We start from the raw sequence: 144,179 nt of genomic DNA, 5'->3' as shown, positions 1-144,179 counted from the left end.
TGAGTTATTCACAGCTCCGACAACCAGTGGGGTTCCCTCAAGTACTGCTCTATAATAATCAGTGTGCTTCCCATCTCTTTGGACTTAGAACGAGAAGATTTTGAATTTCTTGTCTCATTTAGACCTAGGATTTGTGAATTTTGAAACTTAAGTTTGCTGGTGAACGGAGCGTTGAATTGTTCAACCAGTAATGTCATCGAGGTGAGCCAGATGGCTGCGTTCTTTGAAATTTAATGTCAGAGAGTTGTTTTCTAACCACAGGACACTGGTACACTCTAACAACCTTGGAACTTCACGTAGTCGAATGAGGGTGTATGTGCCGGTGGAGTTTACAATTTTTCCTGCACATGGCGCCACACTGCGTCGGTTTGCTAGGCTTTCCAGGGTTGTCGAATTGCTAGTATCAATATCAGATTTGCTTCTGTCTTCTGTGAATAGTGAATATGTAGTACAGTCAAACCTCCGTTCAACGATTACCGATACAATCATAAACCCGGATGCAGCGATAATTTTATAGAGTCCCGGCAGGTTTCCTGTTATGTACTGTTCTGTATACGGCTCATTATAACGATGGAGTAATTTTAGCAACACTCCGTAATAACTAAGACAAAATTTCGGGAATATAACTATTTTCAGCTTCTAAGAATTTGCTCCTAAAACCTCAGGACCTTCAGCGTCATATTTTCGGAAGCTTCGCTACGTACAGAGCTGGCAGGAAGCAAGTAGCAAACTCCTTACAGCCGCGGGCGACCACTTCTCAGCGTCAGTTACAGAGTCATAGACCTCCTGCGTTTGAACCATTGTTATATGTTTAAATAGGTACATTGTCGAACTTGAGTTGCAGTCTTCAGTGTCGTGGCGGGGGGGGGGTGGGGGAGGGGGGGGGTTCAAATGAAGTTTATTTCCGCGACTTTCGCGATTTTTGGATGTTTCTATCTTGTTGCATATACGACATGGACTTGACTAATAAGGTTTGGACGATGGCTGGAACTCGAAAACAGATAAGGTTAGAGACTAAAAAGGACATTTTCAAAGAGATCGATAACGGAACCAAACAGCTAGACGTCGCGAGGAAGTATCAACGTTATCTGCATTCCTCGATAAACAAAAAGAAATTGAACAAAGTTCACTAAGTGGCAAGTTTAACCTTTCAAGAAAAAGAATGAAAGCGGTTCATGTGGCGATGTGGACAGTGCTTCACTATGATTTTTTATTTATTTGCGAGCACAAAATCAATTGAAATGTCAAAAAGCCTTAGATTGCGATAAGTTGCATGACGATTCTAATTTTAAGGCTATTACGGTTGATTGCAGAGATTTAGATATAAAGACATGAGATCATTTTTAAAGTGATTTCAGGTGAAGAAAAATCTGCACCTTTAGGTGATGCAGAATGTTGGCACGTGTAAGCTGGTGGAAAAATACAGTCCCAAACACATGAACAGTGCATATGAGACCGGACTGTTTTACCAGCTGATGCCAGAGAAATCGATGGCCTTTAGAGGAGAAAAGTGCAAAAGAGGGAAGCAATTTAAAACACCCCTCAGGGTTCTTTTCTGGAAACAATGAGTCACTGAGACGGAAGTTGACACCTCTCGCGATCGGACGATCAACAAATACCTGATGCTTAAAAAAATATGAGAAACCTAGCGGGTAAGAGTACATACATTTCATCTTATCTTCCTTTAATTTTTAAGTTGATTCAGGACATTCAGTTGTAATGTTATGCATGTGCATCAAGACTACATACAGTACAGTACTACACCAGAAAATTTTTATGTATTTCCCTTACTAGAAATGTGATTTATTTTATTGCATTCAACTACAAGGCATATTGAAAAGCTTGGATGACGTCTGCTTTCTTTAGTGGGTGGCTGCTTTTGCTTGATAACGAGATAAAAGGAGGAATAAGTATATTGCATTTCTGGTAGATAATTGTAGTGCGCATAACAAATTGCCAGCGTTGAAGAATGTAGAATCAAATGTTTTTTATTCCAGTTTTTGATCACAATATGAATGCTTTAGACGATGACCGGTTTCAGTCCGTAATGACCATCCTCAGATCTTTTTTACACCATGTCCTAATGTGATAAAGCCATGGTGTAAAAAAGATCTGAGGATGGTCATTGCAGACTGAAACCGGTCATCGTCTAAAGAATTCATATTGTAATCAAAGATTGAAATAAAAAACATTTGACAGTATTGGATCACTGTTTGTATACGCGACCATGTCGCAGTTGGTGAATGTAGAATCATGTTACTGCTCCCCGAAATGTACTCCGATTTTTCAGTCAATTGACATGGGGATAATTAAGAGCTTCATGACGAAATAGTGTTCAGCTCTAATTCAAGACGTGATCGCAAATATTGAAAGAAAGGTGGACAATCCCTAGTGTAGCAAACGCGAAGCAGGCTTGTGACATGATTCTAGAATCTGTCATCGAAGAGTTAAAGGGTAATTATACCTGCTGAATATTCTGATGATGAGAGTGATGTGATAAGCGTGAATCATTTTCCTCTGATGGAACTAATAGGTCAACTGGAAAATGTTCAGCAAGTAGCATTTTCAGTCACCAGTGTTTCAGCGGAACAGTTGATTGCGTTAGAGGAGATAGAGACAATATTTACAAGAAAATCTTTAAGGAAATAGGAGCTAAGGAAGATGGGCGAATTCTTCTCTACATGAGGGTAAGGTACTCCACTGATAAGTGAAGTGAACAAATCGTGCTTTATTATTTGTTTTTAAAGTTATTTCTCATCGGAAACGTGTTACAATTACCGTATATACCGACCCTTATGATACAGTACTGTAGTAGTCATTATTAAGAAAACCTCATTGTAAAAATGACGCTCCTATAAAAATATCATTTTCTTGGTCTCATGAATATTGTTCTATCGAAGTTTCACCGTATATGATATGCTGGACTTACCATGTTTGAAGTCTTTCCTGAAACTGCAGTCATCTTTTAACGAAGGTAAGCAATAGAGAAAGCATATATCTGAAAATACTGTCGTAGTGTTTTCATTCGTACAACAGTGAAGTAGTGTTGATATAGTTGAATATTTGCGATAGATAAATGTCTGAAATACACTCATTATTCGTTACAAATGCCTTACTGCTGAGACCGTTCTGTAAGGAAGAAAGCGGAAAACCGAATGTAATAAATACCACTGATTTTTGGTTGATGATGATCTAATAAATAGGCGGTTACGAGAGATTTTTCTACAAAACGTCGCTACAAATACGCTAGCTAATTCATTAGTAATTTGTAGTTAACATTTTACCGAGTCACACTATAATGTGAGAACAGGTATTACACCCAGCTAAATTATCCTCTCCACAAAAACCAGCAGCAGCAGACTCTGTTGTGTTTCAAATATATGACAAGTGCGTGCCCTAAGCAAGAAATCTTTATAATTAAGAGAAATATCCAAACTGATTAATTATCGGTCCCTTCAGGTATCAATACAGATACGGGCAAGACAGCCGTTTCAGGATAGAAAATTTCGTCTATTTAACCATCATCACTTCACAACGACGTGGAAAACAATGGTAAACTGCTATTAAACCACGATATTATTGCACTTGGCCGTTACCGAAAACGCGCGGTGATGTTAGAGTAAACAAGTACAGTGTCGACTGAGGAAAATGCATCACACTGTCAGTGATGTCAGGTCGGTTGTTCATACACTATCAACCACGATGACGCGCTGATTCACGATAACACAAAGTGCAATAATACTGTGGTCGACCAATACGGCTATCTGCTCATATTGTCAACATCGTACCTGCCATGCGCGAAATGCAACATAATAATTATTGACTGATGCTCCTACAAGTATTAAAATAATTTAATACTACTGTCTCATAAAAGTAGATTTTACACTTTCTCTAAATTATTCACTTTTAATAACAACAGAGAACAAACAACTCCACCTAAGCCGTCCCAAGTCCAGTTGAAAAAAGAGGAGTGAGAGGAGTAACGCCTCGTTAAAAACCTTGGTTCACCTGACCTGTTCAAGCTAGTGGAGGATCTGTAATGGTCTGGGACGTCCGCAGTTCGAGTGATATGGGACCCCTGATACGTCTAGATACGATTCTGACAGATGACACGTACGTAAGCGTCCTGTCTAATCTCTTGCATCCATTCATGCCCATTCTGCATTCCGACGGGCCTGGGGAATTCCAGTAGGACAATGCGACACTCGACACGTCCACAATTGCTACAGAGTGCCTCCAGGAGCTCTTTAAATACTTCCGCTGCCCACGAAACTCCCCAGACATGAACATTATTGAGGATGTCTGGGATGTCTTGAACATGCTGTTCAGAAGAAATCTCCGTCACCTCGAACTCTTAGGGATTTATGGACAGCCCTGGAGGAATCATCGGCCCAATTGCCTCCAGCACTACTTCATCTATTATCCGAGTACATTCCATGTCGTGTTGCGGCACTTTTGCGTGCTAGCGGGGGCCATACACGATATTAGGCAGGTGAACCAATTTCTTTGGCTCTTGCTCTTGAGTGTATTTATCGTTTCAGATATGCAATTCTTTTTTCTAGGATGTTGTCTCTGTCTAACAATATGAGTCTGCTTCATTTTTTCTTTAAAAAATACTAATATTGCTACCTTTCTTTAACAACCACCTTACACTAGTATTGCTACCTTCAAAGTCTACAGCTTCTTTTAATTTCTTTTTAATTCCTTCCACTGTAGCCACTCGTTTTTCGGTCAGATAAAAGTTGTAAACAATTCTCCTGACAACGGCCTCGTCAAAACTATCACTGCTTGTAACTGTTTTGCGTTTACGTTTCCTATTTTCGAAAGCCACACGAGGGTGCATTGATCACAGTTCCTCACATATGGGATTTTTCGAGTATGATGAAGTGGGGCATTGAGGATTAATGCATTTACAATAACTTCATTAAACCTCGAAGGTCTTCTTGAACGTGGAGAGTCCCTAATGTCAAACGGTTCAAATGGCTCTGAGCACTATGGGACTTAAAATCTGTGGTCATTAGTCCCCTAGAACTTAGAACTACTTAAACCTAACTAACCTAAGGACATCACACAACACCCAGTCATCACGAGGCAGAGAAAATCCCTGACCCCGCCGGGAATCGAACCCGGGAACCCAGGCGCGGGAAGCGAGAACGCTACCGCACGACCACGAGCTGCGGACTCCCTAATCTCAAAACCATACTCCTTAAAACTAGAAAACGATTTCCTTGCCAATCTCTGTCCGATTGTATTACTCCATAGACGGTGCAAATGTTTCTGGCTGCCTCCTCTGCTGTCACCCCTCTGCTGAACTCAAACAGAAGAATACACTGACGTGACAGAAGCCACGAGACTGCAGTGTGCACACATACGGATGGCGGTAGTATGGCGCACAAGAGGTGTGTAGATGGGCAGTGAGTGCACTGGCGGAGATGCGGAAAGGTGTGCGACGTGGTTACTGCCGCATGACAGGAGTAAACGGAGTCTGATCGCAAATCGTAGTTGAAGCTAGGCGGGTGAGAAATTCCATTTTGGAAATCGTTAGTTAAGAGCGTTTTGTCATTTCTTGGTTAATGTCAACTTTTAGGTACAGGTATAATTTCTGGTATGGAACGTATCTGCACCTTTCACCCTGGTACATTCTTTTCCCTTACTGTGAAACACGTTTATTCATTCAGGTACTCCTTTCTCACCCTTTTTATCTGGGACGTTAAACCCAGGCTTCTTTCCTTCCTTCTTTCTTTCTCATTTTTTCCATACTACTCATGCACTGCACTGTTCCGGAAAGGGGCACGCAAACCTCCCATCGGTAGCACTTTTGTGTTAGCTCACATTTCGCATTTAAAGAACTTCAGTCGTATGTTTACACGCCATTTTCAATGAGGGTATTTTACAGGGAGCTCTGCTACATAGTACTTCATACGCCCAACCTGTGCAGTCGACTTTATATTGAAACAACTGTATGCAGTACTCCTTCGTTAATTTGTTAATACGTTGGAGGTATCGTCATTGTGTGCTATCGCTTACTCTTCTTAACACGACATTTAGCCCTCACGATGAGGTGATCTTGTCGCTCACGCCATTCAGTGTCGGTTATTTTCTCCAAAAGCAGAAATAAATTGCAATTCACTGAACGAACTGTAGATGGTCACGTTGCTTGAATGCATAAATTTACAAATTTCACGGCGAATACCTCCTTCAATCATATTTCGTGCTCATTGTCGCCAGAATAACACAATATGAAAATGTTTCGATCTTATCACAGGAATATAAACCGAGGAACGATTCGCCGGCCGGTGTGGCCGAGCGGTTCTAGGCGCTTCAGCCTGGAACCGCGCGACCGCTATGGTCGCAGGTTCGAATCCTGCCTCGGACATGGATGTGTGTGGTGTCCTTAGGTTAGTCAGGCTTAAGTAGTTCTGAGTTCTAGCGGACTGATGACCTCAGATATAAAGTCCCATAGTGCTCAGAGCCATTTTTCGAGGAACGGTTCTAGTCAAAGTAACTGCAAAACATGTGGATATTGCTGAAAGTCTCTATTACCCATTTATTTTGCTATTTTGGGACAACTTTAAATTAAGATTCTGGATTTTCGGTGATGCAGAAATAAATTTTTTGTGTTTTCTTTTCTTACGAGTATTATTTAGTGGATTACCGACAGTTACAAACAAATCGCGTTTGGTTACAAAGTTCTCTAGAGTCACACGCGATGGTAAGTCTTTATTAGCATTGTTCCTAGGCGAGCCTCACAACAATTAAAGATCGCGGGACGTGCTGCGTGCGTTGCCTAGCAATTGTCTGCCTGGTGAACTTAAGCTGTTGAGGTGCGTATCGGTGATTGTAGAAAAAGAATCTCCTGAAAAGTGAAGTGAGCTGCACATCTGTCCTTGAAGGAGCTTAAGTCGTCGCCGAAAAAAGGTTGATTACTGAAGAGAGGCAGATATCAGAGGAAACCATGAAGCCAGTGGAGGTAAGTGACCAATAACTGTCTACACTCAGTCATTATCAACGTCGAAGCAGAAATCCCCGACTGTGTGCATCAGCCATAAAAAACGGCTGCTGTTGAATGCTATTACCTCATACGTCGTAATCAGAATAATATAGAGCTTCGTATGTGGGGCTCACAGTCTCCAGCGTGATCGCCTATCACTGTATATAGAAATCTATACTTCGCAAGCCACCTTACGACGTGTGGCCGAGAGTGCTTCTGAATTCCCACCTTCCCTCCTATATTGCCGGCCAGAGTGGCCGAGCGGTTCTAGGCGCTACAGTCTGGAACCGCGCGACTACTACGGTCGCAGGTTCGAATCCTACCTCGGGCATGGATATGTGTGATGTCCTTAGGTTAGTTGCGTTTAAGTAGTTCTAAGTTCTAGGGGACTGATGACCTCAGCAGTTAACTCCGATAGTGCTCAGAACCATTTGAACCATTTTTCCTCTTGTATTCGCGATTCGTGCTTGAGACGACCGCTTAATAATACGCTACTATAATGTCTGTAATCAGTCAGAGTATCACACCATTATCATTTCAGGACAGCTGTAAGCGAGGAAATAATATCCTGCCCTATTCTCTCCGGAACTCAGTCTCTCCCAATTTCCACAGCATCTTCTCCGTGTTGCACAACAACTCTTGTGCAGTCTCCTACTGGAGTTGAGCATTTCCTTAACGCTCTCCCGCTTACTATACAATCCCGCGAGAGCACCTATCGATCTCCGTTGGATCTCCTACAACTCTTCTATTATTCCAAGGATCCAGAGTGATCAGCAGTAGTGAAGAATTGCTTGGACAAAGGTTTTTGTAAGTATCTTCTTTTGTGGATGAATTGCACTTCCTCAGGACTCTTCTAGCAATCTCACCAGTCCACAGAGTAGATGCACTAATCGGGAATAGAAGTTGCTAAACTTTAGCTCTCATGTCTCCCGCTCGGGTGTGTACATGTTTCTCCCAGCCGTAGTGAGTCTACGTCCGATGAAATGGTTCATCAGTAATTCTCCGACCTACCGCCATCACAGATAAGTTCTTTGCCGTATGTGCTACGCAGATAGATTTCCTAACATCCGGTGTCAATCAAATTAAACCTTTTCATAAACAGGACTGTTTAAATGCGATCCAAAGATTCCAGACTCACATGTAATGCGAATGTAGCACTGTAGTAGTAATATTAATATCCAGTTTAAGTTGGTTTTTCATTAAGTAAAGGCTGAATGTGCGATTACCACAAACAAATAGTGTTGAGACCACAAGAAGGTGGGACTGCGTGGAAAATAAAAGATAAACCAGCTTTGAATCATCATCACTCTTTCCTCACAATATCAGAATTTTGTTTTCGGCTCAAGCATTGCGAAAAAACTAAGTTCAGACACCATGTTATGATCAGCTTAACAATAACATTATTGTTACTGAAAGTGATTTGAAATATTTTATACAGGTTGACATGCTCAGAAAAATATGTTAAATGTCGTTTTTTGCTGGAAAGTCGAGCTCCAGTACCTTGCACGTCGGTACTATGTCGAGTCAGTAATACATAATAACTTTCCTTCCTGTCAGGTACTATGTTCTAGCTAAGTACTATGAATAAGAAAACGATTTAGGGTTTTTGAATTTTATTTGCATGTTCCTGGAACCTCGATATTCAGCGTTTTATTCGGACACAACGATATATAAGTCACAGAACAGGTCTAAATGGAGTATAATTGGTTATACGCCCGTGAGTGTGTTGCGCATATATATATTAAAGGATCTACTAGCATAAAAAGCGCGTGTCAATGCCACCGTATTTATTCATCTTGCTACAGCTGCATTTTGTGTTGAGGTGTATATTGACAACGCAATGACTCAGTAAACGCAGCTAGCAGCTATTTTACGAATCTAAAATGTTTGTCCACTATATATTTGCTGTTGATACATTTACTGAAATTTACGACTAATGTAGTGAAGGTAGTTATTTAGCGTTGTCGATAATAGAATACATTCACTACTTAGGGAGACTTCACAGACTCCAAAAAGACGTTTCGAGGTGGATGATAATTGTGAACCATTTATTGTGTGGAAAAATAATAATTTTCCAATTAAAATAGTGAGTGATTTTGTTGAGTTCCAGGCACGAATTAGGAAGATGGAGACTTAATTACTAGGAATCAAACTGCTGACTAATGATCCTAAATTTTGCCAACAGAGTAAAAGGATATCTAGAGCTGTGTTGGAACTTCAGCTTATTCGGTGGATCGCAATATAGCTGAAAGGAAAACATGGCCTTGGCAACTCGGTGACGCGAGGATCCGATAAAGATGTGCCACCGTAAGGATTCTCTATTCTCAGATGTACCAATCTGGCATCCGACTGAACTGACTTACGGAAATGAAATAAATATTAGCTGAGATCCCTGAACGGCTCGAAACGTAGGAAACTCCAGTGCATTAACCTCTCCGTCATCGTGTGCTGCTCTTCCTACTCGTCCACATTCAAAATTAAGCCGTAGCTGATTAAGATTGATATGGGTCGCTGGCCAATAGACGCATTAGCGAAACCAGTTTCGCTGCTCTGTCGGCGTCGCTAATATCAGCAAGTTGCTAGTAGTCCTCTCATACGAAGGCTATTCCATTATTAAGGTCTGCTGGGTAGTAAAGTCTAAACCACAGAGGAAATCCAATGAAACCTTGCACAGATGTCTCCGGCAGTGTCCCACGTATGCCCGTCGATCGCGTCATGTCACTATTTTCAGCTGTGAGAGCACAGAGAGCAAGTAAAAGTGCACAGAAAATAATGGCCCCGCCAAGAACAAGAGCCTGCCGATAGATTTCGCCTTATTACATGCACCTCACGTACCGTTACTGTTAGGGATTTCCTTCTTCTTCATGAGATTTCTGGCCACACACTGCAGCAGCAATGAAGTTGCTGCTGCAGCGTTTTCGATGAAAAGTGTTTGATCACCTGCCCAACAGCCCGAAATGGCTCCCTCTGAGTTTCATCTCTGCTCACATGAACCGCTCTCCATGAAGAAGAGTTGGTTTCACGTGGAACAGAGACGAGCACTGCGACACCTGCACATATCATCCACCACGCAGTCCCGACTAGACAAGACTGCAGACCAGCCTAGAGAATTTTCGGAAAGCGCAGGCAGCTGCCTTCTAAGGCTTGGGTATTGCAAATGCAGTACAAGGATGCGACGTTTGTCTAACGCTGAACGGTGACCATGTAGAGAAGTAGATGGATGGTGTTAGCCAAGTTCTGCGAACTGATGGATGTGGCGCAATGGTTAGCATACTCGACTTGCGATCCTGAGGACGACGGTTCAAACCCGCGTTCGGCTATCCGGATTTCTGGATTTCCGTGAGTTCCCTAAAACGCATCAGGCAAATGCTGGGATGGTTCCTTTGACAGGGCACGGTCGTCTCCCTTCTCCATCCTTCCATAATCCGAACTGATCGAAGTCCTCGCAGTTTGGTCCCATCCCCCAAACCAACCAACTCTTCCAAATAAATAATTTTTGACTATCACCGTGCTTTCCATTTTGCGACCGATCGGGTCTTTATAAAACAACAGCACTCGTACATTAATCTGCCAAATAGGCTGAAACCAACTGGGTCGTAGAGCAGACAACGTGTGGATTTATCCGAAACAGGCATAAATAGAACAGGCAACACCAATGTAGCTTTCCCTTGTAGGAGTTTTACTACTCGTTATATTTGGATTGGGTTTATTGAGCCACACTGCGAAAAACCTGGTACAAATACAAAATAATATATGCTGAGCAAGCAGAAAATAAGCAGTGCAAACAATGATTTCAAATTATTGTACAATTTTCTTGAAGGGCCATGGTCTGTAGCTAATAAATATTCACATATCAGCTACAGACAGAATATACCAAACACAGCTCAGGAGAGAATGAGAAGCATACACATGGACAATATCACCTTTATGTAATCACAGTTAACACAAATTTTATTTAATCATGTTTTTACCTCCTGTAAATCAAAAAAATGTTCTGTATCCTCATGAATCTTGAACTTACATATCGTACGTGAAACTTTTGTATCGTTGGTCAATGTTTTTTTCTGGGACCAAATAAGATAGAAATACTAATTTACAAAAATTCTTGATATTCACCAAATATTAGGACACACAGTACATATTTTACATCAGTACTCACACACGTTTCTCATCCTGGTAATGACTTATTTCCGCGGATTAATTTGCTGACGTTTACTTATAAACTTCCGACTGATATATATATATATATATATATATATATATATATATATATATATATATATATATATTTGCAAGTACCACAGAAAAGTACCTCAAATAGTAAGACAAAGATTCCCGTGATAGGCCAAGTAAATTTTACTGAATGCTCTCCTACACTTCAAACTGACACAGATACATGAGACAGTTTAGCAACATAGTTACCAAATCCCTGTAAACAGGCCTCGGAGCCTTCCACCAGTCCTTCAATTACTTGATTATAAAAATACACTCGTTGGTCACGGAATCTCTCCAGAACCTCAATGTGAATGTCTTCAACGCCGGAAAATGGCGACTTTCTTGAATCAGTTCCTCGATGGTCTGGACATTGTGTTCTTTGGTCGATGTCAATATCGATGTCCTTCCTTTCCTATCAGCGTCTTACACAGCTGATTAGCATTGGTTAAACTGATGACACCATTTCAATACAGCGGGACGCGTCATTGCATTATGTCCACACACAGCCAGAATTCACGGTCAGTTTGTGTGAAATTTAGATGTTTTGCTGACACGAATCGGACTGCCTCGCGCAGCTCAACTTTGGAGCAGCTTTCCAGTCGCCGTTCCATTTCTCTCTCAAAGCATGACGCAGTTTTTATACGTACCGCAGTGTAGCTGTGTCTGCAGAAGGCTCAGGGCATGTACTGTCTTCTGATGGCGCACCAGTCTAGTTGTGCAGTGGTCTTAGCGTGGGACAACATGTGTTACTGCCTGAAGTCGCTGCGTTTCTGCTTTTTCATGGAATTGAAAAGAACAGTTCCTTTTTTCTATGAGACAAATACATTTAGTGTACTGCATAACGTGAAACCCTTACATCCAGGCAGCACACATCTGAATCAACTTCTCTCGGATGTATTCAGTATCTCAGGTGGACACGACACAAGGCATGGAGCATATTTACTGTTAGTGTTGGCTCAGGGTTTGGTGTTCTGGAGCATTTCCTCACTCGAAATGCATCGCTTTTGTCATTACATTCCACCTCTTCTTCCTCACTGTCTTCTGCGCCTTGTATTCTCTACTGTGAATGTGAATGTGTGTGTCGTTGCTGAATGTGTACAAAGTGCTGAATCTCTTAAGGTTTTTAAATAAAGCGTACGTTATTCACATTCTACACCTTTATTCTTCATGTCTACATCACCTCTGCTTGCACCCTTTCATTACTATTAAGGCCGGCCGAGGTGGCCGAGCGGTTCAAGGCGCTACAGTCTGGAACCGAGCGACCGCTACGGTCGCAGGTTCGAATCCTGCCTGGGGGATGGATGTGTGTGATGTCCTTAGGTTAGTTATGTTTAAGTAGTTCTAAGTTCTAGGGGACTGATGACCTCAGAAGCTAATTCCCATAGTGCTCAGAGACATTTGAATCATTTGAACCATTACTATTAAAGCGAAGTCCTCGAGGGTAATCTTTAAGTTTTGGAAAACAAATGAGACCTAGTCGGGAATGTATCGATGACAGAGAACACAATTGACGGATTGTTTCAGATGTCACAGCCCTCGTCTGTGTTCCATGTGTAGACGAACTCTCCGAATTCGTATTTTCTGTTTTTTGTGATTCTGTTTCTCACGCAACGACATAGTTACGATGGACACAGACATGTTACACGATAAAAACTCGGAGCACTCTAGCGCCAGCGTATTTCAACTTCCATCTCCGATGCTAAAAAGTCAACCGAGTAATTTGCATGACATGTAATACCTCAACCGATATTGAGAACATAATAAAAAATTTGGAGGCATCACTTTTCATCACGCTTTCGTACATCGAAAAAATTTATCTTTACATTGTTTTTCGCAAATAAGCGGTCTCTTATTCCATAGCGGAATTTATACACATGTACAACCCTAAATTACCTTTCTCTGTCCAAACCACGCTAACACTGCGATAAACAGCTTTCTTCAGTCAGATACTGAAACTTACGGGGAGATTGCAGAAACGGAACCAAGTGATGAACAGAAAATACATGGTGCAAAGTGCAACTTACAATCAGGCACAACAAGTTCAATTAATTATCTGACCTAGACCAAAACAAATAAAATTTGGATACAGAGTACGTGCTTATTGAGGACTGGGAAGGGTATTTCAGGATCTTCATGGTACAATAAAACAGTAACACTTGACGGAAGGGAGACCTTCAAGATCGTGCAGGTAACAGTTGCATTGTATTTCGATGTATCTGTAGAAAAACAGTTACCAGCCTCCTCCTCTCCTGAAACTTTCGAAACTTGCTGGAGCTTCTAATAGGTGCTTCTATTGGAGTGTAGTATTGAATTCTATGGTACACTAGAAGACCCAATCCTCTCCCCATTCTTCCTTGGCGAGTTTCGTCCTCTGCAACCCGATATCAGAGGATGGTAAATGACATTAATTACAGGGTGAGAAACACCGGCCTTGTTCGTCATCTTTTCGTCCTAGTCATTGTAAACTAATCCCAAGTGACCTCGTTTCCACGGAAAGGAGATTCATGTACCTCTTCGCTTAGTTGCAGTACCCGAATATTCATTTCACTGATCCATAGTCATTGATGAACACATTCCTATACACATTTGGATTGTTACTCTATAGAACGTTCTAGAGCCTCACGGACGACCAGATTTGAGGCTCTCTCGAATCGCTATAGCTTCTACTGTAGAAAATGAGACATGTGGTGGAAGACGAAACTGCTTGGAATATTTCAGCTTCTGGACAAGAAATACACGTCGTACTGCTGAAATCTCTTGAAAGAACAAGCCATTAGTATAAACATAACAATGTTCGTCGAATAAGACAGGTGAACTGATTGTGCCAGAACAGTTTTTCGTAAAACCGTAGAAGAGAATCTCGAGGTTTACAAAGAGATGTAGGAATGGAATACCAAGTGGGCCTATGTAGATATCAGATTGAATTCAACCGTAGATGTTAAACACCGGATCTAATGCTTAAATTAGTAAGGAATAATGACGCTACATATCCGATTTGGAACTTATGTGCGGAGGAATTTATCTTACATCCCGTAGGAGGGTGATTAATCTACTGTTGGACTGCTGTCTCTCTAGGGCAATAAACCTTCTTGCGAGTTAAACAGAGAACTGACTCGTGGCGATAACGTATTAGTCCTTCTGGTGACAAACAGACCCGAAACATTTGAAACAGTTAACGCAGAACAGGGTATCAGCTATCATAATGTGGTTACTGCACCGATCATTTCAGCCGTAAACAGAAATATTAAAAAAGCTAGGAAGGTTTTTCTGTTTAGCAAAAGTGACAAAAAGCAGATTTCAGAGTACTTGACAGCTCAACACAAAAGTTTCGTCTCAAGTACAGATGGTGTTGAGGATCAGTGGACTAAGTTCAGAATCACCGTACAATATGCATTAAATGAGTGTGTGCCAAGCAAGATCGTAAGAGATGAAAAAGAGCCACCGTTGTATAACAACCGAGTTAGAAAACAGCTACGGAAGCAAAGGGAACTTCGCAGCAAACTTAAACATAACAAAAGCCTTGCAGACTAACAAAAATTACATAATGTGAAATGTAGTGTGAGGAGGGCTATGCAAGAGGCGTTCAACGAATTCGAAAGTGAAGTTCTGTGTACTAACTTGGCAAAAAATCCTAAGAAATTTTGGTTTTATGTCAAAGCAGTAGGTGGATCAAAACAAAATGTCCAGACACGCTGTGACCAAAATGGTACTGAAACAGAGGATGACAGACTCAAGGCCGAAATACTAAAAGCCTTTTTCCAAAGCTGTTTCACAGAGGAAGACTGCACTGTAGTTCCTTCTCTAGATTGTCGCACAGATGACAAAATGGTAGATATCGAAATAGATGAACGACGGATAGAAAAACAATTAAAATCACTCAAAAGAGGAAAGGCTGCTGGACCTGATGGGATACCAGTTCGTTTTCACACAGAATACGCGAAGGAACTTGCCCCCCTTCTTGTAGCGGTGTACCGTAGGTCTCTAGAAGAGCGTAGCGTTCCAAAACATTGGAAAAGGGCACAGGTCATCCCCGTATTCAGGAAGGAAAGTCGAACAGGTGTGCAGAACTATAGACCTATGTCTCTAACGTCGATCAGTTGTAGAAATTTGGAACACGTATTATGTTCGAGTATAATGACTTTTCTGAAGACTAGAAATCTACTTTGTAGGAATCAGCATGGGTTTCGAAAAAGACGATCGTGTGAAACCCAGCTCGCGCTATTCGTCCACGATACTCAGAGGGGGTTCCCAGGTAGATGCCGTGTGTCTTGACTTCCGCAAGGCGTTCGATACAGTTCCCGACAGTCGTTTAATGAACAAAGTAAGAGCATATGGACTATCAGACCAATTGTGTGATTAGATTGAAGAGTTTCTAGATAACAGAACGCAGCATGTCATTCTCAATGGAGAGAAGCCTTCCGAAGTAAGAGTGATTTCAGGTGTGCCGCAGGGGAGTGTCGTAGTATCGTTGCTATTCACAATATACACAAATGACCTTGTGGATAACATCGGAAGTTCACTGAGGATTTTGGCGGATGATGCTGTGGTACATCGAGGGTTTGTAAGAATAGAAAATTGTACTGAAATGCAGGAGGATCTGCAACGAATTGACACATGGTGCAGGGAATGGCAATTGAATCTCAATGTAGAGAAGTGTAATGTGCAGCGAATACATAGAAATAAAGATCCTTTATCATTTAGCTACAATGTAGCAGGTCAGCAACTGGAAACAGTTAATTCTATAAATTATTTGGGAGTACGCATTAGGAGTGATTTATAATGCAATGATCATATAAAGATGGTAGTCGGTAAAGCAGATGCCAGACTGAGATTCATTGGAAGAATCCTAAGGAAATGCAATCCGAAAACAAAGGAAGTAGGTTACAGTACACTTGTTCACCCACTGCTTGAATATTGCTCACCAGTGTGGGATCCGTACCAGATAGGGTTGATAGAAGAGATAGAAAAGATCCAACGGAGAGCAGTGCGCCTCGTTATAGGATCATTTAGTAATCGCGAAAGCGTTACGGAGATGATAGATAAACTCCAATGGTAGACTCTGCTGGAGAGACGCTCAGTAGCTCGGTACGGGCTTTTGTTGAATTTTCGAGAACATACCTTCACCGAGGAGTCAAGCAGTATATTGCTCCTGTGGTGTCACCGCCAGACACCACACTTGCTAGGTGGTAGCTTTAAATCGGCCGCGGTCCATTAGTACATGTCGGACCCGCGTGTCGCCACTGTGTGATCGCAGACCGAGCGCCACCACAAGGTAGGTCTCGAGATACGGAATAGCACTCGCCCCAGTTGTACGGACGACTTTGCTAGCGACAACATGGACGAAGCATTGCTCATTAGCCGAGCAGATAGTTAGAATAGCCTTCAGCTAAGTCAATGGCTACGACTTAGCAAGGCGCCATTAGTAACTTTGCATGTATCTAAAGAGTCTCGCTTGTATCGCCACAATCTCCAGATGTACCAAAAAGGATGGATTAAAGTTAAGTATTCCAGAAGGTACGTACTTTTCTTTATAGCATTCATTACGTATACTGTTTCAGACCTCACGCCATCCTCCTTTAGCTTAGCGCGTGCCTTTCGGCTTCCTCTCATTGTGTCTAGGCTGTCTTGTCTAGACACAACAGCTCCCTCCTACGTATATGTCGCGAAGAGACCATGAGGATAAAATCAGAGAGATTAGAGCCCACACAGAGGCATACCGACAATCTTTCTTTCCACGAATAGTACGAGACTTGAATAGAAGGGAGAACCGATATATGTACTCAAAGTACCCTCCGCCACACATCGTTAGGTGGCTTGCGGAGTATGGATGTGGATGTAGATGTAGAAGTACTTTATTGTCAAGCACTACATCTAACGAAGTCTTTCGGGTCTTTGTTCCAGTTACGATTTCTGAGATTCCTTGTTGTACTCCACATATCAGATATCTTAATATCAATATTCATTGTTTCACAATAATTTATTCAGATTAGACGTTTTTAGTTCTTTCGTGCAACACGTTAGTTTTAGCATTCGTCTTCTAGCAATGCAGGTTGTCTTCTGAAGATAAGGAGAGCTTATATTGCTAAAGCGCTAGTCCACGTTGCGCAGTAATTGTGAAGATTTCGTATCCCATGTCACAGAGCTGTTAATCTGTAACGAAGTAGCTTGTCGTTTTTGGGACAGAGAGATCTGTCATATTTAATGCATTGAACAATGTGTAGCAGTATACGTTCTATGGATCCGTTTCTGGCACAACTGCTACTGTATTCTCCACGATTGTTTGAAAGAGTGCCGAGGAGCGTTAGGAAAGAATTCCACGTTCTTGCTGTCGGTTTGTCATCAGAACATTAGGGAAATTATCTGATCCTAATGGGTCATGCCATATTGAGAAGAAACCGTATCATCTGGTAACGAACATAACGTGATAACGTCAACAGAGCTGCCTTTATGGGGGAAGACACATCAGGAGAGGACAGCCATCGTTGACAATTGACAGTATGTAAACAACAAAATCGGTAGCACCCGTCGTAAAGGGTGTGAAAGCATTTATTATAGAAAATCGATTTTAGTCACTGAGTAACCACCTTCAGTGCAAATATTAAAGTCTTGAAGACCCACGTAATAATAGCAAATATTACAACTTCAAGTTGGGATCAAATGGCCTTGAGCACTATGGGGCTCAACATCTGAGGTCACCAGTCCCCTAGAACTTAGAACTACTTAAACCTAACTAACCTAAGGACATCACACACATCCATGACCGAGGCAGGATTCGAACCCGCGAATTTAGCGGTCGCGCGGTTCCAGACTGTAGCGCCTAGAACCGCTCGGCCACCAAGGCCGGCCAAGTTGGGATCAATATAGAAGAACATGGCAGTTGACGACAGATTTTTTCTTTAAGTGCTATGCTCTTCTATATTGTATATCAAACAGGAGCACCGTCTTAGTGTCAATGTCCCACAGTGCAGGCTCAAAATATGAACATTTCACAATATGTCTTGCTGTGGCAAACGGACACAATCGTTTGCTGCCTTTTGCGATTGATATGGTGTATGGTGTGTGTTAAGAGGCCTCTGGAGGCATCATTAATTTATGCGCGGTTGTCAGAAAACCACCCAAAATTGTTTATCATGTATTCTTTCTACCAAAACCGAGCCGCGGAGTCCAAGACGGATTTTAATAGCATATGACTGGATTTCCTACAATATACTCCTACAATACCGAGCCCGTTTCCGTGAGACGAAGGTCGAAAGTTACCCTACTTGAACATGTAAGATATGCACGTGTAACGGGGTGTGAGGCGAAATAGTAGCTTATACGGCGGAGATTCAAGCGTCTCTACTGGTAATGAATTTGTCGAAGTTGATCGCATTGTTCCAAGGCAAAATCGCTGGCAACCGAAATGTACTGCTTCAAGTTTATGAGGTGCACCTTTGGTATCCATAATCGATGACTGAGCGGAGGAGGCCCTAGGATATGTTCAAGAGAATGGTGGGCTCCACACCCTACCAAGTTTCATCTACAGATATCGTAATGTTAATGCTGTTTCCTGATTACAAGAGATACGTGATCATCCCATCTGAAGCGCGTTCCAAACACCACAGGCTTCAGTTGCCTATGGGAGATAGACACTATGTAATAAAATGGATGAATTGCACCGTCGCAACCATCTCCGGTTAAAGAGAACCATGGAACATTTCTGAGTTGAAATTGTTAGGTCGTTGACCTTGTAACAGCGTGTTAATGCGTAAACGACTCTGTCTAAAGCCGTGCAAAGATATTCAAGATCATGCTGTACAGGATTCAAGACGCTGACCAGGCTTCAAGATCGTGGTGTATAGGAGAAAGGTATAAATCATCTGCAACCCGGATAGTTTCAATGCCGGGTGAAATGATGTTGTACGTGGTCCGTAACTCGTGTGTACGTTTAAAACATATAAGGGCTGGGCATGGAGCACTGAGGCAGTCCTCTCTAGGTTGTAATAGCAATTTGTTCTGCAGTCAGAGCACTGTATCTTAGGAAGGTTTGAATGCCAAACAAAAACGTCTCTGGAATACACATATCGCCTAATTTTTGTAGTAGAACTGAAATTTAAACATTGTCGTGCGCACCTTTACGTCGATAAACGCTAATGCAAAAATGTTGCCTAGTGTTGAACGAAAAATTTCAAAATGTATAATACGAAGAACGCATAGTTTCCGTTACCCTCCGGAAACCCCACCTGGTTTTCTGAAAGCCAATAGTTCTATCGCAGCTACCACTCTGAGTGGGTCTTAATAAACTATCTAAGGGTCCTTCTGGCTCAAGACGACGTTCTACTTCCGGCCATTGCTTTAGGTCACGGAGCTGGAATAATTATTTGAACTGTTCAGTGAGGAGAGGAGTGTCATCCAAATACCGTTGAAAGTTCGTAGAGACTTTGTCAATGCACTATTTGGCGAATTACACACCGAAGGATAGTGAACATGATTCACTCCAAGGACAGAGTTCGTCGAGGACTGCAGCATTTTCTTCAACTCTTTTAGCTGGAAAGGTGATCGCAGGAAATGGCCAGATGCTATGGCTACTGGTGGAATAACGGGACTGTAATCGTGAGACAAACATTTGGTCCGGGCTTCATTTGCGATTTCTGAGTTTTCATACTGTATTCAACACATCGGACAGCTTAATGACACTATTCAACGTTTCACAATAATTATTTGTTTCTGATGTTCCCGAACTTTTTTTTATTTTCACAACCTGTTAGTTGTAGCATCTGTCTTCCAGCATTGCAGGTTGTCTTTTCAAGATATGGAGATCTTATATTACTTACGTGTTAGTCAACGCTACGCAATCATTTGTGAAGATTCCGTATTCCATGATATCACAGGGGTGTTAGCGTGTAACGAAGAAGCGTAATACGTTGTGAGCCGAAAACGTAGTTTATGAAGTGGCGTGGCACCGATGAACAAGTTGTAAAGTGTCTTCACTAACATCAGAAGAGTTCTGGGATGCCCACGTTGTAGTACTGAAGCACAGGGAAAGTTTTGTGCGCGTTAAATACTCCGTGAGGTGTAAAATTAGTCGCGCAATATTTGAGTTTCATATAAGTAATGTATCAAAATTTTACTGAACCATAAAGTTCAATCCATATGAGTGGCATTCCCTACTGTGGGTGGCAAAAGTGGGGAAGTAGCGGAAAAATGCTCCTACAGGAGCACTAATACGGCGAACACGCTGTTGTTCAAAAGACTCTGACAGAAAAGTGGAGTACCAGCTGCCTCATTCTGGTTTCCCCAGCACCTTTAAAAATTTCCCAACAATTTTGGCATGCAGGCAAATTCGCGCGCTTTTTTATGCAGAGAGAAGTAGTTAAAGCGGCATTGGAAAAGACACAGATATACTGGAAGGTAGTAAAAGGTGGCTGTGGCATAGAAAGATCGAAGGAGGCATTAGAAATGTGAGAGAAAGAGACTGAAACAGTGGCATAGTATCGTAGTTGACAGTGCTAGGAAAATAGTGAAGGAGACTGTGCTAGTGATACAGGAGCAAAGGGAAGGTGCAGCTGAAAGTGAATGACAACCAGTGATAAAGAGAGACAGCGTCTACGACTGTGACATCGAGGACGAGAGAGATAGCGAAAGTGAGAAGGCGGCGGCAGTTTGAAGGGGTGAGTGAAATAGTAGCAGTAAGAGAGAGCAAGAGGGAGACAATGACAGTGAGGGGATGCAGTAGTAGTAGTAGTAGGGGTGTGGGTTACAGTGAGGGGAGTTTGTCGGAATGACAGATGAGTTGCGTGTTAAATAGAGTGCGAATATGTTCGCGTGCAAAAACATTTGGGAAAATTTTAAAGGTGCTGAGGGAACTACAATGCGGCGGCTGGTAGACCATCCTTCAGTCAGACTCATTTTAAACAGGAGAATATTCGAATTTTGTGCTCCGATAGGATCCGTTTTCTCCGGAACGAATTTAAATGTCTTGTGATATAAGCGTTGAGATCCCCAGAGGTTGTTCAACAGTGCATTCCACTCCACTTCGCTTACATTGCTTTACGGGGAGAAACGTGCCGATAACAGGGTGAATAATACAAAACGTAATTATATCTGTGCTACTGGTATCTACAGTCTTATATTAGGGGAACTGATCTATCGTTCCGAAAAAGTGTCTTCTTCTCACAGCAGGACAGGGACACCGCCTTTGGTTTAAATGGCTCTGAGCACTACGGGACTTAACTGCTGAGGTCATCAATACCCCAGAACTTAGAACTACTTAAACCGAACTGATCTAAGGACATCACACACATCCATGCCCGAGGCAGGATTCGAACCTGCGAACGTAGCGGTCGCGCGGTTCCAGACTGTAGCGCCTAGAACCGCTCGGCCATTGCGGCCGGCGACACCGTCTTTCCAGTCTGGTCTGCTCGACCTGATAATACAGAACTCTCTAGAAATGATACGTCTGTCTTGTGCCAAAAAGGTTTCGGAAACGAAAGCTGCAGATATAATTGGATATGAAATCTCTCGGAAGACTTTCTTAACTTTCTTTGGCTGATCGAACGCTCCACTGAACGACCCCGAAAACCGTGATAGGTGATAGCACATACAATTCCATTTCTTAAATGTCTCATGTGTACCTCTACTTTGGTGGGGAAGAGTACCTCGGTTGTTAATGGTGGGGAAGAGTACCTCGGTTGTTAATGTAACACTGCTGGTGTTACGCGTGTACTGATAGTGGCTGCCATTCTTCGTGAACGTCGTGATGCTTACTTGCGTGCCTGCCTCGTGACATGTCGTTCATTCCTGGGATAGAGGAGGCAGGGGGATAGTCTGTGAGTTTGCGGCACTCTTCATAGATATTTTGTAGTTTTAGGGTATTTTTCAAACAAATTAAGGAAAGGGTCAAGTCCATGTGAAAGGTAGTCCACAAAAAATGCGTAACTTACTGACTGCTCTACAGCAAGAGTATGAGGCGGTGTCATTTTGCTGTCTGAATACATAAACTCTGAATCACATGTGTTCTAATGTTCTTTTGTCTTCGCAGGTGCTTTACAGCATTTTGTGCTGTCTGTGTCTTCCCTGCAGGAAGAAGACACGTGATTTGGGGCAGAAATCAAAGAAAGCACGTTCGACGGAAGTCTATGATTACAGTAAAGTGGACATGGAGAAGGTGAGCACTGAGTAACTCCAAGGTGTATGAACAATCCCACAATGAAGCCAACGACCAGTTACATTACAGTTAATATAATCACTGGTACAGCACCATACAGAATCTCACTGTATCAGCTTCTGGACTCGGCTGAACTCTCTCAACTACTCGTCATAAACAAGCCATCACCAAACGACAGCTCTTCCTACAGTGCACACTGACCCCATCGTTTTATAAGTGCATTTACAGCGATAGTGAAATAAGTGTGGATCGAGCCACGTAACCCAATTGCAGCCTCACGTCTTCGTATCCATCACCCCCGTAACACAAGCAGCTCACTTTCCTATGATCTTCGGATCAGCGTAATAGCTATACCTGCTTACAAAAGGACTCATAATAACTCAAATGGCTCTGAGCACTGTGAGACTTAACATCTATGGTCATCAGTCCCCTAGAACTTAGAACTACTCAAACCTAACTAACCAAAGAACAGCACACAACACCCAGTCATCACGAGGCAGAGAAAATCCCTGTCCACGCCGGGAATCGAACCCGGCCACCCGGACGTGGGAAGCGAGAACGCTACCGCACGACCATGAGATGCGGACTCGTAATAACTGGTGACTACGGTAACAACTCTAATGGTTGGAATTAAGCTAGTAAACTGAACTGAAGAAAACATTTCGGCTATACACGTACGCATCCCGGACCGACCAAAACTTCTATATGTCACATATTGCCCATAATTTCTATGTTTGCATTTTGTTGTGCATGCGGAGGGAGAGACTAATTATTACAACCATCACACAGTCTGTGTTTATACAATATCTGTATATTACATTACAATTTCATTCAGTCAAGGATGCAATCATTAACGGTTTGAGAAAAGAAGACCGCGTACCTATGTTCTTCCTACTAGGAGGCAATTTCTGTACATAATGTGGCAATCAGTCGCAACGCTGCGAACAGCAGCATTCTGTCTTTAGTAAATAGTAAAGTGAAGTACGCATGAAGGCAACCGAAAATTACATTCTGTCGATATTGTTACAGATTTGTGGGTCAAACCGTAAAAACATGCCTGGTAGGATTAAACATCGTTCCGTTTGAGAATATTCAGGAGTAGCAATTGATGAATGGTTCAAACATTTAGGAAAACTTTATATCTTTTAATGGATAAGTTCATTTCCCTTAGTAGATGTAACCCAGACATGTGACACCATCGCAGACCACGCGGTATTAAAATAGGTGCACAGTAGATTGTAATACGTCTACAATTATTTACGTTATCAATGCTCTTCTCAGCAAGCATCGGTGAGGAATGTCTGACATCATGACCTTAACCAGAGCTATATGACATAGCATTATTTTCATGACGCCATCAATAAGGATATGCGTTTAGTGTACGCAGATGTGTGTTGCTTAAGTGATATTTAATGTAGCAGGCTTTCTGAAACCTAGAGTGGCTTGCAATGCTTATGTTCCGAGTCTTCAGATGACATGTCATTCGTCAGTAGTATAGAGATCACAGTGGGACGATGGCAGCAGAATGAATTTGCCTTTTGCGGGCACGCGCTCCATCGACTATACTAACCAAGAACGACACACGACCTGTCCTCACAAGTGTACTTCCACCAGTGCCTCATTTCCCGACTTCCAAACTTCACAGAAAGGCAAAGGTCTTGTACTCGAGCTTCAGTCCGGCATATTCCGGCCGTCATATTTCACTACGTGTTTACTGAATATATCTATCCACATTTGCTTCACATATTCTAAACCATTGTACATACAATTTTTCTCCTTTCAAGCGCCAGGTTAACTATTACAGGATGCCTTAGCAGTAGCCATATTACCGTGCCACAGTTTTGTCTAGTGTTTTCCGTTAAAATCTTACCTCACGTTTTCATTCTTGTAGCTCTTCGTTCTCTGCCTTATTTGATGTCTTAATTTATAACCGCCGTCTCTAGCACCGTACTTCATATCTCTTAAACGATACAGTTATGGACTGCATATGTTGTATAAAATCTGTTTCAGTATTGTAAGTCAAGTGTTTAGAATGTTCGCATCTGTTAGAAAAATATGCAACCCACTCTTCCAGGTTTATGGCCGCTTGAAAAAGAGGAGTGTGTCACAAGTGCCTTCTGTCTTTGAGATATTTCCCTGCCAATGGAGCCCAGAATCAGCTAGTCGCATCAAGTATAGAGATAACGATGTGGACTGTACGCTGAAGGACGGCTATGCAGAGGTAAGTCAATTTCAATACAACCATGTGAAGTAGTCTCGAAGAAAGGGTAAGAAAGAACGAGAGAGAAGAATGACCAAATAAAGTAGCAAACTGTACGCTTTGCAGAATCTGTTACTCTGCCGGATCACTCTTTGATTTGTACATGAAGAACTAAATAAGAATTGCATTTTATTACAATCCAGTAATAGTATCGTGCACTGGTTACAAGAACCTAAGGTAAATCAAAGGTGAAAAGCAGCAGTAGTACTCGTGCACTAAGCTTCCTCTGTAAAACTGCCGGGGGTTCGGAATATATCACTCGTTTCACACGCAATAGTGTTCTTCGGCGGTCCACCTTCACGAAATGAAAAACGAAGGTTAACAGTGACTTAGTGCACCAAAACTGTCAAAAGCTTTCGACGTGCTACCTCAGTCTCCAGTAGACAGGTTACGGCCATAGGGAGTGTTAGTTCGGATATCCCTGCATAAAGCTAAGCACTTCCATAAATTGGTAAAAGCGTATGCCTTCAGTTTAAAAGGAAGACGAAAGATGACTTTAATTTGAGTGCAATAATTTGAGGAAGTAGTACGAATCCACCGTATAAAAATGCACACAATGGCAGAACGATGTAACGTGTGTTTCAGTTCCAGTCCATGTGACGCTTACCTAGAGCCGATGCAGGAGGAAGTTCAGAAACTTTAAGAATAGTTGATAAGAAAATAAATAACCGGAACAGAGACCACACAGGTGTTAGAGAGGGTATTAGAGAGCGGGGATGCTTAAACAAAAGATAACAGTGCTGCCGTAGAGACCCAATGTAATGTTCCAGAATCGGAATTCGAGGTTGATTAGGCGGTGAGAAGGAAGAGAAAACATAAATTGAAATGACGATGGGAAGAATAAGCTAAGAGAAATTAGTGTGATAACAAAGACAATTGTAAACATAAATTTTCATTTTCGTTAGTAAGCACTCTCACTTGCAATTCCCTACGTATTTAAATGTGTACTGGCACTTCAAATTTATTTGCTGTAGTGACGTAAGTTAACTGTTTGTTGATGCCTTAGCACTAGTAGCAACAAACTACACATAATTTACTAAGTGTGCTCCATAAATATCTTTCTTTGTCTTTTCACTCTAGTACCTTTTAGCTCTCTACCTTATTCGATATCTTAACGTTCAGCACATATCAATAGCACCGTACTAAAATTCCTTAAAACTGCAATTACGGGCCACTTATTGAATATATAGTCTGTTTAATTATTACAATTCAGATATCTAAACCTTTATATCTGCTGTATACATGACGTCTTGTCTAAATTAGTGATGGTAAAAACAAAACTCCCCCAGGTTCGTATATTTGGGCGCTTCAAGGTGATAAATGTGGCCGAAGAAATTCCTCCATCTGTTGCCCACAACTGCAACCTTCCTGTAGAACCTCGCAACCGCCGGAAGAGGCGAGAGAAGAAACAGGAGGATCCAATTGACGTAAGTCAATATTATTACTACCATGATAAAGAAGCAGTAGGGAACGGCCAGACAGGGTGTGAGGAAAGAATGTACAGATGGTATCTCAGATGGTATGCACTGTGGAATACTCCACTGCCAGGTAATACGCTGAAGAGCCAAAGAAATTGGTACACCTGCCTGATGTCAAGTAGGGCCCCTGCAAAGCACCCAGAGTACCGCAACACGACGTAACACGGACTCGAGTAACGACTGAAGTAGTGTTGGAGGGAACTGACAGCATGAATCGTGCAGGCCTGTATATAAATCCGTAAGAGTTCGAGGGGATGGAGATCTCTTCTGAACAAGAAATTGCAAGTCTCAATAATGTTCATGTCTGGCTCCAGCTGCACACGCCTCACACCATTACTGAGCCTCCACCAGTCCCCTGCTGACATGCAGGGTCCATGGATTGATGAGGTTGTCACCATAACCGTACACGTCCATCCGCCCGATACAATTTAAATATAGAGACTCGTCCTTCCAGGAAACATGTTTCCACTCGTCAACAGTCCAATGTCTGTGTTGACGCGCCCAGGCGATGCTTAAAGCTTTGTGTACTGCAGTCATCAAGGATATGCAAGTGGGATTTCCGATTCGAAAGCCCATATCGATGATGTTTCGTTGAACCGTTCGCACTCTGTCACTTGTTGATGGCTCAGCATTGAAATCTTCAGTAATTTGCGGAGAGGTTGCTCTTCTGTCACGTTGGACGATTCTCTTCAGTCGTTGTTGTTATCGTACTTGCAGGATGTTTTCCCGGCCACACCCATGTCTGGGATTTGATGTTTTACCGGAATCCTGATATTCACGGTGCACTCATGAAATGATCGTACGAGAAAATCCCCACTTCATCGCTACTTCGGAAATGCCGTGTCCCATCACTCGTTTACCGACTACAACACCACATTCAAACTAAGTTAAATCTTGATAACCTGCCGTTGTAGCAGCAGCAACCGATCTAACAACAGCGCCAGACAGTTATTGTCTTATACAGGCGTTGCGGACTCCAGCGGTGTATTCTGCCTGTTTACATATCTCTGTGTTTCAATACACGTGCCTATATCAGTTTCGTCGGCGCTTCATTGTATTACTGAGAATCACTCAAGCTCCATAGGTGCTTTCAAAGCATGAGAGACCGCAGCTGACACTCAGATTTACAAGAAGAGCAATGAGAGACATTCACTCTATTACAGACCAATAATATTATCCTCAACTTGTTACAACACCATAAGGTAAAGTATGTTACTAATTACTTTTATTGTAAAAAACAATATATCAAAACATTGACAAAGATAGAGTAAATAACTCTACATGATGTATTGTTAATCGGGCGTAATATTTCATCCTGGCGGAAGATACAGCGTAGCAATATCAAAAGATACTTATATTTTCGTTAGTAATCTTCCTTTTTTAAATCTACCGACGTAGTTGCTGTAAGATTGCAAGTAGTAACCGAAAACTATCGAAGACGTCACCTATCATACGGCTAAAAAAGGATGCGTCATGTTTTTTGTATCATCATAGTCTTGCTTGGTGTCACTCTTTTGTATGGCCGAATCATTTTATATCACCACGCGCCCTATCCCACTGTATATGCAATGGTCTGCTTCTTTTTTTCTAACCTGCCCATATCTTCACAATTTTAACATACATTAAAAACACTGTATTTCACTTTCGTTACTGTCTGCAGTGAAGGCTTAGTTACTTAATATGTAATCCATTTAAGAATGCTGAGAAAGACGTCTTAACTTTTCTGTCCTTTAGACACATGCCATTCTAGATGAATCAGTGATGATAAACTCATACCTCCCACAGGTTGATTTTACTTGGGACTTTGGAGAGGAAGAGGTGGCTGGAGAGATTCCACGTTTTGAGGGCGACACCCGCGATCAGAGTGCTCAACCTGAAATTTTACCGCAGAAACCTGAGACAGAGTTGTTCGATGCTCCGCAGGAGGGCCGTACAGAGGTAAGTCAGTAGTTTTACTACCATGAATAGTTAGTAGGAAGAAAGGGCCTGACAGGTTGACAGCGGAAGAAAGCCAGTTACACCTCTGACTGCATGCATTGCAGAATCACCCACTCTGCGAAATTTATTGATTTATTTCGATCTCTCACGCTCCAGACATGCCTTCAGGACAGCAAAATGCACTCGAGAGTCACGTTTACATTTTATTACATTCCAGAAATACTAACGTCCATTGGTTAGAAAACGTTAAAGTAAAATTCAGATACAACTTAATTTTGCTGAGATGCAGTAAGCTTCAGAAGTAAAATTGCCATGACTTCGGAATGCCACTAGCGTGAGATGTCGGTCTAAAAGGAGTTGAGAAGCACCGATTATAGACGACAGCCTTGGAGAGTCGCAGCTGGTCGAGCTCTGCTGCTGGCCAGACTCTCATCTGTCCATCGGTGTCGTAAGTTCGAGGCAAACGTGTAAGATTAGAAGCTGACTTTCAGTTTGCGACGAAGGCGTTACACACGCAGTGCGATTTCGAGTTGTGGGCCGCGGGAGAGTGACACCAGTTGCTTCATTATTAACGCAACTAGGTCCACACCGCTATCAATCATTGTTAATACCGAAGTTACACATAATTACTATAATATTACGACGTCTTTATTGGACAGCAATTCATAAAAAGAAATGAAGCAAGAATTTTGATTGGAACTAGCAATAGTAGGCTGCTTTCGATGCTAAATTATTTAAAATAAGGCTGTAACAATGTTTTGGATCACCTTCTGTCGCAGGCTGAGCAACATCTTAGAGGCAAACTCTACCTCTACATTTACATCTACATATAATTCTGCTAGCCACCAAGCGGTGTGTGGCCGAGGGCACTATTCGCGCCAAAGCCATATTTAACCACCCCCTGTGTTCCACTCGTGGATCGCACGAGAGAAAAACAACTGTCTCAACAGCTTAGTACGAGCTTTAATTTCCCTTATCTTTGAATGATGATCATTGCGAGATTTGTAAGCTGGTGGTAATAATATATGCTCTACATCCTCGACGAAGATAGGATTTTTGGAATAATAGTGAGCAGCCCCTTCCCTTTAGCTCGTCGTCTATCTGCAAGTGTGTCCCACTTCAAACGTCATAACCATGTAATCCGAAGACAATGAATGTGCGAAATACGACTTACATAGCAGTATTTACCAAAAGACTGCGCTTCTTAGTCACGAAAGAGGATTACCTCTGACCACATTTTACTTCAGGTACATAATCAGAGTAAATGAATAATTTAGTACGAAATGGAAATTTGTGCAAACTGTGTTACGGGTTTCGATGGTCCTGTTATAAAACATAGTCGAGATGCATCCAATCGAAAAGAACACATGCTCTTTCACCCATCATCCTTTCCCATATCTAGACAAAGTTTTCTAATGACCTCGTCAACGCTGGTACGTTACGTCTCAATCACCATACTCCCGTCATTGCGGCTGCCACTGCACGTACTTTCTACATGTTATGTTGCCTCGCCACAGCTGTGCTGTTAGGGATACGTCGGATTATATCTTTTTGAAATTTACTACTGTGTGGTTGATGGTGTTGCCCTGGTTATCTGAAATCCTAAGGAAGTCGATTACTTTATTGAATGACTCGATCTGGGACAGAATCTGTACGGCTAAAAACGCTCCTCGCACTTATTAGCTGGGATGATTTGACCGAAGAGAGTGACGTATTCCCGGGTTCGATTCCCGGCGGGTCAGGGATTTTCTCTGCCTCGTGATGGCTGGGTGTTGTGTGCTGTCCTTAGGTTACTTAGGTTTAAGTAGTTCTAAGTTCTAGGGGACTGATGACCATAGATGTTAAGTCCCATAGTGCTCAGAGCCATTTGAACCATTTTTTAGAGTGACGTACACAAATGCGCGCAAAATAGTTCCACGTGATAACACAGTAAAAATTCTAGATATAAAAGTGTTACCACTGCATGAATACAAATGTGTGATACGTAACGTCACAGAAATCATTGATGAGAAATATATGACTCAACAAGAAGAATACTAGTAATTCATTAGGAAGTAATTCTATTTATTGGAGGTTAAAAATATGAAATCATACGTATAACAGACATCAGTTAAGTAGAAGAACAACATCTGTTGGGGGGAAGCGGATGTAACGTTATTGGAGTGAATTAAAACATAAAGCTTTAACAACTTCAGAGCAATTATACAAGTTCTGGTATATGACACATGAATGTGAAAGGCGTATGAACGTTTTATACTTGACAAAACACTTTTATTGTAAATGAAATTAGTTATCTGGACAACTGACAAGTATACTGCATTTAATTCTAAACGATATCACGATAATTGGATGTATTACTTAACTTTACTACATGACTCAGAGTAGTAATAAAAAACATATACATCGACATTTTCTTTAGCAAGCTCCCTTGTTTAGAGTTGAGTGTATGTTTTGCTACGTAGTTGCTGTACGTCTTTATGTGTCCTATTGTAAGAAGTAAACAAAAACCATCAAAAACATTACATGCCGTATAGACCATAGACAATGTCTGATGTTTTTAGATCATCATTCTTTTAGAAAGTTTCATTCTTCTTCGTGATCATTTTGTATCATGGTATGCACGAAGCACTGCATAGGCAAGAACCTGCTTCCGATGTTCGAACCTGACCATCTCTTAACAATTCTTACTTTCAAGCGCCCGATTAACTATTCCTCCTTGCCTTACGAACATTCACGTTAGCCTTCCTGATCAGTCTGCCCCATAAAAATGTCCCCCCCCCCCCCCCCCCATTAAATTCCTGTACCTCATAGTTCTCTACCTCTATCTTACTTTTTAACAGACATCTGTAGCACTGTTCTTCATCTTTATTACAACCTACACATAGAGATCTCGAATAACCCATTTCAGAAAGTTAAGTCAGTATCTAAGGTGCTCTGTAGGTTAGAAGCTTGCCTTTACAGCTGAGTCAGTGATGATGAAGTCAAACAATCCACAGGTCCGCGTCATTGGGCGTTTCGACGTGACCAATCTGCTAGAAGATATTCCACCGCTCGAGAACGACGCCTGTAAACTGACTGTGAACGCCGAGACAATTTGCAAGAGAGCAGAGGTGGAATTCGTTTATCTTCCGAAGGAGGATCCCGCTGAGGTAAGTTAGTGTTATTAGTACAATGAAGAGCTAGCAGGAATAAATGGCCACTCAGTTTGGAGCGAAGAAAAGACAAATACATCTGAGACTGTCTGTATTGCTGAAACAGCCACCCTGTCGGCCGATAATTTTCGCGAACCTCTCACAATCCGGTTACCTGTCACGACTATAAAATGTAGTCGACTGTCTCGTTTACATGAAGGACTAAACGAGAGATTCACTATATTACAATCCTATATTACACGCTAAGACAAAAGAACGACGCACCACAAACGAATTATCAGAATGGGAAGGATATCGGTAGACGTGATGTTCAGGTGTACAGGTACAGACAAACAAATGATTATGCGTTCAAAAAAGTTGGATGATCTTAACAAACTGAGCAAGTCAGAATCGCGTTGGTACACCTCTGGACCTTCTCCAAGCAGTTGGTGGCCTTGGCATTGATTGACATGATTGTCTGATGTCCTCCTGAGATATGGTGCCACATTCTGTCCAACTGGCGCGTTAGATGGTCAAAATCCTCAGTTGGTTGAAGGTTCCCTTTCACAATGTTGCAGACGTTTTCAATTGGAAAGAGATCCGGCGAATTTGCTGGTGAGTTTAAGGTTCGGCAAGAACGAAGACAATCAGCAGAAAATCTCGCCCTGTGTGGAAAAGCATTATCTTGCTGAAATTTAATCCGAGGACGGTTTGTCATAAAGGGCAATAAAACGGGGTGCAGAATACCTTCGACGCACCGCAGTGCTGTAAGATTGCCACGGATGACAACCAACCGAGTCCTTCTATGAAAGGAAAAGGCGGACTAAGCAGTAATTCTGGTTGTCGGTCCATACGTCTGGCGACATTCAAATTGGTATCTCACCGATGTCTGGGGCGTATATATGCGTTTTCAGCTATGTATCTCTTTGACACGAGTAGAATTGTCTTCAGCGAAGAAGCTCTCTTCGAGTTGAGCACCGGTGACCAAAGAAGACGTGTCTCAGGAAGCCCCTGGCTGCCGCCCTCCGTACAGTCTGACAGCCAGGAGTGACGCTCTGGGGCGCCATTCTTTTTCACAACTGGAACCACTTGGATTCCATTCGCGGCACCTTTACAGTACAGCTGTACGTCGACGATATTCCATGCAACGCTTTGTTGCTATGCAGGACTTGTATTTCAGCAAGACGAGAGTTTATACTGCCTCCCTTCTTGCTTGTCAGATCCTACCATGGCCGTCAAGTTCGTCGGATCTCTCCCCAATTCAGAACGTTCGTAGTGTTAAGCGTGTTGTCCTCCGTCCAGTTCGAGATTTTGATGCAGTAAACACTCCTATTGGCAGAATATGCCACGATGCCGGGAGCACATCCAGTAACAGCAGTAATCTGTGCCACGTCGAAAAACTGCTGGTATAAAGCCCGGAGGAGGAACAGCGCATTATTGACTCCCTCAATTTGTGAGGCCCTTTCTCTTACATAAATAATTCAGTTTAACTGAAACTGTAGTAATTTGTTAGTCTATATATGTACATCACTTGGTTATTTAGAGTGTACTCACGTCCTTCAATTACTAGACACTGAACTGAATCCAAGGTCTAACGCGATGGTATCACTAGAGATTATAAGCTTCCACTGCAAAATTGTCTCGGGTTCGGTATGGTTACATGGCACCCTGCAACGACTTGAGTCGTGCCAGTTGTAGACCATAGTTCTTGCGAGTCACAAGTGACAGTATGTCACTGCTGGCTGGAGTCACATCCTTCCGTCTACACGGCAGGTTCGAGGTAGTGGTGTAACATAAGCAGTTAACTTTTATTCCGCGACAAAGACGTTACTTACGTAGCGTGATTTCTGATTGGGAAATGACGAATACTCAAATCGATTGACTCACTTTCAACGCATCTATGACGATCAATGTTTTACGTAATTTATGGAAATGTGAACAATCTAAATCTGGATAGTCGGTGAACATTTAAAAGGGCACGTACTGATTTCGAGTACTGTGTCTTAGCCAACTCACAACTTCTTCACGTTGTACTTTTCTTTGGAATATCGTCTCTATCTGGCTTGTTTCTTCCGGAGATGTAAGACTTCGCCGAAGTCGACTCCTTCAGAGATGAACTGTTCTATTAGTTTCTAGTGATCTCAGGTACCTCTTGCTTCAACGAGATTGCATCCTTAGCTACTTGCTGGAAAGAACAGAGGAAATTACCAACCTGCTGGACAGTAATGTAAACATTGACCGCAGTAGCATCGGTTCATCTGCTCGATTACGCACCAAACAGAAATATTACAGCCAAGACGTATCATTATCAAAGGAAAAGATTGCGATGTACTCACATGTATAAGCGACGTAAGAAAACCTATTACCTGAACTGGTCGCCATAGTAGGGTGTGTTAGTGTAATAGGATATGAAACCGGGAGGCAGAATGAGATGTCGCCTGAATACCACAGATGAACATGTTATGAAGTAGAATATCATCGATAAAGCAGTCAAAAACAATTACATCACTATACTGACTGATACCCATGAGAATTTGACGTCCCATGTAACGCAGATTTTAGGAACCGACGGAATTATGACATTAACGCAGTATGCTTGGTAACGAGGACTTTCGTTTCATCCAAAGTTACATCTAAGGACATGTCGGGAGCAGATGTAAGATTCATTGAAATATTTATGACGAACAATGATACTGAGCCTTTCTGCTGTGACAGAGTGATAATTCACTGAATGTTTCACCAAAGAATGCGGATAACCTAACACACAAAATAACGGTGAACGTTTTATCATCTGATATGACAATAAGAATTAACAACGACGAGTTTAAAGGAGAATGGTATGATGAAGTGTGTTGAATGTTAGGAGATTAATAAAGCTACTGCATGTGAAGGTACAAGGACAACTACTATGTTACATAAGTTCAGTCGCCACTGCTACCAGAATATACCATGACGGAATATTTTTCGTGTAAGGATCCGTCTGTTTAGCCTCATCCACTATTTTGCTGTGAATAGCATCAGTACAGCTATAACGCTTGGTACGCACGGAACAGGCAACTATTAGAATATCAACCCGAGGCACAACCGTTGCTCTTGCTGTCTCCGGTCTGAATAATGGCATTATGCAGCTCGCCACAGTAGTCCATCGAGTGAGAGCCTCTTGGTTTCTTCATAACTATGGCAAGCGTCATTCATGTGAGTCCACATAACATGTTCAAGTCTCCATCTATCAGCAGAATTTTACAAACCTCCCACGTTGCACGATCACACACACTCCCTCAGTCCTTTTTCACCAACTTGATAACCCCCTGAGGCTTCATGACGCATCCTATCAACAGATTCCACCTTTTATTCACTTTCTGTCATAAAAATATTTTTCTCCCCAGCTCGATTGAGTTGCCCCATGTAAGCCACGCCCTAGGTCGACTTCGTCTTTAGCGCTCTTCTGGAACACTTCCCTTCAAAACCATCTGCTCTTTTCTGCCCTGAACTGCTTACAGTTCACGTTTCATTCATGTACAAGGCTAGACTGTAGACAAATACCTTCAGAAAAGACCATGTGACATTGAATTATGCTATTGGCGTTCTCAATTTTACATCTTCTGCACTTCAGCATCCATCTGTTATTTTTCCACCCAAGTATCAAAACTCTTTTGATACTTTCAATCTCATTTCCTAATCCATTTCCCTCCGTAGCTCACAATTTCGATTTTATTCTACTGCATTTACTACCTTACTTTCGCTTTTTTAACATTCAGCTAACAACATATTTTCAATAGGTTACCCATTTCTTTCAGCTGATAATTCAAGTAAAGTACCGTCTCTGATATAATTGCATTGTCATCGACTAAACAAAAGTTTTATTTTTTTTTTCTTCCAGAACTAAAATATTCATTCCAAGTTTCGGTTTCCTTTCCGTATTGCTTGCTGAGTGTCCACACTGAATAACATGTGGAATAAGCTAAAAGCCCGTCTAATTCGTGACTCGCATTTTATCCTTGTTACCTTCAGAAATGCAGCAGGTATGAACGTCCGTTTGTTTTGCTTCAGTGTATCTCCCAAGTTGTAGAATTGAGTCCGTAATGGTTCGTGCATCTCTACATCCCTCTCGAACCTAACCTCATCTTTTGCCAGTCTAATCATAATTTCGTGTTTCCAACCATTCCATTAACATTCACACTCTTTTGGAATTTTTCCACTTTCGAAGTGGGATCATTACATATTTTTGAAGACTGAGAGTATGTATCCAAGCTTGCTCGTCCTACATGTCTGGTGAACTCTTTTTTTCTTGCTTCTCACAATGATCCCAATAACAGTAAAGAAGTTTTGTCTACTCTAGGTGTCCTTCTTCGACATATGTCTTTCAGTGGTCTGTGAAATTCCTTTCACAGTATAATGTTTTCCTTCATACCCTCATCTAATTCCTCTTTCCTTTCGATAATAATTACTTCAAGCTGGTACTCTTTGTTGAACCTGTCCGCAGGGTGTATCCCAGTTTCAGTCTTTCCTTTCTCGCTTCATACTGTCTTGCAATCTGATCCATAGGTATTCATTTATGTGATTTTCTCCAAAGTTTTCTTAATTTTCCTGTGTGGGACGTCTATTATTCCCCCAGTCAAGTTTAGAGTTTCTTCTCCATTATTTTTAAACCTGTGTATTCACATCTGCTGGCGTAATTTCCTGTATTTAGGTATTTTCTTCTTTCGTGAATAAAATTCTTTACTGATGAGTTGTCTTTTCCTCCATTTGATCCTATGCAGCTCTCATGATCACATCTCTCGAAACCAACCGTTCGTCATCTTTTGCAATACGTGAACCTTTCTGAACAGCGGTTGCATAAACCTCCCTTTGAAACTCTCAAAAGTCTTCTGAAGTCTTCTGGTATCTCCAGGTTTCTAAAAGATACATAGATTCCTTTCACTTTTTTTTAAAAAGAAAACCAAATTCAACTGATTTCTGTGCACATTTTTCTAGGCGCCTTTCTATATAATTACTTGCCCATAGCTCATGGTGCTCTGTTATATTTTATATTGTCCTGCTCTCGAATTCCTGCCTTGCATCACAATTACTTGTTTTCTCCTTACATGCAATGAATATGTTTTTCTATTTAAACTTTATTTATTTCCACCTTATAATGATGTACAACCTAGCAGCCTATCGTACTAACATCATGTGGGTGTAGGACTGATGTTTATCTGGCTACTCATGTTCATCTGGCTACTACGTTGTTCGGCAGCATTCCTATTTTCTTGTTCATAAATAAATCATCTCCTGAGAAATTTCCTTTTGCTTTCAGCTGTAGGAAGTACCCAAACAACGCACCCCACCTCACTGACCAAATTAGCTCCCTTTAGCAGGAATACGTGTATCAGAGGGAAGTGCCTAATCAGGACGCCAACGAGCACCTTACTTCGTCCCGCTGGCTGGAATGAGGCACGCCTCAGCCAGGTAGTACGCTTCACCAGTGAGGCAGCTGCATACAGTGGCACTTTACACTATACGCCGGCAGGCAGTGAGTTGTGTTTTCGCTCGCTATTCCAACATTTCACTGCAACAGATTCCCTCATACGCTGACGCGCAGCACAATATCACTTATTTCCGTATTTACATTAAGTTATGTTGGGTGCCCAGAAACCGCAAAATGCACTGAATAAGCAAATATGCACTAGAGAAGGAGAGGAAATGGGTAATTTCGGAGGACTCGTAACAGCTGAAATCAAACGATGCTTGTAACTGACACACAGTTCTTCATTGAATAAAAGTAAACCACCGAATTGGGTAATTCCCAGGTACAAGACTGCTCGTAAGCAGTTGAACTTTCCGTTTTAGATTAACATCAACAAATTGAGAACAGATAATTCGAGAGCAGTAACAACACCCACATCAGACTGACTTACAAGCAAAAAATTACATTGAAAAGGCAACTTAATTAATAACCTGCCAGAAATCGTATTAGTGTGTATCTAGTTAAAGTCCCGTTGTTAATAGAGAGATCTTCAGCGGTATCCCATTGCACATTGTGCGATAGACGAAGACCCTTGTTTGTAAACAATTTACTTCTCTTTTATATTTTTTAACGGTTAGCAGCCGTACGGTGTTCTTTGAAGGCTGGACTTCTTAGTATCGTTTTAGCGCTTCTCTGACGTTAATAGGACGTTGTGTTCCTGTCCTGGATTTGATTATACTCTGCTGCTACAACTCGAAATCTTCTATCATTGCTCGCGGAACTCGTACATGAGGCCATCTTTGGCAATTGACTGTGTTCGTTGGTTGGTTGTTTGGGGAAGGAGACCAGACAGCGTGGTCATCGGTCTCATCGGATTAGGGAAGGAAGTCGGCCGTGCCCTTTCAGAGGAACCATCCCGGCATTTGCCTGGAATGATTTAGGGAAATCACGGAAATTCTAAATCAGGATGGCCGGACGCGGGATTGAACCGTCGTCCTCCCGAATGCAAGTCCAGTGTCTAACCACTGCGCCACCTCGCTCGGTGACTGTGCTCGTATATTACAAATATTGTGAGGCTGGTCTAAGATTTTCAATTTTCTCAAGCAGTTTAATGCTGTTTTGTTCAACCAACTAACCTATCATGACTTCATTAAGTTCATTATGTAGGTCTCTGGCTCTAGACCATCGGAGTTATTTGAAAATGTGTCTTAAGCATCTCTTTCATATGACTTGAATATATTTGTCTGGAGTACTGTGCCCCAAAACGAACTTCTGTATGTCTTGGCCTTATCGTGACTGCCTTATAACTTCTTATTTTTGTATTGACTTTCAGGTTTTCGCTGTCTAGTAAGGGAGGTAGGGCATCAATTAGTCTGATCGTCTTCTCTTTCTTAACTTGTATGTGTAAGTTGAATACAAATTTATTGTCTAATAATACACCTAGGTATTTTACGTGGTTGGTCCCCTGTATCTGTCTGTTACTGATTTGTTGTGTGCCCCTCAGGTCTGGTCTTCTTGTGGAGAACAGGACTAAGCGTTTCTTATCAGCACTTAGACGCACCATGTTATATTTTGTCCGGTGCTCTGTGACAGTTAGATTGCCTCTAAAGGCGGCCTATGGCTGCATTCACTCTGCCACGACATCGTTTGCAAAATACTCCAGCTTACTAGTTTATAAATTGTGACAGACCGGAGACGACATGTAAAAGTGTATCATTTATTAGCTATCAGCTGTTATGGATATCGTTAAATCTTCTTTTTATTTCATCTCTTCTTTGCACTACACGCGTAATAACAAGAATGGTATTCCGTATTATCTGTTTGTTCGTCACAGTGTCTGGATATACTACGCTACTATTATTTTATTATGTAAGTCCTAGGTGAAGACTGATTTTGTCACAACTATAGCTATGCTGTTTGCCTAGGTAGACGCTGCTGATAATGAAAAACCTCGTAAAGAAGTGGAGGAGGGGGCAGCCGAGGATCTCAACAGCCGTGCTTCGGTTGCTGCTTCCAGAAACTGAAGAAAGGATTTATTTGTTCCAATAGTTCTTGTTTGTTTCGAGTTTTTTCTTCTCTTCGAGTTATTTGCACAGTTTTGTTCTTTGTTCTTGTGTTCGAGTTTATTTTTGTTGAGTTTTGAATTTTCATTACCAATCTTTTTCTCATTTATATACAAAAAATAAATCTTTGGTTTTTCGTCAACTGTTGTCTAGTTCTTTACGTGTGTTACTGTAAAATGATAGTTCACGAACACACTTTCTAAGAAGTTCATTTTCCTGTATTTAATATCAATCAATAATATACTTTCTAAGAAGTTCATTTTCCTGTATTTAATAGCAATCAATAATATACGCTTTGCATTGTGGAAACTAATCAAAGATAGCTATTTAAAATAAAACAACACAGCCTGCTGTCAACCGAATGCCAAACACGTAAGCCCCTCGTCCACAGCACCAAATACATTGCCACCTCACGGCTGGGCCATTTTATGTAGTCTTATAGACGTGGGTATAGTACACTTCTCATTTCGTAGACAGCCAGATGCCATTCAGAGAAATAATATTCAGAGAAAGAATATACAACATCGATTCGATTTGTACTTCATGGGATTGTGAAGATGGGACTAGTACCCCAAGGAAAGGTGTATATATATATATATATATATATATATATATATATATATATATATATATATATATATTACCACCAAGCACTACGATGTGCATTCAAGACAGTCTAAGACACTTGAAAACCTCAGTACAGTGCCATAAATAGGGTAAACATGTACCTCCGACAGTGGCCCATATTTTAGCTTAGTTTACTATACCACGTTCACTTCACAATGACACATTTCATAAGATACTGAGAAGCTCAATTTAATTTTATAATTTTTAGAGTGGGTTCGATGAGTGTGTGTAATGAGGTGTAACACCATTTCTCCAATGACTATGGGTAAAATCATGGCCTGGAAATTTGTCCACATTTGTGAACAACTTATATGGGGGTATATACAAGCTATAAGATATCCGTTGGATAAAACATTGATGGAACTTTTCGAAGAACTTTCATAATCTACTTTCTCCTACGAAGCTTACTTCCATGTAGCAGATGCGTACATATCTGAAGATTGCGCGTTCGTACCGATATAAATCGGCGCCTTCAGTCTGATGTTTGGGAGAGCTGTAATATATTTTCTGTGATTCTCCATACGACTTCCAAGAGTACCGTACCTTTCTACTCGTAGTTTGTTTAGGAATATTGTATACATGCTCTATACGAATTTCTCACTTCCATCTACCGTTGATACACGGGGTAGCTACTACAGGAAAGGCAGTTAGAACAAGTTCAACTGTTAATAAATGGCAAGCTCTCAGGGAAGATGTTTGTCTCCCATTATTTTCAGGTATGGTTAGCTGTATGGTTCAGTGTGCATAATACATACGCATTAATGTAAGAGTACAATTTTTATTCGCTATAGACATGGAAAGTGTTGGCTTTTTAACGTCGGTTTAAAATTAATTGTACTGCATCTTGCCAAGATCACACCAAAATTGCGATTTTATCCAGTGTATGCAGCCATGAATATCCCCTAGTGCAGAACTGGGTCATAGGTCGGCACAAAATGATTTTAGCTCTGTTAATTCTGGCTCTGCTTGATCTTTGTTATTCGTTGTGTACGCCAGCTGTACTGATCTCATCATATTCATAACTTTGAGTGAGGTCATTTTCGTAAACCTGTTCTGCTATCCTCACCCTACAGATACAGCATCAATTGAATGCGATCAGAACCTTCGGAGGAGAGGCAATGTAGCTTTTCATATATGACTTCCGAACTGGCAACCTAATAGAGAGATGAAAAGGCCAACGCCTCTTGAGCCGATATGTTGCGTCCGAACAGCGGTGGAACGTATGAATGGACCATAGCACGGCGTAAAGTTCACAAAAGTGTCTCTGTCGCTGAAATAAAAATAGAAAAAATTTGGAGGAAGACTGCGATGAACGTTCTTTGAACTATTGGTTTGTTGATACACACGTCTCACTTTTGCTACTCGAAATAAACGGAATGCATACAGTGAATGTAAAAACTATTTCGGTACCAACATATTCCTGATGCGAAACTAATCCAGCAGACAAACTACTAAGCTATCAAAACACAGACTACATAGCTATGTGGTGTAAGAATAATTTTCCTGGTGGAATAGAAGACAGAAACAAATACGCTACATAAGATAAAATTGTAACGAGTCGTCCGTTTCGTCGGTCCGCAAGTGTTTGAAAGCACAAGAAAAAGTACGGTAGTTAAATGCTTTCTTAAACTATTCGTCGATTCAATTTGAATGCCATTCTCGAGTGACTCAACGAATAACAAGCGCTTCTGACACTTCGCAATGTATAAATAACCGCAGTAAATAAATAAAAGAAGAAATATCACAAGAAATCAGTCTCTATCTCACAGTAAATATTAATGCCCTACTTCAGAAAAAAAACCAATAGCTCCAATTATGTCATAAGACTGACTATATGTCTTACAGTGAAATGTGCTTCAGCAACCAACTAAAGAAAAAGTGCCTGCAATTAGCCAATATATTGGAACCGAAATAAAGGCTTCTGTTATGGATCATAATAAAACAGCCTATGTTCAGACAACCACGCAAAGAGAATGACATACATTACAAGCAAATCATGGTTGCTGTATGTGCGAAATTTTAATGAAACGCAATGCATCAAAAAATCAATAGATTCCAATACTTGGTGATGCGTATGATGTTTACAGGAACAAACTGAAACAGACATTTGAAACTCTGGCAGTGAATGTGAGTATAGTGAGGTAGCAAACAGTTATCGTGTCAGTCATCCCTTACAGAAATCATCAAATAGATTCTTCTTGTGTAAAAGGCATTCAAGAAGCAAGGCAGTGCGTAAAGAAATATTTGCGAGTCAGTTGGGTATGTATGTTTCTTCTGTTTGCTTTATATCTCCTCTGTTAAGTACAAATGCCTGCTGATCGCTTCTTTCCTCATTCCATGGTGATACTGTAATGGACATTTTCTCCGCCAACAAACGAAGTGCATTTTCAGTGGTTCATTAAATATGTAACGAAAATGTGATATAAGTTATACCACTAGTTCTTTTGTTATTCTGTATTTAAGTGTAAATTAAATTGAAGTATTTTAGATATTCTAATGTTACAAGCCCTTTGGACTGTATGCAGTTTACAAAGTATAGAGATCGCCTTCGCCTAGCAGGAAAATTATCTGTGCAAAATTTTGATAAGGAGGAATCGAAAAATGGTTGGGGTCAGTCGCTGATGGGGCTCGGTAACCTAATGACGAACAGACAGGACAAGAAATTCAACCAGTGAGAAATAGTGATAGTTTCGAGGAAAGTTAGGGAGTTTCTTTGTGACGAAAGTCACAAGATTTTATGTAGAGCATAGAATTATCGTAACGAGTAGAAGAATGCTGTTTGACCATGCAGAGACGAACAGAGTTTTAAGAATAGACACCGATGTTAACGTTATAAACGAAGAAGAGGATATGCAAGACAAGAAGATTTCAAGCAAAAAGATAGAAAGAAAAAATATCAAAATAGGCGATTCAAGACTGTAAAATTTGACAGTGAATAAATGCATGAGAAATGAAAAATCAAGCCATCAGAAGTATGAGAAGAACTAGCAGTCATCACAGAATGCTAGCGTACAGTGAATTTGCTGAGGCTGAGTACACTGAATAGTTATCAGCTTTATTTTGATTGAGGGAAAACTATGAACGTCAATAGTAATGTGGATGGTGTTGTGAAAAGTGAATGTTTAGCAGGGTACCATGTTTATAGAATTTGGTCTGAGAATTGACTGTCTATTAAAAAATTACCTGTAATGAGGACCAAAGCAAACATTATTTGAAAAGTGTTCCTCAACACAAATTTTGTGCAGACGTTAATTATAGTTAGAGACATTTAAAAGACTTTGAAGCTTAGGGAATGTTATCCAAAAGAACAATTGTTGAGCTGATATATTTTTATATTCACTGAAACAAAGATCTGTCTTGCAATTAAATGTTTTCATGTTATTAGAGACTGTATGATTTCTGTATAGTCAATATTTCTCTTGTACTTTAAATTGCAACAGTTGGTGTTGGTTAAGTCCTGCATAAATTTTGCCCTCATGCGAAAATGAATATTTCTCAATTATTATACTGATGGCGGGCTACTCTCAGTGGCGATTCTCAGACCCCGACACTAAAAACGAACAGTGTACTTTATATTTGATGTTTGAAATAGTCAGTTTGTCAGAAAAGCTTCAGGACAGGGTTTTTAAAGAATAGAAAACTGCGCTTGGCACGTCATGATCCTAGCTCCGAACTAAGTAGTCCCCGTGGCTACCTACCAGCGGTTACTAACGTTGCTGGAGGTCTTGGAAGCAAGCAGGGAAATTTTCAGTTGTGGTGCTTCTAAGTTCATTTCTTAAAACTTATAGGATGTCTGCGATATCTTGATGCAACTTTCTATTCAGTCACCTCTTCATTCGCGGAAACAAGGAAAAAATTTGAAGGCGAGAGATCGGGCGAATATGGTGGATGTGGGATGTCAATAATAGAATGACAGAACAGATACTCGATAACAGATGAAGCAGTGAGGTGTCTTGCGTTGTCATGCAGTAAGAAGTAATGTTGTGAATGCCGCAAATTACGGCAGCGATGTCGAATTGCTTGTCGCAAACCTTTCAAGAATTCGATGTAACCAGTTTTGTTCACTGTTTGACCTGGAGGAACATACTAGAGGCGAACTAATCCTTTAGTATCAAAGAATGTGTTCAACATTGTCTTTGTTCTCGAAGATTGTCGTTTGCTACCGGTATCACCAAACTTAATCACTAACAATAATTTTTGACAGAAATGGGGAATGACTCCATCCAGTACTTCAGCAGAATCTCTTCGTCTTCCCTCTTTCTGTTCGTCTGTTAGTGTTTGAGTTACGAGTTTGCAGTAATTTTCCGTTTCCCTAAATCTTCGCATAAAATCTCAAGACACATCAAGATGCAAATTGAGTTATCCTGATGTCCCACGCAAAGCTGCAAATCGCTTGGAATAAAAGCCTTACACGCTCCTCGTTTGCATCGCTATGTGCTGTAGACGGGCGACCAGATCGTGTTCGTCTTGATTCGAATCTCTGTCTTCACGAAACCCTTTATGTTCTTGAAAGTGCCTCGCCTGCATTTATTGCCCAGTTTCACTAGAGGTTTTCCAGAGCTTGATGCAGAACTTTACACTCACTCTTTGCTCATGATCAGTATCCATTGTGTTAGCGTAAATAATGCGCCAAAAACCCAAACAGTGTGTTGCTAAGCACACCACTGTCACATCGTTAGTTTGTACGGTAGCATGGCCGAGATCATTTCAGGAATGGACACATGCCAGGTAACATAAAAACAACATTTGTCCTTTTTAGTATTGCAAACTCAGAAACAAAAAACCTTGTACTAGAATTTTTCTGACAAAGGGAGCGATTTAAAATATTTACTGCTAGTTAACTTTTCCTTTTACTGAAACAGATTGAATGTTTCTAGGATCTAGCTTTCCTCTGATTAGTAAGATATGAGTAGTAGTTGTGCGTTAATAGATAATATGATTGTCTAACTGTGGCGAGCTTGTAATACCACAAAACGTGTAATGAGATTGACGCAGCTGCCCTCTCAATAAAGTAGCTTAATAAAACAAAAAGTATTGTATTTCTGAATATTCATTATGGGCAACTAGTTCTGAATGAAATATAAATTGAATTGACCACGAGAGTATTTAACTTGTTACTTCCACTCAAGGCTTCGAAGAAAGCTTGTTTAGCAACATATGTTGACTCACAAAAACTGTGCTTTATTTAACATTGGTATGGATTTGAAATAAAACGTATAAGATTTATTACTTTGAATATTATCGTGCATCATATACACAAAATTCCCCATAGTGACGTCACCTAAAGTAACATGTATCACATGTTGTCCTTAGCACACCCCTACAAAAATCAGATTTTCGACGGATATTTGAAGTGATGTCAGGTACAGCTTATACGGTGAATGAAATACCGACTTGCTGAAGCCAACCGCAAGATAAAGCCATTTCATAAACAGAACGCAAGCTATTTCAAAGAATCGTATTCATTGAGAGTCACTCTGCCCTGAGGCAGACAAATTTGCACCAACGAACATGGTGTGCACACCGCCAGCATTTTGTAGTGCATAATGGTTAGATATGCCCAGGAGAGATTTGTTCTTAATAAAATGTCTGACACCTACCAACTATTGCTGATTCACACACACACACACACACACACACACACACACACACACACGCACACACACCCAAATATATATACTATTGACCATTAAAATTTCTACACCACAAAGATGACGTGCTACAGACGTGAAATTTAGCCGACAGGAAGAAGATGCTGTGATATGCAAATGACTAGCTTTTCAGAGCATTCTCACAAGAGTGGCGCCGGTGGCGATACCTACAACGTGCTGACATGAGGAAAGTTTCCAACCGATTTCTCATACACAAACAGCAGTTGACAGTCGTTGCCTCGTGAAACGTTGTTGTGATGCCTCGTGTTAGGACGAAGAATGCGTACCATCATGTTTCCGACTTTGATAAAGGTCGGATTGTAGTATATCGCGATTGCGGTTTATGGTATCGCGACATTGCTGCTCGCGTTGGTCGATATCCAATGTCTGTTAGCAGAATATGGAATCGGTGGGTTCAGGGAGGTAATACGGAACGCCGTGCTGGATCCCTACGGCCTCGAATCATTAGCAGTCGAGATGACAGGCATCTTATCCACATGGCTGTACCGGATTGGGCAGGCACGTCTCGATCCATGAGTCAACAGATGGGGACGTTTGAAAAACAACAACCATCTGCACGAACAGTTCGACGACGTTTGCAGCAGCATGGACTATCAGCTCGGAGACCATGGCTGCGGTTACCCTTGACGCTGCATCACAGACAAGAGCGCCGGCGATGGTGTACTCAACGACGAATGGCAAAACGTCATTTTTTTCGGATTAATCCAGGTTCTGTTTACAGCATCATGATGGTCTCATCAGTGCTTGGCGACATCGCGGTGAACGCACATTGGAAGCGTGTATTCGTCATCGCCATACTGGCGGATCACCCGGCGTGATGATATGGGGTGCCATTGGTTACACGTCTCTGTCACCTCTTGTTCGCATTGACGGCACTTTGAACAGTGGACGTTACATTTCAGATGTGTTACGACCCGTGGCTCTACTCTTCATTCGATCCCTGCGATACCCTACATTTCAGCAGGATGATACACGACCGCATGTTGCAGGTCCTGTACGGGCCTTTCTGTATACAGAGAATGTTCGACTGCTGCCCTAGCCAGCCCATTCTCCAGATCGCTTACCAATTGGAAACGTCTGGTCAATGGTGGCCGAGCAGCTGGCCCGTCACAATACGCCAGTCACTACTCTTGATGAATTGTGGTATCGTGTTGAAGCTGCATGGGCAGCTGTACCTCTACACGCCATCCAAGCTCTGTTTGACTCAATGCCAAGGCGTATCAAGGCTGTTATTACGGGCAGAGGTGGCTATTCTGGGTACTGATTTCTCAGGATCTATGCACCCACATTGCGTGTAAATGTAATCACATGTCAGTTCTATTATAATATATTTGTCCAATGAATACCCGATTATCATAGGGTGTGTGTGTGTGTGTGTGTGTAAAGACACACACCTGTTTGTGTGTGGATGTGAAAGCAGCAATAGTTTCAATGTGTCATATATATTCTCAGCATGTGTAAATGCAGGCACTTTCAACAACACATTATTTCACGCTATAAGACAGAACATCCTATCCCTACCATAGTCATGGGAAGATGAAAAAGATGACTTCATTGATGTTCTGCTTTTATATGTCCAATGACTTTGGACCTGATTACCTCGTTGGCTGTTGCTTTCTTGCTCTTATTAACCTTATCATGGACACTATTACAGCAGATCACATAACGAAAGACAATCAGTGGGTCCAAAGGTGAGAGAAATAATCCCTTGCAGATAACTGAGATGAAACAAACCTAATCTATAGAATTTGGCAAATATCCAAGTATAATGGACAACTTTCATCAGACACTCTTAAAAAGGGAGAGCAGGCTTCAAACTTTTTTATGAACTAAACAGAAGATATCATTCCAAGCTGATCGCTTTTCGCAACCTCTACTGCTAGGAAGTCGTACTTATTCGCAAGTACAATCAGAATTAAAATATTTCGCTATCCACTAAATAGCAGAAAATTTCTTTAATAAATAGTCTTGATAAATTTCAACATGTTCCTCCTGAAATTATCAGTGTCTGTGAGGGTAATTGTATTCTATGGTATTGATTAACAACATTAGTAATACGTTTAACACTGATCTAGTAAAATGTAAGATGTTCCCAGGAATGATACTTGAAAGATGTTACCCATTCGAAGTCATGATTGTAATATGATTTAAATTATGTACAATTAACAGCAGAAGTTGTGGAAAATACTTAGACTGAAAAAGCTCTTGCATAATAGGCAAATGTAAATCCTCACAAGGATGAAAATGCACATGACTTAGTCAAAGCTATGGCCTCACTGTTGTCGTGATGTAAGTGAACGTCAACAGCTAATATGTGAAAGTAATACAAAATACAAAAACGTGATATTAAATGGTGTGTGGATGCGATGTAAATGAAACACACACAGCTAACATTTCAATAGAATTACTTTAAGAAGGTGAAGCTTAAGGATACTCTCAATAGCTAACTTACAGGTATGTACTTTACGTGTACTATCTTAACTATTTTATAAATCTGAGCACCCATCTCATGCTCTTCTTTGGGGTAGAATTGTATATACCAAAAAACAGAAGATTATTCTTTTGGCAACTTCATCATGGTCGCATGAAGGACGCATTAAACGTGTAAAATCACTAAGTCGATGGAGATAATCTATATAGACAAGATCAAACAAATCTTAATACTCGAGATCCGATTATTTATCACCCCAACGATATTATTGCAAAGGATTATGAAGTGGTGTCCAGTATAGCCTAGTGATCCACAAAAATTTTCCCCAGGTGGCATGTGCAGTTACTTAGCTAATGTTGTAATTACCAAGGCTCAGTACGTGACAGCATTAATGAATCAAGATGGTCCACAATGATAGAGAATTGGTCGTTGTCCTGTTTAATTAACGTAGATGAAGTTACAAGTGTCATGCAACACATAACATTTCGCCATCTGTGAAACATAGAATGATAAGAAATGAGCTTGTATTTATAAACTAGAAGAAGCCGACACACACTTTATTCGTTCGTGTAACAAGGAATGGCTGATCTTTTAGTGGCACCGGAATTACCTTCCATGCCGTTTTGTGGCTTGAGGAATTTGATGTAGATGTATGACGCGTGCTCAAAGACAGGACGCTAATCGTTATCTTTGGTGCATCAAGTATACGAAAAAAGTATATACTACAATGACAATATTTTGTTTCATTACTATCGGGAATGTTCACTTCTGCTTAACTACAAAATTTGTACTTAATTTAATTGATGAAAGGTGCGTATCAGAGATAACCATTTTAGATTTCCCTTGACCTTTATAATTATTGGTGTATCTCGGGAAGACAAAAGTTTTACGTAAGAAGGGTGCAGTAACTTTGTTGTGTTCTGCAGACTGTCTCTTTTCTGCTTGCATTTTCTTAGATTTTTTTATCATACCAGGAGAAGAATTCACACTGGGGACGGATATGACTTCTATTCTCTGTTTTATTACGCTCGAAATTCAACATATTTCGTACCCTTACCCACCTTTCCTAAACATGGACGATTGCTTGGTTGTGAGAATGTCTGTGTAAATACGAACGTACGCACATCGATAAATTTAGATTGTCCTCTTCGGTCCCGTCTTGGACCTTGGAATGACCGTAGGATCTTTTCCCGGAGGCTACGTTGTGTCGGCAGTCTAGCGGGTGCGAGCAGAGGGGGGAAGCTCGGTCTGCTTGTTCATTCTTAACGAGTGCCTTCACGGTTGGTTTCTTAAAGATCGCTGCGCAAGAAAAACGATTGCTTCAATTTTTTATGCTTAGGAAATACTGAAATGAGAAACCAGGTGCTGTGTCTGCTGTCTCCTGATTGGAGGAGACGCTCGGCACCACTGCAGAGTCGCTTTGTCGACTGGTCAGTTCGCCACCTCCCAGGTTTCATCTGTCTCTATCCTCGGAGTTGCTACAGGCTGAAAGTTGTTCAGAGTCAGCAGACGCTGTTCGGGGTCTGTTTAGTGTGACTGCCACTGCTGTGCTCACTAGACATGTGATTTTACTTGTGAGATAGTAAGTATTTCCACGTTAGGAAGTATCTGAGATTTTTAATTCATTTGTCGGAAGCACTTTTTGGACACTTCGTGAGTGATAAATATCAGGTCCTTTAACTAGATTCAGTAAGGGAAGGCCTTGTTCCTCATCCAGTCATGATTTACTTCTTGCATCGCGATCCTTATTAAGTTTCTAGATGTCTTTCCATTGTCGGCTTCAAGCCAGTTTTCGCAGATCGTCTGCCCTAGAGATGGTGAACTTGTCGTCTGCTCTCTTTAAGTGTCTGGATTTTTGTTTCATTTGAGTGTCCAGTTTGAATTTTTCACTTGACCTAATCCTTCTGGAATACTGTTGACTAAAATAGTTAAAGCAGACACCCCTCACTGATCGATAGTGAAAGGACTTTCTACATTATAAGTGTTTACAGGAGTAGAGTATTTCATTCTGTTTCATGAATAAATGTAGCCTGGAGTCAACTACTAAGCTAAACTTCTCCCTAACGTGCATTCCAGCACACCATCCAATATTCCTGCGCTCATTAACCCCAACTACCCTGTAATTAAAATCTATGAGAAGACATATATTTAAAATTTATCCCTCATCGGCCATTCTCAAGTTTGCGTTAGAATTTCCTTTGCACACAAAAAAGAAATTACGACCAAATTAAATTAAGATATCGTGTGACTTCAGCCAGTTCGGCGCAGTGGGTGTCCGAGAATGATAGACATTTGTGGGGTCCTGCCCATTCGTCTCGCATAGACTGCCTAAAGGATGGTGCGTTCTCGGAATCTTGTACAACAATTCAAGCAAAATCACATTAATAGTTATTATTACAAATAAGAAGAATGACAAAACTTAACTTGTATTTACAATAAGTGGTCGCAAGCGAGGGGCGATATGCAAATAAGTGACCTTTGCTATATACAGTGTTAATGCGAGCAGTTGATATGGATCACACTTCACTGGTATCATAACAGTCTCTGCTGGGCCGTGCTCATGCTGTCCGAATACTGAGCGGCCAAGGTTGGCAGGAACGGCGCTTATGGTCTCCTCCTGTAGAGGCCGCTGCTGTCGTGGTGCGGTCCTAATCAGCGCACCACTGGCTGGCGTTGTTTCACCGCCTTCTCTTCTCTTGCGTTCTTCAGCTCCGTTCTGGCGCTTGTGGTTACGCCAGAACAACATTGTGCAGAAGGAAACATGGAACTTCGAAAATGTTCACGTTAAGTTTTCTGATCAGGTACAAAGGAGCGCATTCTACAGAATGCCATGGGAGAGTGCCTTTCTGCGGTTATAGTTCACTTTTCCAGTTTTCCTTTATAAACTGCGTTTAATTAGCCATCAGGATAAGCAAGTCGGTATTTCATCCACCACATACGTTCTGCATCGTCTATTCCTTTCAAAACTTTGTGAAATAACTGGTCTTTCTATGCTGTGCTGAGACGAGGAATTGTGTCAACTAACCTTAATTAGAATCTGGATACAATGTTGTGGAATTGATCGGTCCGCGTAACTGCTACAATCACCAGTGAGTATTCGACGAGTATAACCAAAAGAAATGTGAACAACTGACACACACAGTCTGTTAGATATACTATTACGCGCAACAGCCGCGGAAAACGCTTAAGTCCGACATAATGCTGTCACAACCAAGCAGAAAACTCTTTTGTCTACAACTGACATTTTCAACGTAATGTGATCGTTGCACAGATGGCGTTCGTGGCGAAATAGAACGGCGCACACTGCCGCCTTCGCTAGGATCTGAATTTATGTTCACGCCTGCATTTTTTGCGGTGTTTCCTTGTTTTTACTCAACTCCCATACAACAGCACACACTCACACTAATATCCCTCCCGTATTGAGATAGGTTTCAAAGACTTGCAGTTAAGGCAAATGCAAATTGCACTTGAAGATGACAGTCTCCATTTTACTGGAGTGTGTAAAACATAAAAAAGAGAAAACAAAGGGAAAAAAGGAAGATTGGATTTAACGCCCCGTCCATATCGAGGTCATTAGAGATGGAGCAAAAGCTCGTATTCTGTTAAGGGTGGGGAACGAAATCGGCCGTGCCCTTTCGAAGGAACTACCCCGACATTTCTCTGGAGCGATTTCGGGAAATCACTGAAACCTAAATCTCGATGGAATGTATTACTTCTCACTCCATTAAGTTCTAATATCTCTGAATCATCGAATCTGTAAGTTAGTTATCGCCAAAGGTATCTTTCACGACAATATATGTTTATACTTATCACCTTTTTCTTTCATTTTATAACTTTATTGTAAAGCCTAACTCTGAATGACACAAATATCATACTGTTCACTATATACGATCCAGTCACATTTATGTGAACACGTGTCAGAAGGCTCAACAACCACCATCTGTAACGCAGACTTGCAGGTAGGCAGTCGGTGAGCTCTGGAAGGTACGGACAAGGACGTGGAGCCGTGTCTAGTCCAGTGGCGTGGCCAGCTGTCCTGTGTACTTTCCATGAGGATCAACGGCGCGAACAGCCCGATCGAGGTGGCCCCACAGAACTTGACTGATCTCAAATAGGAAGAGACCATGGGAGAAAGAAAACCTCATGCAGGTGCTCTTCGAATTTCACGTGTACACTCCGACCTGTGTGATGCTTTGCATTGTCTTGCTGGTAGATGCAGTCGTGCCGAGTAAAATCCAGACTGCATGTAGGAGTGGTCATGGGCTCAGCGATAGATGCATACTTGTGTTGATCCACTTTACGTTCGCGAATAATGTCATCCACGGAATGCCACGAAAACGTTGCCCAGACCATGACGCTCGCACATCCAGCTTCGAAGCTGCCGGCGAACGTTGCAGGGCCGTACGCGTCAACGGCAATCTGTACGATGAAGCAGAAAACGTGATTCACCTGGGAAGGCCACCTGTCGGCGCTCAGTGGACGTTCAGTTGCGATTCTGGCGTGCGAATCCCATCCTCCGTCGCCTATGAACGGCAGTCAGCATGGGTGCAGGAAGGAGGCGCCTGCTGCGGAGGCGCATAGAGCAGCGACAACCGCTGAACGGCCGTTGAGGAGACACACGTTTATAGGCTAACGAAGGAGACGTGGGTAAGTTTTCTGCAAACGTGAACACTAAAAACAGTGTGCATATGATTTGAAAGTTGAAAATGTGCCGAGTAAGAATCAGTAGCAGAGGTTCTAGCTTCATCAGCTATCGACGCAAATACAGTAAAGGAGGATTTAATTAGCTTACAAAAGCATATTTTTATATCATAGGCATCTATTCTTGGGTTGGGGTTGATTTGTTTGGGAGAAGAGACCAAACAGCAAGGTCATTGGTCTCATCGGATTAGGGAAGGCGGGGAAGGAAGTCGGCCGTTCCCTTTCAAAGGAACCATCCCGGCATTTGCCTGGAGCGATTTAGGGAAATCACGGAAAACCTAAATCAGCATCTACTCTACGTAATCTTAAATGAAGAAACAAAGGGAAAGTTATATTTAAGACGGCAAATCAAGTGCGCATTTAAGGAAAACGAAAGGTTTGAAAATGCCTCCCTGACGCGATGTTCCTAGCGTAAGAATTATAATATTTACTATTTAAAACCACTGTCACGAGTACGTGACAGGAATGACGAACAAAAAGCAACGTTGCCTAAACCTGCATTACAGAGAAATAGGAAACGACTAAGATGAAGAAGAAGTAGAAGACGAAACAGAAGAAGTAAAGTACGTACAGATTAGTTTTACAAGAACCACTTTTTAGTGTCCCATAGGAAATGGTAAAGATTCAAGTATATTGGGAATTGTCTTTGTTTATGGTGTTAGATGAAATGTGGGGTGTAGAAACGAAACGTGAATACGACAGATGAACTGCTTGGTGTAATCATTGAAGCTGCTGCTCTCATTAGGGAACGTACAGAAGCACTCGCACAACCAACAGTACATGTCCTCCAAAGATTCCGCATACGCAATGAAGCTGCGGTGGGATACTCTAGAATTTATTGGCAACTATAAAACACTTGTAATGTGACATGCATAAGAGGGCTTAAAGTGAATCTGTTACAAAAAATGATATTTTTCAATTGACACTTTGTAAAATATGTTGTAACATTTACTACCTGTTATATATCTGTACATGTGTAAACCCGATATTTTACTGAACAGCACTGAAGCTGAATATGAAACTATACTATCTCGGAAACTATTCGAGAATATGTCCATATGAATATTTCGCCTTCAAATGATCGTTCTTCTGATATGCCTGAAAAGTCAACATACCTGCCGAGAAAACCTGTACCCAAGGGGTTTGCAGTTTAATTTTTTTCGTGTTTACACATTTAGTACTTGGTTGTGTGGACCAATGCCTGAAGCTATTTGAAGAAATAATAATATGAGGGACGTTCAGTGTGTAATGCAACAGATATTTCTGAAGGCAGTTTGGTTTGATTTGCCATTCCAGTGCAGGATATTGTTTCCCTCTCTTTTGGATACGAAACTCTATTTTTCAGCATAATCCCCGTCCGATGAGAGGGCCTTACGCCTCCCTACCACGCTGACTTGTATGCCCGCATGGTACCACCTGCTGGTCCACGTCGGAGCCAACGTCTTGTAGCATCATCCACGTACTGATTCCTGCGGAGTCTATTCTTCTTTCGACCAGAGACATGGAACTCGGAAAGGGCGAGATCCAGGCTGTAGGGTGAATGAGGAAGCCCATTCCAGTGAAGTGTTGTGAGATCCTCTTGGATACGCAGACATGTGTGGGGTGTTGTGTTGTTATGGAGAAGGAGACAGTCGTTCACATTTTCGTGGCAACGAACACGCTGAAGTCGATCATTCAGTTTCATGATGGCAGCAGGGAGAACTTCAGAGTGTCCACACTACGAACAGAGATGTCCAGCTCTGGAGTGAGGTGTCTGTTTGTGATCCGTCAGTCACCTCGAATGAAAGTGTTCACACGTTCCAACACTGCAAGATTCACAGCCCTGTGCAACGAACCGGCACGAGGGAGATCGGTCAGGTTAGCGCGACTCTGTTGCAGTGATGACACACGCCCTCCCAGCCCTCGGTAGACATTCTGCAAGCACTTATGAATATCTGCGATACTCTGGATTTCCACCAAATGAAACTTAATGACAGCGCTGTGCTTTGAACGCACCTGCATTACAGATGTCATTTGGAAGGCGACATTTAGCGCCGGCACATATCGAAACTTTTTATAACTACAGAAGCTGAAGCGTGATATTCCAGATTCTTGATGTTTTCAACAGAAAGGGACAGAGAAAAAACTATGTTACATTACTTGTTGAACGCCCCTCGTAGAACGTTGCCTTCATTTCGAATGTGTACTTTACTCCGTCGACGTTGTGTAGCTTTACAGACCGGTCGTCAGCAAAGAAATTGTTTGGAACAAATGCTGCTACGTATTTATTTATTTACATACAGTTGCGGTCAAACCGAATGTCGATTTGAATAAGGCAAAAACTGCTCTTGTACCTGTTACAGGTTCTAGAAGCTACTCGTTGAAGCGTTCCACTGAAGTCGTCCATCGGACAGACAGATCTGTTTGCGCGCCGGCAGAGAGGGATATGGACTGCGATCGGGCGATAACGAGCTGCCCTGCCGGACCTACGCGGGCCGCCTGTCCTCTGGAGGCGAACAGCCGCTGAGGCGCGCCACTTGCTGTCAGGATGGAGCGGTACGCAGGTCGCGTCGCCCTGGTGACGGGCGCCAACTCCGGCATCGGCGCCGCCACCGCACTATCGCTGCTCAGGAGAGGGCTCAAGGTCGTCGGCCTCGACAAGAGGATCGACAGGGTCCAGGTAATTAATTAACCAGCAGCCTCGGTACAGCATCTCAAATCTGGACAGGTTCAAAATCTGTCCCAGAAATTCTGAAACAGAAATAGCGTTGGTTTCAGTGCCATATAGAAATGAATGTGATGTATTATGAGTAAGGTATTACTTTTTTCTATTTTTAACTCCATCACTTTTTTATGACACAATCGTAACTGGTTTTCAGCCTTCATAGGTCATCCTCAAACGCTACTTTTTATGAGTCATCAGTCTTCTGACTGGTTTGATGCCGAGTGCCACGAATTCCTCTCCTGTGCCAAACTCATCATCTCAGAGTAGCACTTGCAACCGACGTCCTCAGTTATTTCCTGAATGTATTCCAATCTCTGTCCTCCTCTGCAGTTTGTCTCCTCTACATCTCCATCTAGTATTATGGAAGTCATTCCCTGATGTTTTAGATGTCCTATCGTCCTGTCCCTTCACCATGTGAATGTTTTCCACATATCCATTTGCTCTCCGATTCTGTGCAGAAATTCGTCTTCATTGCCTTATCATTTAACTTAATTTTCAACATTCGTCCGTAGCTCCACATCTCAAATGTTTCGATTCTCTTCGTTTCCGTTTTTCCCACAGCCCATGCTTCACAACCACACGATGTTGCGCACGAAATGTACCCTCTCAGAAATTCCTTCCACAAATTGAGCTGAGGCCCTTATTGCCAGTGATAGTCTGCTTTTGATGTCCATCTTGCCCCGTCCGACGCTGGATATATTGTTGCTATTGTTGCCCAGGAAGCAGAATCCATTAACTTCATCTACTTCATGACCATCGGTCCTGATTTTTGGTTGCTCGCTGTTCTCATTTCTGCTTCTTCTCATTACTTTCGTCTTTCTTAGATTTACTCTCAATCCATATTCTGTATTCATTAGACTATTAATTCAGTTCGGCAGATCAAGTAGTTCTTCTTCACTTCCACTCAAGATAGCAATGTCATCAGCAAATCTTATCATTGATATCCCTTCACCTTGAATTTTAATCCATCTCCTGAACATTTCTTTTATTTCCATCATTGCTTCTTCGATGGTACAGTAGAGGCGAAAGGCTGCATCCCTGACTTACACCCTTTTTAATCCGAGCACTCCGTTCTTGGTCGTCCAGTCTTATTATTCCCTCCTGGGTCTTGTACGCATTGTATATTAACCATCCCTCCCTATAGCTTACCCCTATTTTTCTCAGAATTTCGAACATCTTGTACCATTTTACATTCTCTAAAGCTTCTTCCAATGAATGTAGCTTGATTTTTCTTTAGTCTTGGTTCCATTTTCAAGCAACATGTCAGCATTGCCTCTCTGGTGACTTTATCTTTTCTTAAGCCATGAGCTGTTAAGCTGAATGTGCGATAATTCTAGCGCTTGTCAGCTCTTGCAGTCTTCGGAACCATGTGGACGATATTCTTCCGAAAGTAAAATGGTATATCACCAGACTACTCATAAATCCTACACACCAACCTGAATAGTCGTTTTGTTCCCACTTCCGCCAAGGATTTTGGAAATTCTCCTGGAATGTTATCTATCCGTTCCTCCAAAGCTGTCTTGAATTCTGACTTTAATACTGGATTTCCTCTCTCTTCTAAATCCACTACTGTTTCTTTTTCTATCACAACAGATACATCTTCCCCTTCATAGTGGCCTTCAATGTACTCTTTCCAACTATCTGCTCTCTCCTCTGCATTTGGCAGTGGAACTCCTGTTGCACTCTTAATGTTACCACCCTTGCTATTTATTTCACCGTAGGCTGTTACGATTTTCCTATATGTTGAGTCAGTCCTACCGACCTTCATTTTTTTTCGATTTCTTCACATTTTTCATCCGGCCATTTTGTCTTAGCTTCCCTGCGCTTCCTATTTATTTCATTCCTCAGCAACTTGTATTTCTGTGTTCCTGAATTTCCCTGAACCCTGGACTTTCTATTATTTCATTCCTCAGCAACTTGTATTTCTGTATTCCTGAATTTCCCTGAACACTTCTGTACTTCCTTCTTTCACCGATCAACAGAAGTATGGTTTCTTCGGAGCTATTTTCTTTGTACCAATGTTTCCTTTCCAACTTCTCTGATGCCCCTTTTTGGAAATGTCCATACCTCTTCAACTGTACTGCCTACTGAGCTATTCCTCATTGCTATATCTACAGCCTTAGAGAACTTCGAGCGTATCTTGTCGTTCCTTAGTACTTGCGTATCCCACTTCTTTGCGTATTGGTTCTTCGTGACTAAAATCTTACACTTCAGCCTACTCTTCATCACTACTACATTCTGATCTGACTTTATATCTGCTCCTGGGTACGCCTCACAAACGAGTATCTGATTTCGGAATCTCTGTATGTGTATGACGTTATCTAACTGAAATATTCCCTTATCACACAGACTTTTGCAAGTATACCTCGTCCTCTTGCGATTCTTGTACAGAATATTCACTATTACTAGCTTAAATTTGTTACAGAACTGAATCAGTCTGTCCCCTCCCTCATTCCTTTTCTCAAGCCCATATTCTCCTTCCCTTAAAACTGTATTCTAGTCCCTGATTACTATTACATGTTTATCTCCCTATTCGTACTGTATTACCCGCTCAATATCCTCATTTACTTCCTCCATCTCATAATGCTCAGTTTGCGAAGTCGGCGTTTACACATGAACTATCGTTGGTGTTGGTTTGCTGCCGATTCGGATAGAAACAACCCTGTCAGAGAACTGTTCACAGTAACACATTCTCCGTCCTACCTTCTATTCGTAATGAATCCTACTCCCGCTAAGCCATTTGATGCCGTGCGATATTACCCTATACTCATCTGACAATAAATCCGTTTCTTCTATCCATTTCACTTCACTGGCCTCTACTATGTCTATAACGAGCCTTAGAATTTATCTTTTTAGATTTTCTAGTTCGCCGACCACGTTCAAGCTCCTGACAGACCCATGTCCCGACTCGTAGAACGTTATCCTTTCGTTGGTTATCTAACCGCCTTCTCATGGTCACCTCCCCTTTGGCCGTCCCCTCCCAGAGATCCGAATGGTGGACTATTCCGGAATCTTTTTCCAATGGAGAGATCATCATGAAACTTTTTCAGTTACAGGCTATATATCTTGTGGATACACGTTATGTGTGTTTATTGCAGTGATTTCCGTTGCCTTCTGCATTGTTGATTGCGTTTACGTAAGCTTAAGGACTGACTTTTTTCTGGTTCATAAACATTTGATCTTTATCTGTTATTACTTTTCTGTTGTAGTTTCATCTACTGGCACGTTCCATGACCTTGGATATTTGATATTGTTGATTCTTTCGCCCTTAGGAGCAGTTTCCTAACCCGAGGTCAAGAGAGTGCCCTGAATCTCTGTCCGCTGCACCGCCCTCTTTGACAATATCGTTGCCAGAATGAGGGTGATTCTTATGCCGGAAGTCCTCGGCCGCCAATGCTGGTTATTAATCAATATTTAAACAGTTTCGTGTTTAGTAACGAAAACGTCTTCGGTCCCAAGTTCGAATGAAAGACGATACCCCTCGACCACTTGTGCATCACCAGTGCTGCTATGGACAATACTAACGGTTATAGTAAAACCTGAAACAAGTGCTATATTTTCACTTGGTTTACTTGTGAGCTTAGTAATGTTGGTTTCATACCTATGAGCGGTATTTGATGAACAAGTGCTCATCACCGTTTCCACAAACGGTACGTTGTTTTTTGCAAAATGTATTAACAGTTCTTGCTGCTAACAAGTGACTCCGACTGTAGGACTGTAATACTGTAAACGCTATTGTCTGAACTTGTCATGTTCACAGAGATTCAAAACACGTTATCTAATGTCGGCAAGCAAACAGAATGAGACTTTACTGAAGGATTTCACTAATGTGAATATAGAAGCCAAACGCAACATTAAGGTAAGTCCAGGTTTTCTCAGTAGTGTTTACGGAAATGAAAGCGTCATCCCTCCGCGGATTCCCATTTATTTTCACGAAGCATCTTTGCTATATTTGAGTGTTTCTCGAGTGTATAGTAACAAGTCAAACAGACCGTCTCTGAGTTGCTTCGATATCTTCCTTTAATCCGAACTTCTGGAGATCAAAAGCACTGGAGTACTACTCAAGAATGGGTCGCACAATTGTTCTATTCGCGGTCTCCTTCATATCTGAGCAAACTTTTCATCAGAATTCTTCCAATAAATTTAAATCGATAAATCGCCTTCGCTACTGCCGACACTACTTGCTCGTTTCATTTCATATAGCTTTGCAATGTTACACGTAGACTTACAGAGCGTAACGGGTGTAATTTATTTTATTTTTATTTACACATCAAGTTCCGTAGGACCAAACTGAGGAGCTAATGTCCAAGGTCATGGAATATGTCAGTACATGAAATTACAACATAAAGGTAATAACAGACAAAAATCAAACGTTTATGAATCAGAAAAGTCGGTCCATAAGTTTAAGTAAACGCGATCAACAAAACAACAAGAATCACCTTAATTTTTCAAGGAATTCCTCGACAGAATAGAAGGAGTGACCCATGAGGAAAGTCTTCAGTTTCGATTTGAATGCGCGTGTATTACTGCTAAGATGTTTTAATTCGAGTGGTAGCTTATTGAAAATGGATGCAGCAGTGTACTGCACACCTTTCTGCACAAGAGTCAGGGAAGTCCGATCCAAACGCAGGTTTGATTTCTGCCGAGTATTAACTGAGTGAATGCTGCTTATTCCTTGGAATAAGCTAATACTGTTAACAAGAAATGACAGTAAGGAATATATAAGCCCGACCGGTTGGCCGTGCGGTCTAACACATGGCTTTCCGGGTGGGAAGGAGCGCCGGTGTGTGTGTGTGTGTGTGTGTGTGTGTGTGTGTGTGTGTGTGTGAAATCTTATGAGACATAACTGCTAAGGTCATCAGTCCCTAAGCTTACACACTACTTAACCGAAATTATCCTTAGGACAAACACACACATCCATGCCGGAGGGAGGACTCGAACCTCCGCCAGGACCAGCCGCACAGTCCATGACTGTAGCGCCTGAGACCGCTCGGCTAATCAGGCGCGGTGGAGCTCCGGTCCCCGGCACGAATCCGCCCAGCGGATTTGTCTCGAGGTCCGGTGAGCCGGCCAGTCTGTGGATGGTTTTTAGGCAGTTTTCCATCTGCCTCGGCAAATGCGTTCTGGTTCCCCTTATTCCGCCTCAGCAACACCGTCGGCGACTGCTGCTCAAACAAGTTCTCTACGTACGTGTACACCACCATTACTCTACCACGCAAACGTAAGGGCTACACTCGTCTGGTGTGAGACGTTCCCTGGGGGGTCCACCAGGGTCCGACCCGCACAATAACCCTGGGTTCGGTGTGGGGCGGCGGAGGGGTGATGTGGACTGCGGTAGTCGTCGTGGGGTTGTGGACCACTGCGGCTGCGGTGGGGACGGAGCCTCTCCGTCGTTTCTAGGTCCTCGATTAACATAACAGAGAGAGAGAGAGAGAGAGAGAGAGAGAGAGAGAGAGAGAGAGAGAGAGGCCAATGTTAAAATACCCAGACTCGTGAACAGGGGTCGACAAGAAGTTCGTGAACTTACACCACTTACTGCCCGAACCACTCGTTTCAGAGCCAAAAATATCCTTTTAAGATGGGAAGAGTTACACCAAAATGTAATACCATACGACATAAGCGAATGAATATAAGCAAAGTACACTAATTTTCGTGTCGAACGATCACTCACTTCAGATACCGTTCGAATAGTAAAAATGGCAGCTTTAAGTCTCTGAACAAGATCTTGAACGTGGGGTTTCCATCACAGTTTACTAACTATCTGAACACCTAGCAATTTGAAGTGCTCCGTTTCAGTAATCATATGCCCATTTTGTAAAATTAAAACGTCGGGTTTTGTTGAATTGTGTGTCAGAAACATTAAAAACTGGGTCTTCCTGCGATTTAGCGTTAGTTTATTTTCTACAAACCATGAACTTAGGTCATAACCTGCACTATGCGAAACCGTTCCAGTGTTGCACACAACATCCTTTACTACCAAGCTAGAGTCATCAGCAAACAGAAATGTTTTGAGCTACCCGTTTTACTAGATGGCATGTCATTTATATAAATAAGGAACAGGAGTTGCCCCAACACTCATAAGTGGGGCACCCCCCACCTGAGCGTACCCCGCTAAAACCCCACATCACAGCCATTCTCAACATTGTGAATAATAACCTTTTCCTGTTTGTTGCTAAAGAAAGAGGTGAACCAAGTGTGAGCTTCTCCCCATATTCCGTAATGGTCCAAATTCTGCAGCAATATTTTGTGATCAACACAATCAAACGCCTTAGTTAAATAAAATAATGCGCCTAGCGTTCGAAAGCTTGTGTTGAACCCATCCAGTACGTCACAGAGAAATGAGAATTAGCATTTTCAGTTGTTAAACGACTTCTAAAGCCTAACTGTACATTTGATAGCAAATCAATAACTTTTACAAACACTGATGGCATAGAAATAAGTCTAAAATTATCTACATTATCCCTTCCTCCCTTTATCTAAAGTGGCTTTACTACTCAGTGCTTTTGTGGCTCAGGAAACTATCCATTCCTAAAGGAAAAATTACAAATATGCCTAAATACAGGGCTAACATGTGCAGCACGGTTCTGTAATATTCTGCTAGACACTCCATCATAACCATGAAAGACCTTAGTCTTCAGCGATTTAATTATTGACTCAATATCCCTCTTGTCTATATCACAGAGGAGTGTTTCAGACACCAATCTCGGAAAGACATTTGTCAAGAAAATTACATGATTTTTATTTAATTCATCAGCAATTCTCAGAAAATGATTGTTAAATGCTGTACATATATCTGATTTATCAGTAACAGAAATATTTTTACTACGAACTGACTTTACATCGTCGACCTTGTGCTGCTGACCAGGCACTTGCTTCATAACCGACCATATGGTTTTAATTTTATCCTGTGAATTAGCTATTCTATTTGCATACCACATAGTTTTTGCCTTCCTAATGACATTTTTAACCACCTTACACTACTGTTTGTAATGGGCTACTGCAGCTTGATAGTGACTGCTTCTAGCATTTTGATACGAATCCCGCTTTGTTCTACATGATATCCTTATCATACCAGTCAGCCACCCGGGCAGCCTTTTACTGCTAGTACCACGTTTAGGACGTTCCAATGGAAAACAGCTCTCAAAGAGCATGAGAAATCTGTTAAGGAAGGCATCACATTTGTGATCTATTTTATCGGCACAATAAACATCCTGCCTCTCTTGTTCCTTAACGAGGTTTAAGAAACTGTCTATTGCTGTTGGATTATCTTTCCCACATTGTTTGTAAGTATACGTGACTTTTGTTTGAGTACAAAAGCCCTTTAGTGTTAAAATTTGTGCATCATCGTCTGAAAGGCCATTAACCCTTTTACTAACAGAATGCCCATCTAGTTATGAAGAATGAATAAAAATATTGCCTATGGCTGTGCTACTGTTCCCCTGCAACGTAGTTGAAAAAAAAAAACACCGCCTGCATCAGAATATACGAATTTAGGAGACTATCGACATTCTTTTTCTTGCACCATCATACACAAAATTTATATTGAAGTCACCACATGTAATTAATTTCTGGTACTTCCTACAAAGTTAACCAAAAACCCTGTCTAGCTTGAGCAGAAATAATCTGAAGCCAGAGTTAGGGGACCTAAAAACAACCACAATTTGCAGTATAGTGTCACTAAATTCAACTGCCCCTGCACAACATTCAAATATGTGTTCAGTGTAGTGCTGTGATACGTCTATGGACTCACATGGAATACTGTTTTTTACATACATAGCCACTCCTCCACCCCGCAGGGAACTCCTTGAAAAACATCCAGCCAATCTGTGTCCTGGTAAATGAAGCCTCTGAAGTGTTAAATTATTTAAGTGGTGCTCCGATATACCAAAAATCTAGAAGCAGTTCTCTAATTTGGTCTCTAATACCTCTTATATTTTGAAGAAATATTCTAATTCCTTCTCTACTTGGAAAAATGACGTCCTTTGAACGTAAGCCCTTAGTTAGAGGGACTTGCTTTTTGTAAGTGCAGGTATTTCTACTGGTGGCTGAGGACAGCGTACGGAAGAATGTTACATCTTTATTTATGTCACTGCAGTCTAAAAGTCGTAGTCATTACAAGTCATATCTTTTAGTTGGTTAGTATCTCTAAGTAGATGTTGCAAGAGAAAACAGTGAATGACCGTCTTCCTCCTGGGCAATAAGTCGGGTGTGAAGTGCGGACGTGTGGTCGCAAAACGCTTAGTGTATACTGACAGGCATAATCCTCCTAGTGGTGCAGTATGATCATGCAGAAAGCCTCAGGTCCTAAAGTTTCTGATGTGTTTGTAGGAAGACTGTTCCACGCAGACAAACAACAACCAGCACGCTGATGTGTGTACACATAAAGGTCTCATGTATAAGAATGTCCGCACTTACAGATGTTACAGCCTGGATAATCGCCATGTCTTTGTCCTTCAGCACAACACTACTAATGTACCCATCAATACAGGAGTGTTTTTCGTACTCATCCGCATTAACAGACACTTTTCGACATTTGTAGGAAGCTGTCATTCATCATACCAAATTGAAATGATCTCCGACTCATCCTGTAGCCTCCAACACACTCTACGAAAACACTGTCCCTTACACTGCAGTGTAGTCAGCAAACAGTTGCCTTATCCATCACATCGTTTAGCCATATATATAGAATAAGACAGGTTCCATCACTCGTCCCTGGCATACTCCATATAATAACCTCGTCTCATTTGCCCTCTGGAACAACGTACTAGGTACTGGTCCATACCGTCGGACCTTCATTAAATCACAACACAGCGCTGTGTGGCAATGTTTGGAATGCATTCTGGAAATATAAAAAAATTGAATTTGCCTGTTGCCTTTCATCAATGGTTCGCAGGTTATCATACAAGAAAAGGACAAGTTGAATTTTTCACGAGCGGTGCATTCTACATATGCGCTGATTTGCGGACAGGAACTTTTCTGTCCAAAGGAGATTTATTATTTCGCTCGATAGCGTTACGGATTCGTTCTTTCACTCTTCTTATACACAGGGGTCACCTGCACTTTTTTCCTCTCAGTTGAGACTTCGCTCTGGGCGACAGATTATGCAAGCTAGGTAACGGACCAGTGACAAAGAGTACTCTCCGTAACACCAAATACTGCATTCCAATCCCTAAGTTGGTTCTCTCAGCTACACCGGCACGAAGAAGTAGGAGACACGGTCTACCACTGGACGTTACTGAGGAGCAGTATATATCACATAGTTGAACCACGTTCCACTTCATAGTGGAAGTTGTCACGGTTAGATGTCGGAGATCGCTGAAACAAGCGTTAAGCCGGCGCGCCCTCATGTTCGGATGTCCACACGCAGTGCCCCAGCAGGCCAGAGACTCACGCAGCACTGGCTACCGCCGTGTACGCGCGTCTCAGCGATCGCTCCAGGTCTGCAGCCAGACTTGGCATACCAGACAGGAATGTCCAGGTGTGGAGGCGTCTAGGGACGACTGAAATGGTAGGAATTTGGACTTTATCAATGTCTCTAGTGGCCACACTTGTCTTTGATTGATACTGAATTTTCTCAAATATGATCACGAAGGCTGCCCAGCACATACTGAATATTAGTTCGCTGTTCACCCTCCTAGAGTGCGGCAGGATTTTATCTCGCCGGACTGGCTTGTGAGGCTTAGCGACGGCTTGCGCCTTAAACCAGAAATGCCAGTTAGTTCCTGTCACTGGCTACCTCTGCCAAACAACTGGACAGCTAGCAGACTCGTCCTAGCCACATATTTATCAGTGTAATTACAATTAAATATTACGATCATCGTACCAGTCTGATAATATTTGCCAATGAACAAAGTATTGGGAATGGCTCCTGTTGACGGCTTCGGCTCTGGAAATTTCAATATCTAGACGGTGGTGTCACCGCCAGACACCGCACTTGCTAGGTGGTAGCCTTTAAATCGGCCCCGGTCCGTTAGTATACATCGGACCCGCGTGTCGCCACTATAAGTGATTGCAGACCGAGCGCTGCCACACGGCAGGCCTAGAGAGACTTCCTAGCACTCGCCCCAGTTGTACAGCCGACTTTGCTAGCGATGGTTCACTGACAAATTACGCTCTCATTTGCCGAGACGATAGTTAGCATAGCCTTCAGCTACGTCATCTGCTACGACCTAGCAAGGCGCCATTATCAATTGCTATTTATCTTGTGATGCATGTACCGTCAGACCGATGTTCACCAATTATGGATTAAAGTTAAGTATTCCAGAAGCTACGTACCGTTTTTGCTAGTCTCAATTCCTTATCATTTTTCAGACCTCACGCCAGCCTGCGTGAGTTTAAACGCGTGCCCTTCGGCCTCCCGTCCTAGTGGATTGGCTGTCTTGCCAGTCCACAAAATATACCACTGTTATGAGTGGACATAATTTTCCTCATAAAACCTTTCCTGTCCCTTACAGCAATCGGTGAAATGAAACATTTTGTCCACACACACACAGACTAGGTGTCCCGATTCTCCTCATTTCTAAAAAATTATTTGATTTGAAGTCTCCTAGCCAGTCAGATTCGGGAATAGACTGTAGGTATTTTGAGTCAGCGTTTCTGGGAAGTGCTGCATCCCCTCCAAGACTCTCTCAAACAGGTGTTGTAAAACACAGGCCTCCGGCAATATGTGATGATCAACAGTGCTCCCAGTGATGAAATGATTAGAAAGTCATCACCGATATGTGTTGGTGTACTGTAATATACGACGCTGTCGATAGTGCCACAAAGAACATGCCAGAATCTGCTTAAGGGAGCCAATGAGAGGACGTTCTGTGATCCATTTTGTTGCAGCCATATTGCCCGCCCTGTTTGTACACTATATCAGATCCAGTTGAACCCCTGCATTTGCTGTATTATGTAACTGTTTACGAGTTGACTCTATCACCTCCCTATGTCGGCTATACTCTCTTCCGTGAATTGAAATTACAATTACCGATGTCAAATCTATCATGCCTTTACAATTGCACATATGTAATTTTCTTACGTGCATAGTAGTCTGAGCACTTCCCACTAAAGTCTGGTGACATGTTGAAATATAAGCCACAGTAACTTCACGTTCAAGCAGCACTATCATTTATAGTTGTATAGCGACAGAAAAAATTATATGTCCACGGTCGCACCAGTTGGGCGTCGTTGTGCCAAATAGCAGACTCCCTCTCCCCTCCCCCCATCCCACGCCACATTGTCATTATCACATCTTTGTCGAGGAATAAAGGATGTAATTACAATTAAAAAGCTTCCGCAACTTTTTTATTTTCTAGATTTCGCCACTTCCACGAAACCCTTTCGTATTTTTTATACTTGTATATCCGGCTATCACAGTGGCGTCTTACACGTTCGGACCCCCATGTTGGAGTTTGTGTTAGCGGATTTCAGCATTATATCATGTTTACACGCATAACTATCGTACACCTAACACCCAGATCATACAAATTTCTTGCCCAAGACATCATTGTGAGTCCAATATACTATAGTACCTCTATTCGGCGTTAATTTCCAAGAGCCGAGTAAACGGGTAGAGACACGTTTGCACACCATAATGTTATCGTGAAACTGTTCGATATTTAATTTTCTATTGCAAAAAACTGCACCAGTTTAACACTTTCGAGGCGGAACACCTCGAGACGGAACTGATTTTGCTGGCAAAAATAAGTTTTGGTTCAAATGGCTCTGAGAACTACGGGACTTAAAATCTTAGGTCATCAGTCGCCTAGAATTTAGAACTACTTAAACCTAACTAACTTAAGGACATCACACACATCCATGCCCGAGGCAGGATTCGAACCTGCGACCGCAGCAGTCGCGCGGATCCGGACTGAAGCGCCTAGAAGCGCTCGGCCACCACGGGCAGCAATAAGTTTTGTTTCGGAAAAAGAAGAACCTGTTACAGCGTCATATAAAGATTTTGTTTGTTACATGTGCGAGAAAACAATTACTTCGATCAATATTGAAATTATACGAAGCATACTGTATGCTGGGTCCTTTTTTTTTCATAACAAACTAATTTTTGCCAGCTGCATCAGATCTGTCTCGGCGTGTATCTCCTCCAAAGTGTTAAACAGGTGCAGTGTTTCGCAAGGGAAAGTGTGCTTAGAGCCGACACCAAACACTTTTGCGATAACATTATTGTATGCAAACATTTTTCTACCGGTTTACTTGGCCCTTGAAAATTAACCCCGATTGGACGCACTGTAGTATACAGCACTTGCAATGATGTCTTAGTCGAGAAATTTGTGTGATCTGGGTGTTGGGTCTACGATTGTTATGCGTTTAAACATGATATAAGGTTCAAATGCACTAACACGAACTTCAGCATGGCGGTCCGAATACATAACACGCCACTGTGTTGGTTTGATTTACAAGTATCAAAAGTACGAAACGGTTTCATGGAAGTGGCGAAGACGAGGAAATATGAGGTTTATTCAAATGAAACCTGGTCAATGCGTCTGCCTTTCCCTTACACGTGATGTGGCACCGTATAACTGCGGGTATGGTGGTGCTATCTATTGGTAGAGAGACTGACGCGTGGTCACCGTTTGATGTTGCATAGTGCCAGCGTGGGTGCTCGCCAAAGAGAAGGTGGTCACAAACATTATCGTCCACTACCGAAATGTATCGACAAATGGAGGTTGTGTAAGATGAGTCGTTCAAGTGTCGTGGAACGGCGCAAACGATTCGTTGAGTGGCGCGAGTCACTGGAAGACGACGCTCGTCTTGGACAGGCTCAGCGTGTCATCACACCGGAAACGGTTACGGAAGTGAATGCTTTGTTGTTGGACAACTGCAGAATCACCGTGGACGAGCTCTATCGGTCACTGGGTATTAGCGTGGGCACCGCCCACAGCATAATGCATCAACACTTGAACTTTCCAAAAATCTGTGCGCAATGGGTTCCCCACCAAGAGACCGCCGAACAGCGCAGTACTGGAATGGCGCTGTCTTTGAGTCATCTGTAACGTTATCAATATACGAAATACGGCTTTCTTTCGCGTGTTGTCACAGGTGACGAAACATGGTGTCACCATTTTGAACCGGAAAGCGTCAGAGCAAGCACCTCCAAGGAAATCAAAGGCCGTGAACAACAGTTCTGGTAAGGTCATGATGTCCTTATGTGACCACAAGGGCTTACTGCTTGTCTAGTTCCTGGAACAGCGAATCACCATCAATGCCCAGCATTATCAAGCCACGTTATAGAACCTTAGACGAAACATTTAGTCGAAATGCCGAGGCATGTTTTCCAATGGCGTTTATCCTCCAGTATGATAATGCCCGCCCACACACGGCCAATGCGGTGAAGACGACATTGCAGCAGTTTCGGTGGGAAACGCTGGATCCTCCTCCTTACAGTCCCGACCTTTCACGGTGTGGCTTTCATGTGTCTGGACCTCTAAAACAAGCTATTCGCGGACATCGATTCGCGACGGACGACGAAATACGTGACTGGGTCCAGGCCTGGATCCGACAGCTTCTTCAAGGATGTAATCGAATGGGGTAAATGTGCCAATAGTTTGGCGACTATTTTTGAGTGTGTTTGCTGTGTATAACTACATTTTTGAGTTAATAAAATCGTTACCGTTTCTTTACACAAGTAACCGGGTTTCATTTGAATGCCCTTTATAAAAAAGGTACGAGGACTTATTTAATTGTAACTAGACCCTTTATTCCACAAAAGGTATGTGATAACGATGATGTGGCGAAGGGACGGGGAGGGGGGGAAGAGGTGGGGAAGGGGGGGCGCTTGCTACTCTGCAGTGCGAAATGACAGCCGACTGGTGCGAGTGTGTACATCAAATAATTTTTCCTGCTGTCCACATTCGCACCACACATGTACACATGTAAACTACATGTAAACTACAATCACAGATGTGTATGTTTTAGGGTCTAAGATTACTGTGGTCAGTGTTCCGACATGTCCAACGAAAGAAACTAAGTCTGGTTTTAAGGGAGGTATAGAACTGATTCGGAAAATTTCAATTTAAAGGCTTTGATTGCCATAAGGGGATGAAACGTTTTATGTGGAAAATCATTTCGACTCATAAGAATTGTATAGACACTGATATTTCCAGAGCCAAAGCCGACAACAGGAGCCATTTCCAATACTTTGTTCACTGTCAAATGTCATTGTAATATTTAATTGTAATTACACTGATAAATATGTGACTGGTCTCTTAGGACGACTCTGCCTGAATTCTGGGTGTTTGGCAGAGGTAGCCGGTGGTCAAAATGAATTGACATTTCTGGATTCAGGTGCAAATCATCGCTAAGCCTCATGAACCAGTCATCTGGGCTAAACCGTGTCACCCTCTAGGTGGGTGGATAACCAACTAGTACTCAGTATGTGTTGGGCAGCCTTCATGATCGTATTCATTCTATTATCCCATTTTTATGTTCATATTTGAGAAGATTCAATATCAATCACTAACAAGTGGCGCTGGAGGTATTGATAAATTCCAAATTACTGCCTTTCCAATCCTCGCCAGACGCCTCCACAGCTGGGCATTCCTGTCTGGTGGGCCGAGTCAGGCTGCTGACATGGCGCGGTAGCTGAGATGTACGTACACAGCGGCAACAAGTGCTGCGCGGTTTCTGGCCTGGGGCGCTGCGTGTGGACTTCCCGACGTGAGAGCGTCGGATTTGCTACTGTTCCAGCGATCTCCGAGACCTAACTGTGGTAACTGCTACTGCAGATAGGAACACGGTTTAACTATGTGATATATATACTGCTCCTCAGTAGCGTCCAGTGGACTCTGTCTTGCAGTGGAAAGATGGTATTCGTTGCTGTTACTGTCCTGCCACATGGTAGACCATTCCTTCTCCTTCTTCATTTCGCTGTGGGCTGAGAAAACCAACTTAGGGATTATATAGTGCACCAAAAACCCAACCACATTATCAAATTCCCGATTGAAAAATTTATTGTTCCTGATAGTGGTATTATGCGCATACATACCGATTGAACTCCTCCACACATTGTTTAAGGTCGTAGCACGCAATTCAGCAGAAATTTGAAATTTTCAGCTACCTCCAGAGTAGTGGATTTCCTACCAAATGACCCAACTGTCCCAGTATCCACCAACAGGAGGTAAGGGAAGAAAACTCCAGGAGAGTTTGGAAACCGGGCACTTATGTGGTCGAATCGCACCAAATGTAGCATTCCTAGTATCCACCAATCGGGTACAAGGTAAAACTGGCAGCACATGAATGGTATTGATTTAATTAATTAGTAAATCAATCCAGTAGAATAAGGGAATACTTCCAAGAAATCCACAGCTGGGTGTTTTCCGGGTATCCACTAGTCTTTTCAGGAGAAAGAAGGGATTAGTGCGGCACACAACACACACTAACAACTCCGTCTCAAATGCTTTTGTTCCATCTGTTACCGGTTTCCCTAGCTATGGAAGTGTCAGGACAAGTAGATATAGCGACCACCAGCGCCACGTAGGTGTGGGGGCCATCGAGGAATGGATGAGTTGGGGTCGGGGGAGGACATCTTGGTCTGCGTGTGCTTGCATATTTTAGTTCACATAAACAGAAAGTAATACTTGAAACAAACGCTGTGGGAGAGAGGGGGGGGGAGGAGGGAGAGAGAGGCAAGAAATGAGTCTGGTATCAATTTTAAAAGGGATGCCACTGCCTGATCCTTTGTTTGCAGAGGATTAGTGCGGTCTCACAGTTGCGGCGGTTCCTGACTTGTGGCACGCACTGTGCAGTGAGATCGGTCCCACATTCAGTGACGTGTTCGAGAGCTTTTTCGCCATAAATCTTCAGGACAATCTGCCCCTATGTGTGATGAGTGTTTCATGACAGTATTCAATGTATGACCACAATAAAATAGCGCCATAAATGTTTAAAAATTCCATACTGCCTTGTCATCCAGAAACTGTTTAAAGAACCAGTATTACATACACTACAGTAAATTTCCCGACAGATTCTTTAAAGGAATAAATAACTATGTCACACATACTCCCTTGCCTGCCATAAATTATTTAAAAATATTCGATACGCCCCAATCGATTCCTGTCAAGTGGACAATCAACTAAGTCTATTTCTCCTAATTCCAGATGGGGGAGGCGAAGGGATCTGGGGGAGGGAAAGGCAGCTGGTAGTTTTCCCAGAGGAGGAGAGGTTAATTAATTGTTCAATTTAATTTATTAATCCCTTAGTTAGATATCGAAAGTGTTTGTATCCTGAGGGGATTTCCTGGAGGGGTGGAGGACGAGGAGGGGGAGGTGTGAGAGATTTCTCAGAAGGATGAATTACCCTCAGGGAGTCATAAATCAGCCCCCATAAAGCAATTAACAGAACAATAGGGAGAGGGTGGGGAAGGGGGACAGATTACATGAAAAACCACCTAGCAGAACAAGAGGCTTATGTCATAAATAAGTGAACTGTCACGACTTAATTTGCATATCAATTTGATATCAGTTAATGTGCTCCAGAACGAAGGTTGTCCTACCACTGAAGTTCTATACTGAATTCCCCCAAGAATGTGGAGCCGAGGAGATGCCGGCACACACACTGGAAGATGTAGTATGCATTACCAAAAGTATAATGGAAAAAATAAGAGGAATAATTAAAATCTTCGAATCTTCTCGCCTAGAGGAACTGCAGAAAGAAACGGAGCTAATAGTTGAAACCACAAAATTAGTATTTTACAGGAAGAAAATTTTGTATGTATTAGAATTCCAGAAAGTATTTCTCTGTATTTGTCAAGTTACATGCTGGAGAAAGAAATAGATCATGAAGATGCAGGTCTATGTTATAAGCTAAAAATTAAATTGGGAATTATTAAAAGTACACCTATAAAAAATAAGAAATGAGTTATTTTCTTGGTGTGAACGTATATGCAAAAGGTACTTCAGATTTAGTACAAAAACTTTTAGTAATCGCTAACCTACCAAAAATCCTAAGACATTTCCTATATACAATGATCCATGTGTTTGTATTTCGGATGGGGGAAGCGGGTGGTTGGATGATCTTGAAAAGTAGTTGTAATTACGGAGGTGAAAGTGTAGCGACCCCCTTTTCTTACCTATATGGAATATGTAAAATTGCGAAATCTAGAAATATTACGAAATATTACGAATGAATACCATGAAACGTGCACAGACCGAAATCAATGAAACTGTGTGTTCTGGAGGGAAGTAGACTGATGCTACACATGAACACCTTAATAGTGGAAAGAGGTGGTCTCAAGGTGAAACGGTCATAGCATCCTGCACATGAGCAGTACAACCTAACATCGATTGGACCATGACTTCAGTTTGCAAGAAGAACGTTACAAGGAGCAGTGATAAGCTGCGATAAGACTGTTACACCTCCTCTGGCTACTGATAGTGGTGTTTATTTCTTCGTGAGATGTCGCTGTTTCTTCGTATGCATTTTCAGCTGCCGACGATCATTTTATAGGACTGTTAGGAATATACTACAATTTCCAAACCGTAATCGGGCTTGAACTTCGTAAAAAGCACGCGTCATACATCTCTGGTAAGCTATGTAATATTTGTATTACAAAGAACCGATGTTTTGTTTTATGACCTTACAGTTTAAGTACGGTAGTTTATCGGATAGAAATTTGGAGGGAGAATGTATGTCATGCGCTGGAAATAACATTTCTTACTTGGAATATTAACAGCGGTACATTCCATGTGACTAATAGGTTGGAAACATGAACTCTAAGAATAACCGACCATGGAGTTCTGTTAAATTTTCAGCAATTACGTCAAGAGCCCCTGCATGATGTGAAAACAAGAGTGAGCTGTGCGGTTACTGCAAACTGAATTACTGAATCGATCATTTCCCTCCAAACCGAAACATCTTGTCGGTAGAGTCTACGTGATCAGTATACTGTAAACTTTGACGGGAACTGACAACGAATGAGAAGACCTACGACTGTATCATGCATAACAGTGCAAGAGCATGGAGAGCCAATAAGTCAGAGACTGTATTAAGTGATACTGTATTTGTTCCTTAGCAAGGGTGTTACAAAATTCAATTTGCAGCAATTTCAAAATGTAGGCTTACTATTTAACCAAAACAGGGCATCATCGTATTTTTATTAGCTACGTAGAGATCTATAGTGAGTTTGAACATCAGCCACAACTCGTCTATGATTCTGGAATGTTTTCTCTTGGTGACCAACATCGCTAACCATGTTCGCCAATCACTGTCTCTTTGTCGGCGGACTCAGGATGATCTACTTGACTTGTTGTCAGCAGCGCTAAACTGTATCTCTCACGTGATTGTTGCGAAACTAATTTTTCGGAGCAGTTATCTGATGAGCGGTTTAACATTACTTTACAAGAATGCTTGTTCTCACAGTCGATAGTGTAAGTGAACATTTCCTGGTTTGTACTAGCTGTATGAAAGTAGGCCCTTTCTGCTAAGGTATAGTTGAGCTGCATCCGTGTAATTCTATTTAGGCTATGCTGAATGACTTTAAGAACGGCGCGTCTAATGCTGACACCTTGTGCAAGCATGCAGTTATCAGGCTAACTGGACCACCGTTAGTTACTTTCGTCTGTGTGTACTAGCAGTTACGTTTTATTTGCATTTCACCTAACCTAATAATTTTGCGCACCCAGCAACGAGGAGAGTTTCTGTCCCAACTTTGCCATATACATTCCCTTTACTGTTGAACGGAGATTCTAGTGTTATGTGAAAGTTATTTGAAGCTCTCGCTCCGGCAGATGACAACTAACACTTCAGGAACCTCACGTCCCATATTTGATATTACATCAGTTTCAGTTATTGGGTTTTCAGATTACGAATTTTTATCTGGAGATCTTGGGGAATTTCGAGTCACACTCAACAAAATGTGTTCCACATGCCCTCTCTTCCCTCTTGGCCGCTTCTGGTCTTTGGTGGACACTGGGATAACTGTACGAGTCTCCGTAGCTCGTGGATTCTTCAGGTAAGCCCTGCACCGAACTGGCGAAGATCCTGCTTTAGACAGTCCACTTGGCTCCAGTTCATAGCAACATGCTCGGGCTGCACATAGTCTTTTCCTGTACGTTCGTGGTATACATATATCCAATATGAATATACCCTGAACTGGGGTAATTTGATGTCAAGCAATAGATATCCCAGTTCGCGTTCGTTATTCAGTACAAGATAATGAAGTTAGCAAAGCGGCGATATATGCAAGCGACTTGAGACTCAACCATGTCCAAATGATACTGATTTTGGAAAGCCTGGCAAATAGTTGTTCACAGGGGGCTCGACGACATGAGGCATCCTTGTAGAAGCTGTGTACTTTGCAAAGATAAATATGTGCCGCTTCTGTCTGGGACCCACAGAAAAATCCGGGCTAACACCTATGTTACCTCCTTTCTGACAGATCATACAATATGAAACAAGTCGGCAGACTCTTGATACGTACCGATTCCATAATTACTCTCTTGCCCGTTGCCAGGTCTGTTTGGAGAAAAAATTGCGAACTATTTAGCGCAGGACCTCCTAAGATATCTTGCTACATCGCAAGAACTCCATAAATCGAAGACTCAGTGAATATCGCGCTGCTCTGATTGCCCGACAGGAGCAACAACTGCTACAGACTTTAATATTGCATCTTCACTATGACAAATACCAACTGCAGTTAGCTGAGACAACGGCAGAATGGTGAACGTTATGTTGCTACATCAGCTTCAACGAATCTGGGTACAGAACCATCTATTAGCACGTATCACAACAGCCCTGCTTCCCCAAGATTCTAGTCTGAAGGGGAAGAAAATTTTCACCATGAATGGGTTAAGAGCACCCACTTAGATTCCAATAAAACGGATATAATTAAAATCCTATTCAAATTGCGATTATTACTCAGATGAAGAGGTGGTCCTATACACTGACGGAAATCTCAACACCAAGGAGTTTTGCGACGTAAACGAAAGATGGTAAGCGTGTGTCTTCATATTAAAGATGATGTCGATTCACAATTCGCCCTTGTCACTTAAGATTTGCGCTAGTAGTACCATTATGAGAAGCCAAAATGGGTTGGCTTCAAATACGTGCGGTCGTAATGGTTAGTTATCTTTGAGATTATACGCGGTGAGTTGATGTTAGTCAACGTTGCCCTTACAGGGACAAAGACGCCATTATCAACACCTCACTGGGTTTGAACGAGGTCCTGTAATAGGGCTACGAGGAGCTGGAGGTTCTTTCTGCAATACTGCAGAAGGACTTGCAGGGATATAACCACAGCACATGACTGCTGGGAGCGGTGGTTACGGGAATGTACGGTCGCAAGAAGACCGGGCTCTGGACGATCACGGGGCACTACCGAGAGGGAACACCATCTGTTTGGGAGTATGGCTCCGACACATCGCACTGCATCTTCAGCAGTCATTTGAGCAGCATTTTGAACCACGGTGACACAACCGACCGTTACAAATGGATTACCCCAAGGACAGCTCCGAGCCAGACATTTTATAGCGTGAATTCCGCTGACCCTAAACTACTGCCGTTTGCGAATTCAGTGGTATCAAGCGAGAGCTCGTTGGAGGGCTGAGTGGAGGTCTGTTGTGTTTTCTGATGAATGTTGGTTCTGCCTTAGTGTATTGGTAAGAAGGAATCCAGCTGAAGGCCTGCAACCATCCTGTCTGCGTGCTTGACACATGGACCTATACTTGGAGTTATGGTGTGGGGTGATATTTCGTACGGCAGCAAGAGCTCTCTCGTGAACAGCCCACGCATCCGGGGTGCAAATTTGTTCGTCAGTCTGGTGATTCGACTTGTTCTGCCGCCATTCATGAATAACAGACCAGGGTTGTTTTCCAACAGGATAATATTCGCCCACATACCGCTGTTTTACTCTTACGTGCTCTGCAAATACTCGACATGTTGCCTTGTCCAATTCGAGCAGCGAATCTGTCTCCAATCGAGCACATATGGGACGTCATCGAACAAAAACTCCAGAGTCATCCACCAACAGCATTAACCGCCCCTTATTGACCGACCAAGTGCAATAGGCATGGAACTCCTTCCCACAAACTGACGTCCGGCACCTGTGTAACACAATGGATGCGCGTTTGCATGCTTGCATTCGACAGTCTGGTGGCTACACGGGTTATCAGTGTACAAAAATTTCACATTTAGAATGGTTTATCTCGCGCTTACATTAACCTATGACCTCGTAATGTTAATCAATTAAATATGTTAACTAGACAAATGTATTCCGTAAATTTCATTACTCTACATTAATCACTTTTTGATATTGCGATTTTTCCCATCAGTGTAGTTGTAAACAGTAGATGTAGCTAGATTGGGGTAACCAGTTTTCATTGTTCGACAGAGAAAGTGATATTGTCATGAAATTTAGTCCATATTTATTAGCGATGTCCCTCAGTGAAGAACCCACTATTACTTCCGTTGCTACTTCGCTTTATGTCTGTTTTTGTGTTATGGCTGTGTCTGTCTTTCTTTTATAATGCATTCACAATGAACAGAACAAAATCAGAAACTGCATGTGATACTGATATGTTGCTACGTTGTTATATTTTGTAATAAGTTGTCCATACGTCTTCCTTTTATGGAAGGTTATGAATAGATTCCTGAAAGAGAGTCGTTATGTTGCGCCATCAACTTCAGACTACCTGGGGCCGAAGTATCTAACAGCACATACCACATCACCCTTGTTTCCCCACAATTCTAGTCTAAAGCGGAAGATTTCCACCATAAATAGATTAAGAGCAGGGCATGTGGCTTCCAGTAGAGCGGCACACCTGACATAGTCGATATCCTATTTGAAAAATGGTTCAAATGGCTCTGAGGACTATGGCACTTAACATTTGAGTTCATCAGTCCCCTAGAACTTAGAACTACTTAAACCTAACTAACCTAAGGACATCACACACATCCATGGCCGAGGCAGGATTCGAACCTCCGACCATAGCGGTCACGCGGATCCTGAATGAAGCGCCTAGAACCGTTCGGTCACAGCTGCCGGCGAGATATCCTATCTGAATTGTGGTTACTGTTCAGGTGAAGAGCTGGTCTTTTAGTCTCTGGTGCACTAAGTACAACAGTGAACACATAACCAACTGAAGTCCTAAAAATTGTTTATTTCTCATACTGATTTGCTTTAAGTTCTTTGAAGAATTATGAAAATGTAAGTTTTTGGTTGTTACCTGTTTGGTGCTTTAATTCGATTAGTCAGTGGTAAAAGCTTAACATTGAATGACTATGGTAAGTTTCTTTACGCATATGATCAAGTTAAGTGAGGCTACCTGTCTTCGCGAATTCCGAGGGTCTGGGGAGAGAAACAAAAATATTATCATCCTTCTTGGCAACAGCTCCTTTGTTCATGTAGTTACGACACTCACTTGTGTAGATTGGAATTTTGTTAAATGATACACTTGATCTATCTCCTAATGATTTTCTTCCTTCTGTCTCGTGCAGATTCGACAAATCTGTCGTTTATTTCTTGCAGGCTCGAGAACTGAAGGACGCTCCGGGTACGCTCTATCCGTTGCAATGTGACGTCACCTGCGAGGAGAATGTTCTATGCGCCTTCAAATGGATCAAAGAGAATTTAGGAGGGGTCGATGTTCTTATCAACAGCGCCGGCGTTTGCAGAGAAAACCTTCCCACAAGTAAGTGAGCCACAGTTCGTCTCCATTCAAGTAAGAATCTTGAGACGTCATGATGCTGCAAAGAATCTGGAAAGAGATTTACGGTTTATATGGACAGGTGGTAAATTACGCACAGAACCGGTGCTGAAAAGGATTCTTGTACGCTTACTGTTTCTCTTGTTTCTCTCTGGCCCACGGCTGGATGTCTTGTTCATGTCGTGTGATATTTTTGAGACTCAGAGCAAGGATCGGGATTAACTTAAGGAAAACATGTGCAAGGGTGGGCCAACTCCGTGCGTCATTTATCATTCACCTCAGGAAAAAAAAAAAAAAAAAAAAAAAAATTAATAGCAATTCTCTCATAAGCCAACCAACAGTTACCAAGAATCTCGTTAAATTAATACAGATAATTGAGGTTTTTAAAGTAATATCGCAATGCATAATGACATTTGCACTATACTTATAATTACAAGTGGTAGTTTAAGAACTTGTGAACGGTGCAACACAGTGATGGCCCGATTACAAAGGCGCGTGGAGTGGCCGCGCGGTTTGAGGCGTCATGTCACGCAGTGCGCGGCCCCTCCCGCCGGAGGTTCGAGTCCTCCCTCGGGCATGGGTGTGTGTGTTGTTCTTAGCGTAAGTTAGTTTAAGTAGAGTTTAAGTCTAGGGGCCGATGACCTAAGCAGTTTGGTTCCTTAGGAATTCACACGCACCGATTACGAACAATCGATGAAATAAACGGGCGGCAGGGCTGCGTCTGCGCGTCTAACAGCACAACTTTGGACTAACCCCACAGCAGGACTTGAATTTAAGTTCAACAAACATCAAATAAAGGGCGTTAAAATGCGTACATCTCCACTGCAGCCGGCCGGGGTGGCAGAGCGGCTGTAGGCGCTACAGTCAGGAGCCGCGCGACAGCTACGGTAGCAGGTTCGAATTCTGTCTCGGGCATGGATGTGTGTAATGTACATAGTTAGGTTTAAGTAGTTCTAAGTTCTAGGGAACTGATGACCTCAGCAGTTAAGTCCTATAATGCTCAGAGCTATTTGAACCATTTCTCCACTGCAACAGTATGCTCAAGACCTGCTCCGAGGCAAACGTTGGACACAAGTACCTATAATGTTGGTTAAGTCGCATAGTGCTCAGAGCCATTTGAACCATGTGAATTACAATGATCTTACAACAACAGAAACACTGACCAAATTACTTTCTCAAAATGACCAAAGTCATGATACCAAAAGAATGGCAATAAACTGCTCAGCTTGAGGTGGAAATGAGAAATCCACAGAAGCGTGTGTGACCTGCCAACACCTAGGCCTCGTGCGTTGACGGGAAAGCCGCCGAAGCAGATGGAAGACGCGTTCCTGCATCGGACCAGCACAACAGCTGCCTATACAAAGCTGTCGACATGTACCAAACGACAAACAGCAGACACGTTTGACAGAAATTAATATACACAGTAGTATTTAAACGGACAATTAAAATTATTCGCAAGTATACCAACTATTAAAACTTTAGCACAGGAGCGCCCCGCTCATAAACATTGCAAGTTAACCTTCCTAGAAATAACAAGGAAAAATGTACAAAGTCATTTGAAAGAAGGCCATAACGTCTACAACAAAGAAAAATCACACTCAGTAGTATCGAATAATGATAACAGTGATTTCAGGAACCAGATTACCATTGCAAAATACTAGCTTGGCACTTACAGAAACCTCCAGACTGACACACACAGGTCCAAAAGGTGTTACTGAAAGGCATAAAAGAACCGGATACCTGGCCAGCTAGCACCGCACGAGAATTAACAGTCTTTAAGTAGAGCAGTTACTGAATAGTCTTCGTACATGATTTCACATAAATGCGAAGGAGGACAATAGCTTCAGGACTCCAAGTATGGACTGGATAATACTGCCCTCCTGCTGGTAGCTGCTAACAAGAGGTTCAGTACACCTCGGCGTATTTAGGCCACCACAATTAACTGATGTATTTCGTAACCACGATACATGCGACGAGAGCCGCTTTTTGCCCTCTCAGCTCACCCGAAGCAACGGTAAACGCTGCAGGTAAAGGAGGGCACCTACAGACTAACGGTCAACGGTTTCAACTCTCTGCATCGGTCATTACGCAGGGTAATCAGGCACACCCGTCCAGATCCGTCTTCCATACACCACTCCTTACTACACAGCCCCAAAGGTAACACTCAACCAAGCAAAGATGATACGACGAGGGCTAGAATCGATGGAACGCGCGCAGAAGTGGCGCCAGTACGATCGCGTGCGAGCGCGCCCTCACAGAAGCAACCACTACTCATTTCTGTTGTACAAACTGCGTGTAGCATAAGAAGCAAAGTTGTCACATATTATTGATACAATTTTCGATAAAGCATCGTTCAGTTCACTAAGTTTGATACGCTTAGTCAATGAAAGAGGAAAAGAGGCAGCAGGAACAACAAAGAAAAGAATCATAAGCTACTCTGGGAAAATGCCGAAAGCAAACCAGCCGTCTACGACGTTCCAAGATGGCAGATGAAGCAGTTCCATGATGAAATAGCAAAGGCAGTGTGTGGCGGTAAGCCATATCACGATCCCAGCTATAGACCACGTAGCCAAAGAAAACTAATAGCATTAGGCGTTCATAGGCGGGCAGATAAGGCAATGTCATGTTGAAACGGCAAACACACTGCGAGATAAACCAGTTGTTGAGACTAGGGATAGGAGACGTAGCTGTTGTTCACGGCTTATGGAATTTGAACGAAAAATAAGCAGGAGGAATCTCTTAGCACACACACACACACACACACACACACACACACACACACACACACACACACGAGGGAGGCCTAATTTCGTCCTATATACGTATAAGCAGGAACTACCTCGAGCTGGGACACAGGCTGACAGTTGCAGTAACTGCAGTGCTGCGGTATGAGGGGGACACCAGCGCATTACAGTATTCGAACCTGTGGAATTAGCTTCAGATAATGCCCACCTGCTAGTCTGCTTTGTTCTGATCTGTAGTAATTTCCGTACAACGACAATTACAATCATTCCATTATACAGCTGATGGTTGCCCATAATCGCTACTGCGAATACATTTCATGTTACTGAAGGCGGTCGTCCGTTGATTAACAGCGGCAGTAGCGGCGCAACATTGGGCTCACCTGTCTGGGGTTTGAATGAGTCTCCAAGACGTGTGCTGTACAGGCCTAGACAGTTATCCTGGTAGGCGACACAGATTAATAATGCGTTAGTATAGCCAGAATAAACTGCCATTCAACAATTGGTAAAATCTTTTACACACTTATGAGAAAAAACATAATGATCAATTGCTTAAAAGCCTGTTGGTCCACATTTGGAAAGCAATACAGCGGCGACTCTGCGTGCAATGGATTCTAGAAGCTCGTGATAGGTTTTCAGATGTTTTCCCCGGTCAAATATTATTTTTAAGCATACGTGAGGGACGATGTTAATTCCAAATGGTTAATGTGTGATTGGAAATCTTCACAAGTGAAGAAAAATCCTTTTTACTAATAATTTGTGGAAAAATTTGTTTTATGTTCTCGGCAATTAAGAACTTCCGAGCCGTCATTGAGATTCGAATTTTGGAACGTGGATTACCCAGAAGACCAACGAGTGATCACAAAGTCGCATTACCCCCTATGGTGTGTCCGTATATACTTAGATGTTGACACTGTGTTCATATGGCAACATGACAGAGGACATCTTTGAGGTTGTGTGACTGTTCTTAATTATTTATTCCGGAGTGTCTGGGTACGCCACCGTTTTCACAACACAGTGTGATTCTCTTACATGTAAGATGCGAAATTCTCCTCCAAATTTCTGGCATGAAGGCAGTAAACGTTCGCCGAACAAAATTCTTAAGTACATCTGTCTCGCAACGTGTGACAGAAACTTTCCATTTTATGAACCCCTTAAAATGCATTGCTCACAGGATGACAGATCACAACTTCGAAGCGGCCACTCCAAAGGTACAAGCGAGTGGACAGAACAACATCCAGTCCGTTTATAATAAAATATCTCATTGAAGCATTCTCTAACAGCGATAACAGAATGGACTGGTGCCCTATCCTGCTGAAACCACATACGCCCGAGCAGTTCCCGATCTTGCAGATGCGGAATAAACCAATCGCGTTGCATGGTGACATAAGCAGTGTGGTTCACAGAAGAGGTGAAGAAATATAGAGCTACCAAGTGGGTTGCAGACATTGCAGCCAACGTCAGGACATGTGTTGGGTTGTGTTCTAGTTCGTCATAAAAATATGGGTTTTCTTTACTCCAGAAACCTTTCTGTCTCTTGCACTGCGACATATTGCACACTTGTCAAAGAAAAACAATCTGTCACTTGAAGGAAGAGTTGCTAAGACATCAAGAATTCACCCACACAAGCCTAATGACTATTCGGATGTTGTTACCATGCAGTTCGTTTGCAAACGAAGGTTTAAATGCCTTTAGCTTATAATCATTCCTGATATGATTTTGTAATGTAGAGTTTAGAACTCCCAATTCCGCCGACCGTTTACGAATGGACTTCTTTTGGCGAACGTTCGACAGACACTGCATCCTCCACAAACGTTTGCATAAGCGTTTATGATCTTCCTGGGCTCATCAAATGTTTTATACATTCAGCTTCGGTTAATCCCGGCGGCCTCAGGCGCTGGAGTCATAGACTGTGCGGCTGTTCCCGGCGGAGGTTCGAGTCCTCCCTCGGGCATGGGTGTGTGGGTTTGTACTTGGGATAATTTAGGTTACGCAGCGTGTAGGGCACGCAGCTTTACTGTATGGTTAAATGATGATGGCGTCCTCTTGGGTAAAATATTCAGGAGGTAGAATAGTCCCCCATTCGGATCTCCGGGCGGGGACTACTCAAGAGGACGTCGTTATCAGGAGAAAGAAAACTGGCGTTCTACGGATCGGAGCGTGGAATGTCAGATCCCTTAATCGGGCAGGTAGGTTAGAAAATTTAACAAGGGAAATGGATAGGTTAAAGTTAGATATAGTGGAAATTAGTGAAGTTCGGTGGCAGGAGGAACAAGACTTCTGGTCAGGTGACTACACGGTTATAAACACAAAATCAAATAGGGGTAGGTTTAATACTGAATAAAAAAATAGGATTGCGGGTAAGCTACTACAAACAGCATAGTGAACGCATTATTGTGGCCAAGATAGACACGAAGCCCACGCCTACTACAGTAGTACAAGTTTATATGCCAACTAGCTCTGCAGATGAAGAAGAAATTGATGAAATGTGTGATGAGATAAAAGAAATTATTCAAGTAGTGAAGGGAGACGAAAAATTTAATAGTCATGGGTGATTGGAATTCGAGAGTAGGAAAAGGGAGAGAAGGAAACATAGTAGGTGAGTATGGATTGGGGGTAAGAAATGAAAGAGGAAGCCGTCTGGTAGAATGTTGCACAGAGCATAACTTAATCATACTAACACTTGGTTCAAGAATCATAAAAGAAAGTTGTGCACATGGAAGAATCCTGGAGATACTAGAAGGTATCATATAGATTATATAACGGTAAGACAGAGATTTAGGAACCAGGTTTTAAATTGTAAGACATTACCAGGGGCAGATGTGGACTCTGACCACAATCTGTTGGTTATGAACTGTAGATTAAAACTGAAGAAACTGCAAAAAGGTGGGAATTTAAGGAGATGGGACCTGGATAAACTGACTAAACCACAGGTTGTACAGAGTTTCAGGGAGAGCATAAGGGAACGATTGTCACGAATGGGGGAAAGAAATACAGTAGACGAAGAATGGGTAGCTCTGAGGGATGAAATAGTGAAGGCAGAAGAGGATCAAGTAGGTAAAAAGACGAGGGCTAGTAGAAATCCTTGGGTAACAGAAGACATATTGAATTTAATTGATGAAGAGAAAATATAAAAATGCAGTAAATGAACCACGCAAAAAGGAATACAAACGTCTCAAAAATGAGATCGACACGAAGTGCAAAATGGCTAAGCACGGATGGCTAGAGGACAAATGTAAGGCTGTAGAGGCTTATCTCACTGGGGGTAAGATATATACTGCCTACAGGAAAATTAAAGAGACCTTTGGAGAAAAGAGAACTACTTGTATGAATATCAAGAGCTCAGATGGAAACCCAGTTCTAAGCAAAGAAGGGAAAGCAGAGATGTGGTAGGAGTATATATAAGGTCTATACAAAGGTGATGTACTTGAGGACAATATTATGGAAATGGAAGAAGATGTAGATGAAGATGAAATGGGAGATACGATACTGCGTGAAGAATTTGACAGAGCACTGAAACACCTGAGTAGAAATAAGGCCCCGGGATTAGACAACATTCCATTAGAACTACTGACGGCCTTGCGAGAGCCAGTCCTGACAAAACTCTACCATCTGGTGAGCAAGACGTATGAGACAGGCGAAATACCCTCAGACCTCAAGAAGAATATAATAATTCCAATCCCAAAGAAGGCAGGTGTTGACAGATGAGAAAATTACCGAACTATCAGTTTAATAAGTCACAGCTGCAAAATACTAACGCGAATTCTTTACAGACGAATGGAAAAACTGGTAGAAGCCGACCTCGGGGAAGATCAGTTCGGATTCCGTAGAAATGTTGGAACACGTGAGGGAATACTGACGCTACGACTTATCTTAGAAAATAAATTAACGAGAGGCAAACCTACGTTTCTAGCATTTGCAGACTTAGAGAGGGCTTTTGACAATGTTGACTGGAGTATTCCCTTTCAAATTCTGAAGGTGGCAGGGGTAAAATACAGGGAGCGAAAGGCTATTTACAATTTGTACAGAAACCAGATGGCAGTTATAAGAGTCGAGGGGCATGAAAGCGAAGAAGCTGTTGGGAAAGGAGTGGCACAGGGGTGCAGCCTCTCCCTGATGTTATTCAATCTGTGTATTGAGCAAGCAGTAAAGGAAACAAAAGAAAAATTCGGAGTAGGTATTAAAATCCATGAAGAAGAAATAAAAACTTTGAGGTTCGCTGATGACATTGTATTTCTGTCAGAGACCGCAAAAGACTCGGAATAGCAGCTGAACGAAATGGACAGCGTCTTGAAAGGAAGATATAAGATGAACATCAACAAAAGCAAAACGAGGATAATGGAATGTAGTCGAATTAAGTCGGATGATGCTGAGGGAATTAGATTAGGAAATGAGACACTTAAAGTATTAAAGGATTTTTGCTATTTGGGGAGCAATATAACTGATGATGGTCGAAGTAGGGAGGATATAAAATGTAGATTGGCAATGGCAAGGAAAGCGTTTCTGAAGGAGAGAAATTTGTTAACAGCGAGTATAAATTTAAGTGTCAGGAAGTCGTTTCTGAAAGTATTTGTATGGAGTGTAGCCTTGCATGGAAGTGAAACATGGACGATAAATAGTTTGGACAAGAAGAGAATAGCTACTTTCGAAATGTGTTGCTACAGAAGAATGCTGTAGATTAGATGGATAGATCACATTACTAATGAGGAGGTATTGAATAGAATTGAGGTGGAGTTCGTGGCACAACTTGATTATAAGAAGGGTCTGGTTGGTAGGACATGTACTGAGGCATCAAGGGATCACAAATTTAACGTTGGAGGTCAGCGTGGAGGGTAAAAATCGTAGAGGGAGACCAAGAGATGAATACACCAAGTAGATTCAGAAGGATTTAGGTTGGAGTAAGTACTGGGAGATGAAGAAGTTTGCACAAGATAGAGTAGCGTGGAGAGCTGCATCAAACCAGTCTCAGGACTAAAGACAACAACAACAACAACAACAACAACATGTAGTGTACAAGCTTAGGGACTGATGACATTAGCAGTTAAGTCCCATAAGATTTCATACACATCTGAACACTTTTTTTGAAGAATAATTAAAATGTCATGTAAGATTTTAGTTATTTTGGTCAATTGCTTGTGTACAGGGTGGATGGTGCTTATTCATACTGCCGGCCTTTAATGTTATCTTGTTAAGACGCACCTTCGTCAGGAGTGGGTCAGTATAAATCTTGGTCCCATCTTCGTTGGTAACCCACCCCCCCCCCCCCAACCGTAGAATGATTCTCTTCCATTGTTCCCTGCTCCCCCTCTACACCCTCTCCCCCCCCCCCTCCTACAATGACACATGCCTGCAACGCTACCAAGGGGAGTTCAACCTTGCGACAGGAAAGGATGAAAGTCAGTTGGCTCAACAGTGGACACTGTGAGGAATGCTGGGCATGATGAAGAATAAACTGGAATTCAATTAGCTGAGATTGATATAAGTAATCTTACATATGTAGATGACACCATACTGGTTGCAGAAGGTGAAAGAGAGTTAAACATCCTGCTGGTCCGAGGGAGAACGTCAAGGAAACGAAAATTGTGCAACTGCATATATCACTGCATGGCATACAGGAGGAGAAAAAACGGAGGTATTTTCTGTGTTGGTGAATGCAGCCACCAAAACAAGAAACCGTTGTTGCTTTGAGGATGGGGGAGGTACAGCGTCGACAGTGTTTTAAGGAGTAGAGACGTAACTTTAAAACAAAAAACCTTATAGTAAATTGTGATATACGGACGTAAGACCTGAGTCGCAAGAAGGCTGGACGGCGTGGAATATATACCTCTGAATTGTGGCATTGGAAGAAAATTCTTAAGAGTTTCATGGACTGCAAAGAGTACGAATACAGAAGATAATACCAGACTGTTGCTTCGACGGTATAATTCTCAACAAACAAACAAACAAAAAAAAAAAAAAAAAAAACAGTCCTACTTTGGGGTCATTACTAGAAGACACCATTCGATGGAAAAGGCGGTAATACTGGGCAAGATCGGAGGCAGAAGAAATGGGCGGCCAAGGATGAGATGGATCGACGGGGTCATCGCAGTAATGGATTCGAAACTGGAACGCCTGCAGGAGAAAATGCAGCACAGAAGAAATTAGCGTGCCTTAGTTTATGGGGTCATGGTTAGTGGGAATCGACTAAACAAATAGAGAGAGTGAGTGAGTGAGTGAGTGAGTGAGTGAGTGAGAGAGAGAGAGAGAGAGAGAGAGAGAGACTACATACCAGGTTAACATCGTTTTACTCGTTGGATTTATCCGAGAGGGCGAGCTAACGCTTGTCCATCTACCCTCTTACCTTTATCCATTTTTAACCAGTGTTACACGATGGAATGATTCCCTGCCGCATCATTAGTGTAAGTTTGGCACAACCACTTTGATTTTGTAACACAAAGTTACGCATATCTTTGGTATTATAGATATTTCTAACCTACAGAACTCGTTTCAATGATTTTTGTTTAAGTTGAGTCGTTTTTCAATTAGGCAACAGATTCCATCTGCACAGTACGATTGATTTATTTTACGAACTTCTCACTACAGGCGACTTGTTTTGTTTTACCTGTGTTCTTTGTAGTTTAAATTCATAAATTTAATGCATGTTGGTTTTGAGGCACCTTTCTGATAAAACATCAGTTACAAATGATTTATGATGATTCCTTCAAAACATTTAAGCAATACTGAAATTGAAAAATAAAATATGAGATTCATGAAATATAATGAAATTAATTTTTTTGTTAGTAAAGGAATTACAGTGTTACGTACTGTTTCAAGGTGTCAAAAGTGGGACACTTTAAACTAAAATCATGGACACAAATCCTCGGCGAGGCGAAAGTCTATTTATGCAGAGAATTGTTTAAAAAACTGAGAGCTTTCAAAGAACATTGTTTGCGTTCCAAAAGCATTACGCAGAATGGAAGAAAATTTGTACTATCAGAATGTGTGAATCTATTGGATTGCGACTGATAAAGAGAAGTTTGCAAGTATTGGAAGCCAACAAAGATATCGTTGCATCCCGTCTACTGGCCGGTGATGAAACGTGAATGTACAGAGTTGCCAGAAACAGTCTGAATAGCACTTAATGCTGTTGCAGGGTAAGTTGCGCTGAGAAATAATTCAGTACTTTGCGCCGTGTCCGAATAAAAGGCAATGGAAGTCAGGCCGTTGCAACTTGAGCGCGCAAATTCAAGAGGACCGCCAGAGACAGTGTCGCCAAACATGTTCGTTTGTTTCCCGAATACCGAGCAAGAGATCGCCAGAATAAATAATCATGGGACGGTAGTAAGGATCGAAACAGAGCCGAAGGCTGAACAGTCTCGAAAGTTGGCATCCATGTTATAACAACTGATACTAATTGAATCTGGGGGGCCGCTTGAATTTGCGCACTCAAGCACATTCAGTGCTTACTATTTCGGAAACGGAGCAACGTATCGAGTTCTTTTCTTAACAACTATTTCTCAACTCAGCCTACTCTCCAACAGCCTCAAAAGCTTTTCAGATTGTTTCCGACCACACTGTATATAATCCAGAATAATAAAGGTCGAGGTACAAGCGACGTATCTTCTTCCGAATGCTAAACAAATGTAAGAGGCAACCAGCAGCAAAAAAATTCATTATTTCTATTTTTGGAATAATAAGGACGCGGTTCTTGATTTTTCTGTAATGCCGCTGTTCATAAATAGCGAGAGACTCGTTCACCTTTCGCATGCATAAAGGCGTCATTACCCGGAAGACATTACACAAGAATAAGAAAGCGAACCAAATTCACAATAGTAATGCCAAACCGCACGAATCTTTGGCAGCTAATCTGGCACCTTCTTACACTGGACCAACATCCCTTACCCATTGCACAGTTCAGAAGTGACACCCTCCGACTTTTACAGGTTGGACCCTGTGGAAGACAGTCTTAACAGTCTCAAATTGATAGTACTTGTGACATAAAGTGGCTGTGAAGACGTAGATACAACAGTATGCACTCGACTTCTTGTTACGAGGATTACGGAATCGGCTTAAACGACGATGCCCTGTCACTACACATAAAATTGTTCTGAGTAGCTTCATTGTATACAGGGTCAGTAACTTTAATAGCGTAAGCAATTCGAATGATGCTTTTTTTTTTTCGAATGATGTGACGGTACACACGATTTCACTGCAGGCCTCGTCCTTCGCTTTATTGCTGACTGATGATGGTGGCATGCTGTGTTCCCAGCTGGACAGACAGCCGAGTGGCAGCACACACTGGACGTCAACGTCCTGGGGCTGTCCGTCTGCACGAGGGAGGCCGTCCAGAGCATGCTGGACAGGGGAGTCGACGACGGCTTCGTCATCCACATATGCAGGTAGACCTCAAAGCGTCTATAGTGATACTTTTTCGTCTTGTGAGTCTGTATAGAGGTATTCTTAAAAATACAGCCATTCAGCATGTGACTGTCAGGGAAGATGCTTTATTGGGCTTCTTAGCTTCCAATAAACGTCAACATCAGCTATCGTGTGAGAAACATTGTCTCGGGTACCTCAAAAACGCCCTATGCTCGAATTCTGCACTGACGCCTGCGATAGCTCTGACATGAAGATCATTTCATGAGATACCTTAGGGAGGAGGTAATAAGTTTCTTGACAGTTCTTGGATTACAGTACTCCTCTTCATCATGTAGCAAATGTATGTACCAATGTACAATGAGATTGGTTCAGAATTCTCCAGTGCCGTGCTGTTTATTGCGAGTCTCAAGGAATATTCCTCATTGATTAGCTGGGAAAATGTAGAACCGAACCTGAACCTTATTATGCTTCATTGCTGGATCATTTTACACTGTGTTGGCTGAAGGAAAACCTAGGCTGGCACACAAAAAAGTGCTCTTTCACCAGTATAATTCTCCATCCCACACATCAGTGATAATGGTGTAACTGGGCTTTGAACTGCTTCCTCATTCGCTTTGCACACGAAGCTCAGCTCCAAGTTACTTTTTTCGGTACCCTAACCAGAAATTTTAGTTTGCTGGGGAGGAATTTTCAACAAATGAAAACGTTACAGCCGCAGTCAACGAGTATTTCGAAGAGTATGACAGAACCTATTTCTATTGATGGGATGAAAATGCTGGAAGATCGCTGGACCACGTGTGTTTCCCTCATGGGAGACAACGTCCAGAAGTAAGGTGAGTTGTTTATCGAGCAACTTTTTCCCTTGATTTTTCACTACACTTAGTAAACCAACTTCGTATTACCACACAGCTTAAATGGTTCAAATGGCTCTGAGCACTATGGGACTCAACTGCTGTGGTCATAAGTCCCCTAGAACTTAGAACTACTTAAACCTAACTAACCTAAGGACATCACACACATCCATGCCCGAGGCAGGATTCGAACCTGCGACCGTAGCGGTCGTGCGGTTCCAGACTGTAGCGCCTTTAACCGCGCGGCCACTCCGGCCGGCACCACACAGCTTAAAATAAATTGTTGCATTACGCCTCATTTGACGCTAGCTGTTAGGTTGCAGATTTTTGTAAACTTGTACTCTGTTTTTTTTTTTTTTTCTTTGAGACCTATCATAACTATTTCGGTTTTTTACGCTCACCAAATTCCCAGAGCAGAAAAATGTACATCTTTAAATATACTTTTTTCAGGATATGTAGATTATCTACCCAGCTATATAACTAGAAATGATTTTTCGTGGTATAAAAATTGAATATTGCTTTGAAAAACCACAAGCAATGTCATCTCGTAAGTACACTCTTGCAAATTTTCGTGCAGCGTTATAAGCGTGCGTGATACTTTTCCTGTTAGGTTTAGCTTTACACCTCATTTACCTTTCATTATTAGAAGACTAGCTACTTTCTTTACAATTCGGACAGTAGAATTACAGGTGATGATATCGTGTACTGTCGTTGAAAAATAATAAAATGATTTCCGTTTTCCGAATACTCTTTTCTCGAGGTATTGGTTCATATTTATAGCTGCCAAAAGAACAAACACTACCTCACTTGTTACAAACTGTGTAGTGTTTACCCAGTTTAAGATAACACTTGAAGATTTGCAGTTGGTTTTTTTATTTTTAGAGTTTATGGTCTTCGTTTTCACTTAACTGTTGACACCACTGTGAATCATTACTGTTAATCTGGTGCTGTTACTGTTGGTGGTAGTGTTGATGTGACGATGGTGATGGTGGTGGTGGTGGTGATGGTAGTGGTGGTGGTGGCTCGGGCGGCGGTATATATATATATATATATATATATTTGTGTGTGTGTGTGTGTGTGTGTGTGTGTGTGTGTGTGTCTGCGTGAGTGACAGTCGGTAATGTCCTGTCTATGACAGCCGACCTCGTCTGAACTTTAGTTTTATCTGCACTCGATGAAAAATTTAACAACTGCGCAAGTTGCAAAATATCCATTACGATTATGTTTTGTTGTTGTTGGGCGTTTTCGTTGCCGAATTTCCAATCAACGTCTCACGTTTCGAGAATGGCTAGAAGTTTTTGTATTTTTGCGTGTTTATTAACGAACATGAAAGCTGATTCTTATCTCCACAGTTTGCACTGGTGTCCAAAATTAAACCACTATTCCCCCGTTGTCTGTATAATTCACGATATAATCATAGCAAATGTCAACAGACGTCCATACAATCGTGATCTGCATGAACGATGACATTCCGGTAACGCCAACGATGACGTCAGAGCACCCATCAAACGAGGCAGTATTTGTCGAGTAGTCCGACAACCGCGGTCGTGGTGTACACAGTCACAGACGGTGCCGTGTGGCACAGAGGAGTCGCCTATCAGACTCTCTGCAGTGAAGAGAATGGAAGCGGGACAGTCACATTAACCAGTCGTCGGAATGTGTGTGAAAATGCGTTAAGCTGAAAAAAAAAACGAAGAAAAAATGGTGCAGTTGTTTACGTTCTGTATTTTTTACATTGTTTCTACTTTACTGTCATCTGTTTATATTGTTCTGCTGCAAAATTAACGCAACCTTGCATGATTTCTGTTTGTTGCTTGGATTTTTGACACCAGAGTAGATAAGACGTTTGATTGTCAGAAAAAAATATTTGCATTATACACGGTTTTCTCGAATGAAGGAGTCGTTACAACGGATCTACTTTCGCTTCCCCTTAGAAGACAGCGTCTGTGAAAGTAATGTAGCATTCTGCTACCATCTAGAATTCTCATGCATCTAAGGAAACAGGAAAATTAGAATTGCGCGAGACGGTATGGTACATAAAAAAGGTGGAGGTGTGGATTCTTGACCCCCGTCCAGCGATCCCCATGAAAATTTCCTGTGGTTTTCTTGTTCATTTTAAGGCCTAAGCCAGAATAATTCTTTCAAGGCCACCATTGATTTCTTAATGTGATCATTTTAAACAGGACTAGTGTTTGTCCCTAGTAACCCCGATGTCGACGGGACATTAAAACTTCTTCGCGTAGACCTGACGACGTGCAGTGTGCTTTCTTTGTGTTCACTTGAACTATAGAAACAAAGGCATACAATTATTGTAACCTACAGATCTTCATAACCTACTCTCTGTAGAGCTGCAGGCATTTTGCTATATCTGTGTACTAACTCATCATGTGCCTAAACCACTGCCCAGTAGTGCTAAATACTGTCACTTGCTCACTGTTACGACCAACAACATGCTGCAGAGTTGATACTAACATTAGTAATACTCATCAACGAAAAATTCCTCGGAGGAACTAAATGTACAGCACATCTGGTGTATCAGTTCCTGCACCTGTCGAATCTATCAAACACACTCCTCACACCTAATCCTCTGTTTCGCTCCCATGGTTGGTAGGGAGGAATCTGCAACTTCTTCAGTATCACACTGAAGTTTATGTATTTTAAGGAAAGAAAACAATGAGAAATACAGACGTATTCATAAGAGTGCTGTCACTTCAGTGCCAATACTACCCCTTCTAATTGCGTGTGATTATGTGTATGGCAGTAAATGATGTGATGGCAGTGGCATGATCACGCTTAATAAGTGAATTAAATTAACCTTACCACTGACAGTCTCCAACTGGGAGTACCGTCTGGGTTAGTCCCCAAGTTGTGACAAATCTCCACTCTGACTTGATCAAGATCGGTGTTTGGAGTCTAATTCTAGCAAGAGTAGATCATCCGGGTACTGACAATACTTTTATTATAAAAACAACTCTCGAAGAAACAATGTGAAATGATCATTCATTGGCATAGGACGTTAGCTGCTACTCATTGATATTAATTTGAGATTTTATTCGACAGAAACATTTAAGTGGTTGACACTGTTTAACATCTAAGTTAAGAAAGCCCCTACACTTACTGGCACTGGCAGTAAAAGGCACTGAGATCAAATAAATGGAACGCTCGTATTCTGAAAAAGTGCCTATCTGCCGAGCCGTGGTGCGTATATCGCCGAATTGAATTCTGTGAAGAACAATTCTGGAGCGATTATCTGTAAACTGCTGCCAGTAGTCGTAGAGACAAAGTGCTTTGCGTAGCTGAAAATTCTGACTACACAGAGGACGTCAAACGGCGTCTGCAACCTCCTGGGGTCGAGGCCACTTCCGTGAAATGACGAATTAAGAATTCTACTTCCTTATAAGCCAGGAGCAGAGACATTTCATAAATGTAACGTCGTAAAGTAGCTCTCTGTAATGACTTCGTCTCCCCGAAGAAGCACAGGTACATACCTCTGTTCATAGAGAGACGAATGATGCAGTTCCTAGTGGCAACATCAGCACATTCGAATCTAATGCTGAGACAGTTCTCTGACACCTCGCCAGCCATGTCTCGAAACGGTATCCACCTAAGTTTTTCACTCACCGACACTCACTAGAGAGCTCTCAAAATCGCTTTGTAGTCAAATATATCCTACCGACACCACCAAGAGACGCCCCCCGGCAGAAGCGTCCAGTTAGTAAACCTCCCGTCGTTAGTGTGTATTCTCCTTACAGCCAATCACAGCCCCGACTACAAATTGAGTACCTTCCACTCTACACATCAAGAAGCTATCAGTCAACTTCTTACAGCTCATGTTCAGCCCAATAGAAGTTTCTAGAACAAATTATGACCTCTCCTCCATCTGCAATTGAACTAACCGAATACGTTTCTGTGTCTTTTGGCAGAAATGCGGGATGGCACTTCGCGTAAGTACTTCTTTCGGCCGTTAACACGCATTTGCGGTAGGCATCCCACGTACATTCCTTATGCTGAAAAACGCTGTTCGTGGCACTTGTAAGATTCTATGTCTACAATCTCATGCTTTCTGCGTCATCTCGCCTAAGCCTCCGTAGCGACCACAGGTCAATCAAGAGAAGTCCTTTCCACCGGCCTCACGATGAGGCGACTGTCTTGGGCTGTAAACTATCAGCATTCTCCTTTTAGATCCATGAAACGGGCTTCCCAGCAGCATCCATGTCGATCACAGGTACCGTGAAGTCCCACTTTCGCCTTTCTGTCAGAAAATTACATTCTCAGTTTGCATCTCCACAGAAATGTTAGTATAAGGCTACCCAGCACCAACTAAGGAACGATTAATAATTCGATAGCTCCCGCCCCCCTAAAAACTGCGATCCCCTACTAAGTAAATGAAATACGAATTGTCAAAATTATTCATGTTTGGTGGTTAAATCCTGCCAAGTTACACAGTATATAAGCTTTATCCACATAGTACAGGCAGTACAAGTTTGTTTCTTTTTCTTGTTTTCAGTATAGCTGGTCATATCATGCCATTCGATCCATTGTACTCGATGTACTACGCCAGCAAGCATGCTGTCAAGGCTCTGCTTGAAGGACTGAAGAAGGATCTGGTTGCCAGGAAGAGCAACATACGGTGTGGGGTGAGTTTCAAATGCATTATGTTGTTTCGTTTCGAAGCCTCCGAGCGGGACTGGTGTTTCTTAATTTTGTGGTTACGTAAATACACTTTTCAATCATACAGAATTTTCCAGTCTGGTAAATAGACAGTTGAAACAAGTGTACATAAATTGCAGGAAAGGAAATGGAGTAAACAGAAACTTAAAAAGCTCATTATAAGCATCCAGGCTTCGTTATAGACATAGGAAGTTAATTAAATAAACCATTGCTAACACAATCTCACAGACGAATCTGCCACTATGGAGCAGACTGTGTGCCAATCTAAAACTTGCTGTCTGTCTGATCCAATGCTCCGAGTTTTTGACTCCAACCTTCGGTAGCAAGACTCCTACTGGCTGACTTACCCACACAGAATCCGTCTCCTTACTTCCGCAGTCCCACTGCCTTCCTCCACTCCCTCCTGCGCTCCAACCATCATAGAAGCTCTCCATGGGCACCTTGGTCCACTGGCCTTGCTGAAAGAATGAATAAGGGAACAAATGCAATGAAGTAATCCCCTGTTGTCGCACTCATCTAGTAAATACGGCTATCAAATATTAAAGTCATGTAACAGTAATTGTTTATTCCGTGCTTGGATTCAACAAATAATCGGAATTCTCAGGCCTAGTACGAAGAAGACACTGCTCAGCAATTAGACTTGCAGCAAGGAGTTGACCATTTTATCTGCCATGCTGAAATCAGTGGTGGAAGAAGGCGAAGGTGGGCCCGCATGACTTGTCAGTTTGCAGTTGAGGCTGCGTGGTGCCGCGTGGCTGTTGACAGACAGCCGGTGGCTTTTATCTTCGCATTTCTCTGTAGCCGGCCGCGGCTTTACAAGCGACACTGAGAACAGTTCAATACGCATCATGTGCGATGTTTTCTCAGTAATCGTTCCGCAGGAGAAACGGTCACTCGACATTGGCACAGAGCTGCTGTCCCTTGCAAATCGATTGTTTGCTGTCTCCCAGAGTACACGTGATGAATTTTATCTGCAGTAATTTACCTGCAAGGGTGACATCCAAGCTATATTTTTGCAGTTGTAGGTCAGGTAACAAGAACACAATCGGAAAAGTGGACTGAAAGAAGAACCGTCCGACAACGACCGGAAGCTGTGGATGTCACAAAATGACAGTAGATCTTTGGATGAATGCAAGGCTCAATCAGTCTGGAAACTGAATACGAGGCATGTTGAAATGTCGCATGAATGGCAAGTCAGAGTGCCCACTCCGAAACGCTGTCACCTCTTCACATAGAGTGCGCTCAAATCAACCAATTCCATCCCCTCGAAGGACCGTGCTCAAGAGTTTTCTTCTTCTTCCCCCCTAATCCTGTTTTTGATGGCGCTGAATTTCCCATAGTGTCACCATGTTAATGGTGGTCTCAGTTTCCACTGTAGCACAATAAAGGGCAGAAATTAGGTAGCTCCACCCTATCATTCGACGTTACAGGCTGCCAACCACTTCGATCCCACTCCAGAGAATCACTCCACGGCGACCAGTATTGAGACAAGATGTTCCTACGGCAGTCTCACAAGACTCGATGCACCAGTCACTGTCTGCATCAAGTTCCCTACATACTCACACGCCAGCTTTTCGTGAATGGGTTCTGGTTTCTGTTCTGTGCATTGCAGAGTCGCCAAGATGGCACCAGCTCAACAGAAGGTGCGTTAGTTTCTACTGGGAAGGCCTTTGAGGTTCCTACTCAGGTATATCAGGTACTTGGAAACTCGGTGTCGTCCATTAGCTGTCTCAGCCTTTTAATGGGACTCTCATTTCAGAGTGAAGTGAAACACAGTCACCAATTTTCAGAGGCTGCCGGGATAGTCCTAATAATAAAGTGTGGCTTAACGGGAACCCTATTGCTCAGAGCGTTGTACACTTTTTAGTACACACAAGAGGTCGTCACTTCATCGCTATTCAAATGTACTTCTCTGTAATCACATCCGTAATATCTTACATGGAATAAAAGGAACCACATTGTTGTCAATATTTTATCAACTTATCTTCAAAATTATATGCTTCGTAGGATGATAATCATTGAACACTTTTAGTAAATGAAGTCTGGTATGTTGCGTTCTTTCTATTCCACATGACGTTGTGTCTAATTGTAAACAGCATAGATTCGCGTATTTTACATCCCACTTCGCTGTGTTTCAAGGCCCTTTTCCCTCTCTGCTCCCGTCTATTCTCTACAATTGGTGTTTTAAATGCTTTTGTTTCGTAATTGGCAAACTGCTCTGTATGTGTGTGTGAGTGAATCTCTCGCTAACTATCTGAAAGAAAGGTTCTAATATTCTGGTTACCATCTCTGATATGGAATCGTCTATTGCTTCCCTACTCCTGAACGCAAATAGATCCTTGCAAATAACTTTTCTTATGTATGAGATTCCGATTAATCTACAACACACCTGACCGTCTGTAAATTAGAATCTATGTCAATAATGGTTCACAGGAATACTCAGGGTGGCTTTATCATGAACAATCTGTCTTACACAATGGTTAACCGTTACGTAATGTAAATGTGCCCCTATCAGAAAAATGCAGCTTCTGAATTTATGTGAAACTCTGTAAATCAAAACTGATCTTAATTTCTCTCAAAATAGGTATACTTGAAAAAAGAGACAGCATTGGTCGTATATTTTTTACTATTGCAAAATCGATTTTCTGTCACTGAGTGACCATCTTCAGTGCTATATTGTATAACTTAAATTGGGATGCACTGTTGTCACTAAGCTTACGGCAATCACATGAGTCTATGTGATTGCCGTAAGCTTAGTGATGGTAACTATTAACCAAAGGGTTCGTCAGCTGGTCTCGTACTCCTCCATAATAATCCTTAGATGTTAAGCAATTTGGAGGAATCCGTAATGTAAATTTGTAATTGTTTTCTTCTTAGTGTCAGTAGGTGAACCAACTGCGGCGTCATAACGTTGAGATGATAGAAACAGTAAATTTCTTTAAGATCTTTCATGGGGAATATAAGAAACAATTGAAATATTTCCAGTACTAGTATCACTGGAAGCAAATTCACTAGAATGTAATTCTCGTCATGAGATATCTTTCAGTTCTTGAGGTATATGCTTCTTATTAGCTTGTAATGTTCCCAAGAGAGTTTGCTTGTGATTCCTCCATAGATCTTCGGCCAAATCAATTGAATCGTAATATCTGTCTGTGGTGACATGCCACCCTGATTTATGTAGAGGAACCACCAGGCGTTTGACCACAGCTGCAGCGGAATTTTGTTGTTTTGCACCATCATTTCTTTTCCCAGCATAAGGCTCCATGCTGAGAACATATCTGGTTTTAGCGTCTGTGAGCATGCGTATAAGTAAACCGTATTTACCAGGTTTTCCCTTCATGAAGGTCTTGAAGGGACGCTTGCCGTGGAACAATGAAAAAATTTCATCAGTAACAATGTGCATCCCAACAAAATAATATTTTCGCAGTCATTAATTTATTTTATGAAAAATTACTCCTATTGCAGCAAAGTTATCAGGTTTCCTGCGATCGCTTCTCGACTCTCTACTATCAGCTGCTGGAAAGTGATTCGGCTCATGGTAACAGTATAAACAAACCTTCCTGAAGTGTAGGACCATTAATCCATAACAGATGACTTACTCTCATTCTCCTTCCCCATAATAAAAATAAGTCCTATATACGCCATGAGTTCAATACTGTCTGTCTTGGGTATTTTCTGCCTCAGTGCATCTTCAGTGGTACGCTTTATTATGATGTTGACAATTTCTGGAGATAAAAAATTTCGAATGATTCTCTTGTTGTTCCTACTTTACCTTCGCCTTTATGCCTTCTCATTCTGACTATGTTTTGTGCCACTAGTCTTCTAATGTGAGGAGGTTTGGTGCTAAAAAATTTTCCAGTGCTTGTAATGTACTTGTCATTAACTGGCAGCTGCCTCCTCATCAGTTTTAGGTTCCCAGTCTTAGGTTCTCTGTCACTGTCCATATCCTCGAGCACAACACATACTTCTTCAGGTTCACTAACTAGTCGTCAGTTTCATCAAATTCAACTTGAGAATCTGTAGATTCTTCCAGGATCTATGGTATTCCTCTGTCACTAAGTGACTGTCGCTACATTTTCAATCACAGTTGTATCTAACACTGAACTAAGTGCCCTTGAACAGGAAACAATAAAGACCCAAACGGAAATGAATCATTGTTGAGACCATTGTTGTTGTCAACCCAGAAACACATACTTTCCCCGCGTTCTAAGGTCACACCATGTTATTATTTGTGGAGTAAGACGACTGTCGTGGGAAGTCGCATTACTATCAAGAGCGGAAGACTTTATGAACATCTCACTTAAACTTAAATTTTCCGATTAAACTTAAACGAGAAATGTGGAAGATTCATAGAATCTGGGGGAAGACTTCATTAAAGACAATAAATATTTTTTTACAAAATTTTAAGAAATAAAACACCTGACTAGATTTCAATATTTCCAAAAGGAAGGCATAAAGTAACGTATCCCCCCAACCCTTTGGTATTGAGAGGGTTAATATCGGTCAAATACAGTCTATAAAGCTTTTACAGGGCCTTCTGACTGCAAGCTGCAGTTATTTACGTGCTGTGCTATTTGTAATAATAGTAATAATTGCCACTGGAAAGCTTCGTTTATGTTTTTTATATTGAACAACACGACGTATCATCGATGTCCCTCCTAAATTGGTGCTTCACACTATTTAAACACTTTGAAATACATACTTTGAAGGTGTGTTGTGAATAATTAGATCCAGTGTCTCTATTTGAATGCCAACGTAGACATATTTTTCTGCAGCTATAGGCCTGGATAGGGTAGTTTTACGACATAGAATTTTCAGGCCTAATTTCTAAAATGACGACTGTTGACCTTTGCCTTGGGGTGCATATTTCAGACTTTGGTCACTAATTTAACGTCTGTATATATGTGGAAATTAACTCACACTTTCTTTTACACTGCAGTGTTGCAATGTTGCAACATCAGACAGCGTTTTAACCTCTAATAGAAATGTAAATTATGCATTTTTCGTGCTGCTGCTGTTTTTTAATTGACACTGGAGCCATCTATTGTCGTGGTACAAAGATCTAACTATGGACTCGACGTTACAGTGCAGTATTCTGCTGGTGATAGGAGGAATTGGGATTTGCAATTATTTCGCGTTTTCTGGGTTTGTGGAGTCGCATTTAAGCTACAGATCACTTTCAACAAATACGAATTTTTAATTTTTTATTTACATTTTCGAAGCAAATGCTGATTTTTAATTATTTACAGAGAAATATCGATTTTTCATGCAACCATCTGGTAAGTAACAGGAGCAAGATGTGAAAATGGACTTGCTCTTATTTATGTTTTCAGACGTTGTGGGATAGTATTTAAGGTAAAAATCTCATTTTCAATGAATAAGAATTCCTAATTTATTACTTATATTTTAGATCAAATGTCGGTTTTTATTTGTGAATTAAGAAGTATGCAATTTACTCGTTCCAGTATTCCACAGCGAATCATACTTAGGTACCAACGTGAGGACAGGCATAGGCAGTCCTTAAACGAATTTTTGGAAGTTAGTAATGCATGTGAACAGCAGTCGAATCTCGCTCCCACGAATGCAGGGGGTGCTCAACGTGTGTGTGTGTGTGTGTGTGTGTGTGTGTGTGTGTGTGTGTATGCGGGGACGGGGGGTGCTTAATGCAAAATTTCCACAGTGGCAGTAGGTGTGCACAGGCCCTCTCCTCCTTGACCTTGGGACGAGCAGCGTGAGATGCTTCCTCGAGTGACTGGAGATAAGGAAATACTGATGTTGACATCAGTAAAATATGAAAAGCTCAACTGCGTGATATTTCCCAGAATGACTTCTAGGTTGGGCTCAAGGTTGTCTCTTTCTCTCCTTGCCCTACTACTTCTAGAATGGACCAACTTTGTGTTATAAGATATTTGCACTTAAATTTTACTAACTCAAATGGAAATGAGATTGAAATGAGGAAAGCAGTGGTGTAAGTGGCTATGATACTGAGAATTTTGAAAAGTAAATAATAAAATTATTTAGACGAGATGAAAATACAGCTGGATAAATACAGTGGTCAATAATATAATTATGCTGTATCTATGAATGGCAAATACACAGGTTTGCAATCAGGAAGTAAAGCATTTTACCTAGATACTGAGTTTACATGTTGTTCATTACGCAACAAAATTTGCTACGAAATGATTCCGTCATGAATATGTAGGAACTGCAACAGTTTTACGACAAAGGGCCATGAATGTATGTGTTCTTCAGTGATTACGTGTTTCAGAGATGACAAATAAAATAAACTGATGAACTAACAGACGTGTTGGGCTCTGATGAAACTGTGCCCAACTAGATGGACTTCCAAATTTGATTCATTCCTGCTAAACAGAATTTCATACACATTTTTCAATGCCTATCCAGTACAATTTCGTGGAGCAACGAAAGAAGAGATAGAAGTAACTTTTAATTTGTTAATGGATGGAGACATTTGAGTTTGTCCTGCCTCTTGTATTCCACATTAGGATTTTGGAAAATACTGACTTAGTGTCTAAACTACCGCATTCTTCTACTATTGATCTTTCTGAGCGCGGGTTGCTATTCTAGAATTGTTCCTCCAGACACATTCAACAACCCCCGCCCACGAAAGTTGGTTGCAGTATTCCTGGGATACTGTGTGTGTGTGTGTGTGTGTGTGTGTGTGTGTGTGTGTGTGTACCCACGAGCATAAAGCTCTGGCCCTATACTTCCGTTTCACTCTCTCGCCAGATCAGCTACCTAAAGACGCACATAAAAATAATTTTACCCATGTTTCAGAAAGAGTGCCTAAAAGTAGTGCAACGAGTCTTTATACAATTTTACTTACGTAACATAACTTACTAACAGCTATGGATTTCTCAAGACATTTGACCGAGTAATGCATGTATAAGTTCTTTCATTAGCTAAGAACACACACCATTCTGTGGATGCACTAAACACTTACTCGAAAGCATCTGTCTCACAATACTTATATACGATTGGAGAAATAGTAGCTCGTTAATCAGACTGAGTAAGATCAGGCTTGAACTTTAGTGTACATAAGCCAAACATACGCATCTCACTAATTAAATTATGTAATTGAAATTATTCTCTGTTTATGAGTTTAACACCTCGTGAAAAGTGAATCTGACCTAACAACCCTTCTTTACGTTTTCTAGACTGAACAAGTCATGTAATTTATTGGTGAAACCTGTTGTAAAACCTTTATTTCACAATGTATGAGGGCTAATTTGGACAGTAAGGAATGATTGGTCGCGAAATGGAAACCACAGTGAAAATCCGATCAGACTTCCCACAAATATGTTGGACAGTGTCTCTAGTATGCCGGTAGATAGTGTAAAGTTACTCTTTCTAGTTCTGAGCGCACAATGAGTGCATAACGATGCCCAGAGAATGGTGACTTCCACAAAATATGAGGCGTGCCGGGAGTTTTTGGCTTCGTTTCATGCAACTCCACGTGACGTAACTGTCATGCATTATCTTGTTTATGAAAGTTTCCGACCGCACACTTCACTTCAAGGACAGTGAGGACGCTCCTGCAGCGTTTTCCATGGGAAGTGTTTGATCACCCACCATACAGCCCGCAATTTGCTCCCAAAGATTTTCATCCCTGCTCAGATGAACTGCCGGCTATGAAGACAACATTTTGACACAGACAACGAGCTGCAGACCGGAGTAGAAAATTGTCGGAAAACACAGTAAGCTGCCTTCTTGATGAGTGTATTCTAAAGTTGGTACAATGCTAGAACGGACGTCTAAGTCGGAGCGGCGACTATGTACAGAAGGAGGTGGAAGTTGTAACTAACTGTTCCAAAACAAACATTTTTGATTTTCACTGCGGTTTCCACTTTGTGACCGATTGTTTCTTACTTGCCCAATAACCGTCGTACGTTTAATATACTTGAACTAGGATAATAAGTTTGAGAAATATATAAATGATCCTTAAATAAATAATAAATTTCAAGGGCAAATAAAACAGTTTTTTAAAACTAAGTAATGTCTTCTGTTTGTTAACCTTTGATATTTGTTTTAGGAAATATCGCCAGGAATTGTGAAAACAGCTATATATAATAACTTAAAAAAGTATTCGCTTGAAGCACTAGAAAATATGCATACGCCTATGATGGAACCTGAAGACATAGCGGATGCAGTTATCTATATGTTATCGCAACCTCCACACGTTCAAGTACGTACTGACAATGGTCATAAAAGATGCAGATAACCTTTTCTGTGTATAAAATATTTATTTAATTAGGCATTTCTTCTTCCTACGAAAATTACAGACTATCATAGGTAATCCAACATCTTGCACAGGTTTCTTACACTAAAAAGATAGGTGTTCGAAGTTTGATAAAAGTTACATTAAGTTTTATAATGTTAATAAATACACTCCTGGAAATTGAAATAAGAACACCGTGAATTCATTGTCCCAGGAAGGGGAAACTTTATTGACACATTCCTGGGGTCAGATACATCACATGATCACACTGACAGAACCACAGGCACATAGACACAGGCAACAGAGCATGCACAATGTCGGCACTAGTACAGTGTATATCCACCTTTCGCAGCAATGCAGGCTGCTATTCTCCCATGGAGACGATCGTAGAGATGCTGGATGTAGTCCTGTGGAACGGCTTGCCATGCCATTTCCACCTGGCGCCTCAGTTGGACCAGCGTTCGTGCTGGACGTGCAGACCGCGTGAGACGACGCTTCATCCAGTCCCAAACATGCTCAATGGGGGACAGATCCGGAGATATTGCTGGCCAGGGTAGTTGACTTACACCTTCTAGAGCACGTTGGGTGGCACGGGATACATGCGGACGTGCATTGTCCTGTTGGAACAGCAAGTTCCCTTGCCGGTCTAGGAATGGTAGAACGATGGGTTCGACGACGGTTTGGATGTACCGTGCACTATTCAGTGTCCCCTCGACGATCACCAGTGGTGTACGGCCAGTGTAGGAGATCGCTCCCCACACCATGATGCCGGGTGTTGGCCCTGTGTGCCTCGGTCGTATGCAGTCCTGATTGTGGCGCTCACCTGCACGGCGCCAAACACGCATACGACCATCATTGGCACCAAGGCAGAAGCGACTCTCATCGCTGAAGACGACACGTCTCCATTCGTCCCTCCATTCACGCCTGTCGCGACACCACTGGAGGCGGGCTGCACGATGTTGGGGCGTGAGCGGAAGACGGCCTAACGGTGTGCGGGACCGCAGCCCAGCTTCATGGAGACGGTTGCGAATGGTCCTCGCCGATACCCCAGGAGCAACAGTGTCCCTAATTTGCTGGGAAGTGGCGGTGCGGTCCCCTACGGCACTGCGTAGGATCCTACGGTCTTGGCGTGCATCCGTGCGTCGCTGCGGTCCGGTCCCAGGTCGACGGGCACGTGCACCTTCCGCCGACCACTGGCGACAACATCGATGTACTGTGGAGACCTCACGCCCCACGTGTTGAGCAATTCGGCGGTACGTCCACCCGGCCTCCCGCATGCCCACTATACGCCCTCGCTCAAAGTCCGTCAACTGCACATACGGTTCACGTCCACGCTGTCGCGGCATGCTACCAGTGTTAAAGACTGCGATGGAGCTCCGTATGCCACGGCAAACTGGCTGACACTGACGGCGGCGGTGCACAAATGCTGCGCAGCTAGCGCCATTCGACGGCCAACGCCGCGGTTCCTGGTGTGTCCGCTGTGCCGTGCGTGTGATCATTGCTTGTACAGCCCTCTCGCAGTGTCCGGAGCAAGTATGGTGGGTCTGACACACCGGTGTCAATGTGTTCTTTTTTCCATTTCCAGGAGTGTAAAACATTGGTTGCTACAAACGCACACAGCCCATTACAGATAAATATTAAATTTACATCAAGGGCCAATAATAATAATAATAAAAATAATAATAATAATAATAATTGAAGATCCACCTCGAGATACGATAACAGGATGTAGAATGTTGACAGTGTAATAGCGCTTATGAGGAATTTATGTGACACAGATGAAACTGACGTAAGTGGAAACAAGTTATTGGGTAAGAAACAAAGTAGCATATTTAGTTCTGCTGATTCAAAAGGAAATAAAGGAGTGTATGAAAAGGATGAGAACAATAGGACAGAATTTTCTTCTGTTTACCAGTCAAAATGAAAAGAAACTTTGGTCGGCAACATTACTACGATCACTTAGGGAACCCTGCGAGTTATTGTTAAATGTAGCAGTATATACCAGCAGTAAAATACCACAATTTGAGCACAAAGAATGCAAATGGACTGCTCTATAAAAGACTTTAACTGAAAAGTGGGTAACCAACTGTGTCAGTCCTCATTTCGACGACCTCACCAATGATTTTGGCATGTGAAATATTCGCACTGTTTTAATACACAACATTCTATTTCCTTTTACCCAGTCCCTCTTATGGTTCAAATGGCTCTGAGCACTATGGGACTTAACTACTGTGGTCATCAGTCCCCTAGAACTTAGAACTACTTAAACCTAACTAACCTAAGGACATCACACACATCCATGCCCGAGGCAGGATTCGAACCTGCGACCGTAGCAGTCGCGCTGAGTCCCTCTTAGTACCGATGTCATTGTATTCATCATCTCCCTCTCACTGCTACGTCCCCTTCCCATGTCTACTTCTTCTCTCATTGGACATTCTCCTGTCTGTCTCTCTCCGATTGTCATTGTCATCATACTCTTCTCTCGCTCTTCCTTACGACTGTCTCCTCCTTTCACTTTCACTGTCTCTCTGTGTCACACTGCCATTGTTATCTTTTTTTCAGCCTCTATTGTCTCCTCTCCACTTGTGTCCTTGGGGGTGGTTTCCCTGAGGCTTTGGTCTCTAGATTAGGAAACTTAAAAGCGTGGGTGATGTGGGAGAAAGTGGGCAGTCTTTTTTTGTTAACTTTATTGATTGGGAGGGAGGATGGGAACGTTCCAGACCTCTAAGCCTATGTGTGGTTCCACTCATCTCTCTTTCTGTTTTCCATTGTCTCCTTTCTCTTTAGTTCCCACTATTATAACATTCATCCATCTCTTCCTCTTTCGCTGCCACATCCCCCAAATCCTCTCCCTCTCTCTATCTCTTTTCTAATGTCAGTGTCTCTCCGCTACTGTCTTGCAGCACAAGAAAGGATGAATATGTTCTCATGCCGAAAACTTTTGGTGGCGAAGGCGGAAAATGGACTGAGGCAGCTGGTTCCCCACTTCTCTCTGAACTTTTACAGAGTAAGCGTATTTGTCTTTTCTGTGCTCTGACAGAAGAATTGTTCAACTAATTCCCTTCTTTGCCCTGTTACAGCAGGGTGTGCTGCTTGTATAAGATGAAGTCTGTATCTCAGTAAAGTCTTGACATTTTACTTATATACTTCGACGTATTTACATACTACCACACATATAAACGAAAAATAAATACATATATTGTAACGTTAAAACAGAATCGTTTTCCGTCCAATATACGTTCACTTTACAGTCCTTTACACAGAAGAGCTCAATATTTTTAGGCTACGCCTACAGTATACCAAATCATGCGGTGTTTGAAAGTACAAAAAAATTCGTACAATTTTTTGTAAGGTGCTTACGGAGTTAAGAAGCACCAACGAATACTTTCCAGCTCAAGATAGTGACGTCAGAACCCTTGCCATGCGGTCTCTACGTCAGTTAAAACTACATTTACGCCTCAGTTCAGATGTTTTACTTATGTACGGTGAATTTAAACCTCTGGATCCCTGTAAGACATGTTAAAATCGAAGAAAGGTTTAGAAATTCCCAGAGAACATCATGTTAAGGACATACGGTAAAATTTTCAGCGATTTACCATTACAGAAGCGGCCAGCAGCACAACTAGTAGCATACTTTTGGTGCCCAAAAACACAGTGTTTAGGGGTTTTCCCAAGTACAGCCATTGAACAAAGACTAAAGTAATAAATTCCACACTAGACTACACCTGATTCTAAAGAACCATACAATTTACTCAATAATGTGAACATTTTAATTATTATCAACAAAATAGCCTGTGCCATAGCTAAATTTAACCATAGATCATAAAGCAAATAATCATAAAAGGAAATCTTAAGGTAAACAAATTTTCAACATCAATCCAAATTAAAGAGATAATACAGACATCAACAGAAACTTTTCTGGGTATGGTGCCATTCTAAAAAAAGCGGATAACAGCAACACAGCAGTTATTGTGTATCGAAGTGACTACAATTCCAACCCAATCGAATTTTTTGTATCTAACATTATCACTGAACTAAAAAGAGACCACACCCCTAAATTATAACGGTCAGCTGAAAAAATTATTAAATTTTAAGTTTTTTACTAACCATTAATGAAGCCCAGTACCGTGTTGTAATGAATAAACAGTCCACGAGGCTAAGGTCTCAACCTAGGATTCACAAAAGTGGTTATCCTATATGTCCAATTGTAAATGTTATAAACAAGCTATGACACAAAATACCACAAATCTTAATAATACACTGAAGAAATATTAAACTATCGAAAACATCTTTTCAATTAAAAATATTTTTGTGTTAATTAGCAACATTAAGTATCTAATAACGCTAGACACTGCAGTATTTGCCTCCATTGGCATAGTAAACGTCTAGAGAAATATATTCTTCAAATACAACCTGTCAGTAATACAAAAGATTTTTATCAGGTACAGAAAAGCTAATCAATGGAGAAATTTCTGAACTCAGGATATCGCTTGAATTAATGTTGTAACATATATTTTTATTCAATGGTAAGTATTATACACGAGATACTAGTCTGGCAATGTATAGTAACCTGGTGTGTTTGCTTGCAGGCTTATTTGTACATAACCTACAACAAAAACTATTAACTCATCCACAATATCCCGCCAAAATTATGTGGTATAAAAGATACGTGAGTTACACAATGGCACATTTCACTGGTCCAAAAGAAGAAGTAAATAATTTAGTTGATGACATGAATGAAATGTACTTAAATATCAGTATCATAGTTGAAGATCAGGGACATGAAGGAATTAATTCGATTCATATGACTATTTTCAGTCTTTGTAGTCACAAGAACAAGCATACCTCCCAAACATATAGAAAATCCACCACTGCTGATGTTACAATTACCAATAACGTATACCATCCTGACCAACACAAAATCTATTCGGGTCATCTTGTAAGTGCACGCTATGCAACACCATCAGTGAAGCAGATGAATGTAAATCAATGAACATACTTAAATCTATAGCCAAAAATATATAACAGTTCCCTCATAAACAACCTAGTTGAAAAATCGAAAGTTAACTTAGGCAACTACCACCACCATCAGAAGCCAAGAAATAAACGCCAAAATTTGCCCGCCTTACATTTCTTGACAAAGTGTCATACAAACTTACAAATCTTTTCAGACCACATATTATAACAAATACCGTTCCACACAGTCATTAAACTACAGAATAAGAGTTGTTCACATTAATACAATGGAGAGTGGCATCGAAAGCGTGACATGCTCCTGTTCTTGCTTCTGTACAGGACAAACGGGAAAATTTTTGCAACGTGCTACAAAGAATATAAAGAGGCCTTTGGATGCAAAAACTTAAGTAAGCCCCGATTTGCATCGCATATTGCTCATCATGAACACTCTGTTGGTAGTATCAATAACAATTTGTGCCCCACATATTATAAACAAAGGGTTATAGGTGAGATTTACATTCACAAGCTAAAATCATCTCAAAGAATCCTTAACGAACAATGTGAATTAATGTAGAACTTTTTCTTTCAGTATTTTGAAGACATCCCAGACCAAAACAGAAAAGGACTAGAATGAGAAAAGGCTTAACATTTGGAATGAGGATATAATGAAAGCTGTCAAAGAAAAACAGGATGCATATATAAAATACTTAAGCAACCCCACTATTGAGAAGAAACAATACTATACGGAGAAACGAAATAATGCTAAACGTGTAGTAAAGAAAGTACATCAGGAACAGTGGGATAGCTTTATTTCTAATATCGAACATGATATCCATGGAAGACCACAAATGCCAAATAAGGTTTTAAAAGCATGAAACACACCAGAAAGAAATAAAATACAAATAAATTGTGTTGAAGAAGAAGAGTGGATAAATCTGTACAGCGAATTGTGGTTTGATCATAAAGCACAAGAAACAGAAATTGAACAACTAGAATAGAAAGGATTAGATGAAATCAGTCTGACGAATTAACATCTGCACTAACATCACTTAAGAACAGAAAAGCAACAGGAAAGGACGGCATTAAAGCTGAATTATTACAATATGGAGGAATGATGCTACCAACGACTGCTACATCTCTTCAACCAATGTTGGAAGAAGAAGAGTATTCCCAACGACTGGACAACAGCTACAGTGATATCAATTTTTAAAAAAGGAGATAAAAGCCTATGTGATAATTACAGAGGAATACGTTTACAGGACTCAGCATACAAGATGTATGCTAAGATTTTAAATACAAGATGTAAAAACATAGAAGAATCAGTACTGACTGCATGAGGAACAAATGGGTTTTAGAAAAGGACACTCCTCAATAGATGCGGCTTTTATTCTACAACAAATAACAGAAAAACGAAGAGAGTGTAATAAGTCAAAATACATTGCTTTTATTGACTTTAAAAAATTTTTTGTCAATATCAATCGACAGAAACTTTGGGAAATAATGATGAATCGCAGATATCCAAAGCATCTTGTAAATGTGATAAAAAGTTTATATCAAGACACAAATATCAGCCTAGATCTCAATGGTGAAACAACTAAGGAGATACCAACTAACAAAGGGGTACAACAAAGTTCTGCATCTTTCAAACTTTGTCCAACACCAACATTAATGAAATAATACATATATGGAAATCAATATTTCATAAAGGATTCTACCTAGACAGAAACATTCTTTTAAATAATTTACTATGTGCTGATGAGGCAGTGATCCTAGAAGATAAGGAAGATGACCGTCAGAAAGGAATCTACTCGCTAAAACAAATAAGTGAAAAATTTACCATGGAACTTTAAAAAAAAAAACTAAGACAATGGCCTTCATGGGGAAAGAACCAATCGGGACCAAAATACTGATAGATCAGAAGATTTTACCACAAGTGAACCATTTCTGTTGCCTTGGATGTAAAATGACACATGGCTACAGCAGAGATATTGAAATGAAGCTAAATAAATTCAATTGGGTATGTGGAACAGTTAAGAGGTACCTAAAAAACAAAACCAGGAAAGACACTCAAATTAAATTTTACAAAACTGTTGCAGTTTCCACACTGCTCTATAGAAGTGAGACCTGGATGATTACCAAGAAGCAAGAAAGCCGGGTTGAGGCACAAGAAATGAAATTCCTTAGAGGTGTTAAAGTTTGAACAAGAGAAGGCAGGCTAAGAAATTAAGTTATTAGAGAAGAACTGCAAATCTTTAGACTCAATGCTAAAATTCGAGGTTACAGAAGAAAATTTAACGAACATCAACAAAGAATGGAGAGTGAGAGACTTCCCTAAAAGACAAGAAATTATAAGTGCCATGGGAGAAGAGAGCAAAGAATACCTCGACAGAGATGGGTGCCATAACAGGCAATTCCTGCCTAATACAGAAAGAGAAATGAAGGTGATAAGAAATATTCATCCTCTTGCATAAATTATATTCTCATAGTCACATAACAAATATGGCGTACTGTAACCCATTTGCCCTTTAATTACATACTTAATATTTCACTTTGTTTGTTTGTCTCTTGTGTGACTTTTTAATCCATATTAGATGTACATTGCCAATATAAGAACATACCTGCAGCTAGGAAAACTGCCTTAAATATGCTATCTGTGCTTGTATTCTCTCATGAAGAGCCCTTTGCGCCGAAGATCATGAGTAGGAAAGACAGACATCTACCGATTTCATATTCTTTGTAATTACATCCAGTGTTTCCCTTCTGTGAATAAGTATCAAACCAGCCGTAGTTAACTATTGTGTATAATCGATAATGAGCATTGTGGGAACGTGTTTACTCTGGATATCACCATGCAGTGCCCTGTAAGTACCCATAAAATAACAACCTTTCCGTTTTGTTACTAATTACAAAATTTTCGTTATCTCTGCCAGCACTATCACCACGTCGTCTATATACACTTGGTGTACGACATAATGTTGATGTAATATGTACATTACGTTATGAACCTGCAGTGGCTCGAAAACTAGTTGATAGTACAATAAGTCGTATCAAAACTCCAAAAAAGCAACTGACTGCATATTTATATCCAAAAAAAATCGAAAACTCATTGATTAAAGGAGAACATGTGCCCGCCTCTGATGTTTTCGCTGTCGACTTGTCCATCCGATCAAAGCGTAAACTGACTATGTATCCCACTTGATACAGTCTTTCTTTTGCCCGATGTACTTGTAGCCACACTCACTCTGCTTAGTTGACAGTTAGTCGGGATATAATACATGGTGACAACTGTTGAACTATATGAAATACCGTTCCACATAGACATTAAACTACAGAATAAAATTTTTTCACATTAATCCAGTGAAGAGTGGCATTGAAAGCCTGGCAGATGCAAATTAACATGTCCTCTTCTTGCTTCTGTACAGGACGCAAAAACTTAAACAAGACCATATTTGCATCGTATATTGCTCATCATGAATACTCTTTTGGTAATATCAATAACAATTTGTGGCCCACATATTATAAACAAAGGGTTACAGGAGGGATTTACATTCACAAGCTAAAATCACCTCAATGAATCCTTAACCGACAGTGTGAATCAATGTAGAACTTTTTCATTCATGATTTTGAAGACATCCCAGACCCAAACAGGAGAAAGCCTGTAGTAAGAAAAGGCCTAACAATTTGGAATGAGGATATAATTAAAGCTGTCAAAGAAAAACAGGGTGCATATATAAACTACTTAAGCAACCCAGCTATTGAGAAGAAACAATACTATACGGAGAATGCTGATGCATAGCAGGGATAATCCTGTAAATGCGAATACGGCATTAGTAATGTGTTGCTTAACACAGTCACATCAATAAAATATCTTGGCGTAACAGTGCAGTTGGAGCTGAAATGGATTCAGTAGCTCAGACAGGTAGTAGGAAAGACGAATAATCGACTTCATTTCATTTGGAGAATTCTGAGAAAAGTTGTTCATCTGTAAAGCAGACGGCGTACAGAATGCTAGTGTGATCCATTCTTGACTACTGCTCAAGTGTTTGGGATGCCCGACAGGCCGGATTAAAATAAGACATGGTATCTGTTCGGAGCGTGCTGCTAGATTTGGGACCCTTAGGTTCGATCAGCACGCAGCTATTACGGAACTGAAATGGGAATACCTGGAGGGACGACGACCCTGTTTTCGTCTACTGCAGATCAAGTCTACTGTCACCAACGTACATTTTGCTTAAGGGGCACGAAGATAAAATGAGAGAAATGCGGGGCCGTAACGAGGCTTATAGGCAGTTGTTGTTCCCTCACCCTTTATGCGAGTGGAAGGAGAGAGGAAATAAGTAGGATAGGAAATGTATATTACGGTAGTTTTCTGAGAACATACATACATGCAGAATGTGGTAGAACGACGGTGAACCACGAATGGGCCGCAACGTGGTGGACCTCACGCCTCATCACAGAATGGTGAAGCCCGAGGCTCGCCCACTTCGTGAAGCAGGCTAGGCGCGATTTGTGGCAGATGCGACGACAGAGCACAATGCTGGTGCACGCACAAGTGTTTGCATCCCTCAACAAGAGCCTCAACAGCAGGCAACTCCCAGGCGTTCCCTCATTAACCGAAGCAATCACGATTGCAGCGGGCACTGGATCGTCGTGACTGGACCTTGGATCAATGGAGAAGTGTAGCCTAGTCGGATGAATCAAAATTTTTTGCGTCACCAGGTTATTGGTCGTGACGACCTCTTCGCTATGGATAGAGGCCGGTTGGGGTAGTATTGTTCTGTGAGGGACATTTATCTCGGCTTCCATGGGACTGTGGAAGTTATTGAAGGCACCTTCACAGCTGTGAACCTCCTCGACGGCGGTGACATCTGGCAGGGCAGTAGGATAGCTGTCCGTGTCACAAATCCAGAACCGTGCTAAAGTTGTCTGAGGGGTGTTACAGTGCATTCACATGACTCTCCTGTCTTGATCATCAGTTTCAACTGATCTGAAACATATAGGTCATTGGGCCCAGATTCGTTCCCAGAAACAGTAGGTTTGTAATTTGTGGCAATTGCCTGACCTGTGCGTTGCTATCTAGCGCCACATACCTGCAGAAACCTACCAAGAACTTCAAAATTCCATGGAACGCTGAATGGCTTCTGCATTGCGCTTCAAAGGTGGACCAATACGCAGCTAAGCAGCTGGTCCTAATATTACGTCTCATCAGTGTAGGTGTTTCTATGAACGCTGCTGGGGATTTACGGGAATTACATAAATGATTGAGCCGTTCTCAGTCCACGCTCGATAACCCCCTTTCTCCTTTCATCTCACCTGCCAAGACTTAGAAGAGCGTGAAGAGAACAGATGGAGATACAGTTCTGTCTCACTCTCAATAAAGGAAAGTGCTGTGACATTGAAATGCATTACTTGCCCCAGCTTTATTACAATTGTTATATTTGTTAAAAATAAAGTTATTGTGATTTGGATTCTGGACATTGAGTTGACTCTGAGCAAGGCAGGGTTGAAGTTACGTCCGAGCCGTACTTGTTTCACATCAAAGACATCGCATATATTCTCAGCAGCTGCCGGGCGGGTGGCCAGAATGTGGGAGCGAATGGGCATCAGTGAGCAGCAGGGACACCCAGCGTTGCTCTCTAGATGACTAACCGCGAGTGTGGGCCATATACTGCCCCAGAAAATCAGCACGGACACTTAGTCAGACAGCAACAATTTTAATTAAAATGAGAAATTGTAGCTTGAGTATGGGGCTGACTGAAATAAGAAAACAGGATTTTAACACTAACTAATACTGTAAAATAATATCAAAGGTACGCAGCCTAGGAGGATGGCTGTCTAAAATATCTTTTCATATACACGCTGGTGGACTCTTGTTGCTAAATAAACAATCTTGAAGGAAAGTGATAGTAACAACGTTAAATGATATTCCCGAATGTGGACCGGCAGGTGGTGGTTACTATTGTTCTTTCAGTTAAAATGCTTCCTACGTCAAGTCAGTTCTGTTGAATGAACAGTAAATAACTTCCTCACAGCTGTACTATGGAAAAGCAAAGTCTTGTAGAACGAATATCTTTCACACGTTCATGTTACAACAGTCTTTATTCTTCTGAGAGTTGTTCTTCCTGTGAAGTCTTCTCACTTCGAGTAGAGAGGAGGTAAGGCTAACTTTGCAAGCGTCCATGGCTGGAATAATGAAAGCAAACACCTTTGCTGCTGGTACTATTTCATAGTCTGTTCCCTACTCGACTGTCAATACAGCTTTGATAGCTCTCAGACAAATTTTTTAACGACCGCAACCTATTTCACCTACCTGAAGCTTCAGTAAGATCTGTTGCTTACTCCGTGGCATTGTCGTTTGCAGAAATGCTAGAATGCCTCATAACAATGCAAACATTGGACACAGAGAGATTGGTTACTGGCCGGCCAGAGTGGCCGAGCGGTTCTAGCCGCTACAGTCTGGAACCGCACGACCGCTACGGTCGCAGGTTCGAATCCTGCCGCGGGCATGGATGTGTGTGATGTCCTTAGGTTAGTTAGGTTTAAGTAGTTCTAAGTTCTAGGGGACTGATGACCTCAGAAGTTAAGTCCTATAATGCTCAGAGCCATTTTTAGATTGGTTACTACTACGTCAGTTACGGTGACACAGTTCTGGTAATATGATCTCTATTCTGAAAGCCGTTTCTTCACAGACCTGCACTGTTCACATGCTATTGGAGAACATAAACAGGAATCAGTTTCACGACCAAACCACTCAACTCTACCGATCGCTATTTCGCGAGCATTTTTAGTTTCTTCCTTTTTTTATAACCATTTGTACTTCCTGAGAAAGTATGTGAAGCACTCAGAACACATGACCGGATATCACTATAACTTCGCAATCGGTGGGTATGTAAATGATCCGACTTCCAAATTTGTGACTGGTAGAACGGGGACCGCGGTGCGTCAGTGTCGTTCATGTCGAGCGCTGTTACCAGTCCTCATAGGATTTACGAGGGTCGTGAAGAACGCCAAGTGTTCAGTGATCACTGTGAAAGCCACATAGATACCACGTACTCGAATGACACAGCGGTATCAGCGCATGACAAAAATACGAAATGCCTCCATTAGGCCGCTAGAGCGAATAGTGCAGCGTCCAGATTTGCGATGTTGCCTTTCATTGGACGGCGTGGGAAATGAGGCCACGCATTCTTGTTATCAAGGTTCCGGGCCTCTACAACAGACCACGGAAAGGGAGAATCGCCGAATCGTGCACACATCCGCACCTGTCATCCGAGAGAGGGTACTGAACATTCCGTCTAATCTCGCACCGTGGTCAGAGACCAGCAGCAGGCAGACTAGGGAATTACCGTCCCCTGCGTAGAGTAAAGTTACCAACACCACACAGGTGGATGCGTTTGGAGTGGTGCCGTGACTAGAAAGCAGTTCTGGACGACCCCTGATGATAATCGCCGGTGAATATGGTGGGCGAACTGGGAAGAGGTCCCTTTCCTCCAGTGTTTCGAAGAGGCATATATAGTGGTTTTACTGCTAAGTCTTCGTGTGAGGATCCATCAGCTGTGAGTTCAGTCAAGGCTGGGAGTTGGAGAAACTCTAACAGCAGAGCGGTACAGAGCAGACATCGTGGGTCCTCAAGTGTTATCACTTATGCAACAAAATCTTGTCATTTTTTTAACGGGACACTGTACTTCCACACATGGTAGTGATTCTGTGAACTAAAAAGTGGCTCTGAGCACTATGGGAATTAAAATCTGAGGTCATCAGTCCCCTAGAACTTAGAACTACATAAACCTAACTAACCTAAGGACATCACACACATCCATGCCCGAGGCAGGATTCGCACCTGCGACCGTAGCGGTCGCGCGGTTCCAGAATGAAGCGCCTAGAACCGCTCGGCCACTAGGGCCGGCGATTCTGTGAACTGTCTGGGGTATGTTGAGTTACTCCTGTGGCCAGAAAATCCACTAGATCTCTCCTGGTAAAAGAATGCGCATGCGCAGCTCGGTCGTAAACTCCGTTCAGTAAGAGTTTCCAGGGTATCAAGGAGCCGCTACTGAGGGCCAGCATGCCTCAGGAGAGGACACAACGTCCTTATGGCACACTTCCTAACCTAATCTGCGCATGCATCCATGTCTAGGAAAGTGAGGCTGTTATTGAGGCCGTAGGAAGCGTTACTCGGTATAAACTTCACCATGTCTTCTGGGGGCGTCCAATTATTTTCTTGTCCAATGTGTTATAACTGCCGCTGGAAGGCAAAACTGATGTTTCAGCCAAGGTTTCTGCGACCTTCCCCTGCGAACGCATCGGGTTTAGTCATCTAATGACAATCAACGACTATGAGTGCTCGGAAGCCTGAAAACTTGTTTGTCAGTTGACATAACAGATAGCACCTTAAAGCAGTTGTTCGCAAAACTGGAAGTGCTTTTGGGAATTTGTGTTCGTACGATAATACATATTTGCTACTAATGCAGCATTTTAAAGCTCTGTTTCTTGTTTTCTTACTGCCTGTGACAGACATATTTGACAATTACAGTATATACTATATTTATGTATTTACTAACTTGCTTAATATGTGTACACTCCACAGACTTCCACAGAATTAAAATTTATAAATGACAGTAATCTTTCTAATACTGTCTGCAGATTTTTCGTGCTGTGTACAGTTGTAGCAATCAACGCCAGAAACAGATTTTATTACTCTCATATATTAAAAAAATAATTACATAATATACTGCTACAACGATATTAACGTCATCGATATTAACATCGGGCGTGACATGACGTGACCTGCCATGTTATAACTGATTCAGGCCAAGGCCTAATTAGGAGTAATCTCATTCTAAGAGTTTAACTTTCCCAAACACAAAATATACAAAACCCGTAACTGACAGACAACAAGGTAGAGTGACGAAATACTGAATCATAGGCTAAAGACGAAGCAACATTATCTACTGATGATGGACTCACCGTATCCGAAACGCAATGCGACTTAATAAAATACCTGTCACGAATTTAGATGTATATCTTTGCAACTGGACTCAATGAGTCTAATATACACACTGCTACTATAGTTGGTGAATATCATACTGTAAAATGACTTTAACAAAATGTGTTATGTCTTTGCTTTGGTGCATTTAGATTTCTCAATTGTTTACGTGTGTATCTTCTCTTCTGTGTGCTTGTATAACAGAGAATAATTTTCCTTTTTCTGTTGCAGGTCTACGATATTATCATTCGTCCAACAGGAGATTTATATTGCTGACGAAATATTAAAGTGCTTCATAAAATTCGCCAAAGACGCTGCGTATCCTATTACAGCAGCAGTACTCGAGTATACGACGCAAAATGCAATAGAAACTCTGAATGCATAATATAAGTGTAAACAACCAAGGAAACAGTTTCTCTGTACAGTATTTGGCAACGAAATTCTTCAGAATATAGCTTGCTGTTAAACCTTCAGCTTTCATGAATAGCGATGTTCAAATTGGAAACAGCTCAGAGAGCCTCCGACCGGAAGATTACATCTGTGGCATCATCAGTAATACAGTAAAAAAAATACACAGTGGAAAATAAACGTGACACACGCTACAACAGAGACAAACTGAATCAATCTATGCATGTGAAGCAGCCCTGTCAATTTTCTGAAGATCATGGGTTAATAACTCGTATATTAACAAACTTCATTAACATCAGTCTTTTGGTATGTGTCTATGATCGTAAGGTTCTTCTGTTACAGTGGAAGATTAAACATTAAAATATGTATGAAACGTCAGTGCCATCAAATGTGAGTGACTGATTACTTACGAAACAAGTCACATAAATGGATGTGATTCCCAATTTCAGAGGTATTCAAGACTAGAGAAATCATGACAAGAAATATATGAAGAGGGGAAAATGTCAACGTTCTAAACATATTTTGTTTTCAAAATGCGTTTTCAGAGCTCTTGTGATTTTAGTACTTCGTTTCATGGCATTGGACTTGTTCCAATGTCAAATCACGGAATAAATCTTTGCAACATCATTACCAGAAGCTACATGGTCTTTGTGAGAAGCAGTGCATACCTCAGCAGTTCCATCAGCTGAAATTATGAACTCGTCCAGCGAATCAGATGCATACAACTGACTACTGTGAACTTAAAGACGCTGCTGAAACATTGTCAGTGCAGGCGGTAAGATCTCCAAATGCCCTCTCTTCAAGGTGTATGATCCTCACACATATCAAACAGCTATTAAAAATTTTTACTCTGACACAGCAGAATGGGAAACTGTCACTGTTTTCAAAAGAGGAAAGACCACGGCAGGTCCAAGCAGAAGTCGATACCGAGGGACTTTTTCATGAATTAAATTTTGACACTTCCTTGCAAAGAAAGAAGAAAACCTTTCATGTGATGGTTCATGTTCAAACTAAATGTAACTTACCAGTATGGAAGGAATAAGTAATATCTAACAAACCTATAGTTGCATCCGTTATCCTGCGTATTTTATCAATGTAGGTAAAACATTAATATTAGTGTATTTACAAATACGTGGTGGAAGCTGTTTAAGAGATCAGATGGGGAATAAAAAATTTATACACGCTTAAGTTTCATTTAAAGTTTTTATCCCTGACAACAAGAAGAGTGTGGCCGAAAATATTGTTCTTCAGGTTGCCGGAGCTATCGAAAAATACCTCCGTTTTTCATTGTTCCACTCCACAAACATTTCACTGCCCTTCCTAAATCAAAATCGGCATTGAGTTGCCTCAATGCAGCTCTTCTTTGCCAGGACCTAGTTACAAATATCGTAACACACTTACAGAAGTATCACAAGCTCATAAACTAACTATCCCAACTACTACGAGCAATACAGTTAGAGTTACTGATCTGTTATTACCCTGAGAAATACAGAAATATTCTCAAAATAGTTTCTGTATGTTTCTTGAACAGGACTGTTGCTATCAATCCAGTTCAGAGTTGGATGCTTATCAATGCTGTTCGCCTAATTATTCGTAATGCTTAAACAACGACTTTTATGCGCTGCAGAAGGAATATAATAACCAAACTTACACATAAATACAACAATTAAAAACTCATTTTGCATGAAATTATCGTAACTGCGCATATCAAGTTAGTCTAGTCTGACCTCAAGGTGTCTTAGATGCAGTCCTCTCATAAAGTGTAACTCCTTTTTGACTGGAAACAGGAAATCTGTTGTGCGAAGTTAAATGAGCTTGGGGCTACATTAGACAACAGTGACACACGTTTTGTAAATTGCGGAGATGTGCAGTGTTCTCAGGCACTGACTGTCGACGTTGTCAGCGACACTTGAGTTGACTTATAGAACATGTCAAAGTGGTAAACCTACCTTGTCACTCATACCGTTTTGGCATTAAACAATGTTTTACTTAGGAGAAACAAGGAAACACACGCTGCCACAATCATAGGCTACAGATAATTGTCTTTGAATCTCTTTTCAAATGACTTCATTTCAGCCTGAAATCATCAACGTCAATATACTTGAACGAAGTACCTCAGTCGTAGCGTCACCGATGGCACCATCGGATATCCTCCCCCCTCTCCCTCCACCCACCCATGTGACAAAGTCTAGCTGCCTTTTGTATAAAATGGCTGGATATTCTAGAATTGTAAGGTTTTCGTATGTTTTGTGCCATTGAAAATAATTCACCTTTGTTATTCTGTGATGACGCTGAATAAGCGCACTGCACGAGCAGTGAATAATATCCTTGACTGTGTTTATCTGTGGTTCGCTTGCTCGCCTGTCAGTTGAGCAGCGCTAGGGCGTTCTTACTTGAAGTATAATAGTGAGCAGTTGAGTTTTGTAGAGAAGGTTATTTGGTAATTGTGAATCTGAAAGCAATTATCTGAAATATTTTTTATGAAGATAAAAGTTGTTTGTAAACATGTCATTGACCCTGCTCATAAAGAAGATCTTTGGTGGAATATTTCAAGACTGTCAGTGCACTGTAGGAAGGAAATGTTTGTTTGGCAGAACTGTTAACTGAGGATATTTTTGTCACTTAAACGACGAATAAGATTCATGAGTACCGTTAATTTGATCTTTTTGTTTTTATTGTACCTCAAATAACACTATTAACTGTATGTCTGTAATTTTTGTAATTGGAGGATTTCGTAATTTTTAGTCATCTTATGTTATATAGTCCCTTTTTGTCAATAATCAATGGTTAATTTTTGAAGAACGATTTTCTTTAAAGTATAAGTCATGTCCATTATTCTTAGTGAAGTTTTGAATGTTGTGTCCAGTGTGCATTGCACCTTACTCCACATGAAGATACAGATTATTTTTGACGAGCAGAAATCAATTTTGTAATTATTGGCTTATTTTTTCTTTAGCTGTTGCTTCTGCTGATTTCAGTTTGCTTTCCAGAACGCCATTACATCAGACATACAAAAGCATGGTGAGCAAGAGGTAGGTTAATTTTTTTCAGGACAGATCTCACTTCGCACAGTTCATAGTCAGATTTCTCAAGTGTTGAGCCAAGCAAGGAGATTAATTTTCAGAATTTTTTTTCTGAGTAGAACAACATTTTATTTTTTTGGGTATTTCAAATCAGAAATTGCACCTGATGTCATGCAACTATCATAATGTAGTTCAGTATTGAGTTTCAGTTAAATATTACGCTCTGAAAGCACAGTATGTTACGTTTGGCATTTAATTAGATTAGTTTTAATTATTTCAGATTCAGTATTCCAGAGATTCTAAAGTTTTGTTACATAACACTTTTCACATGCGCATCGCAGGGCCAATCAACAGTCAGTATTCCTCAGTAGTTGAATACAATATGTGCTTGCACATCCCACAAGGGGAGAGAGTTTATTTACAGATAAATTTTTATAAAAAGCTGAAATTAGGAAGAAAATCAGGAAAATGGATGAACTGCCTCACCCCGCTGACGTCATGGTGGAAGCAGAGAAGTCATCCAAGCATGAAGTGGCAGGAAATTCAAAAATCTGGCATGTCACATTGTCATAGTGACAGAAATAGGCCACTTTAACTAAATACAGAATTCACGATGCCACTTTGTTTTCCCCTCATGTCACTGCGGAATAAGGGCTTTCGTCCTAAGTAGATAATCCTCTAGAAGACTGATGTAATCGAGACCTGCGAGAAAGACAGGCCGCTGCACATACGCCACGAAGGGAGGCCGAGCTCGCTTGCCAACTCGCTCAGCTCAGGAACAAACTACGTTTCTACACCTGTTAACTCGTAACTGGGTGTGCATCTACAAACGAGAATTGCACCTTCTACTGGAATCCACTATCACGTAGTTTTATTGTTTAGTAGTCTTATAACGATAAGTCCATAGACCTATTAATAATTTGCTACCGCTGTACTGGGGTACAATGAAATAAAAATCATGCCAAATGACTACCAGTTGCATAAGGTACCACATCTTGTATGAAATGAGGACTGTTACGCAGAAAAGACTAACTGCTATAAAAAAGCCGTTATACCATTTATGTCAAGAATTGATCGTAAATTTTATTTCAGGGCTAGTAATCAGTCAGACTTCATAACAGCAGATTCCAGTAGAAGATGCAATTCTCCCTAGTACATACACCCCTAGTTATGAATTAACGGATTTGGAAACGCATTTTGTCTGCTGAGTTGAACGATCGATAGAGTTCAGACCTATAATCGTGACGTACGCGCCGCGGCCTGTCTTTTCTATCTGCAATCTCTATGGCGTCAGAATCCACGATGCTAGGACAGAGGGAGCTAACGCGGCTGGCCAATTGTTCTAAGGGTGGAATTCCACATCACCCGCGAAAATTCAGCCACAGCCCGCTAGTAAGCTCTGCTAGCCTCGACACTTCTTACAGGAGCTTGTCAGGTTGTGAAGTTCAACCTGTTGCGGCGAGGCGCTGACAGCCGATTGTTTCGAACTGCTACTGAGTGGAGAGCCTCATGTTAAACAAGCAGCATCTTCTGATTCAGCGGACTTGAAAATCTTCTGTTTTTCTTATGCTTATGGAGCATAGGAAGCTATATGCTTAAGCACAGCTGGAGATAAATATTCATGCCTAAGTTCAATTATCAGTGTTGAATTGTTTTCCCCACTGTTATAACAAAAATGTGCCGGATTTCTATTTCTGACACTATATACATTTCCAACTCTCACACCAAAGGCTTACAAGTACGAAAGAAACCTTCCCATAAAGTCCGACACTGCATTTAGGAACATCACGAATGACACTGATGGATAGTACCCGCTGCCTCCAGTACTGTTACAGGAGAACGTCAAGTCCATTAATGAATATTTAAGTGCACTATTGAAATGATAACTTGACAAGCTGAAAGGGGTATTTCGCTTAGACCTTTCATTGGACAAAGATGAGAGATTGGCAGCAATGAGATGTGTTTAAGGGAAAAAAGTGCAAAAATGTTTATGAGCATACTTACTTCACAATTTTAAAATTTCGAGTTTCTTGTCAATATTACGATTGTTATTAGCGAATGTTCCAATTGGAGAACGATAATCGGGTGATTTTCGATATTTCTTAGGGTTCTTATTTTCCCAATATTTCTTCATTTTCTCCCTGAAGACTTTCTTTCGTTCTTCAGCCCACTTTGCTCGGTATCGTCTTGGTTCCATTTCTGGAATAAACTTCCACTAGTCAATTTTGCTTCTGAATGTATCCCTGGTTGATGTGTTTGTTACCTCTATTTTTGCTTTTATCAAATCCTTCTTAACTTTAGTTGATCCTTTAAGGGATGTCACATAGTTCAATAGACTTGTGGTTAGTCTGTTTCCAGGTAAACTGTGTAGGTGTCCATAGAACCTTATTCGCCTCTTTCTGACGTCAATTTCGATGTTTGATACTTTTTCTGTTGTCTCGATGGTTTGCAGTCTGTATCCATCTTGTGTGTATCATGGTGTCAAAATTTTTCTAATAAACTTTCTCTCTACTTTCTGAATTTCTTGTAAATCTAGTTTTCGATTCAATGAGTGTGTTTCACTTGCATATGCGACTGTCGGTTTGATTACTGTGTTGTAGTGTCTGGTCACTTACTTGATTTCCTGCAATCTGATTTTTCTGCTATTTTTAAAACCCTATTGGTTTAATAATTCCACCGAGGTAGTTAAAGTGTTTGACTCTGTTGATCTCACCTCATTTTTTTAAAGTTTCGGAATATCTAACTTGGAACACATGAATTCAGTCTTGTAAAAGTAGGTTTCCAAGCCAACCTTCTCTGCACATTCTTCGAGGGTCTCGATTTGTTTTATTGCTGTTTTGTTGGTTACAATCGCCAAGTCATCTGCAATCGCGAAGCATGGGAAGTTCAGTTTTCCTTGCCCTCTTCCTAGTTCGATTGGATTCCAAAAGTTTTGTTTTCTTAGTTCTATTTCCCATTCTCTCATTACTTTGTCTAAAACTATGTTGAATAATAGTGGCGGGATCCCATCTCCTTGTCTTACCCCTGTTTTAACTAAGAATGGTTACGACATTTCATACATCAATTAAATTTTTGATTTGGTTTCTCACAGTGTTTGTTCGAACAGTTTTCGAGTTTTCGTATCTAGTCCGCGTTCTTCTAGAATATTGCATAGAGATGGTCTGTCTATAGAATCGTAAGCTTTTTTAAAAACATCAACAAATGTGCAGAGCAATGGTTTCGTATTTATTGATTTAATTTTTAAAATAGTTTTAAGATTAAAGATCTGTTCCGGGAACGACCTATTAGGTCTAAAGCCTAATTAAATTTAATCTGTATGTTCTAGCTGTTTTTGTGCTCACTTTAGAAGACACGAGGATAAAATTTTGTGAGTGACCGCAGAAGTAAAATGTCTCTGTGCTGGTTTGCATCTGATCAGTCACCCTTTTTGTGCAATAGATGAATTAAAGCACATTTACAATTCTCTGGAATTTTTTCTGTCTGCCAAATTTCTTGGATGACTTGATTAATCCCTTTTTCAGGAATTTGGACCACTGTTCTTCAGTAGTTCATCTACAGTTCCACCTTCTCTCAATGACTTATTATTATTGAGCTTTTTAATGTGACTACAAATTGCTTTTTCAGTTGGCGGTACTGAAGCTTCTTTCGTATGTGCTGCTTGTAATCTGGGGAATCTCGTACATCGTTGTGAGCAGTTTTGAAGTCATGAGAAATATTTGGCTAATTATTGACAATTTTCTTTGTTAGCTAGAGCCAATTTTCCGTTTTGTTTCTTGAAACAGAAGTTTAGTGGAGTGTATCTTTCGATCTGATTTGCAAGCGTTCTGTAAAAGTCGTCTGGTTTGTGGTTCCTAAAGTCTTCTTCAATTGAGTTTAGTTGTTCATTAAAAGATTTCTTTTAGCTCGTCTAAGTATTTTAGCTGTTTGTTTTCTCACTTCAAAAAAATTTTCTTGTGTGATTTCCTACTTAGCACAGTTATAGTTTAGGAGGCTCGTTATCTCCCTTCCATTGCATTATCAAAATCTGAATTCCACCCTGGGTGGTTGGACTTTCTCGTTAATGGGATCAGTTCTCTTGCTTCCTCTATAATTTTTGTTTGGAAATCTTTTCAGTTGTTTGTAGGTTGTTTTTCCATTCCTCTGTAACTTTTGATTTCTTTTTTTTTTTTAATCAAATTTAGGAGTTAGTGGTGTTTTCCTTTGGTATTTCCTTTTGGGTTTAAATTTAATTTTGATTCTGGTAAGATAGTGGTTAGAATCTATATTTGCTTCTCTTCGGATTTCAATGTCGTGCATTTCTTTTCGGAAACCCTAGTAGACCGCAACATGGTCTACTTCAAATTCACCTAGCTTAAAGATCAGGGATCGCCAAGTTTTTTGCTTCTTAGGGTACTTTCGAAGTGATGTTGACATTATTTTTAGATTGTTTTGTTGGCACAACTCTATGAGCCAGACGCCATTCTTGTTCGTGAATTTGTGTGCTGCGTAATTGCAACTATTTTTTTTATACTTCCTCTCTTTACCATTTTGTGCGTTGAAATCACGGAGAAGAATTATTATGTACTCCTTTCCAATTTTGGTCATCTGAGTTTCAACTTCGTCCCAAAAATTTTCTGTCTTGCCTCGTTATTTTTTGCTGTCAATGCTAGTCGGCGCGAAGAACATTAATAATTGTATATGTCTTGTTTGTGCGCTTAATTCGCATGATCATTAGTCTGTTGCTAATTGGATTTATTTATGTAACAGGTTCAAGGTTGTCCTTATTCACAATAAAGGCCATAACAAATTATGTCTGTTTTGCTTTTAAAGATACGGTTGTTGTTGTAGTCTCGTTTCGAATCAGTGAATCTAGTCTCTTGAAGTGCAAGGACTTGGATTTTCTCTCTGTTGAGTTCTGTAGTAAGAGTCTGTAGTTTGCTCGTCTGAATAAATGTTCCGAAGTTAAAGTATCAATATATGGGTAAGACTTTCGTGGAAGTTTACCAGAGAACTCCGACTTTCTTCCGCGTACTAGCCCAAGCTACCCACAATCCGATAGCTTGATTGTCGCCACAGGAGTAACTTCAGTGTTACTTGTACGAATTATTGTGCTTGTAGTCGGGTTCCAGCTAATGCTGGTTGGACGGAACCAGGAACTGTTAGTTCCTGAGGCTCAGTGTTGAGCCGCACCTCACATGGTGAACAGACGCTGGCCAGGTTATCGATGTTTGCCACACAGACGTGTCTGGACTTTTAGATATGCTTTATCTTCTTTACAAAACTTGCCTCTTCTGCTATTTCCACTGTTTCGATGATCTGCTGCTCCGCTTGAACTGCTGTTGAGGTGTTCGCCGTTATACTGGCAAGGAACCCTTACAAGGTACTATCACCCAGGTCAAGTGAACCAAGGTTTTTTAACGAGGCGTTACTCTTCTCACTCCTCTTTTTTCAACGGGACTTGGGACGGCTTAGGTAGAGTTGTTTGTTCTCAGTTGTTATTAAAAGTGAATAATTTGGAGAAAATTATATTAATCTACTTTTATGAGACAGTAGTATTAAATTATTTTAATACTGGTAGGAGCATAAGTCAATTATTATGTTGCATTTCGCGCATGGCAGTTAGGATGTTGACAATGTGAGCAGATAGCTGTATTGGTCGACCACAATATTGTTGCACTTTGTGTTGACGACGCTACGGTCATCTTATCGTGAATGAGGGTGTAACGGGGTTGATAGTATATGCACAACCGACCTGACATCACTGAATATGTGATGCATTTTGCTCTGTAGACACTGTATTTGTTTAACATCACCGCGTGTTTTCGATAACGGCCAAGTGCAATTATATCGTTGTTGAGTAGCACTTTCTCATTGTTTTCCCCGTCAATGTGAAGTGGTGATGGTTACGTAAACGAAATTTTCTATACTGAAACTGCTGTTTTGCCCGTATCTGTATTGATACCTGAAGGACCGATAATTAACCAGTTTTGATAATTCTTTTCAGTATGCAGCTTTCTTGTATAGGGCACGCACTTATGTCTGAAACGCACCAGATATTGCTACTACTGCTTTTTGTGGAGAGGATAATTTAGCTGGGAGTAATACCTTCTCTCAGATTGTTCCTTTTCGAGCCACGATTATTGTCTGACTCGGTAAAATGTTAACAACAATTTACTAATGAATTAGCTAACGTATTTGTCGTGAAGTTTTGTAGAAAAATCTCTCGTAACCGCCTATTTATTAGATCATTATCAACCAGAAATACGTGGTAACTTATTACATTCGTTTTTCCGCTTTCTTCCTTACAGAACGATCACAGCAGTAAGGCATATGTAACGACTAATGAGTGTATGTCAGACATTTATACATGACATATATTCAATAGTATCAACACTACATCACTGTAGTACGATTGGAAACACTACGACAGTATTTTCAAATATATGCTTTCTCTATTGCATACCTACGTTAAAAGGTGACTGCAGTTTTAGGGAAGACTTCAAACATGGTAAGTTCAGTATATCGTATATGGTGAAACTTTTATAGAACAATATTCATGGCACCAAGAAAATGATATTGTTAGAGGAGTGTCATTTTTGAGATGATGATTTCTTAATAATGACTGCTACAGTACTGCAACTTAAAAGGTGGCATATGCAGTAACTGTAGCACTTTTTCGAAGAGAAATAACATTAAAAACAAATAACAAAACACAATTTGTTCACTCCACTTATCATTAGAGTACCTTACGCTCGTGTACAGAAGAATTCGCTTATTTTTCTTTGCTCCTTTTTCCTTAAAGATTTTGTTGTAAATATTGTCTTTATCTCCTCTCCCGGAATCAATTGTTCAGCTGAAACACTGGCGACTGAATATCATACTTGCTGAACATTTTCCAATTGACCTATTAGTTACATCAGACGAAAAGGATTCTCACTTATTACATCACTGTCATCATCAGTATACTCAGCAGGTAAAATTACCCTTTAACTCTTAGATGACAGATTTTAGAATCATGTCACAAGCTTGCTTTGCATTTGCTACACTAGGGACTGTCCACCTTTCTTTCAATATCTGAAATCACGTCTTGAACTAGAGGTGAACGGTATTTCGTCATGAAGCTCTTAATTATTCCCATGTCTAGTGACTGAAGGATCGGAGTACATTTCGGGGAGAAGTAGCATTATTCTACATTTTTCAACGCTGGCACTTTGTTACGTGCACTACAATTATCCACCAGAAATGCAGCATACTTATTTCTCCTTTTATCTCTTTATCAAGAAAAAGCAGTCACCCACTAAAGAAAGCAGACGTCTTCCATGCTTTTCAATATGCCTTGTAATTGAATGGATTAAAATAAATGACATTTATAATAAGGGAAATACATAAAATTACTCTAGTATAGTACTGTACTGTATGTAGTCTTCATGCACACGCGTAACATCACAGATGAAGGTCCCGAATCAATTTTAAAATTAAAGGAAAATAAGATAAAATATATGTAGTCCTACGTGCTGGGTTTCTAATATTTTTTAATCATCAGGTATTAATTGATCGTCCGATCGCGAGAGGTGTCAACTTCCGTCTCAGCGACTCGTTGTTTCCAGAGAAGGACCCTAAGGAGTACTTTAAATTGCTTCCCTCTTCTACAGTTTTCTCCTTTAAAGGCCATCGATTTCTCTGGCATCAGCTGGTAGAACAGCCCGCTCTCATATGCACTGTATTTCTTTTTGGGACTGTATTATTCCACCAGTCTACACGTGCCAACATTCTGCATCACATAAAGCAGCTAATTTTTCTTCTCCTGAAATCACTTTAAAAATGATCTCATGTCTTTCTCCAAATCTCTGCAATCATCCGTAAACAGCCTTAAAATTGGAATCGCCAAGCAAATCATAGGAATCTAAGCCTTTTTGACGTTCCAATGGCCATTTATTGCTTTTGTGCTCGCAATTCATTATTAAATAGCAGTGAAGCACTGTCCACATCGTCCACCGTTTCGCTTTCATTCTTTTTCTTGAAATGTTAAACTTGCCACATAGAGAACTTTCTTCAATTTCTTTTTGACTATCGAGTAATGCAGATAACGTTGACTGAGCAGGTCTATACTTCGTCGCGACATCTAGCTGTTTCGTTCCGTTATCGATCTCTTTGAAAATCTCCTTTTCAATCTCTAGCCTTATCTGTTTCCGAGTTGCAGCCATTGTCCAAATATTATTAGTCAAGGCCATGCCGTATTTGCAACAAGATAGAAACATTCAAAAATCGCTTAAGTCACGGAAATAAACTTCGTTTGAGCCCCACACAACATTGAAGAATGCAACTCAAGTTCGACAATGTACATATTCAAACATATAACAATGGTTCAAAGGCAGGAGGTCTATGACTCTGTAACTGACGCTGAGAAGGGGTCGCCCGCGGCTATAAGGATTTCGGTACTTGCTTACCGCTGTACGAAGCGAAGCTTCCGAAAATATAACGCTGAACGTCCTGAGGTTTTAGAAACCATACGTACCCTTATGGTAAATCCTTAGAAGCTGAAAATAGATACGTCCACGAAAGTTTGTCTTCGTTATTACAGGGTATTGCTAAAACTACCCCGTCCTTATAATGAGCTGTATACAGAATAGCCGGCCGCGGTGGTCTCGCGGTTCTAGGCGCTCAGTCCGGAACCGCGCGACTGCTACGGTCGCAGGTTCGAATCCTGCCTCGGGCATGGATGTGTGTGGTGTCCTTAGGTTAGTTAGGTTTAAGTAGTTCTAAGTTCTAGGGGACTGATGACCATAGATGTTAAGTCCCATAGTGCTCAGAGCCATTATACAGAATAGTACATATAGGGAAGCAGCTGGGACTCTACACAATTATCGCTGCACCCGGGTTCGTCAGGGTATCGGTAATCGTTGTACGGGGTTTCGACTGTACTACATATTCACTATTCACAGAAGACACAAGCAAATATGATTTTGACATAAGCAATACGACAACCCAGGAAAGCCTTGTAAACCGACGCTGTGTGGCGCCATGTGCAGGAAAAATTGTAAACTCAACCGACACTCTCAGCCTCAATCGCCTACGAGAAGTTCCAACGTTGTTACAGCGTACCAGTGGCTTGTGTGTAGTCAATACCCCTCTGTCATTAAACTTCAAAGAACCCACCCTTCTGGCTCCCCACAATGACATTACAGGTTAAACGATTCAACACTCCGCTCACTAGCAACCTTCAGTTTCAAAATTCACAAAATTCTCTTAACGCAGGTTTAAAGGAGACATGAAAATCAGAATCTTCTCGTTCTAAGTTCAGAGACATGGGAAGCTCTCGGATTGTTATGGTGCAGTACTTGACGGAACTCCAGCGGATGTCGGAGCCGTGAATAACGCACTCATTGGGTCTATATGGTTGCCAAACACACGCCGCTGTAGTGTGTAGTGGAGGGAAAGCAACAGGACAGGCACTCACTAGGGAATTTATTTAACCACCACAGCTGCCGTGAGGTGCAGCACCGTCCCGGATGATGGCAGGCGCTGGCCGCACCAACACCGCAGCCACAGCCGCCTCTTGCCGTAAGCCTAGGTCAGCTACACAGCTCACGCCGTATTCGCAACTGGCCTGCTGGACGCTCCAGCGGGTGGTTAGGTCTCGTGTAACGAGCTGCTTTCACCTGTCCAATATAAGTGTGGATCAGCCTGCGCCACGTCATTTTGGATTGCAGGCAGATGTTCACCCGTCACCTACTGATGGATACATGCTGGATTCTTCAACACAGTCTTCTTCATTATTTCGCACTTGCGAACTGTACAGCGTCTTAAGATTCTTCACGAATATTACGAGCCACACGCTACGACTATGACTGCCTTTAGTGCTTTGTGTTTCCGTCTCCTTTCGTATTTACAAACAATTGTGCCGTCAAAATATATTTATTTCTTACATGTTGGGAGATGCAGTTCATTCCAGTTGAGTACATCACTTAGTAGGTACTTAAACAGAGGCTACCGTGAGATCTTAAACACTTCTCAGTTTAGAAATTTTACAGTAGCTGACTATGTCGAAGAACTTCCTGTGATAATATTGTTTATGGCTGGTGCTTTAATGTGTTAACCTTTGAAAAGGCTGGGGTTCACTGAAGTAGCATCGCAAATGTGTAATTTAAGTTTCATGATTCTCTGCCAGATTTGCAGACAGTTTTATTGTGGAAAATATTAAAAGCATCTCTGACTGAAATCTGTGCTAAATTTTGAGATTCTGTAAAACTTCACCATTATTTTGGATATGGTGCTCCTTTAAATTTTTTAGTGTCTTCTCACAGCTTCTGCAACAGTGTTCTGACCTGTTTTGTGTACAATGGAGGGTCTGTGGTATCTCCTATTAATTTATTTGGTATAAATCTTTGATGTCAATACTATTTCTCTGACTTTTGCACCTGGTCTAAACTTACGTTATTGGATGTGACTTGAGTAGCCTCCACTCCTTCCAAATTAATGACTATTACACACTCACTGTCATGGGGTCCACTGATTGACCCATTCTGCTGTTATTGCTTCGTTCCTGACAACACAATACAACCCATTTCCTTCTATGTAGGTATGCTGGTGGGCCCACCTCTCTGGAAGTCTTGTGGTCAATTCCATCCTACTTAGGGGTGTCCAGACTCTTTTCTAAGATATTTACAATTTGTGCTTATACAATTACTGTGATCCCATATTCATTCTGCCAGACTCAAACAAACTGGGACCCACAAATTGTAATATATTTTATTATATATTCTCTGATAATATGAATTTAGTCTCGTGGCAGATAGATACAAATTTTCAATGCATAAGCCGTTAAAAAGGCTGAGGGACACTTCAGTAGTATCACAAATGTGTACTGGAAATTGCCAAGAGAGATAGGGAAATATGTAAACGACTCAGTGAGGAAACTGGAGTGGGAGATAAATGGAAATTAAGTGGAGGTGTGTGGGTGGGTCATGAGACCCAGAGAATGTGTGTAAGATGGGCTGAGGGAGTTCTCTGCTGGAGTCTCTACAGAGAGGTGAAACAGGGAAGCACTGAGGCTGACAATGGGAGGTGGAGAGGTGACTTCAGCAGATGGGCGGCAGATGTAGGGATGTTAGTAGCTTGTGACTGTAATGGCTGGAGAAGTCTGGATGGAAACTTCACCCAGCAGTGGAACTCTAATGTCTGATGATGTTAGTATTCAGAAAGATCTTAACTGCAAAATTCAGCATTCACCTGCAACACATTAAGGAAGCAACTGAAGAGAAATATTCATATGAGAGCATCTATATAATTACCAGTTACTGATAAATTCAAATTTGTAAAACTTTAGAAACAAACACTTACTTTGGCAAAGGCTCACTTAACGGTTTTCTGACCATCCAGATGTACAGATTTCAAAAACACATTTGAGTCCCCACAGCTACCAGAATGGTCCCATTTATGTGGAGGCACTGTAACCCATTGCCTAGTTTGCATACTATTTGAATCCTACAGTACTGTAAATGGTGCTAGAAAAGTGGGCTTTGCTTTGTTGGTACAGTGGTGTAGAGTACAATGTGTTGTGGCAGCTTGCAGTATATTGTTTCAGCGTTAGTGGGTTGTGGTCAGTGGACACATTTCCCTTTTCTACATTACTTTCTATATATACAGGGTGAGTCACTAACTATTGCCACCAAAAATAACTCTTAAAGTATGACAGGAGCTGAGAAGTTTGTGGGACAAAAGTTGCATGGGACAAAGGGGGCCATAATATGATGTTGGTTTTTGGGGTCACGTCAGAGATATGAAGGTCAACTTTTTTTTTTTATGGATTGCTGTAGTTTGGTACTTATTTTCTGATAGCGGCTATAGAGACAAATCCACTAATGTGTAATGGTACGGTCTTTGAAGGTCAATGAAGGTCACAAATATGGCACAAACGTCCATTTACAGAAGGTGTTCGAAGTGATGAACATTGGTGTCAATGCAGCACTGCGATCTTATCATAGATTGAGTTGTATTCCTTATCACATCTGCACTCATCAAAGCACATGCTCTGACAATTCTCTCTTGCATATCTTCAGGAGTAGTTGGAACATGTTTATAAATAACGCCTCTGGATTTTTTCTTGTGGGGATTCTCAAGAGACATTAAATCCGGCAAATGAGCCCGCCATGACACATCTCCTCTGTGTCCAATCCAATGACTTGGAAATTGTCTCTGCAACTAATTTATAGCCATCAGCGAAAAATGTGCTGGACACCCATCGTGTTGATAACACATTCTGTTCCTTGTTCATATAGAGATTTCTTCCTATAACAGACCTAATGTTTCTTGCAGAAATGTGGTTTACTTCCTACCATTAAGATTACGTTTCATAGAATAAGGGCGTATAATCCTGTCCGCCAGAATCCCACACCATACATTCACCAAACACACTTTTTGGCGTGCAACTTGCTGCAGCTGCCCAATAATACATGTTATTAAGATTAACACTTCCATGGATAATGAATGTAGCCTCATCAGTAAATAAAGTCAAATTAATAAATGTGCTGTCCCTCTGAATGTAAAGTTGAGCCCATCAGCAGAATCCAATGTGATGTATACAATCTGTACCAGTTAATTCTTGGTGGAGACTGATATGGTAAGAATTATATTTATGATGATACAGAACATGACCAACACTACTCTGGCTCATGCCAGATTCCCTTGAAATTTGACACAAACTAACACAAGGACACCGAACGACAGTGGCAAGAGTGCCACTTTCTGTTTCCACGTTAGTAACTTTCCTTTGCCAGATATGTTTCTAGTGCATTAAAGATTCAGTTGTTCTCAATGTACATTTAAATGTATGATGTGTAGGGTGAGTATGTTGAGGATATCTTTCAGTGTCCAAGTCTCTAGCTCTCACTGAATGTCGCTGCCATTCTCCACAAATGAGAAACATATCGACTTGTTCTTTGAGCGAATACCACTTTCAGCAGCAGGAGCCCCACTTCCAGCGGCAGGAGCCCCACTTTCAGCGGCAGGAGCCCCACGTTCAGGGGCAGGAGCCCCACGTTCAGCGGCAGGAGCCCCACGTTCAGCGGCAGGAGCCCCACGTTCAGCGGCAGGAGCCCCACGTTCAGCGGCAGGAGCCCCACGTTCAGCGGCAGGAGCCCCACGTTCAGCGCCAGGAGCCCCACGTTCAGCAGCAGGAGGCAGAGTGATTCTCCTCAAGTAAGTTTACTTGGTGGTTATGGCAGTGAAGCAGTAGCCACAGATTTATTATTTTGTGCCATCAGAAAAGTTTTATTATTTGAACAATGTTTTCTCCCCACCCTCCCCCATACCCCATGTTATGTGCACACAGGTCACCAGCCTTTGTAGTACTCATGTGCCACTATCCCTATGTCTGGCAACTGATTTTTGTAGAACTCAATGTCCCTCTGCAGAAATGTTACTTCTGGTCACACTACCTGTTAATTTCTTCAAATAACCAATCTCGACCATTCTCCAAGTTTTATAGAAATGAAAGCTGTGTTCGTGGGACATTTTTAGCAGTTAGAACTTACTCCGTTGGCTTAGGGCTGCATTAACATTAGTGCCAGCCACCTATCACTTTGTGTAACACATTCTGTGGGTATTTGGAGGGTGGATGGTTGGGTTATCATGTACTGTAGCAGATACAGCCACTCGACAACTCTAGCACTGCACTAGGTGTGGTTATTTGGGTTTCCTGCACAAAACTTAATCAGTTGGGACTACCTGCTGTGACAGCTGTGGAAAAACCCTCCTCATGATCACCACAGTTAAATCACATCTGGAGGCTAATTTTGTTGCTGCCAAATAAAATGGAGAAATACTGTTCTGCCTGTGGAGAAACTGTAAGCACTGACTTCAGCCACCTGGGGTGTTGCCAAATTGTTTGAATTCTTTATGATGTTGCTGACATAACTGCTGGAAAAGTTAGAGCAGGAACACACTATTACGTGAAGCTGGCAGCAATGTCGTCAACTAACTGGACTCCTGGTTTCTAAGGGCCAGGGATTTTTCCTTTCAATCCTCAGACAATTCCTGGATATCCATTTACAGCTTCAGATTTGATATAACAACCTTTCAAGACAAAATAAAAAAATACTGTACTATAGAAATGCACAAAAATTTCCTGTAAGTTGACAAAGTTTTTTCTGAACACTTTTTCTAACTCATTTTTTGTATCAAGTGACAAAATTCATACATTTCTATACTGTCATGCAGCATTCTCTTTAAATTGTCATATATCATGCTGTATGCAGTCTAAGGGGATTTGTATCAGAATAACAGTCAAAAAATTGATTTTTTTAGTTATTGTCTTGAAAAATTCTCTGTAGTTTTCTGAACAAGGAAAAGTTAACATCCAGGAAAATGGACCACAAAAAGTACCAAACTTGGAGGAATTTAGAAGTGGCTGCAAACACCATGACATCCTAATTGCACACAGTCAGCTCCATTAAAAATAAACTTTTGCTCTCATTTGTTTCGTTTTGATGACTTTTTAGTCCCTGAAGTTTGCTAACCTAAGAGAGCTTTACAGTTGCTTATCTTTTATTTATACAGACAGTTTAGTCATTGTTACCTGTTTTTGGCGTGATTATTTTGTTTACAGTGAATAAATGTGTGCATGAGTTTCCTATTCCACTTGAAAGCAGTGGGAAGAATTAAGAAATTCGGTGTTGAACAATGTAAATTTTATAGAAAGTGGTTCACCAAACATATTTACTCTGCTAATACTGAAATACAAAGTGATTAAACATTTGAATCGGCTTCAACTTCTCAAAGTGCTTCAAAGCTAAAACTGAAATATTTGGACAATGGACTTTACAATATTAATGCTGGTAATATACACTCCTGGAAATTGAAATAAGAACACCGTGAATTCATTGTCCCAGGAAGGGGAAACTTTATTGACACATTCCTGGGGTCAGATACATCACATGATCACACTGACAGAACCACAGGCACATAGACGCGGGCAACAGAGCATGCACAATGTCGGCACTAGTACAGTGTATATCCACCTTTCGCAGCAATGCAGGCTGCTATTCTCCCATGGAGACGATCGTAGAGATGATGGATGTAGTCCTGTGGAACGAATTGCCATGCCATCTCCACCTGGCGCCTCAGTTGGACCAGTGTTCGTGCTGGACGTGCAGACCACGTGAGACTACGCTTCATCCAGTCCCAAACATGCTCAATGGGGGACAGATCCGGAGATCTTGCTGGCCAGGGTAGTTGACTTACACCTTCTAGAGCACGTTGGGTGGCACGGGATACATGCGGACGTGCATTGTCCTGTTGGAACAGCAAGTTCCCTTGCCGGTCTAGGAATGGTAGAACGATGGGTTCGATGACGGTTTGGATGTACCGTGCACTATTCAGTGTCCCCTCGACGATCACCAGTGGTGTATGGCCAGTGTAGGAGATCGCTCCCCACACCATGATGCCGGGTGTTGGCCCTGTGTGCCTCGGTCGTATGCAGTCCTGATTGTGGCGCTCACCTGCACGGCGCCAAACACGCATACGACCATCATTGGCACCAAGGCAGAAGCGACTCTCATCGCTGAAGACGACACGTCTCCATTCGTCCCTCCATTCACGCCTGTCGCGACACCACTGGAGGCGGGCTGCACGATGTTGGGGCGTGAGCGGAAGACGGCCTAACGGTGTGCGGGACCGTAGCCCAGCTTCATGGAGACGGTTGCGAATGGTCCTCGCCGATACCCCAGGAGCAACAGTGTCCCTAATTTGCTGGGAAGTGGCGGTGCGGTCCCCTACGGCACTGCGTAGGATCCTACGGTCTTGGCGTGCATCCGTGCGTCGCTGCGGTCCGGTCCCAGGTCGACGGGCACGTGCACCTTCCGCCGACCACTGGCGACAACATCGATGTACTGTGGAGACCTCACGCCCCACGTGTTGAGCAATTCGGCAGTACGTCCACCCGGCCTCCCGCATGCCCACTATACGCCCTCGCTCAAAGTCTGTCAACTGCACATACGGTTCACGTCCACGCTGTCGCGGCATGCTACCAGTGTTAAAGACTGCGATGGAGCTCCGTATGCCACGGCAAACTGGCTGACACTGACGGCGGCGGTGCACAAATGCTGCGGAGCTAGCGCCATTCGACGGTCAACACCGCGGTTCCTGGTGTGTCCGCTGTGCCGTGCATGTGATCATTGCTTGTACAGCCCTCTCGCAGTGTCCGGAGCAAGTATGGTGGGTCTGACACACCGGTGTCAATGTGTTCTTTTTTCCATTTCCAGGAGTGTAGATATGTCAACTATTGATTCAGATAGCGTCATTGTTGAACACTCTGCTTTATCTGAACTAATAAAGCTTTGCAGTATAAGGAATGTGGTAATGGTGGTGTGAAGGTAGTTGATGTGTTAGAAGAGCTTGTGCATAAAGATTAAGAATTGTTTGTAATCTTTGTAATTTAAGTGAATGTGGTTACACTTTTGGCTGACTAAACACAGTGTGCATAACACAAATATTAAACTTGCTTATGCATGAAGTATATAGACAAAGAGTACAGAAGTGCACAAATGTTCTGTGTTCTTATGGACGTACCTACCCCTACAGGGTTTGACAAGTACAATAAAGTTTTTCTACAGGCTGTAGAAGACGTAGCAAGTGATAGTATGAAAAATGCTGTTCAGGTAAGTGTAGATGTGAATGACAGCAGTACTTGTTTGTCTACAGCCCTGGATGCATCCTGGCAATGGTGAGGCCATAGTTCCCTAAATGGTGTAGTAACAGCTACCTCCTTGGACATCGGGAAAGTCATTGATGTGGAATGTATTATCAAGTACTGTCATGGCTGTGCTTGTGGGACTGAAAATAATAAATGTTTGATTAATTTTAGTGTTTGTAGTGGAGGGATGGAATCTGAATGTGCTATGCAGATATTTCAGAGGACAGTGAAGAAATATGGTGTGATGTATACATCTTACATAGGAGATTGAGACTCAAAAGGGTACCACAAAGTTATGCTGACACACAGATAGAAAAAAATGGAATGTGCTGGATATGTTCAGGAAAGATTAGGTACAAGACTGAGGAATGTGAAGGGAAAGAAATTAGCTGATGATAAGGCCATTAGTGGAAGTGGTTGGCTTACAGGCAAAGAAATATATGGTTGCAGTATTATTATGGACACGCCATAAGGCAAAATTAAAATGACCTTGAGGAAATGAAAAATGCAGTATGGGCTACCTTCTTTCATAAATTCTCCACAGACAAAACTGAGGAGCAAATCTCCAATGTCATGAAACGTGTCAGTACATAAAATTAGTACATAAAAGTAATAAAAGATAAACATAAAAAGTTTCTGCAAGCTATGAACTTAGGTCATGAACTGCACTATTTGAAACCAAGCCAATGTTGCACACAACATGCTTTACTACGAAGCTAGTGTCATCAGCAAACAGCAATATTGTAGAGTTAACCCATAATACTACAGGGCATGTATTTATATAAATAAGGAATGTGAGTGGCCCCAGCACTGATCCCCGGGGCACCCGCTACTTGACTGTGAGCCACTAGGACCCCAGATCACAGCCATTCTTAACGTTGTGAATAATGACATTTTGCTGTCTGTTGCTGAAGTAAGAGGTGAACCAATTGTGAGCTACTCCCCATATTCCTTAATGGCCCAACTTCTGGAGAAATATCTTAGTTAAATCAAAAAATATGCTTAGCATTGAAAAACTTTTGTTTATCCCATCCAGTACCTCACAGAGAGAAGAGAATATAGCATTTTCAGTTGTCAAGAGACTTCCAAAGCTGAACTGTACATTTGATAGCAAATCGTGTGATATAAAATGATCAATTATCCTTACATATGCAGCCTTTTCAATAACTTCAACACACACTGATGGCATACAAACAGATCTAAAATTATCTACATTACCCCTTTCTAATTTTTACAGCTTAGCTTTACTACTAAGTACTTTAATCATTCAGGAAACTGACAATTCTGAAAGGAAAAATTACAAAATGGCTAAATACAAAGATAACAAATGCAGCACAGTACTTTAATATCCCCCTCGGCACTCCATCATAACCATGAGTCCTTAGTCTGCAGTGATTTAAGTACTGACTATCTCCCCCTTGTCTGTATCACAGAGGAGTACATCAAACATCAATCTCGGAAAGGCATTTGCCAGGAAAGTTATTTGATTCTTCGTAGAAACTAAATTTTAATTTAGTTCACCAGCAATGCTCAGAAAATGATAGTTAAATGCTTTACATATATCTGATTTATCAGTAAGAGAAATATTTTTACTACTAACTGACTTCATATCGCCGATCTTGTGCTGCTGAACACGCACTTCCTTCACAACTGACCATATGCTTTTAATATTATCCTGTGAATTAGCTATTCTGTTTGCATACCACATACTCTTTGCCTTCCTAATAACATTTTTAAACACATTACAATACGGTTTGTAATGGGCTGATGCAGTTTGATTGTGACTACTTCTAACATATTGATATAATTCTCGCTTTGTTCTACATGATATCCTTATTCCACTAGTCAGCCACCTGGGTTGACTATTACTGCTAGTACCCTGCTTTGAACATTATAATGGAAAGCAACTCTCAAAGAGCATGAGAAATATGTTAAGGAAAGCATTGTATTTATCATTTATGTTATCAGCACTAAACATCCTGCCACTCTTGCTACTTGAGAAAGTTTAAAAAACTCTCTATGGCTGTTGGATTAACTTTAGTACATAGTTTGTAATTACATGTGACATTTGTTTGAGTGCAAAAGCCTTTTAGTGTTAAAATTTATGCATCATGACCTGGAAGGCCATTCGTTCTTTTACTAACAGAATGCCCATCTAGTAATGAAGAATGAATAAAAATATTGTCTATGACAGTGCTACTATTCTCCTCCACCCTAGCTGGAAAAAATACAAAATGCACATATGAATTTAGGAGATCTACCAACATACTTTCTCTTGCGCTATCATATACAAAATTTTTGTTGATGTCACCACATATAACTAATTTCTGGTACTTCCTACAAAGTGAATCAAGAGCCCTCTCTAGCTTCAGCAGAAATGCTCGGAAGTCAGAGTTCGGGGACCTATAAACAAGAACAATTAGAAGTTTAGTTTCACTAACTTCAGCTGCCACTGCACAACATTCAAATGTTTGTTCAGCGTACTGCTGTGACAAGTCTATGGACTCAAATTGAATACTGTTTTTTTATGTACATAGCCACTCCCCCATCCCACAAGGAACTGCTTAACATCTATAAGAACTAACTATCTCTAATACCTCATATCCTGATGAAATATGCTAATTCCTTCTCTACTTGGAAACATGACATCCTCTGAAGGTGCGCCCTTCGAGGGACTTGCTTCAAGCAGGTAGGCGTGTCAGCTGACTTCAGTCTAAAAAAGGTGCGGCTCTAACACCATTTCGCCATGAGTGATCCCACCACCATCACCCACTACACTGTCATCTATAAGGTTTGGCAGCCTCCCCATCCCATGCCTATTGAGGTGTAGGCCATGCCTAGCTAAACCTGACCTCCTGATATACCCAACTGACATCATTGGAATGCAACCCATGCCTTTCGCCATCAGAACCTTCTCCAGCCCCTTGTTAATGCACCTAGCAGTTGCATTAAGATGAGGTCAATCATGATGCTGAAACAGTTTAATGAAATGCACATTGGTGCCACCAGTTTAATTAGCTATCTTTACCCGGTCACCATCTACACCATATCCCCCATCCCTGTCAAGACCGTTCCCTTCTTCACCCACTATCACTACCTGATCCTCCTCTGTAAAATTCCTACATAACTCCCCTATTCTGTCAGCCACCTGAGCCAACCCGGCACTGGACTTCACAATGCTGGTGACGTGGCACTCACTCCCCAACACTTCCTGCAACTGCCTGCCCACACCTCTACCATGCAAACTGCCTAGCAGCAGAACATTCTTCTTTCTGTTAGACTTTGCAACTAACCTAGGCTGCCTAACTGCTGTGGACTGCTGCATTTTCCCTACATCTACAGCTATAGGAGGCTCCTCTCTGCTCAAATCTGACAGTTCATCAGATTGCATATATGCGAAGTATAACTGCCTGAATACCTCCTCATCACAGCTGCCTTGTTGCCAACATGTCTCTCAGTTCTTTCAGATTCTCTATGTAACTTGTTTATATATCTCAAAAACTGATCTACAGATTCGTCTGGTCTGCATATCACTTCCCACTGTACTCTCTTCAGTTACTTTCTTTTCAACGCATCCATCTGTGTTAATTTATTGAACAGTTTGTCTAAATGAAAGAAGTTCCTTAATTGTTTCTCACAAAAAAATTCATGGTGCCATCACTTTCTGTATAAATTCATCCATTTAAAAAATCACTCTTCATCCTAGCTTTCTCAGATTTTGACCAGAACTTATTTAGATACTTCCTTTCAGTCATTGAAAGTCATTTTAAGATTGGCCCACAAAACTGCTTTTCTGTCCAAAAATTGCTTAACAAATTTAATTTTACAGAACTTGTAATGACATTACTAAAATTATCCTTGCAGTACTGCAAAAAGTCTGTAGGATGCAATTTCCCATCTCCTGGAAAGCATTTCAAAGGTATGCCACACCCTCTTGAACTTCTACAAATTTCTGACTTAAATCTACAACATTGTTTTTACACAAAGCTGTGTTCATTAGATTTCAATTCTACATTAATCATTTTACTTTCAGTTTCAGGAATTTCTGATTCAGAATTACTTTTGTAGAACTCTACCTTTTCTTCCACAAATCTTCTAGTTTCAACAATTTGTACCCTAAGTTTAGAGTTTTCTACATCCACATATTTCTGTAATTTTCTGCACCTCACTGTTTTCGGACAACGCTTGCGTGAAATTAGTTTCAAAAGTTTCTACTCTTTCTTGTACTGCTCCCGCAAGAGTATTGAGTTCACTCTGCCCTGTCTTGCCAGTAATTTTTACTGCTGCCAGTCTCTCTTGAACTACTCTGATTTGCTCAGTATTTTTGGTAACTGTTGCTCTCAATTCTGAAATTTGCTGAGCAATATAATTTTTCACCTGAGTTAATTGCTGACTCTGCTGACCAACATAATTTTTCACCCGAGTTAACTGCTGATTTTGCTGACCAATATCCTTCCTTATTTGTCCCATCTGCAGTTTTGCTTCTTTCCTATGCTGAACCAATAAAATTAATAAGTTATCTCCACTTTTCCCTGTGCAACTGGGGTACTAGTAATAACATTTTCACTGGGAGCCCTCCCACTGAAGCCTTGACCTACTTCTGGATTACTGGTAGTGCTTACCTTTGAAGATTGTTCACTGATACTATAGCCTAGGTTTGCAGTACTTTCTATTTGCTCACTGCCTAAAAGTTTTTGCTCACTCGTTTTTACATTTTCGTTATCAACCATGGTAAATTGCAAAATAGAAAAACTTCCACACAGATGTTCTGTCACTGTCACAAAACACTAAACAAATAAACTGGTACTCATCTGATTGTCAACAGTGCTGTCTGAGAATTTGGTCCTTTTTAACCACACCAGATTATAGTCTACAGTTTATCAACTCCATGTGGAAACATCCATTTGTTCTGTGTGTTCATAGTATAAATTTTCCAAACAAATTATGTTTGGCAGTCATATTACATACACCTGAAACAGTCACTTGTACCTCTTAAACATAGTTACACACACACACACACACACACACACACACACACACACACACAAAACTCGATCCCTACTGCCCTACTGTCCTCCACCACATGTAACTCTACCACCTTCTCTACAATAATAAATATCCAAATGTCAAAATGATACAGGAGATGAGTGGAAGCAGCACTGAATTAATACATAACCTGTAGTTTTTGTTGCTGCTTCCCCTTGTCGAATTCTTCTTTTGAAATATGCCTGTATCTGGATTTGCATGTGGAAAGTATGTAAATGAAAGGTTCAGGAGTACTTCCAATTTTGTTGTAGTTTAGACTTTAGGACATGTAGAACTACACTCCTGGAAATGGAAAAAAGAACACATTGACACCGGTGTGTCAGACCCACCATACTTGCTCCGGACACTGCGAGAGGACTGTACAAGCAATGATCACACGCACGGCACAGCGGACACACCAGGAACCGCGGTGTTGGCCGTCGAATGGCGCTAGCTGCGCAGCATTTGTGCACCGCCGCCGTCAGTGTCAGCCAGTTTGCCGTGGCATACGGAGCTCCATCGCAGTCTTTAACACTGGTAGCATGCCGCGACAGCGTGGACGTGAACCGTATGTGCAGTTGACGGACTTTGAGCGAGGGCGTATAGTGGGCATGCGGGAGGCCGGGTGGACGTACCGCCGAATTGCTCAACACGTGGGGCGTGAGGTCTCCACAGTACATCGATGTTGTCGCCAGTGGTCGGCGGAAGGTGCACGTGCCCGTCGACCTGGGACCGGACCGCAGCGACGCACGGATGCACGCCAAGACCGTAGGATCCTACGCAGTGCCGTAGGGGACCGCACCGCCACTTCCCAGCAAATTAGGGACACTGTTGCTCCTGGGGTATCGGCGAGGACCATTCGCAACCGTCTCCATGAAGCTGGGCTACGGTCCCGCACACCGTTAGGCCGTCTTCCGCTCACGCCCCAACATCGTGCAGCCCGCCTCCAGTGGTGTCGCGACAGGCGTGAATGGAGGGACGAATGGAGACGTGTCGTCTTCAGCGATGAGAGTCGCTTCTGCCTTGGTGCCAATGATGGTCGTATGCGTGTTTGGCGCCGTGCAGGTGAGCGCCACAATCAGGACTGCATACGACCGAGGCACACAGGGCCAACACCCGGCATCATAGTGTGGGGAGCGTTCTCCTACACTGGCCATACACCACTGGTGATCGTCGAGGGGACACTGAATAGTGCACGGTACATCCAAACCGTCATCGAACCCATCGTTCTACCATTCCTAGACCGGCAAGGGAACTTGCTGTTCCAACAGGACAATGCACGTCCGCATGTATCCCGTGCCACCCAACGTGCTCTAGAAGGTGTAAGTCAACTACCCTGGCCAGCAAGATCTCCGGATCTGTCCCCCATTGAGCATGTTTGGGACTGGATGAAGCGTCGTCTCACGCGGTCTGCACGTCCAGCACGAACACTGGTCCAACTGAGGCGCCAGGTGGAAATGGCATGGCAAGCCGTTCCACAGGACTACATCCAGCATCTCTACGATCGTCTCCATGGGAGAATAGCAGCCTGCATTGCTGCGAAAGATGGATATACACTGTACTAGTGCCGACATTGTGCATGCTCTGTTGCCTGTGTCTATGTGCCTGTGGTTCTGTCAGTGTGATCATGTGATGTATCTGACCCCAGGAATGGGTCAATAAAGTTTCCCCTTCCTGGGACAATGAATTCACGGTTTTCTTATTTCTATTTCCAGGAGTATATGATACAGGCTTAACTATACAGACAGTATCATAATGCTGATGTCAAATTTTGGGAAGCAGTACTATTACAACCATAAAAGCCCAAAGAAGTGAAACAGAGGCAAAACGTCTTTTTCCTTTTCCAGATTGAATATCGTCTTAGAGTGTGTCACTACGTGATACCCTTGCCTGGGTGATCTCCCTGCCACCAGAGTGCAACACCAATGGCTTCCCCACCCTCGTCTCCACAGGCTGACAACAGGAAACTGCCAACACATCTGTAGATCTCAGGGAGGAGGATCCTTGTGCCCTGTAGCTGCGAGTCATCAAAGTCAGGCACTTGGCACCCGACGAGGTGACACCCTTCCTTGTCCTGACTCTCCTCCAACAGAACGCTTGAAGGCTTCAATTTCTTGAGGATTTATTGCTGCTCCTAGAATCAGTGTCCACTTGTTCTCCGCCTTCAGGAAACAAAATTGCATCCTCATGACTGCTTTGAGCTCTTGCATTGCTCCCCAGTCTGTTTCGACCCCCCTCCAGACGTCGTCATTCATCCCATGGGAGAGTCTTGCTGCTTATATAGGATGATGTTCCTAGGCAATCCACCTCCCTGATTACCCACCTTCAAGCTGTTGCATTTCTCCTTTTCCTTTCTCACTTGAGCTTTTGCCTTTGTACCGTTTACATTCCCCTGTCATAAAATATCAGGGCAGACTTCCTCCAACTTATTGAGCAGCTAACTCATCCCTTTCTGCTGCTTAGTGCCTTTAATACACACCATCCTCTTTGCGGATCTCCCAGAACCTGTCAAAGACGAGTCCTCTTGGCTGTCCTCCTCAATCAATATAACCTCCTCTGACTTAACACAGGATCAGCCACATGCTTTTCAGACTCATCACACACCTATTCGCATTTCGACCTATCATTCTGCACTGCCCAGCTTACCAGTCATCTGAAGTGGTCTGTTCTCTCAGGTACATACTCGAGTGCCTGTTTCATGTGTGCTAATCACTTCCCGACTCTTACCGCATGCGCGTGCACACCCAAATCCCATTGTACTACGGTCACCTGGAGGCTTTACTCCCCCCTGGCGACCTTATTGAACAACATT

General features: G+C 41.7%; 1 protein-coding gene across 1 annotated transcript; it reads left to right on the top strand.

The window, feature by feature from the left end:
• Positions 1 to 54,626: 54,626 nt before the first annotated feature.
• Positions 54,627 to 132,839, top strand: LOC124612567 (dehydrogenase/reductase SDR family member 11-like). Its single transcript, XM_047140849.1, has 6 exons — positions 54,627 to 54,758; positions 56,652 to 56,657; positions 77,266 to 77,428; positions 88,433 to 88,562; positions 93,901 to 94,030; positions 132,612 to 132,839. The coding sequence occupies exons 1-6, from the start codon at positions 54,627 to 54,629 to the stop codon at positions 132,837 to 132,839; spliced, it is 789 nt and encodes a 262-aa protein (XP_046996805.1).
• Positions 132,840 to 144,179: the final 11,340 nt, after the last annotated feature.

Source organism: Schistocerca americana, chromosome 4, assembly GCF_021461395.2.
Source record: "Schistocerca americana isolate TAMUIC-IGC-003095 chromosome 4, iqSchAmer2.1, whole genome shotgun sequence".
Taxonomy (NCBI): Eukaryota; Metazoa; Arthropoda; class Insecta; order Orthoptera; family Acrididae; genus Schistocerca; species Schistocerca americana.
The sequence above is the reverse complement of the archived record's forward strand: the minus strand, read 5'-3'. Positions and strand labels throughout refer to the sequence as shown.

Bases quoted from the DNA above. Each gene is read 5' to 3' on its own strand.
- LOC124612567 (XM_047140849.1), top strand. From the start codon at position 54,627: ATGGAGCGGTACGCAGGTCGCGTCGCCCTGGTGACGGGCGCCAACTCC. The intron at 77,429-88,432 runs GTAAGTGAGCCA...CTGTGTTCCCAG, and splicing joins CAGAGAAAACCTTCCCACAA to CTGGACAGACAGCCGAGTGG. The intron at 94,031-132,611 runs GTGAGTTTCAAA...TACCACTTTCAG, and splicing joins AGAGCAACATACGGTGTGGG to CAGCAGGAGCCCCACTTCCA.